This window comes from Dendrobates tinctorius, unplaced genomic scaffold (assembly GCF_039654945.1).
Source record: "Dendrobates tinctorius isolate UK_male_01 unplaced genomic scaffold, ASM3965494v1 ptg000245l, whole genome shotgun sequence".
Classification (NCBI taxonomy): domain Eukaryota; kingdom Metazoa; phylum Chordata; class Amphibia; order Anura; family Dendrobatidae; genus Dendrobates; species Dendrobates tinctorius.
Genome location: NW_027361912.1, coordinates 760,202 through 904,380, shown reverse-complemented (window position 1 = coordinate 904,380; position 144,179 = coordinate 760,202). Strand labels below are relative to the sequence as shown.

At 45.1% G+C, this 144,179-nt stretch overlaps 1 protein-coding gene across 1 annotated transcript; it reads right to left on the bottom strand.

Annotated features, from left to right (window-relative positions):
- Positions 1-37,780: 37,780 nt before the first annotated feature.
- Positions 37,781-141,369, bottom strand: GFRA2 (GDNF family receptor alpha 2). The gene is made up of 10 exons (XM_073557123.1): positions 141,267-141,369; positions 115,776-115,982; positions 58,759-59,052; positions 57,275-57,358; positions 56,260-56,599; positions 52,848-52,957; positions 52,609-52,749; positions 49,811-49,986; positions 46,954-47,001; positions 37,781-38,508 (listed from the first exon to the last, which is right to left on the bottom strand). The coding sequence occupies exons 2-10, from the start codon at positions 115,816-115,818 to the stop codon at positions 38,386-38,388; spliced, it is 1,359 nt and encodes a 452-aa protein (XP_073413224.1). The 5' UTR covers positions 115,819-115,982; positions 141,267-141,369; the 3' UTR covers positions 37,781-38,385.
- Between the last annotated feature and the right edge of the window lie 2,810 nt (positions 141,370-144,179).

Genomic DNA, 144,179 nt, shown 5'->3' with positions numbered 1-144,179 from the left:
GACACCTGGCCTGAATTGGCACAATATGCCTTACAGGAGCTCGCTTGCCCAGCTGCAAGTGTGCTATCGGAAAGAGTCTTCAGTGCAGCTGGATTAATCCTGACAGAAAAAAGGACCCGTCTGTCAACCCAAAATGTGGATGATCTAACCTTCATTAAAATGAACCATGCATGGGTTTCCAAGGATTTTGTCCCACCTTCCCCTGATGACACATAGGGTGACAGAAAAATGGCTTGCTTTGGTCCACCTCTTCCTGGGACTTGACCTATTTCACCTTTTGCATCAGCTGAATGTCCAACATCAACATATGCCACTTTCTAAAACTCCCTAACTGTGCTGCCTCCCCCCCCCCATGGCAGGGGTCACCACCTAGCGCACGACACCGTGCGAGTGCCGTTGCCCTGGACAGGTGGGTAGGCCGACTCTTGGGCGCGGGCACTGGCACAGGGTCCCTCATAGTGCAATCAAGTGTCTCTGACGGTGGTGGTGCACACCCGCCGTCAGACACACCGCCGTACTATGAGGGGCCCAGTGCCAGTACCGACGCCCACGAGAGGGCCCCCCTTGCTTGGGCAGGGCCCCAGCATTTGCAATCTTTACCTCTCCCTGCTCCTCCGCTGTGTAGTCTGGGTCGTCAAATCCATACTGTGCCTGACACCGTTTGAGCCTGCCTCCTGATGTATAGACATATATTTTGAATGTGTACGCTATCCATACATGTTATCTGGGGATACGGTACCCTTTCTCACCTTTGTGCAATCACGTGCAATCCATACTGGGCTTAACACCGTCTGAGCCTGCCTCCTGATGTATAGACATATATTTTGAATGTGTACACTATCCATACATGTTATCTTGGGATACGGTACCCTTTCTCACCTTTGTGCAATCACGTGCAATCCATACTGGGCCTAACACCGTCTGAGTCTGCCTCCTGATGTATAGACATATATTTTGAATGTGTACGCTATCCATACATGTTATCTGGGGATACTGTACCCTTTCTAACCTTTGTGCAATCACGTGCAATCCATACTGGGCCTAACACCGTCTGAGCCTGCCTCCTGATGTATAGACATATATTTTGAATGTGTACGCTATCCATACATGTTATCCGGGGATACGGTACCCTTTCTAACCTTTGTGCAATCACGTGCAATCCATACTGGACCTAACACCGTCTGAGCCTGCCTCCTGATGTATAGACATATATTTTGAATGTGTACGCTATCCATACATGTTATCTGGGGATACGGTACCCTTTCTAACCTTTGTGCAATCACGTGCAATCCATACTGGGCCTAACACCGTCTGAGCCTGCCTCCTGATGTATAGACATATATTTTGAATGTGTACGCTATCCATACATGTTATCTGGGGATACGGTACCCTTTCTAACCTTTGTGCAATCACGTGCAATCCATACTGGGCCTAACACCGTCTGAGCCTGCCTCCTGATGTACAGACATATATTTTGAATGTGTACGCTATCCATACATGTTATCCAGGGATACGGTACCCTTTCTAACCTTTGTGCAATCACGTGCAATCCATACTGGGCCTGACACCGTCTGAGCCTGCCTCCTGATGTATAGACATATATTTTGAATGTGTACGCTATCCATACATGTTATCCAGTGATACGGTACTCTTTCTAACCTTTGTGCAATCACGTGCAATCCATACTGGGCCTAACACCGTCTGAGCCTGCCTCCTGATGTACAGACATATTTTTTGAATGTGTACGCTATCCATACATGTTATCTGGGGATACGTTACCCTTTCTAACCTTTGTGCAATCACGTGCAATCCATACTGGGCCTAACACCGTCTGAGCCTGCCTCCTGATGTATAGACATATATTTTGAATGTGTACGCTATCCATACATGTTATCTGGGGATACGGTACCCTTTCTAACCTTTGTGCAATCACGTGCAATCCATACTGGGCCTAACACTGTCTGAGCCTGCCTCCTGATGTATAGACATATATTTTGAATGTGTACGCTATCCATACATGTTATCCGGGGATACGGTACCCTTTCTAACCTTTGTGCAATCACGTGCAATCCATACTGGGCCTAACACTGTCTGAGCCTGCCTCCTGAGACATATATTTTGAATGTGTACGCTATCCATACATGTTATCCGGGGATACGGTACCCTTTCTCACCTTTGTGCAATCACGTGCAATCCATACTGGGCCTAACACCGTCTGAGCCTGCCTCCTGATGTATAGACATATATTTTGAATGTGTACGCTATCCATACATGTTATCTGGGGACACGGTACCCTTTCTAACTTTTGTGCAATCACGTGCAATCCATACTGGGCCTAACACTGTCTGAGCCTGCCTCCTGATGTATAGACATATATTTTGAATGTGTACGCTATCCATACATGTTATCCTGGGATACGGTACCCTTTCTAACCTTTGTGCAATCACGTGCAATCCATACTGGGCCTAACACTGTCTGAGCCTGCCTCCTGAGACATATATTTTGAATGTGTACGCTATCCATACATGTTATCCTGGGATACGGTACCCTTTCTCACCTTTGTGCAATCACGTGCAATCCATACTGGGCGTGAGAACGGCTGGCGAGCTGTTAAGCAAGCTACAGCACCTGTGGTTTGCATACGTAAGTTTTTCATTTTTTCAGGAATGACGGTTAGGCCTAATTCCGGAACTGCGGTTGACCTGCACTTACTGGGAAATCATTGTTCGCGAGTAATAATTGTAATCAGTGATCCCCATCACTAACGTTGTTCAGCGGGTTATCTGCACCTGTAAGCGACAAACGCTGGCCTTTTCAGTGTAGCGCACATGCAGCCACGGACATGTAAGGGCATGACACACCAGTTATTGGCCAATCTCATGTGCCAGAGCCTCACGTGTCCCTCTAGTAAGCCGGACTCGGACCGCGGGGCATGACGGAGTCTCGTTCGTTAACGGAATTAAGCTTGCAATGTGTGCATCTGTTCTGTAGCTGGCATGGTTGAGGTTTCCCAGGTGGAGTCGAATTTAACCGTAGGCTCCACTCCTGGTGGTGCCCTTCTGGACATTCCTTTAAGGTTCAGCTTTGCAACCATACTGCCCACGTAAAACAAACACTTTGCCTTCATGAACGCTGTTTGGAGGGTCATGACTCGTGGGAATAATGCCGCCCAATCAGTTAACCTGCTAGAGAGATCGTTCGTTGCTCCCAAGCATGACATCACACTCCCTAGGAAGAAGGTAATGCCACTGTGGCGACCGTACTCCTGGGGGCAACACAAGTGCACTGATGCCCAGCCACTGCTCGATGAATCTGCTGGTACATTGACCCAGACCACTACATTCCCCTCGCACGCTTCACGGCCTGAATCTGACCCTGATGAAACTCAGGTTACCCTTCCCATATACAGTTCCATCTTACACGGTGACAAAGAGGAAGCTGCAGATGAAAGTGCAGGTTCGGCCCACCCGCCATCAGACACACCACCGTACTATCAGGGGCCCTGTGCCAGTGCCGTCGCCAACAAGTGGGCCCCCCCTGCTTGCTCAGGATCACAGCACTTGCAAAGTTGAAATACTGTGCAGTGAGATGGAAGATGGGGACGACGAGGAGTCCAGACAAGTACAGGGATTCCCTAGCGAGGAGACTTATTTGATTGTTTTCAATGTTGGGACAGCAATTTTTGGGGAGCACTATACTCTGGAGAATGATAGATGGGGCCCACCATACACTGGAACATTCCAAAGGTGGACATCAGACACTGGAGCAGCATTTACAGGGCCCATTATACACTAGAGCATTAGAAATGGGGCCCATTATGTTTGGAGCATTATTTGGGCCCATAAGACAGTGGAGCTTCATCCATGGGGACCAACATATACTGTAGCATTATGTGGAGCTCATCATATACTGTTTCAAACATTATATGGGACCAGTGATTCTGTATGGACAAATAGATGGGCCTCGTCATGAGATGTAAAAAGTGAAGTATTTTTCATTGTACTATACCGCTATTTCTCTGCCGTATCGGAGCATGATGAGTTGTGGTATGTGTTAAAGGGGCGCTCTTTCGCCCAGGGCACATGAAAACCTGGAGCCAGCCCTCCCCCCCCACAACTGTAGCCAAATAACCCCCATTTTTCAGTGTGTAACTTGTATTATGAAGTTAATTAAGGTTGACAAGCTTAAGTAAGAAGAATTGATGCTTTTGGTATTGAAATGAGCACTGTAGGTGTGTTTCCTGTCCTCTCACTGCCGACTTTTATTCCCCATTGACTTACATTGGGTTTCGTGTTTCGGGACGACCCCGACTTTTCCCTATAATCGGACGATCTTGCTCGACCCGACTTTTGGAAAAGTCGGGTTTCACGAAACGAAACGCGACCCTAAAAAACCAAAAGTCGCTCAACTCTAATCACTGCTCTAGGGGAGATCTGCATGGAGGAATGGGCCAACATACCACCAACAGTGTGTGCCAACCTTGTGAAGACTTACAGAAAACGTTTGACCTCTGTCATTGCCAGCAAAGGATATATAACAAAATATTGAGATGAACTTTTGTTAATGACCAAATACTTATTTTCCACCATAATTTGCTAAATAAATCTTGCCAAATCAGACAAGGTGATTTTCTGGATTTGTTTTCTCATTTTGACTCTCATAGTTGTGGTCTACCTATGATGTCAATTACAGGCCTCTGTCATCTTTTTAAGTGGGAGAACTTGCACAATTGGTGGCTGACTAAATACTTTTTTTCCCCACTGTATATATATGTATATACCAGGATGGGGGCTCCCGAATCAAATCTTGCACTAGGGTCTATCTGACTCTAGTTACACCACTGGCTAGTATCTACTGTGTGTGGAGCAGTCTCAGCTTCGGAGCCGTTCCCCACACTCTGAGCAGCTCTGTAAGATGAATCCTCCTGAGAACCAAACATTGATAACCCTGCAGAGCTGGATGAGGTGCGTGGAGCAGTAGACACCTCAGACTGCCGCCTGAGGCGAGATGCTCATGCTTTCTGGGATAGTCCTGAGTCGCATAAAGGGGCAGGTGTGTGATAAAGCAGCGCTGCAGTTGATGTTGTCAGTCCTAGAGAGCCAAGAAACTGGCTCATTGGTATACTCTCTGTATCGTCTCTATGTGTCCTGTGGTGTCTATAGTGATCAAACCCGCTGTAACTTTCTATAATCTAACAGTTTGCAGAAGCCACTTTTTGCAGTTTTTTTTTTTAGAATGTATTCCTGGTTTTACCGGTAAGTTTAAAATAATTTCTTACCATTTAGATGATCATCAAAATTAGATCATGCAATAATATTGAACAGATTATGTAGGAACAGATGCAGCAAGAATGACGCTATATTGCGCAATTAATAACTGATAAATGGTTCAATTAATTACTGCACCCGTGTAGAAAAGAAGTACTTGTACCTGGAGAACCAAAATGACAATATTTATCTGAATTCTGACATTTAACTAAATAAAATGACAATTACTAACTTCAGCCAAGAATTTAATATACAGAAGAAAAGCAGAGAGACCTCACTGATGAATAGACATTCTATTGTCCCTCTGTACCATACTTGCCAACTTTGGGGGTTGCGCGGCCCAGAAGTTTGTTGACCTGAAATAATATACAGTATATATATATATATATATATATATATATATATATTTATTTTATTTTTTTAAATTAACACATTTTTTCTCCTCATAACCCATTCTTGACCTCCAAAAGTGAATTTGGACACGAATACTCTGTCTAATGGCGGATTATCCCAGTTCAGTTGGTGTCCAATCTTTCCGGGAGCCTCCTAGACATGTTGTGAGTGTGGACATCAATCAAATACATCTCTTCTCGTCTCGATAAAACACTGCCTACTAACAGTCCTAACTTTGGTGGTCACAAGACATAATTCATATAATATACATAAAGGCCTGATAGAGAAAAGGACAGAAAGGCCTCTTTAATAAAGCCAAAAAACAAGTGATAACGGCAGATGGATCTCAATTCTAAAAAAAAATTCCTCCTCCAAGATGGCGCCATGGCACCTGCGCTGTAGCAACTTTCAGTGATCCGATAGCCGTTGCTGCGTTGGCGCAGCCGGCGCAATCTTGCTACAGAAAAAAAAAAATCCACCTCCAAGAGCGCCACCGGCTCTTGTGCAGTATCAGCTATCGGCGATCGCCGATAGCTGCTACTGTGCAGGCGCCAGAGGTGCCATCATGCTAGAGAAAAAAAATGTCCTCCTCCAAGATGGCACCGGTGACACAGCTGATTTTTTTTCAATATATATATAATATTCACTCTGTAAAATAGGGGGCATGTCACTGAGGGAACTTGTCAAAAGCCATACAGATGAATACTTAATCAGAGCACCACATGAAGACCCCCCACAGTCCCACCCAGAGCACAAGCATATCATTAACTGAAAACTGAAAATACTGATGGATTTCATCAACCAAGGTATCATTTTAATCAGTATAACGGTGCCAGCCTGACACTGTCTGTTGGTTACTGTGCACATTTCTGCTGACATGTTCCCTTTAATTATTGTAGTTTTATCCAAGTACTTACATAGTTGCTGTTTAATTATTTTTTTTCAAATATCTTCTCTGATATAGAAGTAGAGCTCACTGGCCTCTAATTTTCTGGTTCCATCTTCTTTCCTTTTTTGAATATGGTGACAACAATTTCCCTTCTTTGTTACTTTTAGTATCAAAAGGGGCAACTTCAATGTCACAAGTTGTAAAAGGACGGGAGTATTCTTCAGTTGGTGCCACAGATGATTTTAGTAGCTTAAACGTATTTTTAACTTCTATGGTATGAGCTCGGTCTTTAGGGGCTCTGGAGGTGTTCACAATACAAGCTGCGTTTTGGTTTGAAGTTACAGCATTCATTTTCTGTTTTGATTTACGGCTTTCTTCTAGTTTTCTTAAAACAGACCACCGGTTACCCGTCTTGAGCCATATTGCACCTGCAAGCCTGAGAAGACAAAAGCTCAAGAATACACTAAAGTACTGAATAATGAAAATCTCCCAATACATCAAAATATCCAAGATGTTCAAATACAGCGACTGAAATCAAGACACCCACCCATCCGAACCGCAATTACCCTGTATGAACATGGTTTCAATTTAGAAGAGAAATGACGAGAACTTTGGGTCAGTGCACTGGATGGTGAGCTTCAAATGTTTCCTCACTTACAAAATCTACCAAGGAAAACCTGGGTTACTCTGAATCGTATCAGAACAAACTTTGATGTCTGTGGAGATCTTGTGCATCAGTGGGGAAAATCTGACTCTCCTGCCTGTGACTGTGGAGCGGATCATCTAACAGTTCAGAACACTGTTTATTGTTCGTTGCTTATTCTTATATGAAGTTGAAATATATGTTCATATCATTACTTTCCCTTCTCCAATCTACTGGGACTTCTCCTGTTCTCCTGGATTTTTCAAAGATTCCTGCTAGTGGTTCGGCAATTTCCTGTGCTAACTCAGTACCCTAGGACGTAATTCATCTGGAACAGGAGATTTAAATTCAATTAAATTATCTAAGTGTACCCCAACCAACTCTCTGTTTATAGAAAGTGTGGATTATGTGATTCCTTCGATAACATGAACCTGGACCCTTGGAAGCGTTGAAACGTAAACTGGACATCGCCCTGTCTTTCTCTCCCTGCATTCCTCTGTGACCTGAACACCTCCTCTCTGTCCATGTCCTGAAGCGCGGAATAAAGGACTTTCACATTTCATCGTATTGGTGAGTGCCACATATTCTTCATACTTTCTTCTGCAAATTTACTCAGTAACATCCACTGCTTCTTGTTTCTAAAAAGCACCCATGGATTCAAAATAGTCACAACACCTGTAGGTAAATTCTCCAAGGGGTATAATTTCCAAAATGGGGTCACTTGAGAGGGAATTCTGCTTTTGTAGCACTTAAGGGCTCTGTATATGGAGCTGCCCTCTAGGCGGCAAATAGCGCTCCGTCACTTGTTTGTCTCACTGTATATGCATATACAGTATATGCAGTATGTAAGCATACTGTATGTCACGACTCTGTTGTCTGGTGTCCCAGGACTAAGGGCTCCATCCCTGTCCCTAACACTAGGGGCACCCTAGCTCGCCCTGTTCCTTGGTTTACTTGTGATGGTGAAGATGCCGGGGCTACGTCCCTTGCCTTAGTTCCTGAATCCACCCTCAGTCTGTACCCTTCAACACCCAGGGAAGAGGGGGGCAGTAAGTGTACTGTAGTATACCAACCAAACTAACAAGGTAATACGGACAGGGATAAAGAAAAATACCAATCACACAAATGTACTCACACAAACAACAGAGGTAAACACCCAGGAGTGGAGGATGGGGTTAAACCAAAGTAGAAGAAGAAAGGGAATGATCAAACACTCAAAACCTAGCAACAGTCACAGATAAATCATCCACCAAACACCTTCTCCAATAACAACCACTAACAACCTCCAGCCATGCAGCAAAAGCTAACTCTGGCAATGAGTGCTAGCCAGGCCCCAGTTGATAATAGAGATGGGAGTGGATAACAGTGCACAGCTGAGAGCCTTAGCTCCAGGAGCCTTCAACTAAACAGATTAACCCCTTCACTGCTAAAAGAAACTTACCCCATTTAATATGAAGGTGAAGTGCTTCTGAGTGCAGGACTAGGAGACATCAGATGCTGTGGTCTTCTGGCTCTTCTCTGTTGTGGTAAACCTGTGACAGTACCTCCCCACTTTTATGAGGGACCTCCAGAACCTCAAAATCGGGTTTATGAGGGTGTGCCACATGAAAGACCGTATCAGCCTTGCCACATGGAGGTCAGATGCTGGTATCTACATCCTTTGTTCAGGACCGTATTCCTTACAGTGTACCAGATACTGAAGTGGTAGCGGTGATGGCACAGTGGACGCAACATATTTTTTGAGTAGAGATCGATGAAACACATTATGTGTCACGATCCATTTTTTGGATCTGTGTCAGATCTGGATTTCCTCATATAAACTTTTTTCCTTTCAGGCCATTGGGGGTTTTGCCCCTTGGTGGCCGCTGGTGTTATTGCATGGCTGGTCTGTTTTGCTATGCAGGTGGTTGACCACTCCCAGCTTCCTTTAAAAGCTCACCAGGTGTGGCTGCTCATGGTTGGTGATACACTTGCTCTTGGGAGACCAAGCAAGCTGGAGTTCACGAGCTGGCAGTTCTGTGGTTCAGTTGTTTGTTGTTGTCAAGTGGCTAACTCTGCTGTCCAGGAGCATTGCAGCATAGCAAGCGAAGTTTTGTTCTGCTTTACCCTGTCTGTTCAATCTTTCTTTTGGGTTTATTGTGTAGTACACTTTTTCCCTGTCTCACCTCCTGGGGAGGGGGTTGGGGCCTTTTTGCTCAGGGCTAAACAGGAGACAGGGACAGGTCGGGGACTTGGGCCTCACTACTATTAAGTGTACCTGTGGCGCCCTGCGTCTTTATCGCCACAAAAAGGTTAAATATGTACTGTTTTGTATGTGTTTTGTGAGCAATGGGAGTTATGCTTTCTCTGCTAAAGACCACAACACACACACAATTCACCTCCTTCCCTTACTTATCTGAAGCTTAAAGCTTTGCACACACACCCTAACTGGGAGGGGGAAGAGTCGAGAGTTGTTGTTTTCAGTGTGAAGGAGAAGAACTCTTGGAAGCCATTAGACATGTGCCTGACCCAGGAGTGAGAGCAAAGAAGCACCAGGTTGCCAGCCCCTAGACCAATCATGCTTTAAGAGCAGGGTGGTAAGCTGAGAGACTGCGTGGGATTGTATGAACAGCAGAAAAGTGTTTTCCCTCAGAAATACTGCAATAACCTAGGATCAGTGAAGGATAGTGCAAGTGGGAACTTGAGCTGCTTCACACAGGATTCCCGCTGCAAGTTACTGATGGCGAAATACAGTGAGTAGAGGCTATATCGGAAGTTTTAGACTCCGGGAAGCCTTGGTCCCAGAAGGGATTAGAATAGCAAGGAGCTTACACTGAGTCACCGCAGAGAGAAAGGATAACTCCCATTCTGCAGAGCAGGCTGTAACCTGGTGAGAGTTGTAATAGCTCCTCTGAACTGCACCTGAACTACAGTAAATGATAAAGTGACTTTCCTTGTCTCCTGCCTTATTACTCCATGCCTTCTACTTCCATCACAATCTCTGGGGGTCAGCCCTGGTTGGAGAGGGTTAAACATCTGCACTGCCATCACCATCTACTCCCCCGGGGATCATCTGCAGTGCCGGCTATACTACAGTCGAACACTCCAACTGGCGTCACGAATCACTACATAAACTTTATTCCCCATTCAATTCAACCCCTTTTACATGACCGCCTGAGGCCACGGACCAGGTCACTGCCACTGTGACATTTCCCATTGAAGTTAACGGGCCAGTGCCGAGTATCCCACGGCCTCTGGGGCGCGTCATACCCCCCAAGTTAAGGAAAGACAGGGCACCCCCTTTAGCCTGAGGGGCAGTTCAGGGACCCTGGTTTCACATCTCCTGTTTTTTCCCTACTGCCATTATGGATCCTAAAAGTGGGCAGCAAGGCGAAATGCTACAGGATTGATGATGGTCACAATCTTATAAGGACCGATGAACGTGGGACTCAATTTCCAAGAGAGAACCTTCAACCACACTAAGTCACTAACACACAGATCCGAACCTACGAAAAGTCTCCAATCAGCCACACTCTTATATTTGTACCCCATCTTCCTCAAATTATCAATAACTACAGTTGCCACACAGACGTAATTGATGAAAAAAATTGTTCTTCTTCATGTGTTCCAGAAGAACGATTCCTATTAAATGAGCTGAGCTGAGGATGAAACCCATATGCCTCGAAAAAGGAGGACTTGCCAGTAGACTCATGACATTATTTAGCTAAAGGTAAGTAGGTAACCTAATCCTCCTGATTCTAAGACACAAAACACATAAGATAAGTCTTAAGATTTTGGTTAACCCATTCAATTTGCCCATTAGAGTGTGGGTGAAATGCTGAAGAGAACGACAGGTGGATCCCCAAACGAGTGAAAAACGCCCTCCAAAATTTGGAAATAAACTGCACCCCCCAATCAGACACAATATCGGTAGGGATCCCATGTAATTTTACAATCTCACTTATCAAAATTTGTGCTAAACTCTTGGTGTAAGGTAAAGCGTTTAGTGCAATAAAATGTGACATTTTACTGAATCTGTCCACTACCACCAAAGTTACAGTATTACCTGTTGACACGGGTAGATTAATGACAAAATTGACCGATAAGTGAGTCCAAAGTCTACTGGGAATCGCCAATGGTTAAAGAGACCCAGACAGATGGGTATGAGAGATATTAGAACGTGCACAGACACTGCAGGATGTCTACATACTCCCGGACATCCTGATGTACCCTTAACCATCAAAAATGTTGAGTAAGAAGATTTATAGTGGCCTTATAACCAGGATGTCTGGCAAAGACTGAATCATGATTTTCACTAAGAACTCTTAGATGGAGATTCACAGGTACAAACAGTTTACCTAGCGGACAGGCAGCAGGGGTGTCCCCCTGAGCCTCAACAACCTCTTTCTCAAGATCGGAGTATATAGAATCACCTTTTAGTAGTATAGGAACTGCTTCACAATTATCTCCACCCTCAGGAAAACAACAAGATAAGGCATCCACTTTAACGTTCTTGTTCCCTAGCCTATATGTAACAAAAAAGTTAAACCTCGTGAAGAACAATGTCCATCTTGCCTGTCGAGGCATTAGATATTTCACAAACTCTAGATATACAAGATTCTTGTGATCCGTGATTACCATAATTGGATTATCTGTCCCCTGCAAAAAAAATGACGCCACTCTTCAAAGGCCCACTTGATTGCCAAGAGTTCACTGCAACCAATGTCATAATTTCTCTCTGCAGATGATAGTTTTTTAGAAAAGTATCCACATGCATGCCATTTACCAGGAGACGCACCCTGAGACAATACAGCCCTCACTTCAGACGCGTCAACTTCTACAATGGAGGGCTGAATGATGTCAGGCTGAATAAGAATTGATGCAGATGCAAAACACTCCTTCAAGGTGTCGAATGCCTCCATGGCCGGAATGGACCACTGGGAAAAGTCTGTCCCTTTCCTGGTCATATCCATATGAGGTTTGGCCACTATGGAAAAGTTTTTGATGAACTTACGGTAGTTGTTTGCGAAATCCAAAAACCTTTGTAACACCTTCAAATTCTCAGGATGTGAAAACTGGTGGAGGACAACACGTATCCTAGGAAAGGGATCTACTAACCAAGAACATACATTTTTCTGGTTTGACAAATAATTTATTGTTTCTGAGCTTGTGTAAGACCTGCCTGACATGTACCTGATGTGACTCAAGGTCAGGTGAATAAATTAATATGTCATCAAGCTGGATTACCACAAATCTATCTACCAGGTGACTAGAGATGTCATTTACAAAGTGCTGATAGACAGCAAGAGCATTAGTCAACCCAAATGACATCACAAGATTCTCATAGTTTCCCTTAGGTGTATTGAAAGCTGTCTTCCACTCATCTCCGTCTTTAATACGAATGAGATTATATGCCCCCCCGAGAACCAGTTTAGAATACCATTTTGCTCTTACAATCTGATTAAAGAGATCTAGGATGAGAGGGAGCGGATACGGATCCTGGACCTTGATCTGAGTGAGTTTGCGGAAATCTAGGAAGTGGTGAAACCACCTGTCTTTCTTCTTTACAAAGTAAAACACTGCAGCAATTGGGGATGAGGATGGTTTGTTATGACCCTTTGCCAAACTTTCCGTGATATAATCCTTTATGGCCTGCCTCTCCGGACCATTTATATCATATAGTCTGCTCTTTGGCAGCTTGGCCCCAGGGACAAGATTAACGGCACAGTGATAAGTACGATGGGGAGGGAGTTCTTGGCTCCCCTGCTCTGAAAACACATCCCCAAAGTCAGACAGATATCTAGGCACAGACTGGGTATCCACCTTTGCAAACCGTGTGCCCAAGGCAGTGTCCTTAACAATACTCACTCCACTCTACCATCTACCAAGTCTGCCAATCTACCATAGGGTTGACCAGAGTGAGCCAAGGAAGTCCAAGAACCACAGGAAAGGGCAGACCCTCTAGCACATAACAGTCAATACCATCTGAGTGCATGGCCCCTATCTGTTATGATTGAGTCACCGTAGGAGGCAAAAATAGAAATGCTAGCTAAGTCCAGAAAACCAGAGAAGTTGGCAGCTATCGGATTGCAGACCCCTGAACCTATCAACACAACTAGCAGTAGCCGTGGGGGGCTCCTACGATGCCCTAGGCCCCTCGATCACAGCCGGAGGACTACATAGCCTAAAGACAGAAAGGGAAATCTAAACTGACCCAGAGCAGACCCCAAAGCAAAAGGCAGCCCCCCACATATAATGACGGTGAAGCAAGAAGAAAGAACAAAACACAGACAGAAAGATAGACTGAGCAAAGATGGGGCCCAAGCTAGTTTAGATAGGAAAGGACAGGAAGGCTGCTGTCTGCAATCCGTGAAAAACCTTATGAAAATAAGAGCCAACAAACTGACATTAAAAAAGGCCCTGAAGACGCTAGGCTTCAAAAAAGGCTATGTCAGTACTCAGGAATATTCTGAAGACAGAGCAACAGGCAAAAGGAGATTCAGCTCACCCCAGCAGGGAATGGCAGAATCCAGAAAAGCAAGGAAAATAAAACACTAATGCAAAAAGGCAAAGCAGAAATCTTAGCTTTAGATGAGCAGGAATCAGACTGGTTTCCTAGAAGTCCACAGAGAAATCACCCGCAGGCCAGAAGGGCCTCGGCAGCCTTATATCCAGTCATTAACTCCACTCAGCCAGTCATCATCATCAGCCCCAGGTGTTTGACAATCAGGCTCACTACCTTTCTTCACCAGAAGAGGGAGTTCCTCGGGCCTCAGTAGTGAAGGGGAAAATGAACTCACAACAGTACCTCCCCCTTGAGGAGGGGTCACCGACCCTCAACCACGCCACCAGGGCGATCAGGGTGAGCCCGATGAAAGGCACGCACCAATCTTTTGGCATGAATATCAGAGGCAGAGACCCAGGAATTATCCTCCTGACCATAACCCTTCCACTTAACCAAATACTGGAGTCTCCGTCTAGCCAGACGGGAATCCAGTACTTTCTCTACCTCATATTCCATGTTACCTTCAACCAATACAGGGTCTGGAGGTGCCACCCCCGGAACAACAGGTTCAACAAACCTCTTCAACAAAGATTTATGGAACACATTATGGATTTTAAATGTGACAGGAAGAGCCAAATGAAAAGAGACCGGATTAATAATCTCCAAAATCTTGTAAGGTCCAATAAATCTAGGCTTAAACTTAGGAGAAGCCTCCTTCATAGCAATATTTTTTGATGATAACCACACCATATCACCAACCTTAAACTGGGGACCAATGGTCCTATGTCAGTTGGAAAACCGCTGGGCCTTTTCCTGGGAGAGAGATAACTTATCCACCACTTGGTCCCAGATCTGGTGCATTCTCTCCACCACAGTGTCAACACCTGGGCAGGCAGAGGGCTCCACCTGCCCTGAAGAAAATCGAGGATGAAACCCAAAGTTACAAAAAAAAGGTGACATCAAAGTGGCAGAACTAGCTCTATTATTTAAAGCAAATTCGGCCAAGGGCAAAAATGAAACCCAATCATCCTGATCAGCAGAAATAAAACATCTCAAATATGACTCCAAGGTCTGGTTTGTTCTCTCTGTCTGCCCATTGGTCTGAGGGTGAAAAGCAGAGGAGAAGGACAACTGAATTCCCAGCTTGGAACAGAAAGTTCTCCAAAATCTAGACACAAACTGGACTACTCTGTCAGATACAATGTTCTCAGGAATCCCGTGCAAGCGAACCACCTGTTGTAAAAACAGGGGCACCAATTCAGAGGAAGACGGTAACTTAGGGAGTCGTACAAGATGAACCATCTTAGAGAACCTATCACAAATCACCCAAATAACAGTCATCCTTTGAGAGACAGGCATATCAGAGATGAAATCCATTGAAATATGGGTCCATGGCCTCTTGGGGACAGGCAAAGGCATCAGCAACCCACTAGAGCGAGAACACGATTTAGACCGGGAGCACGTCCCACAGGACTGCACAAAATTCCTGACATCACGAGACAAGGAGGGCCACCAAAAAGACCGACTCACCAGATCTCTAGCACCAAAAATACCTGGATGACCAGCCAAAGCAGAGCAATGAACTTCAGACATCACTCTCTTCTTCCACTGGTCAGGAACATACAACTTTCCACTGGGACAACGCTCAGGTTTGTCCTCCTGGAACTCTTCCAGAGCACGTCTCAAATCGGGCGAGATGGCAGAAAGAACTACCCCTTCGCCTAAGATGGTAGCAGGCTTGCTCACCACAGGAGAATCAGCAAAGAAGCTCCTAGAGAGGGCGTCAGCCTTGACATTCTTAGTTCCAGGAAGAAAAGAAACCACAAAATCAAAACGTGTAAAAAACAAGGCCCACCTAGCCTGTCTAGGGTTCAAGCGCTTAGCCGACTCTAGGTAAATCAAATTCTTGTGGTCAGTGAGGACCACGACTTGATGCTTAACTCCCTCCAACCAATGTCTCCACTCCTCAAATGCCCATTTCATGGCTAACAGTTCCCGATTCCCCACATCATAGTTACGTTCAGATGGAGAGAACTTTCGGGAAAAGAAAGCACAGGGATTCATTTTAGATGTTACAGGATCCTTTTGGGACAAAACAGCTCCTGCACCAATCTCAGAAGCATCCACCTCTACCTGGAACGGAAGTGAGACATCAGGTTGCCGCAAAACCGGGGCGGAGGTGAATCTTCGCTTCAGCTCCTGAAAGGAAGAAACAGCCTCCGGAGACCAATTTAACACATCAGCACCCTTCTTAGTCAAATCAGTCAATGGCTTGGCAATACTAGAAAATTTTGCTATAAATTTCCGATAAAAATTAGCAAAACCCAAAAACTTCTGGAGGGCCTTCAAAGAAGTGGGCTGAACCCAATCGTAAATGGCCTGTACCTTGGCCGGGTCCATTTCAATAGTTGATGGGGACAAAATAAATCCCAAAAAAGAAATCCTCTGTTCTCCAAAAAGGCATTTAGATCCTTTGACATACAGGGAATTCTCCCTCAAGATCCGGAACGCAGTCCGAATATGTTCCACATGAGAATCCCAATCCATGGAGAAGATCAAAATATCATCCAGATAGATAATCAAAAATTTATCGACAAAATCTCGGAAAATATCGTTCATGAAGCACTGGAAGACAGAAGGGGCATTAGTGAGCCCAAAAGGCATCACCAGGTACTCAAAATGTCCCTCCGGAGTATTAAACGCCGTCTTCCATTCATCCCCATGCTTAATGCGAATAAGATTATACGCCCCCCTGAGGTCAAGCTTGGTAAACCAGCAAGCACCTTTAACTCTGGAGAATAGATCAGAAATAAGGGGTAACGGATACTGATATTTAACAGTAATTTTGTTGAGAGCACGATAATCAATACAAGGTCTTAATGATCCATCCTTTTTGGCTACAAAAAAAAACCCGGCACCTAAGGGTGACGAGGATGGTCTAATATGACCCTTCTCCAACGCCTCCTTAATATAGGATCGCATAGCCTCGTGCTTGGGTACAGATAAATTGAAGAGCCGACCCTTGGGAAATTTACACCCCGGGCTCAGATCAATTGCACAGTCATAACTCCTATGAGGAGGCAGAGACGCAGACTCATTCTCACTAAATACATCATAAAAGTCCGCCAAATAATCAGGAGCATCATGCGACTGAGGAGAGGTGGAAAACACCGGAGCCTCACTAAAGGCACACCGACAACCCCAACTCACCACAGACACAGATTTCCAATCCAAAACTGGATTATGAATTTGTAACCAGGGAAACCCCAGAACAATAGTATCATGCAGATTATGTAACACCAAAAACCTGCAATTTTCTTGATGGTCTGGGGCGACCCGCATTACCACCTGGGTCCAAAACTGAGGTTTATTTTTAGCCAAAGGAGTAGCATCAATCCCCCTCAAAGGGATAGGCGTCTGCAGAGGTGTCATCGGAAATCCACAACGTTTAGCAAAATCCAAGTCCATTAGGTTTAGAGCTGCTCCCGAATCCACAAAAGCCTTGGCGGAAAATGTGGACAGGGAGCAGATCAGAGTAATAGCCAGAAGAAACTTAGGTTGAACACCACCAACAGAAAACGTGTGTGCAAGGCGTTTCTCGCGTTTAGGACAGACAGAAATAATATGTGAGGCATCTCCACAGAAAAAACACAACTTATTATGCCTTCTGAACTCCTGATGCTGCTCTCTGGAAAAAACTCTATCACATTGCATAGGTTCAGACATCTGTTCAACAGGTGGCAACACCTCTCATGCAGCTCTGCGTTCGCGCAAACGCCGATCAACCTGAATGGCTGAAGACATAGAATCGTCAAGACCAGAGGGAACAGGAAATCCCACCATAGTATCTTTTACGGCTTCTGACAACCCCTTCCGAAAGAGAGCAGCCAAGGCATTATCATTCCAGGTAGTAAGTACTGCCCACTTTCGGAATTTTTGACAGTACAATTCTGCAGAATCACGACCCTGGCTCAATGCCAGCAGGGTCTTTTCAGCCTGATCAATGGCATTAGGTTCGTCATACAACAACCAGAAGGCCTGAAAAAATGCGTTCACATTAGTCAGAATAGGATCATCTGGTTTCAAAGAAAACGCCCAATTCTGGGGATCACCACGCAGCAAAGAGATCACAATTTTAATCTGCTGCGCGGAGCTCCCTGACGAGTTAGGCTTCAAGGCAAAAAATAATTTACAATTATTTTTGAAATTCAAAAATTTAGACTGATCCCCAAAAAATACATCAGGTGTAGGAATCTTTGGTTCAGCAGCATGTGAATGAGCAAGGTAGGCGGAAATTCCCCGCACTTCCGCAGCGAACTGCTCCACACGATCAGACAATTGCTTTATCTCCATTGAGAGAAAAAAAAAATTCCCCCTACGGCCTCAGAGATATAGAGGAAAAAATCTACACACTTTTTTTTTTATTTTTTTTTATACAATTCTTTCCTGTAATTGAGTACCCTAGGATCTGCGGTATGGCAGGTGATTCTGTTATGATTGAGTCACCGTAGGAGGCAAAAATAGAAATGCTAGCTAAGTCTAGAAAACCAGAGAAGTTGGCAGCTATCGGATTGCAGACCCCTGAACCTATCAACACAACTAGCAGTAGCCGTGGGGGGCTCCTACGATGCCCTAGGCCCCTCGATCACAGCCGGAGGACTACATAGCCTAAAGACAGAAAGGGAAATCTAAACTGCCCCAGAGCAGACCCCAAAGCAAAAGGCAGCCCCCCACATATAATGACGGTGAAGCAAGAAGAAAGAACAAAACACAGACAGAAAGATAGACTGAGCAAAGATGGGGCCCAAGCTAGCTTAGATAGGAAAGGACAGGAAGGCTGCAGTCTGCAATCTGTGAAAAACCCTATGAAAATAAGAGCCAACAAACTGACATTAAAAAAGGCCCTGAAGACGCTAGGCTTCAAAAAAGGCTATGTCAGTACTCAGGAATATTGTGAAGACAGAGCAACAGGCAAAAGGAAATTCAGCTCACCCCAGCAGGGAATGGCAGAATCCAGAAAAGCAAGGAAAACAAAAACACTAATGCAAAAAGGCAAAGCAGAAATCTTAGCTTTAGATGAGCAGGAATCAGACTGTTTTCCTAGAAGTCCACAGAGAAATCACCCGCAGGCCAGAAGGGCGTCGGCAGCCTTATATCCAGTCATTAACTCCACTCAGCCAGTCATCATCATCAGCCCCAGGTGTTTGACAATCAGGCTCACTACCTTTCTTCACCAGAAGAGGGAGTTCCTCGGGCCTCAGTAGTGAAGGGGAAAATGGAACTCACAACACCTATCTATAGTAACCCTCAGATGATTTGAGTAAAATACCCTGTCTCAAGGGTACAGAGTCGATGGAGATTATGGGTATAGGTCTGGACAATGAATGTGGTTTGAGGCCATGGACCTGGACGAACCTAGCGTTGATCAAGTTAAACCCGCCCCAATGTCCAGAAAGGCAGAAACAACCACCTTATTTTTGCCCAGATGGATTTCAGCAGGCAGAAAAAATTGTGTCCTACTCACGGAGGAGATATGTACACCCGAGTTGCCAACTTCCCCGCAACTTGGGCTCCTTAGTTTTCCAGCAGCTGTCCACAGTGAGATAGTGAAGGAGATGTCCCCACGAAATGGCCCTTCTACCACAAAAAAAGCACACTCCCCTTTGAGCCGAACAACAGACTGCTTTCCAGAACGAGATGCCCCACCCGACTGCATAGGTTCCTCAGATGACTCAGACCTGGTTTCCCTTGGCCCGAACCTCCTGCACATTGGGGTGTCTCTATGTCTCTGGCAAAGACGGCGACCCACCCAGACAGCAGGTGCGGTCGCCCTAAGCATGCAGCCAGGAAGTATGCAAACAGCAAGCAGAAGACATGGAGCTTACAGCATAGAGCAAAGGACAGAACTCACTGCAGGGCCTTGAGTAGTGAGTAACTCGGTGTACCTGCCTGGAGGGGAATGGTAAGCCATGCAGTGATGCCAGTAGGGATGTTACAGTTTCCATCAAGTTGCAGGTTTGCTACTTCTGTTTTCATTCCTTTTCATGCATCCACAATCAGTGGTCTAACTTAACCCACTTCCTGTCATTGACTCTCTCAATCTTCTAAACTGAACTGTCTAGAACTTGCTTGTAAAACTCCTTTCAGCTGCAGGGTTTATCTAACTGTTAAACCCTCTTTACCCTGTGACTACAATGTTATTTTTACTTCTCCCCAATAACACATTTAAAAAGCATAGTAATACAATAAAAATTTTCATCAAACAGCAACATACAAATAATGCATTAATGTAGCACATCACAACATAGTCACAACGGCAATATCTTTTGGGGGTGCTGGCTATCTTCTTCATCTGTAGAAATATACTACTTGTACAGCCTATTTAATACCACCACGTAGTTCCTAAATAATAAACAGCATCCAACTCTAAAAGGAACCACATAATACTGTACTATAGTAGACACATATAATCCTACAGATCACATTCCAAATAATGTTGCTCCTGGGGTTCATGTCTTTGCTAGAGGCGGGGAGCTAGGAACTGGGGCTCAGCATGGGTTATTGACAGTACCCATACAATAGAAACTTGTAGCCTTTAATACCAGTCAACATTTATGAGAATCTATACAGATCAACCATGCACATTGCATAAAATATTTAGCTATTCTTCCTCCCTCTGGAATTTCGGGAGGCTGAATGTGTATGGCATTAAGTTGGCTTGGCTCACACCTGAGCAATCTGTAACTCTTCATTACTTGTCTGTTTTTGTAATTATTGTCAAGGGCTTGGTTAGCTACCACTGAGAGCAGTTACTGACTGTATCGTCGAAAATTAATTGAATAATGGAGAATTTTAAATGAAACATCTGCTTAGGAATACACTGTGCATAACGTGATCTATTATCTGTGGAGACCATCTTTTGGCATCTCTCCCAGATATAAGTGGACCAGGTCCAGGAGAGATTCCATGAGGGTGGCTAAAGGGGACAAAGATTGGCTAACCCCCAAGGGTCTAGAAATAGACTTGAGGGATAAGTAGTTCTGGGTATCTCTGGGTTTCTGCCAAAGCTCTTTCAAGATAAAACACATGGCCTATGTGGAGACGGTCTGCTCTTCTTCAGCCTGTTGTTCTTAATGGAAATTATCCTCTTCTACTCCGTACAGAACATTGTGAATTGTACACAACGAATAATACACAGCTCGGTCGATCTCAGAATGGAGCACAAAGAAAGTTCTTCTCAAAAATTGTATCATCAGTCAAAACAGGAAGCAAAGTCCACGTGAAGGTTCAGTGTGGAACTTTCTTGGCCACAGTAGACATAATAAATAATAAGATTGTAATACATCCTCCTTAAATTATAAATTAAACAAGAAAAACAAAAAAGTAAGCTAAACCAGCAGACTCATTTATATGAGAAGAGGAAGACACGCCAAGGCTTTGTTTTGATCCATTGCCTCTTCCTGCAACTAAAAGTTCAGAGGCTTCAAAACTATTAAATGAAGTTTGTTTGAAAATTGTTTAAAATGGCTTAAAAAAATACTTCACTGATCCCCAGACGTGCCCATTCCAGGGCAACCCAGTCCCTTGCCAGTCTCTTCTTCTTTCCTTTTCAGCTGACCAGTCACTGGCTAATGCAAGTCACCATGGAGGCCAATGATTGGCTATTAAGATGAGACAATAATCGGTGAGCAAACGGTTGTGGGAACACTTTCCCTTACTTTTGACCCATCTAAATAGGTCTGCAGTGCCCCGCTTAAATGAGCAAAACACTCATTCCTCTGGTGCAATGATTTCTATGCTGGCAAAAAAATTATCCTTATCGGCAGCACATTGCCTTGTGTAAACTGATTTCAGTGGCTACCTTTCTAGGTGCCCAAACCCCATTTTTTATAAAACCAATTTTACATACAATTTTAGAAAAATTTCACTCCTCCTTGATGTTCTGCTTTCCCATGGCCTCCTGCACTGAGAAGACCTGCTGACTCCAGTGAGGACTATCAACAATTTTATCCATGTATAAAAAGATATCTATATCATCAGGGCTGCCACTAGGAATTTCAGGGCCCCATAGTGGCAACATTTTCGGGGCCCCCTTGAGACTCCGCCCAGGCTCCACCCAGCCCCGCCTCCACCCCTCAAACTGTCCACAGTCCCACCGCTCTCTCTTGGAAAAACTCCACTTCTCACCTATCATACATTAACAATTCCTATCACAAGATCACACATATAGGCGGCAGCTTTTGCTTTGGACAAAAGATTTTTTTAAGCCGCCACCATAACAGGGTAAACACTTTTGCCCGGGCTCTACTCTACTGTAACCTAGTAAATATTTGTTAAAATATGCAATACAATTTAGGTATATTTTTATTTATTTTTCAATTTTTAAAATGATCAATAATATCACATACAAGGAACAAATACCATCACACCATGACCAGACCACATATTACCACCACATAGTGACCTATAATGCCACATACAAGGAACAAATACTGCAACACCATGACCAGACCACATGTTACTACCATAGTGACCGAATAATATCACATACAAGGAACAATACCACCGCACCATGACCAGACCACATATTACCACCACAAAGTGACCAAATAATAGCACATACAAGGGATAAATACCACCACACCATGCCCAGACCACATATTACCACCACATGGTGACTGAATACTACAATACTGATCATTAATAAAAAAACATAATACTATCACCATAAGTAGCATTATACACAGGACATCTGTATTTAGTATGCAGTGTCTGTGTACAGGTAATATAGTGATCAATGACATTATACACAGGAGCTCTGTATATAATGTACAGGTAACACAGTGATCACTGGTGACATTATACACAGGACCTTTGTACATGGTATACAATGTATAGTGTCAGTGTACAGGTAACACACTAACTCACCAGTGATGCCTCTAGGTGAAGTCCTTCATCCTTGCTTTTCATTCATCCAGCACAGATTGCCATCACGTCTTCCAGCCAGGACTCGTCTCTGCAGGAAATAACACAGTTATCTAGAGCTACGCTTGCAGAACACAATACTTATTTTTTCCCAACTTCTATATTACACCACATGAAGAAAAAAAGGCGACATAGAGTCGCTCTGCACAGTAACAGGACCGCTCCCCCATTTAAAACAGTATCCTCAAAAAATTAAATACATCACTGCAGTAATAATATCCCTTAATTAGCCCCTATGGTAATAATATCCCCCATCCTGACCCCCGTGTGTTTCATTCCTGGCTTTAGCCATATGTTCTCCCATCCCGCCCTCATGAGTATCCATTCTGCCCCCATATGATCTCCATCGTATCCATCCTGCCCCATGATTCTGTGCGATCTGTCTCCAACCTTGCCCCATCTCTCTCCAATCATGCCCCGTATGTCCATTCTGCCCAGTGTCTGCAATCATGCCCCGTGTCTCACATTCTGCCCCGAGCGTCCAGTATTCTGCCCCCAGCGTCCAACATTCTGCCCCATGTCCAGCATTCTGCCCCAGTCCAGCATTCTGCCCCAGTCTCCAGCATTCTGCCCCTTGTCCAGCATTCTGCCCCAGTCCAGCATTCTGCCCCAGTCTCCAGCATTCTGCCCCAGTCTCCAGCATTCTACCAGTCCAGCATTCTGCCCCATGTCCAGCATTCTGCCCCAGTGTCCAGCATTCTGCCCCAGTCCAGCATTCTGCCCCAGTCCAGCATTATGCCCCATGTCCAGCATTCTGCCCCAGTCCAGCATTCTGCCCCATGTCCAGCATTCTGCCCCAGTCCAGCATTCTGCCCCCATGTCCAGCATTCTGCCCCAGTCCAGCATTCTGCTCCATGTCCAGCATTCTGCCCCAGTCTCCAGCATTCTGCCCCAGTCTCCAGCATTCTACCAGTCCAGCATTCTGCCCCATGTCCAGCATTCTGCCCCAGTGTCCAGCATTCTGCCCCAGTCTCCAGCATTCTGCCTCAGTCTCCAGCATTCTGCCCCATGTCCAGCATTCTGCCCCAGTCCAGCATTCTGCCCCAGTCTCCAGCATTCTGCCCCATGTCCAGCATTCTGCCCCAGTGTCCAGCATTCTGCCCCAGTCCAGCATTCTGCCCCAGTCTCCAGCTTTCTGCCCCAGTCCAGGATTCTGCCCCAGTCCAGCATTCTGCCCCATGTCTAGCATTCTGCCCCAGTCTCCAGCATTCTGCCCCAGTCTCCAGCATTCCGCCCCAGTCTCCAGCATTCCGCCCCAGTCTCCATCATTCTGCCCCAGTCCAGCATTCTGCCCCATGTCCAGCATTCTGCCCCCATGTCCAGCATTCCGCCCCAGTCCAGCATTCTGCCCCAGTCCAGCATTCTGCCCCAGTCCAGCATTCCGCCCCAGTCTCCAGCATTCTGCCCCAGTCTCCAGCATTCTACCAGTCCAGCATTCTGCCCCATGTCCAGCATTCTGCCCCAGTGTCCAGCATTCTGCCCCAGTCCAGCATTCTGCCCCAGTCCAGCATTCTGCCCCCATGTCCAGCATTCTGCCCCAGTCCAGCATTCTGCCCCATGTCCAGCATTCTGCCCCAGTCCAGCATTCTGCCCCCATGTCCAGCATTCTGCCCCAGTCCAGCATTCTGCTCCATGTCCAGCATTCTGCCCCAGTCTCCAGCATTCTGCCCCAGTCTCCAGCATTCTACCAGTCCAGCATTCTGCCCCATGTCCAGCATTCTGCCCCAGTGTCCAGCATTCTGCCCCAGTCTCCAGCATTCTGCCTCAGTCTCCAGCATTCTGCCCCATGTCCAGCATTCTGCCCCAGTCCAGCATTCTGCCCCAGTCTCCAGCATTCTGCCCCATGTCCAGCATTCTGCCCCAGTGTCCAGCATTCTGCCCCAGTCCAGCATTCTGCCCCAGTCTCCAGCTTTCTGCCCCAGTCCAGGATTCTGCCCCAGTCCAGCATTCTGCCCCATGTCCAGCATTCTGCCCCAGTCTCCAGCATTCTGCCCCAGTCTCCAGCATTCCGCCCCAGTCTCCAGCATTCCGCCCCAGTCTCCATCATTCTGCCCCAGTCTCCAGCATTCTACCAGTCCAGCATTCTGCCCCATGTCCAGCATTCTGCCCCATGTCCAGCATTCTGCCCCAGTGTCCAGCATTCTGCCCCAGTCCAGCATTCTGCCCCATGTCCAGCATTCTGCCCCAGTCCAGCATTCTGCCCCATGTCCAGCATTCTGCCCCAGTCCAGCATTCTGCCCCCATGTCCAGCATTCTGCCCCAGTCCAGCATTCTGCTCCATGTCCAGCATTCTGCCCCAGTCTCCAGCATTCTGCCCCAGTCTCCAGCATTCTACCAGTCCAGCATTCTGCCCCATGTCCAGCATTCTGCCCCAGTGTCCAGCATTCTGCCCCAGTCTCCAGCATTCTGCCTCAGTCTCCAGCATTCTGCCCCATGTCCAGCATTCTGCCCCAGTCCAGCATTCTGCCCCAGTCTCCAGCATTCTGCCCCATGTCCAGCATTCTGTCCCCATGTCCAGCATTCTGCCCCAGTCCAGCATTCTGCCCCAGTCTCCAGCATTCTGCCTCAGTCTCCAGCATTCTGCCCCATGTCCAGCATTCTGCCCCAGTCCAGCATTCTGCCCCAGTCTCCAGCATTCTGCCCCATGTCCAGCATTCTGTCCCCATGTCCAGCATTCTGCCCCAGTCCAGCATTCTGCCCCAGTCCAGCATTCCGCCCCAGTCTCCAGCATTCTGCCCCATGTCCAGCATTCTGCCCCATGTCCAGCATTCTGCCCCATGTCCAGCATTCTGCCCCGGTCCAGCATTCTGCCCCAGTCCAGCATTCCGCCCCAGTCTCCAGCATTCTGCCCCATGTCCAGCATTCTGCCCCATGTCCAGCATTCTGCCCCGGTCCAGCATTCTGCCCCCAGCCCCCTGGATCGCCACTGTCAAAAAAAAACAAAACAAACAAGTTCTCCTTACCTGGCCGCGCTCCAGCGGCGAGGCCCTGTCCCTCCACACAGCTAAAGTGCGCACTCGCCGGCGACTGACAGTGACGCCAGACGCCGGCGATGTGCGCGCTGCAGCTGACGTCAGCTGCCAACCTCCGATTGGCTGGTGGCTGTTAACTATTGACGTGCGGGCCGGCGGTCCCGCATGTCTATAGCGTTTAGCTGCCGCCTGCAGCGCTTTAGTCCATATGTATCTTCCAGTACAGGCTGAGACAACATTGTGTGTGGGCCATACAGACTGTGACCTGTGACTAGGGGGCTTCAGCGCAACTTGACCCCTTATTCAAGTGATTAATTAACCAGATTAAGGTTCTTTCTCTCCCTGTGCACAATAACAGAAGCAAACAAGGGAGAGGAAACTGTCCCGGGCGACATTATGATGTTCTTTTTCCCACAAGAATGAGGGGTTAAACATCTCAGTTATAGGACGGAGGGGTATAGTGGGGTGGGGTGAAAGCCGGGTCCCGTCTTTCCCAGATTGAGGGTTTGTGGTTCTGTGAACCAGCAGTTTCTGGTTTACATATTTCCCATGTAGTCCCTATGGTCCCTGCATCTGATTTGGTATTAATTGGGTGTTGTATTGCAGTATTATGTGTTCACTACAAGGCAGTAGAAAAACGACCATTGCTTTCTTCCTGCAATTACACTTTGCCATGCTTTCTTAATATCTGGCAGCAGAGCATTCACATATTTATGCATTTGATGGCTTCTCAGAGTGATATCATAAGATCTGAAAACATATCTGAAGACTCCGTAATATGTGCAGACCACCCTGCAGCTAGTAAGTCCCCCCACAGGACTCATTGCCTCCAGCCAGCCTAAGGGCCCCGTCACACATAGCGACGCACCAGCGATCCCGGGAGGGCAGAGCCAAACATCTCGCTGTTAACTCTTTCATGCTCCCGCCGACCACACGTTCCCTGTATTACTAGGATATTTATACGCGTCTACCAATATTTTCCATTTTTTCCATGTCTTGGGCATCTGACCTAATAATGCACTGGAAACTCAATTATCATGACTAATGAATGAAAGCCTGATAAGAATCCACGGTTAATTAAGAAAAGATTAAAATAGAAGAAGGCTGGAATCAGAGCAAGTTAATTCTGATATCATTGCTGCTTTTCTCCAAAAATGCAGATGTAGCAGAGCTGAGCTTCTCGGAGACAGCGGAGCTCAGTCTGTAATGAGGGTTTTCTCATTACAGTAACAGACGGCATATCCTCTTCTTCCCTTCCGTCCTTTTTTTCGCTTACAGTTTTACCTCCCTTCTCCAAAAACCATAACTATTTTAATTTTTCGATCGACATACCCAAAAAAGGTTTCTGTTTTTTTTGTGGGACGAGTTGTAGTTTTTAATAACACCATTGATTTTACCATAGAATGTACTGTAAATGAAGAAAAAAATAAAAAATACAGTGAAATGGTGCCAAATAAGCTCATTTTTGGCTGGGGTTTGTTTTTACAGTGTTCAGTGTGTAACATGGTGCAGGGCGGTAGCCTTGGGCAAGGTACTCGTCTTTTGCGCCCCCTCACGTTACATGAAGGTGAAGGTCCTGGCCGGGTGTGTGGACTTGTGCTGTGAGGGCGTTACGCCCGTGCAGGCCGCATGTAACCGATGTTGCTGGTTTGCCAGGACCAGATGTTTCACAGTTCAATGAGGGAGACCACCATTTAAAAATGAACCTTTTTCCTGAATAGGAACTTGGTAGGGAACACCTACAAGAGATAGCGGGTACAGACAAACGTTACCCTCACAACTCAAAGCATTTTCCACACAGTCTCAATTCCTTCCTCTTTACTCTCTAGTCCCCTGCATTCACTGTTCCTCACAACTTCACCACAACCCAGCTCGACACCACCGTCCTGTTTCAGCAAGCATCCTTTTCTCAACCCGCGGTTCCTCCTCTCCTTTCCCCCTAGAGGAGCTATGGTGCCAGTATGGCCGGTACTTATCTTCTCTACTGCCGACTCTCTGGAACTCTTGCCTGAGGCACTCTGTCTTGTGTACTCTGTCCTGTCCAGACCCGTTACCTTCAAATCTCCTCAGCCAGACATCCTCTCCCAGTACCCGTCTCCGGAAAATCACTCTGTCTCTCAGTCACTTCTGCTCCGATTATCGCTATCTCTTCCTTTCGGTCTCCTCTCACTTTGGCCACCCAAGAATGCGGCACTGCTCACATTGGACCTTATGTCCTCTTTTTATGCCCTCCAGGCCTTATCTCACTCACTACCAGGAAAGTGTCACTTTACCTTTAACCTAGCCCTTCCCACTCTGGGCTAGTCCCAAACATTGACTTTCACTATCCTTACTGTCAAACTACACACATGATGAACATTATACATCACAGCTCACATTACGACAATATACTTGTTTCTTCAAGGGGAAACGTGGGAGGTATGTCCATCTCTTTACAATTGTACGGTAAAAAATAACTGGTAAATATTATTTTAGTTGTTAAAAAACTCAAATCTTTGTAAAAAAAAATATATAAAAATGGTTTGTGTCGTCATTATCTTGTTTGTTTTTGGCTCATCGAGCTGTATGCCATTTTTGGAGTGCCTGTGATGTCTTGATTTCTTTTCATTGTATTTGTAGGGGTGGGAAGACGGCAATTCTGTTTTTTTCTTTTCTTTTCACCATTTAAATAATTTTATATTTTGACGGATCAGACTTTTACAGGCTTGGCAATACCGAATATATCTATATTTTTATATATACACTGGGTGGGCCATTTATATTGATACATCTAAATAAAATAGGAATGGTTGGTGATATTAACTTCCTGTTTGTGACACATTAGTATATGGAAGGGGGAAAACTTTTCAAGAAGGGTGGTGACCATGGTGGCCATTTTGAAGTTGGCCATTTTGGATCCAACTTTATTTTTTCCAATGGGAAGAGGGTCATGTGACACATCAAACTTATTCAGAATTTCACAAGAAAAACAATGGTGCGCTTTGTTTTAATGTACTTTCAAGAGTTATTTACAAGTTTATGACCACTTATAAAATGTGTTTAAAGTGCTGCTCATTGTGTTGGATTGTCATTGCAACCCTCTTCTCCCACTCTTGACACAATGATAGAAACACCGCAGAAGAAATGCTAGTCTAAGGGGGTCAGATTCCTTGTAGGAATGCTCGGACCTGACACCCATAACGTGGTGGTGCACCATCTTGCTGGAAAAACTCAGGGAACGTGCCATCTTCAGTACATAAAGAGGGCGACACATCATCATGTAGTAATTTCAGATATCCAGTGGCATTGAGGTTTCCATTGAAGAAGAATGGCCCCACTATCTTTGTACCCCATATACCACACCATACCATCAATTATGGGTGTCAGGTCCGAGCATTCCTACATGAACAGTTTCCTGGAAAGTATATTGGTCATCGTGGGCCAGTTGAATGGCCACCAAGGTCTCCCGATCTGACCCCCTTAGACTTTTATCTTTGGGGTCATCTGAAGGCAATTGTCTATGCTGTGAAGATACGAGATGTGCAGCATCTGAAACAACGGATACTGGAAGCCTGTGCTAGCATTTCTTCTGCGGCGTTGCTATCGATGTGTCAAGAGTGGGAGAAGAGGGTTGCATTGACAATCCAACACAATGGGCAGCACTTTGAACACATTTTATAACTGGTCATAAACTTGTAAATAACTCATGAAAGAATAAAGTTACGTTAAAACCAAGCACACCATTGTTCTTCCTGTGAAATTCTCAATAAATTTGATGTGTCACATGACCCTCTTCCCATTGAAAAAATAAAGTTGGATCCAAAATGTCTGACTTCAAAATGGCCACCATGGTCACCACCCATCTTGAAAAGTTTCCTCCCTCCAATATACTAATGTGCCACAAACGGGAAGTTGATATCACCAACCATTCCCATTTTATTTAGGTGTATCCATATAAATGGCCCACCCTGTATATCTTTACATTTCTTTATTTGTTAGTTGGAAAAAGTAATTGATTTCAAAACCTTTTATACATTTTTTTATTTTTATTTCTAGTCCACCTTGAGGACTTGAAAGTGCAATCGTTTGATGCCATAGTAATGCAGCATATAGTAAAATTGCTGGTGTCCTAAGAAGCCCAGACTTTTTGATTCCATGCACACTCAACTTGGATGTGGAGCAGACAGAAATCGTCTTAGAGGAGCTTGGAAAGAGTCAAACTTTACCTGCTAAGGCCTGTTTCACACTTCCGTTTTTTCAAATCCGTCAAAATCCGTTGGTTTCCGTAAAAAAACGGATCCGCCATTTTTTTTGCAGGATCCGTTTTTTTGTCCCATAGACTTCCATTAGTGGTTACCGCGGATCCGTCAAAAAAACGGATCCGTTTGCATCAGTTTCCGTCAAAAAAACGGAAACGGATCCGTTTGGCGGACACAAAAACGGAAGTGTGAAACAGGCCTAAACTACAAGGACAAAAAGACTGTCTGGCACGTCCAAGCTAATGTGAACAGGTGTCAACTAAGAGCAGCTACCTCCATATACAATGAACAAAAAAAAGTTGCACTCTGTAATGGTAAAGCACATCAATGTGAAATATATGAAATATGAAGTGTAATACTGCTTCTGGATACTAGGAGAAAATGACACACTTAGCTCATAATTTGGCCAACTCATGCATGCCCAGCAACCAACGACAAGGTCGTCTCAAAACTGATGGGTCCTTCTTGGGTAGATGTGAATACCTCTCTTCCAAGTCTGATTTTATGTTTAGGTAGGACCCTTCAGCATGTGGTGAATTTTAATTGCAACAGGGTCCTACATACCCATAAAATCAGACTTGGATGAGAGGTATTGACATCTACCCAGGAATTCTGACTTCAGTCTTAGAGAGGTGTTGTGAGTTCATTTTCCCCTCTGTCACTGAGGCCTGGTGAACTCCCTGTTCTAGTGAAGGAAGGTAGTGAGCCTCATTATCAGGCACCTGGGACTGATGAAGACGATTGGCTGAGTGGAGTCACTGACTGGATTTAAGGCAGCCTACGCCCTTTCTGCCCTGCGGGTGATTTCTCTGTGGACTCTTGGACACCAGTCTGATTCCTGCTCTCCTAAAGCTAAGTTTTCTGTTTTGCCTTTTTGCATTTAAGATTTGTTTTTGTTTTTCTTGCTTTTTGGATTCTGCCACTCCCTGCTGGACTGTGCAGTGTTCCGTTAGCTCTGTCTTCTGAAAGTACCTGAATGCTGATTTAGTTTTTGAAGCTTAGTTGCTTCAGGGCCATTTTTATATCAGCTTGTTGGCCTTTGTCTCTGATAGGGTTTTGGCAGATTGCAGACAGCAGCCTTCCTATCCGTTCCTATCTAGGTAGTTTTTGGGCCCCGTCTTTGCTCAGCCTGTCTTTCTGTCTGTGTAAGTGTTTTCATCTTGCTTCACCGTCATTATATGTGGGGGGCTGCCTATTGCTTTGGGGTCTGCTCTGGGGCAGTTAGATTTCCCCTTCCCTTCTTTAGGCCTATGTATCTCTCCGGCTGTGATCGAGGGGTCTAGGTCATCGTAGGACCCACGGCTACTGCTAGTTGTGTTGATAGGTTCAGGGGTCTGCAATCTCATAGTTGCCAACTTCTCTGGTTTTCTGGACTTAGCTAGCATTTCTGTTTTTGCCTCCTACGGTGACTCAATCATAACAGAATCACCCGCCAAACCGCAGATCCTGGGGTACTCAATAGCAGGAAAGAATTGTGTTTAAAAAAAAAAAAATAAAAAAATAAATGTGTGTATATTCTTTCCTCTATATCTCTGAGGCCGTAGGGGGAATTTTTTTTTCTCTCAATGGAGATAAAGCAAGTGTCTGATCGTGTGGAACAGCTCGCTGCTGAAGTGCGAGGAATTTCCGCCTATCTTGCTCGTTCACATGCTGTTGAACCAAAGGTCCCCACACCTGATGTATTTTTTGGGGATCGATCTAAATTTTTGAGTTTCAAAAATAATTGTAAATTATTTTTTGCTTTGAAGCCTAACTCATCAGGGAGCCCCGCGCAGCAGGTTAAAATTGTCATCTCTTTGCTGCCCGGCGATCCCCAGGATTGGGCGTTTTCTTTGAAACCAGATGATCCTATTCTGACTAATGTGAACGCATTCTTTCAAGCCTTGGGGTTGTTGTATGACGAACCTAATGCTATTGATCAGGCTGAAAAGACCCTGTTAGCATTGAACCAGGGTCGAGAATCTGCAGAGTTGTACTGTCAAAAGTTCCAAAAGTGGGCGGTCCTTACTACCTGGAATGATAGTGCCTTGGCTGCTCTCTTTCGGAAGGGTTTGTCAGAAGCCGTAAAAGATACTATGGTGGGATTTCCTGTTCCCTCTGGTCTGGACGATTCTATGTCTTTAGCCATTCAGGTTGATCGGCGTTTACGTGAACGCAGGATTACACGAGAGGTGTTGCCACCGGTTGAACAGACGTCTGAACCTATGCAATGTGATAGAGTTTTGTCTAAGGCACAACGTCAGGAATTCAGAAGGCGCAATAAGCTGTGTTTTTTCTGTGGAGATGCCTCACATATTATTTCTGTTTGTCCTAAACGTGAGAAACGCTTTGCACACACGTTTTCTGTTGGTGGGGTTCAGCCTAAGTTTCTTTTGGCGATTACTCTGATCTGTTCCCTGTCCACATTTTCCACCAAGGCTTTTGTGGATTCGGGAGCAGCGCTAAACCTAATGGACTTGGATTTTGCTAAACGTTGTGGATTTCCGTTGACACCTCTGCAGACGCCTATCCCTTTGAGGGGGATTGATGCTACCCCTCTGGCTAAAAATAAACCTCAGTTTTGGACCCAGTTGGTCATGCGGGTCGCCCCAGACCACCAAGAAAATTGCAGATTTTTGGTGTTGCATGGTCTGCATGATGCCGTTGTTCTGGGGTTTCCCTGGTTGCAGATTCATAATCCAGTTTTGGATTGGAAGTCTGTGTCTGTGGTGAGTTGGGGTTGCCGGTGTACCTTTAGTGAGGCTCCGGTTTTTTCCACCTCTCCTCAGTCGCATGAGGTTCCTGACTATTTGGCGGACTTCTATGATGTATTTAGTGATAATGAGTCTGCGTCCTTGCCTCCTCATAGGAGTTATGACTTTGCAATTGAACTAAGCCCGGAGTGTAAATTTCCTAAGGGTCGGCTCTTCAATTTATCTGTACCCGAGCACGAGGCTATGCGGTCCTATATTAAGGAGGCGTTGGAGAAGGGTCATATTAGACCATCCTCTTCGCCCTTAGGTGCCGGGTTTTTTTTGTGGCCAAGAAGGATGGTTCTTTAAGGCCTTGTATTGATTATCGTGCCCTCAATAAAATTACTATTAAATATCAGTATCCGTTACCCCTGATTTCGGATCTATTCTCTAGAGTCAGAGGTGCTTGCTGGTTTACCAAGCTTGACCTCAGGGGGGCGTATAATCTTATCCGCATTAAGCAGGGGGATGAATGGAAGACGGCGTTTAATACTCCGGAGGGACATTTTGAGTACCTGGTGATGCCTTTTGGGCTCACTAATGCCCCTTCTGTCTTCCAGTGCTTCATGAACGATATTTTCCGAGACTTTGTCGATAAATTTTTGATTATCTATCTGGACGATATTTTGATCTTCTCCAAGGATTGGGATGCTCATGTGGAACATATTCGGACTGTGTTCCGGATCTTGAGAGAGAATTCTCTGTATGTCAAAGGATCAAAATGTCTTTTTGGAGTACAGAGGATTTCTTTTTTGGGATTTATTTTGTCTCCGTCAACCATTGAAATGGACCCGGCCAAGGTACAGGCCATTTATGATTGGGTTCAGCCCACTTCTTTGAAGGCCCTCCAGAAGTTTTTGGGTTTTGCTAATTTTTATCGGAAATTTATAGCAAAATTTTCTAGTATTGCCAAACCATTGACTGACCTGACCAGGAAGGGTGCGGATGTGTTGAATTGGTCTCCGGAGGCGGTTGCTTCCTTTCAGGAGCTGAAGCGTAGATTTACCTCCTCCCCGGTTCTGCGGCAACCTGATGTCTCACTCCCGTTTCAGGTAGAGGTGGATGCTTCTGAGATTGGTGCAGGAGAAGTGTTGTCCCAAAAGGATCCGGTAACATCTAAAATGAATCCCTGTGCTTTCTTTTCCCGAAAGTTCTCTTCATCTGAACGTAACTATGATGTGGGGAAACGGGAACTGTTGGCCATGAAATGGGCATTTGAGGAGTGGAGACATTGGTTGGAGGGAGCCAAACATCAAGTTCTGGTCCTCACTGACCACAAAAATTTGATTTACCTAGAGTCGGCTAAACGCTTGAACCCCAGACAGGCTAGGTGGGCCTTGTTTTTTACACGTTTTGATTTTGTGGTCTCTTTCCTTCCTGGAACTAAGAATGTCAAGGCAGACGCCCTCTCTAGGAGTTTCTTTGCTGATTCTCCTGTGGTGACCAAGCCTGCTACCATCTTAGGCGAAGGGGTAGTTCTTTCTGCCATCTCGCCCGATTTGAGACTTGCTCTGCAAGAGTTCCAGGAGGACAAACCTGAGCGTTGTCCCAGTGGAAAGTTGTATGTTCCTGACCAGTGGAAGAAGAGAGTGATGTCTGAAGTTCATTGCTCTGCATTGGCTGGTCATCCGGGTATTTTTGGTACTAGAGATCTGGTGAGTCGTTCTTTTTGGTGGCCCACCTTGTCTCATGATGTCAGGAATTTTGTGCAGTCCTGTGGGACTTGCTCCCGGTCTAAATCTTGTTCTCGCTCTAGTGGGTTGTTGATGCCTTTGCCGGTCCCCAGGAGGCCATGGACCCATATTTCAATGGATTTCATCTCTGATATGCCGGTCTCTCAAAGAATGACTGTTATTTGGGTGATTTGTGATAGGTTCTCTAAGATGGTTCATCTTGTACCACTCCCTAAGTTGCCATCTTCCTGAGTTGGTGCCCCTGTTTTTGCAACAGGTGGTTCGCTTGCACGGGATTCCTGAGAACATTGTATCTGACAGAGGAGTTCAATTTGTGTCTAAATTTTGGAGGACGTTCTGTTCCAAGTTGGGAATTCAGTTGTCCTTCTCTTCTGCTTTTCACCCTCAGACCAATGGGCAGACAGAGAGAACAAACCAGACCTTGGAGTCGTATTTGAGATGTTTTATTTCCGCTGATCAGGATGATTGGGTTTCATTTTTGCCCTTGGCCGAATTTGCTTTAAATAATAGAGCTAGTTCTGCCACTTTGATGTCACCTTTTTTTTGTAACTTTGGGTTTCATCCTCGATTTTCTTCAGGGCAGGTGGAGCCCTCTGCCTGCCCAGGTGTTGACACTGTGGTGGAGAGAATGCACCAGATCTGGGACCAAGTGGTGGATAAGTTATCTCTCTCCCAGGAAAAGGCCCAGCGGTTTTCCAATCGACATAGGACCATTGGTCCCCAGTTTAAGATTGGTGATATGGTGTGGTTATCATCAAAAAATATTGCTATGAAGGTGGCTTCTCCTAAGTTTAAGCCTAGATTTATTGGACCTTACAAGATTATGGAGATTATTAATCCGGTCTCTTTTTGTTTGGCTCTTCCTGTCACATTTAAGATCCATAATGTGTTCCATAAGTCCTTGTTGAAGAAGTTTGTTGAGCCAGTTGTGCCTGAGGTGGCACCTCCGGACCCTGTATTGGTTGAAGGTAACTTGGAATATGAGGTAGAGAAAATTCTGGATTCCCGTCTGGCTAGACGGAGACTCCAGTATTTGGTTAAGTGGAAGGGTTATGGTCAGGAGGATAATTCCTGGGTCTCTGCCTCTGATATTCATGCCAAAAGATTGGTGCGTGCCTTTCATCGGGCTCACCCTGATCGCCCTGGTAGCGTTGTTGAGGGTTCGGTGACCCCTCCTCAAGGGGGGGGTACTGTTGTGAGTTCATTTTCCCCTCCGTCACTGAGGCCTGGTGAACTCCCTGTTCTAGTGAAGGAAGGTAGTGAGCCTCATTATCAGGCACCTGGGACTGATGAAGACGATTGGCTGAGTGGAGTCACTGACTGGATTTAAGGCAGCCTACGCCCTTTCTGCCCTGCGGGTGATTTCTCTGTGGACTCTTGGACACCAGTCTGATTCCTGCTCTCCTAAAGCTAAGTTTTCTGTTTTGCCTTTTTGCATTTAAGATTTGTTTTTGTTTTTCTTGCTTTTTGGATTCTGCCACTCCCTGCTGGACTGTGCAGTGTTCCGTTAGCTCTGTCTTCTGAAAGTACCTGAGTGCTGATTTAGTTTTTGAAGCTTAGTTGCTTCAGGGCCATTTTTATATCAGCTTGTTGGCTTTTGTCTCTGATAGGGTTTTGGCAGATTGCAGACAGCAGCCTTCCTATCCGTTCCTATCTAGGTAGTTTTTGGGCCCCGTCTTTGCTCAGCCTGTCTTTCTGTCTGTGTAAGTGTTTTCATCTTGCTTCACCGTCATTATATGTGGGGGGCTGCCTATTGCTTTGGGGTCTGCTCTGGGGCAGTTAGATTTCCCCTTTCCTTCTTTAGGCCTATGTATCTCTCCGGCTGTGATCGAGGGGTCTAGGTCATCGTAGGAACCCCCCACGGCTACTGCTAGTTGTGTTGATAGGTTCAGGGGTCTGCAATCTGATAGTTGCCAACTTCTCTGGTTTTCTGGACTTAGCTAGCATTTCTGTTTTTGCCTCCTACGGTGACTCCATCATAACAGATAGGTATTTGTTGTGAATTCGCTTTCTGGCCTACCTCTGGTTACTACCAAAGGTGGTGGAGCTGGTCAAATTGACAGAGGGGTTGCGAGTTCTCTTTCTGGGCTCCCTCTGGTGGTTACTGGAGGTAATGGAGCTGATCTGATTAACAGAGGCTTGCCACCTGATAATGAGGACGACGATTGGAGATCTGGGGTTTCAGACTGGATTTAAGACAGCCAACGCCCTCTATCCCTGCTGGTGACTTTTTCCTGCCTCCTGAGGTCTTAGTTTCCAGCTCAGTCCCTGCATGCTCAGCTAAGTGTTCTTTTGCTATACTGTTCACATTTGATCTTGTTTTGTCTATTTCAGTTTTGGGTGGGTCAGCCAGCTCCGGCTGGGGCTGTGCTGAATCACCATCCATATGTTACTGCTTGTGCCAGTTTGTTTTTTGTCCCTTATTAGATTGGCCTCTTTTTGCTCTGCTTTCAGAATATACCAGAGTGCTGATATAGTGGGGGGCGAAGTCGTGCGACTTCAGTATTTTTTCATTCATTACATGTTGGACCTTTTTTGCAGGGTTTTTTGCGTGAGAGCAGACAGCATCTTTCCTTTCCTGTTTAGTCAGTTTGGGTCCCATCGTTTGCTCAGTATATTTTCCTACCTGCGTTTGTGTTTTCATCTTGTCTCACCGACAATATATGTTTGGGGGCTATCTATTGCTTTGGGGTCTGCTCTGGGGCTGCTTAGATTTCCCTTTTCTTGCTTTAGGTTTAGTTAGCTCTCCGGCTGTGACGAGGCATCTAGGATCATCGTAGGCACGCTCCACGGCTACTGCTAGTTGTGTGGAAAGGATCAGGGGTCTGCAATCCGCTTAGTTACCAACCTCTCTGGTTTTCTGTGACTTAGCCTGGCTTGCTATCCTCCTCGGTGACCCAATCATAACAGGTATTCACATTAGACATGTTAGGGCCCATCAGGTTTGAGACCACCTTGTCTTTGGTTGCTGGGCATGCATGAATTGGTCAAATTATGTGCTAAGCGTCTCATTTTTTCCTAGTATCCAGAAGCAGTATTGCTATTCATATTTCATGTATTTCACATTGACATGCTTTAGCATGATAGAGTGCAACTTTTTTTGTTTATTTCACTGACTTATTCTCAGGTAACTCATTATGGGGCCAGCAATAGATACTGCACTGAAAGGCTAAAAAAGGGAAACGATGCTGCATTTTAACGTATGACAAAGACAACAATTGTTTGTAGCCAAAAATGCATGCAAGAAAAAAAAAATGATCCTTGATGGTGGGACATGTTGGTAATTATGACCATAGAGGCTGCATGGTTTACTTGCTGATCAGTGGAGGTCCCCTATCTACTGCAACACTCCGTGCCGTTAATGACATCTGAAGATAAGTGTCTCTCTGCAGTCTCTTTCCGTCTCTCCGCGACCCCCCCGCCTCATCCCTTGGAGATGTCTAACCACTTCTTTTTCTAGCTCAATAATAAAATGAATGAGACTTTGGGGTCAATACATTTTAATTCATTAAATAAAGAAAAATGCAGAATTGCAGAAGGAAGTATAAAGATATTTATATACAGGGAGCTGGAGCGACAGATCTCCCTGCTGCTAACTCATCACCTGTCAGCTTCGGCTTTATTTCACTTCCTTGCAGGTTTCCTCCTTTATATTCCACGTCTTCACTTTTGTCTGGCTTTGGGTCAATATGGTTGTAATATTTCTCCCTTCCCCAGTTGACAGAAAAATCTGCTGGGTAGAAGTCTTTGTGATGGATTCACCCCTATCGGAATTTGCAGCGCATCGCTCCGCTGTGACTCTGCAGGTCATCTTCTCTCCACCTTGGAGCTCGTTATCTCGCCCTAATTTAATTCTATCTATACATATATTTACTCACGTAGTCATGTCTAACTGACCAATAATTTACAGATCTAGAGGCGGCTGTAATGTTCGAGTGTCCGGCAGGTGACTGTAAACGTTAAAATCCAGTCCAACACCGTTTTTTTTATTTATCCGGTGGTCACAAGTTTGCTGGCCAGCAACGCTTTCTAAAGGTTCGTTATGTACAAGGTTTCAGTCTGTGTCATCCTTGTGCCAGAGGGCTCTCTCAGAACAGGGTGGTGAGGTACAGAGCAATGAGGGTGGACATCATACTGGCATGCTGCAGAGACATCCCAGAGTTGTTGTCTTCTATCTGTAAGTCCGGGGGAAGCTCTGCATTGAGCTGCGACTGCAAAAAAAAGAGCAAATAGATGACACATGAAGGTGCAGCGTTATAGAGAACATGCCTGACCAGGATTAACCCGCCTAGACCTCTAGGACTGCGAGGTGACACAACGACTCACCACAATTAGGAACGTGACACAAGAGGCGTGATAGAAGTGACAGTGTAATCAGGAAACGACAAGAACATGGCAGCAAGTCCAAGACCCATAAATACATGATACAGATGGCTACAGGGGTCATCCTTGTGGGGCCCCCTGCACTGCATGATTACGGAACAGGAGCTAACAAGGTGTTAAAATGCCCTTGACTATAAAATTATTCTTTCTGACTCCTACGATACGCATGCACGCTCGGTTTGACAACAAAATGATCAGGCCTTGAAATTCAACATGACTGATCCTCCTTTCTCTGGGGCGTAACTATAATAGGTGCAGGGGTTCCGATCACACTTGGAACCTAAGGAGCTAAGGTAAGGGTGACCAATGAGTGGAACAGGCTGCCACGAGAGGTGGTGACTTCTCCTTCCATGGAAGTCTTCAAACAGAGGCTGGACAGACATCTGTCAGGATTATTTAGTGAATCCTGCTTTGAGCAGGGGGTTGGACACGATGACCCAGGAGGTCCCTTCCAACTCTACCATTCAATGACTCTATGAGCTAAAACAGTCCTTTTGGTCCATATTGGATCAATATTATTACAGAGCCATGAAAGTTAGGGGCTTTGTTTGAGATTTTGCATCGGGGTCCCTGAGCTCCAAGTTACACCACTGCTGACGTCATCTCTCAGGAAAGAGTAGGGAGGCCCCATACACACATGACTATGTTCAGCCCTTCTTTAAGGCACATGTGCTCAGGAGATATGTGCCAGACAATGGCCACAGTCAGGATAGAGGCCTACCCTAGACATCCGTCCACCACAAAGACCCATTTGTAAATCGTATTCCGCATGGTATTTTTTTGCATTGGCCCTCAATATAAAAAGTGCCGTCTGCTGCATTCCAATGCCATCAAATAAACAGTATATAGGTATAATGGCCAAATAGAGGCCCGAAGAACACACTTTTGGCCTCCGTCTGGTGAATGGGCACCTATGGCAATGTTACAGTATACATCAGGAAAAGCTCCCAAAATAAAGCGTGAACTAAGTGCACAAACGCAGGCTGCACCCAGCTTGCTAATACAGGAGGGTTAGGCCCTATTTGCACTAATGATTAAATATAGGAGAGGAGGCCCATCTCATGATTGACCATGGTAGTCATCTATCTAATTCTAGCGGGAAATTTCAGAAAAATTAGGGATAAAAATCATCGAATGGCTGCAGTGGTCACATGTCCCTGTAATGAGGCATGATTGGTGCAGCAGGAAGCGGGGGACCAAGCAATGTCAGTACAAGAGTTGCAGAGATTGGAGAAGACAGGGAGTGATAGAGAGAGAGGAGAGGTATTTTTTTTTTAACTAATCTAAGCAAAAAAATTTACTCCCCAAAGAATAATTTGCCCAAATGACGTAATTGTTTAATCTGTTGTAAATGCCGCTGTTCATCTGAATCCGGTGTTGTTTCTCTTTAGTTCCTGCGCCTCTCTGTTCATGAGATACGGTCCTCTCTTCCCTGTATATAAATTTAGTCTTACTAGCCAAGTGGGTGTATCAATTCTCAGGACACTGGTCAAGTGGTCACATCAGTAGTATGTGGTTGACTGATGGAAGCCTGTTGTGAGTTCATTTTCCCCTTCACTACTGAGGCCCGAGGAACTCCCTCTTCTGGTGAAGAAAGGTAGTGAGCCTGATTGTCAAACACCTGGGGCTGATGATGATGACTGGCTGAGTGGAGTTAATGACTGGATATAAGGCTGACGACACCCTTCTGGCCTGCGGGTGATTTCTCTGTGGACTTCTATGAAACCAGTCTGATTCCTGCTCATCTAAAGCTAAGATTTCTGCTTTGCCTTTTTGCATTAGTGTTTTGTTTTTCTTGCTTTTCTGGATTCTGCCATTCCCTGCTGGGGTGAGCTGAATCTCCTTTTGCCTGTTGCTCTGTCTTCAGAATATTCCTGAGTACTGACATAGCCTTTTTTGAAGCCTAGCGTCTTCAGGGCCTTTTTTACTGTCAGTTTGTTGGCTCTTATTTTCATAGGGTTTTTCACGGATTGCAGACAGCAGCCTTCCTGTCCTTTCCTATCTAAGCTAGCTTGGGCCCCATCTTTGCTCAGTCTATCTTTCTGTCTGTGTTTTGTTCTTTCTTCTTGCTTCACCGTCATTATATGTGGGGGGCTGCCTTTTGCTTTGGGGTCTGCTCTGGGGCAGTTTAGATTTCCCTTTCTGTCTTTAGGCTATGTAGTCCTCCGGCTGTGATCGAGGGGCCTAGGGCATCGTAGGAGCCCCCCACGGCTACTGCTAGTTGTGTTGATAGGTTCAGGGGTCTGCAATCCGATAGCTGCCAACTTCTCTGGTTTTCTGGACTTAGCTAGCATTTCTATTTTTGCCTCCTACGGTGACTCAATCATAACAGAATCACCCGCCATACCGCAGATCCTAGGGTACTCAATTGCAGGAAAGAATTGTATAAAAAAAAAAAAAAGGTGTATATTTTTTCCTCTATATCTCTGAGGCCGTAGGGGGAATTTTTTTTTTCTCTCAATGGAGATAAAGCAATTGTCTGATCGTGTGGAGCAGCTCGCTGCGGAGGTGCGGGGAATTTCCGCCTACCTTGCTCATTCACATGCTGCTGAACCAGGGATTCCTGCACCTGATGTGTTTTTTGGGGATCGGTCTAAATTTTTGAATTTCAAAAATAATTGTAAATTATTTTTTGCCTTGAAGCCTAACTCGTCAGGGAGCTCCGCGCAGCAGGTTAAAATTGTCATCTCTTTGCTGCGTGGTGATCCCCAGGATTGTGCATTTTCTTTGAAACCAGATAATCCTATTCTGACTAATGTGAACGCATTTTTTCAGGCCTTCTGGTTGTTGTATGACTAACCTAATGCCATTGATCAGGCTGAAAAGACCCTGCTGGCATTGAACCAGGGTCGTGATTCTGCAGAATTGTACTGTCAAAAATTCCAAAAGTGGGCAGTACTTACTACCTGGAATGATAATGCCTTGGCTGCTCTCTTTTGGAAGGGGTTGTCAGAAGCCGTAAAAGATACTATGGTGGGATTTCCTGTTCCCTCTGGTCTTGACGATTCTATGTCTTTAGCCATTCAGGTTGATCGGCGTTTGCGCGAACGCAGAGCTGCACGAGAGGTGTTGCCACCTGTTGAACAGATGTCTGAACCTATGCAATGTGATAGAGTTTTTTCCAGAGAGCAGCGTCAGGAGTTCAGAAGGCGTAATAAGTTGTGTTTTTTCTGTGGAGATGCCTCACATATTATTTCTGTCTGTCCTAAACGCGAGAAACGCCTTGCACACACGTTTTCTGTTGGTGGTGTTCAACCTAAGTTTCTTCTGGCTATTACTCTGATCTGCTCCCTGTCCACATTTTCCGCCAAGGCTTTTGTGGATTCGGGAGCAGCTCTAAACCTAATGGACTTGGATTTTGCTAAACGTTGTGGATTTCCGATGACACCTCTGCAGACGCCTATCCCTTTGAGGGGGATTGATGCTACTCCTTTGGCTAAAAATAAACCTCAGTTTTGGACCCAGGTGGTAATGCGGGTCGCCCCAGACCATCAAGAAAATTGCAGGTTTTTGGTGTTACATAATCTGCATGATACTATTGTTCTGGGGTTTCCCTGGTTACAAATTCATAATCCAGTTTTGGATTGGAAATCTGTGTCTGTGGTGAGTTGGGGTTGTCGGTGTGCCTTTAGTGAGGCTCCGGTGTTTTCCACCTCTCCTCAGTCGCATGATGTTCCTGATTATTTGGCGGACTTTTCTGATGTATTTAGTGAAAATGAGTCTGCGTCTCTGCCTCCTCATAGGAGTTATGACTGTGCAATTGAACTGAGCCCGGGGTGTAAATTTCCCAAGGGTCGGCGCTTCAATTTATCTGTACCCGAGCACGAGGCTATGCGATCCTATATTAAGGAGGCGTTGGAGAAGGGTCATATTAGACCATCCTCGTCACCCTTAGGTGCCGGGTTTTTTTTTGTAGCCAAAAAGGATGGTTCTTTAAGGCCTTGTATTGATTATCGTGCCCTCAACAAAATTACTGTTAAATATCAGTATCCGTTACCCCTGATTTCGGATCTATTCTCCAGAGTTAAAGGTGCTTGCTGGTTTACCAAGCTTGACCTCAGGGGGGCGTATAATCTTATTCGCATTAAGCATGGGGATGAATGGAAGATGGCGTTTAATACTCCGGAGGGACATTTTGAGTACCTGGTGATGCCTTTTGGGCTCACTAATGCCCCTTCTGTCTTCCAGTGCTTCATGAACGATATTTTCTGAGATTTTGTCGATAAATTTTTGATTATCTATCTGGATGATATTTTGATCTTCTCCAAGGATTGGGATTCTCATGTGGAACATATTCGGACTGTGTTCCGGATCTTGAGGGAGAATTCCCTGTATGTCAAAGGATCTAAATGCCTTTTTGGAGTACAGAGGATTTCTTTTTTGGGATTTATTTTGTCCCTGTCAACTATTGAAATGGACCCGGCCAAGGTACAGGCAATTTACGATTGGGTTCAGCCCACTTCTTTGAAGGCCCTCCAGAAGTTTTCGGGTTTTGCTAATTTTTATCGGAAATTTATAGCAAAATTTTCTAGTATTGCCAAGCCATTGACTGATTTGACTAAGAAGGGTGCTGATGTGTTAAATTGGTCTCCGGAGGCTGTTTCTTCCTTTCAGGAGCTGAAGCGAAGATTCACCTCCGCCCCGGTTTTGCGGCAACCTGATGTCTCACTTCCGTTCCAGGTAGAGGTGGATGCTTCTGAGATTGGTGCAGGAGCTGTTTTGTCCCAAAAGGATCCTGTAACATCTAAAATGAATCCCTGTGCTTTCTTTTCCCGAAAGTTCTCTCCATCTGAACGTAACTATGATGTGGGGAATCAGGAACTGTTGGCCATGAAATGGGCATTTGAGGAGTGGAGACATTGGTTGGAGGGAGCTAAGCATCAAGTCGTGGTCCTCACTGACCACAAGAATTTGATTTACCTAGAGTCGGCTAAGCGCTTGAACCCTAGACAGGCTAGGTGGGCCTTGTTTTTTACACGTTTTGATTTTGTGGTTTCTTTTCTTCCTGGAACTAAGAATGTCAAGGCTGACGCCCTCTCTAGGAGCTTCTTTGCTGATTCTCCTGTGGTGACCAAGCCTGCTACCATCTTAGGCGAAGGGGTAGTTCTTTCTGCCATCTCGCCCGATTTGAGACGTGCTCTGGAAGAGTTCCAGGAGGACAAACCTGAGCATTGTCCCAGTGGAAAGTTGTATGTTCCTGACCAGTGGAAGAAGAGAGTGATGTCTGAAGTTCATTGCTCTGCTTTGACTGGTCATCCAGGTATTTTTGGTACTAGAGATCTGGTGAGTCGGTCTTTTTGGTGGCCCTCCTTGTCTCGTGATGTCAGGAATTTTGTGCAGTCCTGTGGGACGTGCTCCCGGTCTAAATCGTGTTCTCGCTCTAGTGGGTTGTTGATGCCTTTGTCTGTCCCCAAGAGGCCATGGACCCATATTTCAATGGATTTCATCTCTGATATGCCTGTCTCTCAAAGGATGACTGTTATTTGGGTGATTTGTGATAGGTTCTCTAAGATGGTTCATCTTGTACCACTCCCTAAGTTGCCGTCTTCCTCTGAATTGGTGCCCCTGTTTTTACAACAGGTGGTTCGCTTGCACGGGATTCCTGAGAACATTGTATCTGACAGAGGAGTCCAGTTTGTGTCTAGATTTTGGAGAACTTTCTGTTCCAAGCTGGGAATTCAGTTGTCCTTCTCCTCTGCTTTTCACCCTCAGACCAATGGGCAGACAGAGAGAACAAACCAGACCTTGGAGTCATATTTGAGATGTTTTATTTCTGCTGATCAGGATGATTGGGTTTCATTTTTGCCCTTGGCCGAATTTGCTTTAAATAATAGAGCTAGTTCTGCCACTTTGATGTCACCTTTTTTTTGTAACTTTGGGTTTCATCCTCGATTTTCTTCAGGGCAGGTGGAGCCCTCTGCCTGCCCAGGTGTTGACACTGTGGTGGAGAGAATGCACCAGATCTGGGACCAAGTGGTGGATAAGTTATCTCTCTCCCAGGAAAAGGCCCAGCGGTTTTCCAACCGACATAGGACCATTGGTCCCCAGTTTAAGGTTGGTGATATGGTGTGGTTATCATCAAAAAATATTGCTATGAAGGTGGCTTCTCCTAAGTTTAAGCCTAGATTTATTGGACCTTACAAGATATTGGAGATTATTAATCCGGTCTCTTTTCATTTGGCTCTTCCTGTCACATTTAAAATCCATAATGTGTTCCATAAATCTTTGTTGAAGAGGTTTGTTGAACCTGTTGTTCCGGGGGTTGCACCTCCAGACCCTGTATTGGTTGAAGGTAACATGGAATATGAGGTAGAGAAAGTACTGGATTCCCGTCTGGCTAGACGGAGACTCCAGTATTTGGTTAAGTGGAAGGGTTATGGTCAGGAGGATAATTCCTGGGTCTCTGCCTCTGATATTCATGCCAAAAGATTGGTGCGTGCCTTTCATCGGGCTCACCCTGATCGCCCTGGTGGCGTGGTTGAGGGTTCGGTGACCCCTCCTCAAGGGGGAGGTACTGTTGTGAGTTCATTTTCCCCTTCACTACTGAGGCCCGAGGAACTCCATCTTCTGGTGAAGAAAGGTAGTGAGCCTGATTGTCAAACACCTGGGGCTGATGATGATGACTGGCTGAGTGGAGTTAATGACTGGATATAAGGCTGACGACGCCCTTCTGGCCTGCGGGTGATTTCTCTGTGGACTTCTAGGAAACCAGTCTGATTCCTGCTCATCTAAAGCTAAGATTTCTGCTTTGCCTTTTTGCATTAGTGTTTTGTTTTCCTTGCTTTTCTGGATTCTGCCATTCCCTGCTGGGGTGAGCTGAATCTCCTTTTGCCTGTTGCTCTGTCTTCAGAATATTCCTGAGTACTGACATAGCCTTTTTTGAAGCCTAGCGTCTTCAGGGCCTTTTTTACTGTCAGTTTGTTGGCTCTTATTTTCATAAGGTTTTTCACGGATTGCAGACAGCAGCCTTCCTGTCCTTTCCTATCTAAGCTAGCTTGGGCCCCATCTTTGCTCAGTCTATCTTTCTGTCTGTGTTTTGTTCTTTCTTCTTGCTTCACCGTCATTATATGTGGGGGGCTGCCTTTTGCTTTGGGGTCTGCTCTGGGGCAGTTTAGATTTCCCTTTCTGTCTTTAGGCTATGTAGTCCTCCGGCTGTGATCGAGGGGCCTAGGGCATCGTAGGAGCCCCCCACGGCTACTGCTAGTTGTGTTGGTAGGTTCAGGGGTCTGCAATCCGATAGCTGCCAACTTCTCTGGTTTTCTGGACTTAGCTAGCATTTCTATTTTTGCCTCCTACGGTGACTCAATCAAAACAGAAGCCTTTCAAACCAATGGGAGCCTCCTACCTGCTGGCAATATCTGTAGGCATACAAGCATGACATCACATTGGACCTAATAATTGGAAGATGCAAACAGGTAGGAGAAGGTTTGCTAGGTTCTTTCCAGTGGCCACCGATGACCGACATGGACAGTGGACCATGGTCCTGCGAATAGATTCGTTCATCACTAGTGTGATCCTAAACTTTTCTCTATAGGAGTCTTCTTGGAGACCATGTTTCCTAACAAGACAAGATTTACATAGAGAGATGAAGGGGCAATAGTTCTGGAAAGGCGAAGTACAGGAATAAAAGTAATGGAACAATGGTACGAAGAGTTGATAAAAACACTAAAAGGAAGAATAGATTAGATAACATGAAGGAGGATATGGGTGTAGAGTTCATACGAGAGAAGGGGAGACTCAATTAATATGCAGAGAATTTTATAAATATCTAATAGGAGGGTTCTCTAGTCTACTACAAATGGTGGGAATGCCCAAAGGACAAGCCTCCAAGGAGGAAATTTTCACAATTATTTCTGAAGTAGAAGTGATAATACCAAAACCAAAAACGATTGCCCATTGAGGTCAGAAGAATGGTCGTTAGAAGTTATGGCCATCCTAAATACAGATAGGTGAAGTTGATAATGAGTGAGTTTCTGGACCAGAGATCTCTAACCCTTGGTTCTCCACCTGTAAAAGAACTAAACTTCTCCCATGCCTTGAAAGGCCACAGCTTCAGAGGACGCTAGGCATTGTTGGTTCATAAAAACTGGAGAGCTAAAGGCTGGAGAAAATATGTGTAACGGAATTCTGAGAACCTTATAGATCATTTAATGACCGAATAGAGCAATGATGAGAATAGTCAGCATGATCACAAGTTATGGAATAATGTTAAAGAACACGAGGCAAGAGAAAAGATGACTGGATCAGAAGGTAGCAAAGAAGAAGAATAATACCTCAGAAACACAGATCCTGATGTGGGGAGAACTCTCATTCTTCTTTTCCTGCAATAAGTAATTATAAACATCACCGGCAGGTCACACATTGCTATCAAGTATTAGAGCCACAGATTTACAGCCAACCCAACTGTTATCTATAACACATTAGATCCACACATCTAGATCATCTGAATACAGCTGGACAGACTGAAATTTGATTAGAAGTAGGAACTATGTTGGAAATCTTTTTGTGTCCCAAGACTAAAACTCCTACTTCTAGTTAGTATACAGATGCAGTTGAACAAGGTGGTGGAGCAGGGAACTGTCAGATCCTTGTTCCACCGTCCAATCTATGTAGATACTGAAGAACCTTCAGGTCATGGGACATTCTCCATTCATGTCACTGGGCAGCAAAGACCACTTAATTCAGGGGAGTAGGATCACAAACAAGTGGGATTCTTGTGGGCGACATCTTATTGTGAGTGGGGGGTGGATTGTGTGGGCATCCTCCTGTGGGGGCTGTGAGAGCATTATACTGGCTTGGAAGGCTGTGTGGGGTTATTATGAATGTGGGCTGTGAGGATATCATACATTGTAGGGGTCAATGTAGGGGCTTTCTACTGTTACTGTGTAGGGAGCTGTGATGGCATTATACTGTGGGGGAGCTGTAGGGACATTATACTATTTGAGGATGTTGTGGGGGTATCACACTGTGTGGGGGTGATTGTATGGGTATCATAGTGTGGCCATGATATGGGAGTATTATAATGTGGAGACAGTAGGCATCATACTGTCTGAGTGTGCATACTGTGTGGCGAGCTGTGGTGGCATCATATTGTGTGGGGGCATCATAACATGGGGCAGTGGGCATCATAATGTGTGGGGACCTATGGAGCATCGTAATGCATGTAGAGGGCCCCATACATTGTGCCAGGAACTGTGGCACTGGTCACCATATTGTGTGTGAGGGAATGTACTGTTGTGGCATCATACTGTGTATGGGGTGTTTCAAAGGGCATCATATAATTTGTGTGGTGAGCACTGTGGGGGTGTAAGGGTCTGTGCACACGCTGCGGATTCTGCTGCGGTTCCGCTTCGGATTTGGCCGCTGCGGATCCGCAGCAGTTTCAGCTGCGTTGTACAGTACCTTTATACCCTATGGGAAAAAAAAAACGCTGTTCAGACGCTCCGGAGTTTTCCGCGCAGATTTGCTGCGGTTTCAAAACTGCAGAAAGAATTGACATGTCAATTCTTTCTGCGGATTCCGCTGCGGTCTGCCATCTCCTCTATTGTGGAGATGAAAAACCGCAGGGCAAAACCACAGGCCAATCCGCAGGTAAAACCGCAGGTCTTTTGACCTGCAGATTTACCTGCGGATTTTGCAAAATCCGCGCTGCCAAATCCGCAGAGCATTCCGCAGCGTGTGCACGTAGTCTTAGAGTGATGGACTGTACTGTCACATACCTACCCCTTAAGCCACCAATCACGCTATAACGTAGTGTGAATAGTGTTTTGCATCTTTTTATATAAATTATGATATAGTAATGTATAAAGTATAGAGTAAGACATAGGATAAGCTTTAGGACATTAAGTAGTGTGCACTATGGAATAAGTATAAGGTAGGATAGAGTGTGATAAGCATTGCAAGTGTATAGAAATGTAATGCATAGTGTATGTGAGAGACATCTGCCCAGTTACAGACTAAAAAAGAAAAAAAATGTTACAGACTGTAGAGTCAGATATAGTTAAAGTTTGGGACTAGCCCATAGTAGGAGGTGTAACTCCCAGTAAAAAGGGATTGCTACTTGATAGTTTGTTAACTGAGGTGCCAGGGTCAAGTTCAAGGTGCAGTGGGATAATAGCAAAAGTGAGAACCTAATGTTCTCGGCAGCACAAGGCCTTATAAAATCCCTATGAACATTCCTGCAACGTCCGGAGCTCAAGGCTTGATACAAGCCCTACAAAGAGCAACTCCTCCCCTAGTATACAGAGGAAGATGGATGTGGAACCGCATGAGTGGGAAGTAACAAATCTCATAAGTACTTCGGAAACAGACTGGGAATCCCTGCTGCTGACAGGATCAGTGAGCATAGGAATAGTCCGGGAAGAACAGATAGAAATACTGAAAAGGTACTTTACTAAGGAACTAGAAATAAGAAGTGTTGTGCCCGATATTGTGTGTTACAATATGATGAACTTGAACTCTCCAGTAAACTTTTGAGTGTTGAAACGAACTTGGTGTCCCCTGAGTTATGTGCGGGGGCTCCTGAAAATTGAGGCCTGGAGATAGCGGAGGCCTGCTGCCTACTGATAGTGAGTGTAATGCACCCAACACATGCCAGCACATTGGGACTAAGACATAACTTTTCTGTAAAATGCCGAGCCGTTATGGAACAGCAGCTTGCCCACGACTAGCGCCCTCTGGGAGTTTGCAGAGGGCCTCATACTGTGCTTGGTGGGCAGTGTGGGGGCCATGAAAGTGATATCATGCTGTGAATCGACCTCACTAGAAGCTAGGGATGGGTGAACCCGAACTGTAAAATTCTGGAACTGTACCGAACACATAGTTACAAGGTCCCGAACACGTGTTTCCGTGGGAAGCCCGTGTTACAGTTTGAGTCCAGAACCCCCCTCGCCCCATCCCATATCTGTAAAGTCCAAGTTCGGGGTTCAGAAGCAAGTTCGCGTCATCTCCGGCCCCGAGCTCAAACTTTACAAAAAAACGGGTGAACCTGCCGATCCCAATCATTGGGGGGTTCGCCCATCACTAGAAGCAATATTTCTGTGCCCCACAGTATGTATCCCTCTTTCCTTACTTTCAAAGTTAGGAGGTATGTGGGATCAGCTACCATATATGACAGGTTTTGGTTCTTACCTGGACTGAATCACAGATGACTGGGTTTATCTCATACTGTGTGTTACTATCACTCTGGTTATCTGGGAGAACATGTCTCCTCTCAGTCCGAGGAGTAATGGTCGTGAGGGCAGGACGAGGGGTGTTCTGCTTGTGTACAATATCCGTACCATTGCCAAAGGCATAGATGGCATTTCCTGGAGATATAATGTGAAATGTTAGTCTATCTATCTATCTATCTATCTATCTATCTATCTATCTATCTTTTTATTATCTATTTATCTATTATTTATCTATCTATTATCTATTTATTATCTCTCTATCTAACTATCATCTATCATATAACTACAGTATTTATTAATCTATCTATTATCTATCTATCTATCTATCTATCTATCTATCTATTATCTATCTATCTATCATCTATCTTTCTATCTATTATCTATTTATCTTTCTATCTATCTTTCTATCCATTATCTATCTATTGTCTATCTATCTATTATCTATCATCTATTATTTATCTACAGTATATCTATCTATTATCTATCTATCTTTCTATCTATCTATTATCTAACTATTATCTATCTAGTTATCTATCATCTATTATTTATCTATCATCTATCTATCTATCTATCTATCTATCTATCTATCTATCTATCTATTATCTACAGTTGTGGCCAAAAGTATTGACACCACTGCAATTCTGTCAGATAATACTCAGTTTCTTCCTGAAAATGATTGCAAACACAAATTCTTTGGTATTATTATCTTCATTTAATTTGTCTTAAATGAAAAAACACAAAAAGAATTGTCCTAAAGCCAAATTGGATATAATTCCACACCAAACATAAAAAAGAGGGTGGACAAAAGTATTGGCACTGTTCGAAAAATCATGTGATGCTTCTCTAATTTGTGTAATTAACAGCACCTGTAACTTACCTGTGGCACCTAACAGGTGTTGGCAATAACTAAATGACACTTGCAGCCAGTTGACATGGATTAAAGTTGACTCAACCTCTGTCCTGTGTCCTTGTGTGTACCACATTGAGCATGGAGAAAAGAAAGAAGACCAAAGAACTGTCTGAGGACTTGAGAAACCAAATTGTGAGGAAGCATGAGCAATCTCAAGGCTACAAGTCCATCTCCAAAGGCCTGAATGTTCCTGTGTCTACCGTGCGCAGTGTCATCAAGAAGTTTAAAGCCCATGGCACTGTGGCTAACCTCCCTGGATGTGGACGGAAAAGAAAAATTGACAAGAGATTTCAACGCAAGATTGTGCGGATGTTGGATAAAGAACCTCGACTAACATCCAAACAAGTTCAAGCTGCCCTGCAGTCCAAGGGTACAACAGTGTCAACCCGTACTATCCGTCGGCGTCTGAATGAAAAGGGACTGTATGGTAGGAGACCCAGGAAGACCCCACTTCTTACCCCGAGACATAAAAAAAGCCAGGCTGGAGTTTGCCAAAACCTACCTAAAAAAGTCTAAAACGTTTTGGAAGAATGTTCTCTGGTCAGATGAGACAGAAGTAGAGCTTTTTGGGCAAAGGCATCAACATAGAGTTTACAGGAGTAAAAAAGAGGCATTCAAAGAAAAGAACACGGTCCCTACAGTCAAACATGGTGGAGGTTCCCTGATGTTTTGGGGTTGCTTTGCTGCCTCTGGCACTGGACTGCTTGACCGTGTGCATGGCATTATGAAGTCTGAAGACTACCAACAAATTTTGCAGCATAATGTAGGACCCAGTGTGAGAAAGCTGGGTCTCCCTCAGAGGTCATGGGTCTTCCAGCAGGACAATGACCCAAAACACACTTCAAAAAGCACTAGAAAATGGTTTGAGAGAAAGCACTGGAGACTTCTAAGGTGGCCAGCAATGAGTCCAGACCTGAATCCCATAGAACACCTGTGGAGAGATCTAAAAATGGCAGTTTGGAGAAGGCACCCTTCAAATATCAGGGACCTGGAGCAGTTTGCCAAAGAAGAATGGTCTAAAATTCCAGCAGAGCATTGTAAGAAACTCATTGATGGTTACCGGAAGCGGTTGGTCGCAGTTATTTTGGCTAAAGGTTGTGCAACCAAGTATTAGGCTGAGGGTGCCAATACTTTTGTCTGGCCCATTTTTGGAGTTTTGTGTGAAATGATCAATGTTTTGCTTTTTGCTTCATTCTCTTTTGTGTTTTTTCATTTAAGACAAATTAAATGAAGATAATAATACCAAAGAATTTGTGTTTGCAATCATTTTCAGGAAGAAACTGAGTATTATCTGACAGAATTGCAGGGGTGTCAATACTTTTGGCTACAACTGTATATGTCTATTATCTATCTATCTATTATCTATCTGTCTTTCTATCTATTATCTATCTATCTATTATCTATCTATCTGTCATTTATCTATCTATTTTCTACCTATTTCCTTTGTATCATCCGTTTCCCGACAGTAAATTAATCATCTACAGATTTCACCTCTAGAGACAATGCTTTCACAAACACATTTTATCGGACCACGTTCTTTCATGCATTTCTAATGCTGGTGCATACACAAAATTGAATTATGATGAGGGTCAATGTGACTTCGATCAATCGCAATACACCTGAGACATGCATTTAAACATGTTTGTGTAGCCAAGCCTTGCGTGTAGGGAGGGCACGATACGGCGCTGATTATACCGCTGTTTTATCTAATGGATAAAGGAGAAATCAGTAAGCAATTAATGGCGGTCTGAGATCTCCCGCGTATCTGTAACATATTAGAAGATTGTGACTGTTTCCTCTGGTCTAGAAGGTAAAATAAGGATCTGCTTTTCCGTATTCCCACTCACGCAGGCAGCGGTTCTGTGTAAACTCTTTCAAGTACAGTTCACACATAGACTCCTGATCACCACTTCCACTACAAGAGCACCAAGGTCCGATGGAAACTGAATGCGGATCCGAGTCTAAGAAATTCAGAGCTACATCATATCCTAAAAGAAAAAAAACACAAAGGCAACCGATAATGGATTACGGAAATTGGTAATGCCCACTGAAGCAAGAGCAAGAAGCCGGAAAGCCAGAAACTCACCAATCAGCCCGGCATATGCTCCGAGGCAGGCTGCGTAGTTATCTCGTACACAGCCGCTCACAGACTGAGGAGAACTCTGACAGTTGGTAACGAAATCCGCCAATCTGGATCTACATGTCATAAAAAGAAAATATAATGATTTATCACATGCACTATGGAAATTATTAAATGTTAAAAGCCTAATGTGGTTTTCATTGTCCTGCAAGGATCCATATATTAAATATTGCACTGAAGGGAGAAGAAAGGAGACAAATGGGGCTATACATTCTATCAGACCTCCTGATGAAGCCGAGGATTGGTGAAACATGCATCAAGGTTATAGGCGACCTCTTGGGCTCACTATTTTCCACACTTGACCCTTTGTTTAATCAAAGGGTCAAGTGTGGAAAATAGTGAGCCCAAGAGGTCGCCTATAACCTTGATGCATGTTTTCACCAATCCTCGGCTTCATATATCTATTTACTGCTTTGGCTTCCTATATGGGTGTCATCTATAATTCTCTGTTCATGTTATATATCATACTATTTATTTTGAGGCATATACTTTTTTTGATGCAATATAGCTATAACTTTTAACATGACCCGTACTGGGGGAGGGTATGTTTTTTTCTCTGTAATTGGCTTTTTTATGTGCCCTATTACGTATTTTACCTGTTTCCTTTCTCCTATGTATGTCGTTTTTTAGTCTTGTTTCTCCTATATTATTGACTATTTCTTCTAGCATTTATGATTTTTTGTGTAATTGTGGAATGACTTAATAATTTTATTATCTATTTAAATTTGTTTTGTCCCTTCGATTTTTGTGTTTATTATTTTGTAATATTTGGCCTTTAGGATATTGGTTCAGTTCTTATGTACTAGGGGATGTATTATATCACGTTCTGGAGGACTTTAAAAAAAAAAAAAAAAGCTGACAAGATCTTGAGATGTCGATACTGATCCTGGAAGCTCAAATTCCAACTTTGTTTTGACACTGTAGAGAATGTCTTGTCCTCTCTGTTTATTGGTGATGTGTAAGAAGGGGGCTGGCTGATTTACTCATTGGAATACATAAGCCAGACCCTGCCACCAGGGTTAGCCATGGCTGAGAAGGATGTTGGCTTAGCTATTGAAATGAGACAGACGACTAATCCGCTTTATAGACATCACCGGCCCAGGGGAGGTTGAAGGAAGCTGTCTTGCGTATCAAAAGTTGAACAAAACCAAAGAAATGAGCTGGAACATACATATGGTAGTAAAAGAGTAATATGTCGCTGTAAATTCACCCTATGGCCATTTTTAACCTAAGTTTTTGTCTGTTTAAAATGGCCACAGTGTGAATTTTCACCTACACATTGGACTTATACCAACATATGTTCCAGCTCATTTCTTTGATTTTGGTTTTAGTTTTTTGCACAGGGTTGTGGCTCCTCCTTTTTGGGCTGGGCATTTATGTAGCTTCCCATGGTCAGGTGTCTGGACAGTTAGGCCTAGGTCAAGCTCTGCTCCATCTATTTTGAGGACCATCCCGATTGGGGTCACCTTGTCGCGGTGGGATGGTTTTTACCCTTTTTTGACCAAAATAGTGCTAACTAAGTACCCTATGTTATTTACCTGTACCTTTACTATTTATTTACTTGCTCATTTTGTTTTTATCTTAAGGTCTGTATCAAAAGTTGAGCTGATATATTGAGATTAGGGAATTTTGCTTAATTTAAATATATGAGAATAATTTTAGTATTTTTTTTTACTTTACTCGTAGTAGTATATTTTATTTTCTAACCGTAACGCCCCATTTCATATGTACTGCATTACTCGTGACAGTAAATTTAGGGATATGGGTAAGAATGGTGGGAATAGGAACAAATCACTAGACACAAGATGTGGAGAAGGCACGAGCGTAAATGAAGTCAGAGTATAATGAGGTATGTACCTATGTATTACTGTATTCATTGTGCCATTTTACAGTGATGATGCCAATTGGCGTTTGTCCAATATTAATATTGGGCTTGTCATGTTATGATGGGGGAATCTTTACAGCAGGAGTTTTTCGATAAAGTTATACACAGTAAGGAATTGTGTTTGCATCCATGTGCATTGACTATGGTCAAGGGATATTATTAAGTGATGGCGCATTGTTAAACTATGCCATCACTTTAGGATCAGTGGAGATCCATCCTCTTGGACTTCACCTTTCTTGAGGTGCTGTTTCCTCAATCAACAGATTCCCGGATTTCCACGTGGAAGGTCTGCAGTGTTAGGGTATGTGCACACAACGTCTTTCAGATGCCGGCGTACCCACTGAGTTTTGCAAAAGGCACTTCATGAAAACACCTTCAGTATTTTTCACGAAGTGTCTTATTTTGCGTCTTTTGCGGCGGCTTTGCATGTAGGTACTACACAGTGAGCGGCTTCTAAGCGTAAGCCGCAGGATAAACGGACCTGGCACTTTTTTTTAACCGCGCTGTAGCATTGGAAACCTGAAGCGCTTAAAGAAAGTACAAAAATACTGAACAAGTCTTCTACTAGATATTAGAAAAAAATAAGACATTAGAACAAACTTTTTGACAGTGAAGTTGATCAGTGAGTGGAACAGGCTACCACGAGAGGTGGTGAGTTCTCCAATGGAAGTCTTCAAACAGAGGCTGGACAGACATCTGTCTGAGATGGTTTAGTGAATGCTCAGTGCAGGGGTTGGACACGATGACCTTGGAGGTCCCTTCCAACTGTAATATTCTATAGTTCTATGCACGGCAAGCCGTTGTGACATTGTGGTGTGTATTTCCATTCTTTTTGGTAGTTCTTCAGTTCTTTTTCAGGCTGGTTACAGGTGGACTCTTCCTGATGTTGTGTGTACATTCCCTAATAGCATTTTTTACGTCCTACATAGACATACTCTTACATATAGCTGGATCTTGTACAACTGCCTCCCCATAGGTTAATGCACCAAAAATGGCTTTGGGGGTGTACACACCCGGTACTCCCTGGCTACCACGACCATTGTTGGCTTATTCAGTAGGGACAAGTAATACACTCTTTGTTCATGTTGCATATCCTAATGCCACCAAAAAGTTATCTGATAGGAAGAAGAGATCTGGAAAGAGATGACCGATCAGAAGTCTAGAAGATGCCAATCCCTATGATTATTATCTTATCTTTAAGTCTTAAAAGGGTTATTCGTGCCTTAGACATTGGTGACCTATCCTCAGATTGGCACCTGGCACCCCGAAGCTCCAGTTTTGGCCAGATGTACACAGTGTACAGAGCCATAACATCACAGCTCCGGGCACTGTGTAGTAGTCGTTCTCAGGTATTGCCACTCAACTCCTATTGAAGTGAAAGGGATAGGTCATACATATCTAAGTCCTGGAAAGGCAGAAGAGATTTGAACAATAATATTGGAATATCCACATGTTTACAACGTGCCACCTTACCTGCAAACTGGCTCCTGTCTACAGGTGGCCCACACCTCCAAGCAGTTGGGGACTTCGGGGCGATTAAAGGAGCAGCTTGGCACTGTGGTCTGGCGGCGTCTCTCCGCACACGGCTTGTCCCCACAGGGACAGAACAGAAGGGGGTAGGTCAGATTTGAAGGGATGCGCTCCATGAAGGTACGCAGGCTCTTGTGACACTTACGACGGAAACATGGCACATCTTCCATTGTGTTGCAGACGGAGATGAAATTGGAGCGTAATTTTTTGCACGCGTCATTGACGTTGCAGAACTTTGCTGCATCCAAGCAGGCATTTTGCTTCATGATGGCCGCCTCTGTGCCTGTAGGTTGTAAGAGGGGAGATTCTTGAGAAAATATTAACTAAATATATATAGACAATAAGCCTTATTATCTGGTGTGCAATAACAATTGCCTCTCACTGGGCAGATGCCATGGTCATCCCATTCGGTGACGCTTTTTGTGTCCATCAGAGAAGAGAATGCTTTGGTGCCTGGTTGGCCAGTTTGATCTCACCCACATGCTATAGAAACTCCACTATGCTAAGAGTTTTATCTTCTCGAAATAAAAAAAGTAAAATTTTCACTCAATGACTACGAGCAGAGATCATGACCTCAATAGAAGAAGAGGCAATTTTTTTTTTTAATTACCGTAACTTGTTCCAACGTTTGCTGTAAATCGTGCAAAAAAAAAAACGGTTGCGACTTGTCTGTGCCAAAAGTGCACAAAAAAATAGTTTTGTGCAACACGCTTGGAAAAAAAATTGAAAAAAGGACTTGGTCACTTTGAAGGATGTCTGTATGTAACTGAAATATTTATAGGGTTAGCATGAAAGAAAGAAAAAAAATCATCACCGTACTTAGTCATTGAACACGTCATCATCAGGAGTGCCATTCCATTGCAGGTAACCCACAGAAAATGGCCATAAGGAAAAAAAAAGGGGAGGGGAGAGGCACATCCATTCCGCAGCGTGTGCACGTAGCCTTACTGTTGCTCACCAGAGTTAATAGATGCCAAGCGAAAGATGTCTGATAAGCGGGAGGTCACTGGTTCATATGGTGACGACTCATAAAACTCATCCCCTGCGGAGACAAATCGGAATTATTGCAACCTTTCACAATGTTCACTGTCCATTCTCCTCTGTAGCATACAGTTATAACCAAGGACCTTTCACTTGTGAAACTCAGCCTTAAAGGGCTTGACTGTCACTTGTAAATGCATGTTTTGGGTGATAAAATCATTTTTGCAATTCGGTTTTATTAACATTTTGTTTTTATTTCTTGGCTTTTACAGGCTTTTTGTTTCCCTGCTCATTCAACTTTGATGTGGTCTGTGGTCATAAATCAGCTGAGAGGAGCTCAAAAGAGATGAGGTAGAGGAGTTAGAAATTCTCCGATTGGACTGTCATAATGAGATCACCGATGGATTCTTAGTTAACCCATCCTCAGCCCGTAATAGACAGTGGCTATAGAAGACAAATTGTACAAATTTTTTCACGAAATCCAATTACAAAAATGTTTTTTAGCCACATTTGAGTAAGAAAAAAAAAATGTTTAAGTCGCCGTACATTTGCGAGTTAAAGGGAATCTGTCAGTAGGATCACCCCTCCTAAGCCGTTTATACATGCATGTAGGTCATAGAAAGCGGAATAAAATTATACCTTAATTAACTGCGATGTGATGTCTTATTCCAGAGAAATCCACATTTTTCTTAATATATAAATAAGCTGTTAAGATCTATGGGTGGGACATAGATTTTGCTGAGAATCTACCTCCAAAGCTTATATTGTAAATGTAAAGGGTCATTACCAGTGTGAGACATGTAGTGACTGACAGTCTGCTCGCCTAACCTACATGTCTCACACTGGTAATGCCCCCTTTCATTTATAATAAGCTCTGGAGGCAGATTCTCAGGGAGATCTATGTCCGGCCCATAGATCTTAACAGCTCATTACATATTAATAAAAATGTGGCTCTCTCTGGAAGAAGACATCGGATCGCAGATGTCATGGCATCATTTCATTCAGTTTTCTATGCCCAAGTGCCCATATAGACGGCTTAGGAGAATTGATCCTACTGACAGATTTCCTTTGAAATATTAAGAGAGGTTCAACAGTTCAACGTTCCCCCATGGTTTGGGATCAAGCTATGGGACTTACATCTTTTAGGTATCTAAAGCATATCCCAGACATATGCTGTAAAGTAGTACTTAAGTTTATTTTTTTTTAAAAACCTAGCCGTTAGTGGGAGTCAGAGAGCTTGAACCTCTACCAGAGATACATATTTTACCTATCCATTAGATAGTTGATAGAAGTTTTTTGGCAAGGATATGATATCCTTTATGGGAGTGCTGCAACTAACGGAGGACCCTTCTCAATATTGGGGAATTGTGACTTACAATAACACAATAACAAAAATGAGTCAGAAGACATTCAGGCATTGCCATGCCTGCTGCATTTTTGGGAGTATAGACTTCTTCTCACCATCTGTCAGGCCAGCATGTATCCCCCAGTAGACCTGCAGACACTGGAGCTCCTTCTTCATTCCTCTTCGACAGCGGCACATGTAGAGGGCGCTTTCCTGAAGCACTTCCAGAGCAGTCTTACATTCCTGGCTGGATAGGAGGACATCCCGATCCCTCCCTGCTAGACACTGCCGCAGTGTGCGGAGTCTAGAGCTGCAGGACTGGTCAGTAACACATTGCTCGTTAGCTTGGAGGCAGTCTGTGTGAGCCCAGGATGCTGATGGAGACCCAGAGAGAGCAAGGCTGATCTGAGCTGAAAGGAGACATGACTATGTTAGTGGATGAACTCTAACATATCAGATCCGCTAGACCAAACAGGAAACCATACACATCAGGTGAATGTCGAATAAACTGATATATGGTGAGACCAGCTCATAGAGTTGGGCAAAATGATTTGTATGACCCTGGTTTAGCGGTCACATCGGTAGTCCCTGCTTTTACCTGCCGGCATCTTTGGCGCCTCTCTTGATTTGTATGCCCAGCGCAATATCATGAGTATGTCACGCGGCAACAATGATGTCATGCCAGTGTCATGGGCAGGGCTGTGGAGTCGGTAAGCCAAACCTGCGACTCCGACTCCTCAATTTCCCTTACACCGACTCCAACTCCTACTCCAACTCCACAACTCCGACTCCCACATATATTGCTTATATTTAAGTGAAAAATTTATTGTAGTACAATCTGAACATCAGACATTTAATCATTTTTATGATACAATAATCAGGATATTTAGATAGAACATAATATATATTTATTGGAATACAACTTTAGAACACAAAAAACTGTAAGAAATTGTAAATATGTAATACACTATGAAATATCGATTACATATTTACAGTACAGACCAAAAGTTTGGACACACCTTCTCATTCAAAGAGTTTTCTTTATTTTCATGACTATGAAAATTGTAGATTCACTCTGAAGGCATCAAAACTATGAATTAACACCTGTGGAATTATATAAGTAACAAAAAAGTGTGAAACAACTGAAAATATGTCTTATATTCTAGGTTCTTCAAAGTAGCCACCTTTTGCTTTGATTACTGCTTTGCACACTCTTGGCATTCTCTTGATGAGCTTCAAGAGGTAGTCACTGGAAATGGTCTTCCAACAGTCTTGAAGGAGTTCCCAGAGATGCTTAACACTTGTTGGCCCTTTTGCCTTCACTCTGCGGTCCAGCTCACTCCAAACCATCTCGATTGGGTTCAGGTCTGGTGACTGTGGAGGCCAGGTCATCTGGCGCAGCACCCCACCACTCTCCTTCTTGGTCAAATAGCCCTTACACAGCCTGGAGGTGTGTTTGGGGTCATTGTCCTGTTGAAAAATAAATGATGGTCCAACTAAACGCAAACCGGATGAAATAGCATGCCGCTGCAAGATGCTGTGGTAGCCATGCTGGTTCAGTATGCCTTCAATTTTGAATAAATCCCCAACAGTGTCACCAGCAAAGCACCCCCACACCATCACACCTCCTCCTCCATGCTTCACGGTGGGAACCAGACATGTAGAGTCCATCCGTTCACCTTTTCTGCGTTGCACAAAGACACGGTGGTTGGAATCAAAGATCTCAAATTTGGACTCATCAGACCAAAGCACAGATTTCCACTGGTCTAATGTCCATTCCTTGTGTTCTTTAGCCCAAACAAGTCTCTTCTGCTTGTTGCCTGTCCTTAGCAGTGGTTTCCTAGCAGCTATTTTACCATGACGGCCTGCTGCACAAAGTCTCCTCTTAACATTTGTTGTAGAGATGTGTCTGCTGCTAGACCTCTGTGTGGTATTTACCTGGTTTCTAATCTGAGCTGCGATTAACCTGCTATTTCTGAGGCTGGTGACTCGGATTAACTTATCCTCCGCAGCAGAGGTGACTCTTGGTCTTCCTTTCCTGGGGCGGTCCTCATGTGAGCCAGTTTCTTTGTAGTGCTTGATGGTTTTTGCCACTGCACTTGGGGACACTTTCAAAGTTCTCCCAATTTTTCGGACTGACTGACCTTCATTTCTTAAAGTAATGATGGCCACTCGTTTTTCTTTACTTAGCTGCTTTTTTCTTGCCATAATACAAATTCTAATAGTCTATTCAGTAGGACTATCAGCTGTGTATCCACCAGACTTCTGCACAACACAACGGATGGTTCCAACCCCATTTATAAGGCAAGAAATCCCACTTGTTAAACCTGACAGGGCTCACCTGTGAAGTGAAAACCATTTCCGGTGACTACCTCTTGAAGCTCATTAAGAGAATGCCAAGAGTGTGCAAAGCAGTAATCAAAGCAAAAGGTGGCTACTTTGAAGAATCTAGAAAAAATACATACATTATTTTCAGTTGTTTCACACTTATTTCTAATTATATAATTCCACATGTGTTAATGTGGTGTTTGCAGGTACGCAGGATGCAGTGACAAGTCGCAAGACAACCTGGTGCTTTCTAAAATAACTTTTATAAGACTGAGGGAACTTTCCTCAGTCACGACTTCAACAACCAAAAAAAGGGGTAACACGTGTTGCCCTCGCAGGGGCTCTAGACAAGCAAACACCAAAGAGTAGAACACGACTACTTCCGGCAATAGCCAGTCACTATAGGGCCGCGGTTTGGCCGACTACGGGTCCTTAATTGAAAAGTCAACTTAGCTGCTGTCCAGACGTCCCTCGCCGTTCGGGTTGGTGGTCTTTCGGCGTAGTAGTTGCTGGGCCCAGTTGCTGAGGCGTTATCGGAGTCTTCGCGCCCTCCGGCGCGCAGGCGACACTGGGGCCCCACAGGGCCCGGCGAAGTCCTTGCACAGGTGGGCCACAGCCCCCGGACAGGGGCCAGCGGCAACGATGTGCGGTGGCGGATGACAGGCCACCTGCGCAGCTAACGGCTGCGACGAGGAGTCCGCGGTCAGCAGAGGCCCGGCCCCTGCTGCGGGCCTGAGCGGGATGGTGGTGACCGCCGACGGCACGGTAATTGCTGCGGCCACGGGCGAGCACGGGGCGGCTGCGGGCATCGGGGAACAAGCCGCAGTCACGGGCAGGGGAGAGGCGGCAGCAGTCGCGGGTGACCGCGGGTAGGCCGCAGCCGCGGGCTGAGAGGAGGCGGCAACGGCCGCGAGTTGGACTGGGGCCGCTGTGGCCGCGGGCTGGAGCAGGGCAGCAAGTCTTGGACGATCCCCTTGGCACCGTCCCTCTGGAGTCCTCAGTGAGCGTCCTTTCTCACACTGGTTAGTCGCTTTAGCTTCCCTTCTCTCCCACGCTCTCCTGCAGTCTCTGTCCGGTCTGCTGACTCATCATCCGGGGAATTCCCCGCCTCCTTTATACTGGTCCCTCCCCCAGCCCATCTGTCTGTCAGAACGATCCGTTTTTGAATCCTGTCCCCCCGGAACAGTTTCCCCCGGAACCCGGATGACGGCTCCTTTGATTCCGGCCCAGACACTCGACGGGGGCCGTTCCTCCCACACTCCCCCGCCCTGTATGCTCGCCAGTCCTCGGGCAAGGGTTTTTGTAGACCTGGGTTAGTCTTTTGAGACGACAGTCCTTGTCGCCATACGAACTGGTACTGTTCATAACGTTCAGGGGGTTTGCCAGCTGTTGACCGCTCAGAGCATCGAAGCTCGGGTGTAGTGGAGTCTTCTGGGGTGGTGGAAGGTGGTCGACTAGTTGGTTCTAGTGGGATTTCCGGGTCTACGGTAGTGCCACTGCTGGGGCGCCTCGCAGATATTACAGGGAAGTCCTCTATGTCATCCAGGTCCCAGACCATAGGCAGGGGGTCAGGGACCTGGGGGGTCGGTTTGGATCGCGGGGGATCGGTAGACGTACATGGTCATAACATGTTACGGTGCACAACCCGAGTGAGAGGCGCGTTGTTTCCTTCAGATTGTATTTCGTAAATAGGTCCGTCGGGGCTTATTCGGCGCAACACTCGGTACGGGTTTACCTCCCACCGGGGTTCTAACTTGTTTTGGGGGCGTTGATCAAGTACAAGTACCCGATCCCCAGCTTGAAAGTCAATGGGTGGAGGTAGTGCTCCCCCTTGGTGTTCTAGATCCTGGAACTTCGTATGGACGATACGGTGGAGGGTCTGCAGCCGATGCCGGTGGTTTCGGACCCACTAGGATACCCCGGTCCAGGGTTGTGGTTCCTCCGGGTTCAATTCCATCTCCTTAATGCCTTTGCCTTCTCGTCCGAACAGCAATGAGTAGGGGGTGTAACCAGTCACTTGATGCACCTGATTGTTATACACCCACACCAGCTCGGGGACATATTCAGGCCAGCGGGCCTTGCAGTCGCTCTCTAGGGTGCGCAGCATTTGGATTAGCATACGGTTGAATCGCTCGCAAGCTCCATTTCCCTGCGGGTGGTATGGCGTAGTCCGCGATTTATCGATACCGTAAAGATAGTGTAGCTCTTCCATGACTTTTCCTAGGACGCACGCCCCTTGGTCCGAATGTTTTCATTGTGGACAACTGTACACTTGAATAAAGTTCGTACAAATTGCATAGGCGGCCGACTCTGCTGTTTGGTCTCGGGTGGGGGTGACCACGGCAAACTTGGTGAAATGGTCCACCATAACGAGGCAATGTGCATACCCCTGATAGGCAGGACCTATGGTTAGATAGTCCACCGTATGAAGCTCCAGAGGGGCTGATGTTACAATAGTTTGCACCGGGGCTCGTTGCGCAGGGGGTTTAGCAAGCTCACATGAATGGCAGGTTCGACAAACTTCTTCTACAGCAGCGTGCAAGCGTGGGTGGTACACTATCTGCTGTAGCCATTGTAAAGTCTTTTGAGCACCAAAATGAGCCCCTTTTTCATGGGCTTCCTGGGCCAGTTGGTTGAGATGGGCTCCGGGCACGACCACCTGCCATATCGTAGCTGACGTGGTTCGTGACGTGGCTTTTCGATATAAAAGTCCTTTTTTGATGGCTAGCTTTTCCCACTGGCGCAACATCAGCAACATATCTTGGGTCAAAGTCTGTCTTTGCGAGCCCGTGGGCAATTTACCGGTGGCCACCCATCGGCACAGGAGTCCAATTTCTGTATGTTCTTACTGCTGCTGGATCCAGTTGTCGCGGGGCTGTTCCAACATCCCTCCTAGGAGTCCCAGATGAGGCGCTACCTGCGCGTTGATTGTAGGCGCGGGGGTGGTGAGGGCGAACGGCGTCTCATCTGCCTCTAATTCGTCATCTCGACTTCTCCCTGGGGTGGTGTGTCGGATTCTGGAGAGTGCGTCGGCGTGCACGTTTTCAGCTCCCCGTTTGTAGATGATCTTATAATTGAATTTGGCCATCCGAGCCACCCACCGTTGCTCGAGGGCCCCCAGTTTGGCGTTCTCCAAATGGGCCAACGGGTTGTTATCGGTCCGCACTACTACCTCGGAGCCCGCCAGATACTCTGCGAATCACTCCGTCATTGCCCACACCACCGCGAGGAGCTCGAGCTTAAAGGAGCTGTAATTGTCCGGGTTGCGTTCTGATTCGTGCAGCGACCGGCTACCATAGGCGATCACTCTCTCCGGCCGCCCTGCACCTGTGACAACACAGCTCCTTGTCCCTGAAGGCTCCCGTCGGTATGTAGGACGAACGGTTGCGAGAAATCCGCATATGCCAATACCGGGGTGTCCGAGAGCGCAGCCTTGAGATCTTGAAACGCATCCTCTTGCTGTTGCTGCCACTGGATCTTCCGACCATTCGCCCCGGCGGGAGCCCCCTTCAGCAGGTCCTGCAGGGCTCGAGCTCGGCGTGCAAAATTTTTCACGAACCGACAGTAATAGCCGGCCAGCCCCAAGAAGGCCCGCACGTCTTTCACCGTCTCGGGGGTAGGTCACCCCTGGACGGCAGCGACCTTTTCCAGGGATGGTCGGACACCCTCTGCCGAGACGGTATGCCCCAGATACTCGATTTGGGTGCGGAACAGGTGGCATTTCTGGGGCTTTACCTTTAACCCGTACTTCTGCAGCTGGCCGAGCACCTGCCCCAACTGCTTCAGGTGGTCCTCGAACGTGGCAGAGTAGATGATAATATCGTCCAGGTATATCAACGTGGCTTCAAAGTTGAGGTCTCCTAGACACCGCTCCATCAACCGCTGGAAAGTTCCTGGGGCGTTGGCCAGCCCAAACGGCATCCGATTGAACTCGAACAGTCCCATGGGAAGGATGAATGCTATCTTGGCCCTCTTCCTCCGACATCGGCACCTGCAAGTACCCACTGGCCAGGTTAAAGGTTGAAAAGTATGTTGCGTTCCCCAGGACAGACAGAGACTCTTCTATGCGGGGCAGTGGATACGAATCCTTGATGGTGCAGGCGTTCAACTTCCGATAATCCACGCAAAAACGCAATGTGCCATCTTTCTTCTGAACCAGGACAATAGGGGCCACCCAAAGGCTTTGGCTCTCTCGTATGACCCCCTTCTGAAGCATTTGGGCTAACAGAGTTTTCACTTCCTGGTATCGCTGCCGGATGGGGGCCGCTCCTGCCGCCGTGGGGATCCCATGCGTGATGGCCTTGGTACATCCGAAGTCGTCCTCGTGGCTGGCGAAGACACTGTAAAATTGTCCAAGAAGTGTCTCTACTTGGAGAAGCTGGGCTGGCGCTAGGCCGGACAGTTCGGCCTGCATTCTCTCCAGGATGACTCGACCTTTTTCTTGGGTCGAGGATGCAGCAGCCTGTTGGGTTTGTACCGTCACTGCCTAGGGATCTTCGGGTTGCACCATCAACTGGACCGCGGGGTCCGGCAGCATCTCCTCCAATGGCCTCACTAGTTTGGCCATCTCGGCCCGGGGCTTCAGGGCAATATCCTGATCTTCCAGGTTGACACAATGTACCAAGGCAGTCCCGTCCCGCACTGTGGCCAGGGAGCGGGCCACCAGGATGCCAGGGTGCAGGCGCTCCGAGTAACATGGTTCCACCTGCACCTCCACGCCCTCCAGTGGTATCGGGGCGCGGATCGGCAGAGTCACCACCGTCTGCCCCAGAGGAAGCACGAGCGGAGGGGCCGCCGGTGCAATGACCTTGCCCAGCGCCTCACCCTCCTGACACTCCTGGAGCACTTGCGCCTCCCGCAACAACCGCTGGAAGACTTGCCCCTGGGCCGTGCGAGAACCCCACTGACTTAGGCTGGTTTCACACTTGCGTTTTTTTTTGCGCTGCTTTTTAGCGCAAAAAAAGCATGCGTTTTTTCCCCCTATCTTTTACATGGGTGCGCATAGGTGCGCATACACATGCGTTTGTATGCGCATGCGTTTTTTTGTAGTGTGCGCTCGGGTGCACAAAATGCATTCTGTTGCACACGTATGCGCAAAACATGCGTTTTTTTTAAAAACGCACCAAACCCTCAAAAAAACGCACACAAATGCATGATGCATTTTTTCATGCGTTTGTGTGCGCAAAAAACGCACCGCAAAAAAGCGCAAGTGTGAAAGTAGCCTTAGGGTCTCCTGCGTGGTATCGTTGAGGAGTAGATTGCCGAACTCCCGCAGTATGTTCATGCCCGAGATGATCGGATGACGGTCGTTACTCTCTCCTTGGGTTAGGACCACTCTCCGGCGACCGAGGGATTTTCCACACAATGTCATCTGAAGCCACACCACCCCGGCGACAGGTACCGGCAGTTGGTTTGCGGCCACTAGTCGTATCATGGGCCCCCACTGGGGCCTTGCCGCTTCCGAGAAATGCTGCCGAACGTATGTTGCTGGCATGGTCGTCACCTGCGACCCCGTATCCACTAGGCACCGCACAGCATGACCCTCAACTTCGACCCATACTAATGGGCACTTTGCGACCAGTTCTTCGGGACTTCCACCACCCCTCGTTGTGGCTTCCGGCTCCGAGCAGCGTCCCCCATGCCCGGAGCCCTCTAGTTTAATGTTCGCCGGGGTGGGTATCTCCCACGCCGCGGACACTCCCATGCGAAGTGGCCCAGTTCTCCACACTCATAACACCGGGGCGGTGAGGCTTGGCCACCCCGGGTATTGTGAGGCCCCCAAGGCCCGGAATTGTAGCCAGGTCAGCCGGGCGCAGGCTCTGTTCTCTTCTTCACTTCAGCCAGCTCACCCCGGATACTCTTCAGTTCCTGTCTCATTTCCTCAATCCATTGAGGTTCTTCGACCACGCTTACGGAGGACTCCATGCTCCGGGCCTTCCCCACAGGTGCCGTCATCCCCTGCTCTCGCTCTCGCACCCGGGCCTGACTCCCCACTTCGGAGAAGGCTAAACGTGGGTTCACTCGGACCTGTTCCCGCATTGCCTGCTTAATTAGCGGGTCCCGGAGTCCAGTCACTAACAGGTCACGCAATGTAATGTCAATGGGCCCTACCCCCATTCCGTCCTTCCTTTCTATGGCGGTGTGTAGCTCCTGGAGGGCGTTCATATACTGGGTGATGGTCTCCCCGTCCCCCTGCATCCGACTGAACAACCAGGTTCTCAACTCCCCCACGTCTGTTGGATCCCCGTGGGTCTCTTCCAGGATCTGTAAGACCCTGGCGAAGGTGTTGCGACGCCCCGGGGGTCTCAACATAACCGATTTCTGGGCCTCCCCATCCAGCGCCATAAGGGCCACCTCAGCCTCTAGATCGGGGGTCATGGGGTGCATACGAAAGAGGCCCCGCATACGTTCGGTCCAGCTCCACAATAGGGTATCGGATCCAGAAAACCGGGGCAAGTTACTTAGCATAGCCCCCAGGGAGATTCTGGAGCGGGGACCCCCATCATCCGCAGCGCCCGTGGCCCTACTCTGATCAGGCGCACCGCCATTTGCGCTCGGAGACGGCATTCTGCCGACTACGCCAAATGTCGTATTTGCAGGTACGCAGGATGCAGTGACGAGTCGTGAGACAACCTGGTGCCTTCTAAAATAACTTTTATAAGACTGGGGGAACTTTCCTCAGTCACGACTTGAACACCCAAAAAAAGGGGTAACACGTGTTGCCCTCGCAGGGGCTCTAGACAAGCAAACACCAAAGAGTAGAACACGACTACTTCCGGCAATAGCCAGTCACTATAGGGCCGCGGTTTGGCCGACTACGGGTCCTTAATTGAAAAGTCAACTTAGCTGCTGTCCAGACGTCCCTTGCCGTTCGGGTTGGTGGTCTTTCGGCATAGTAGTTTCTGGGCCCAGTTGCTGAGGCGTTGTCGGAGTCTTCACTCCCTCCGGCGTGCAGGCGACACTGGGGCCCCACAGGGCCCGGCGAAGTCCTTGGCGGGTGGGCCGCAGCCCCCTGACTGGGGCCAGCGGCAGCGATGTGCGGTGGCGGATGACAGGCCACCTGCGCAGCTAACGGCTGCAACGGGGCGTCCGCGGTCAGCAGAGGCCCGGCCCCTGCTGCGGGCCTGAGCGGGATGGTGGTGACCGCCGACGGCACGGAACTTGCTGCGGCCACGGGCGAGCACGGGGCGGCTGCGGGCGGTGGGGAACAAGCCGCAGCTACGTGCGGGGGAGAGGTGGCAGCAGTCGCAGGTGACTGCGGGTAGGCCGCAGCCGCGGGCTGAGAGGAGGCGGCGGGTTGGACTGGGGCCGCTGTGACCGCAGGCTGGAGCAGGGCAGCAAGTCTTGGACGATCCCCTTGGCACCGTCCCTCTGGAGTCCTCAGTGAGCGTCCTTTCTCACACTGGTTAGTCACTTTAGCTTCCCTTCTCTCCCACGCTCTCCTGCAGTCTCTGTCCCGGTCTGCTGACTCATCGTCCGGGGAATTCCCCGCCTCCTTTATACTGGTCCCACCCCCAGCCCATCTGTCTGTCAGAACGGTCCGTCCTCGAATCCTGTCCCCCGGGAACAGTTTCCCCCGGAACCCGGATGACGGCTCCTTTGGTTCCGGCCCGGACTCTCAACGGGGGCCGTTCCTCCCACATTAATATATATATATCAAACCTGGGGGGGGCAGAACCTCATACTGCACACCTCAGCTGCTGCAGAACCTCATACTACACACCCCTACACTTGAAAATAAAGCCTGCAACTTAAGAAGATGTGGTGATGAATGCAGTCTATTTATTCCAACTATAAATTGATCTTGATGTGTTACTGAAGACGAGCAATGCTTGTCCTGGGCGTCCTTTTGGGCAGCTATGAGGTGTACCTGACTGATGCTAAAAAAAATAGTGTTAGTCTGTGTGGTACCCGGCTTTCATTCTTTTTGGTACAGATAAGATATGGATAGACAGATATGGATAAATGGATAGATAGATAGATCAGATTTCTAATCTGCTTTTGCTATTGAGAACATTATCTATGAGCTCAAAAACCTTTCAGGTGATGCGGTTATTTAAAAAGCTGATCTGCTTTTGCAGCTGAAAAACGTATCCTAAAAAAACGCAGGAAAAACGCTGTGTGTGAATGTAGCCTTAGATCAGGAATAGAACAGCCATTTATAGGACATTTCATAACTTTCCCAAATTCCTATGAAAAAATATTCAGCACATTCTGCATTGAATTACTGTACCCAATTTATTATATAATTTTGGAGTCGGCGTCGGTCCATTTTATACCGACTCTGACTCCACCAAAATGAGCACCGACTCGGACTCCACGACTCCGACTCCACAGCTCTGGTCATGGGGATATCACGGCAGAGTAGAGTCAAACAATCGCAGTGTCTGGGGACACACACCTGCGGTAGTTAGAATGCCTTCACCGTCCTATTAGCAGTTCTGGCTTTCTTTGCTTTGGCGCTGCAGGGGTTAAACTGCTTAGTTGGACTCCTGGAGTTCTCTGTCTTGAGTTGTATTAGCTGTTCTGAGTTTGTTACTTCCAGCAGTATAAGAATCCTCCTCCTTGCTTCTGACCTTGCCAGTGATAGTTACCACTACCTGGTTTGGAGTTGAAGGAGAGAGTTCAGTGTGTGGAGTAGGCAGTTAGAGAGGTTTTCAGATTGCTTGGTAGAGTTGGTTTGCATGTTTATCCTTATCCTCTGCCATTTGATTTCTCCCTTCCTATTCCTCCACTTCCCCGCTTCCCACTCTGTTATTTTGTGAGTGTATTTGTATGATTGCAGTTTTCTTTTATCCCTGTCTGTTTACCACTGTTTGCCTAGTTAGTGTATGTCTATACACTTCAGCCTCACACCTCCCTGGTGGGGGAGGGAACACATAAGGGTAGGATAGTAACATATAGCAAGGTACAAAACCCCAGTATCTCCACAAACTGGGGTAAGTTGGGAGACAGGGATAGCCCAGGGCACTCCTAGTTCAAGGGATTAAGTAGTTGCCCGCAGTCCCTAGTGACTACGTGCCAAACCTGCTAGTTAAAAGAGGCGTTGGTAGGAGGAGGTTTGCAGGACACTGGTACCACCGGCAGCCACAGACTACTGACATGGCATCTAGACCAGGGTCCTATAGATCATTTTGCCCTTCTCTAGCACTCAACATGTAATGTTCATGGGGGTGTCCTAACTCTCCTCTGATGGCACATTTCAAGGGAAAGAATTGTCGGACACGATCCTTGGTCTCGCGGGACATGAGCCATTACCAAGGTTGACTGGCAGCCACTTCTTCCTGTTGCCAAGTGGACCTCTCAGACTATGATCTGATCTATTGGGTATCTGTTATTTTGTCCTTCAATTTCCCAAAAAATAGACCAGCATTCTGCTGTTAATCTGTGATGGATCCTCCAAATCACATGTGAATGGAGCGATTTTAAAAGCCCAATTCCTATATACCGTAATTAAAAATTAATATAACTTTATCATTACTGTTTTGATTATTTGCCATTCTCAAAATCTGAATTGAATAGAATTATTAATTGCTTGTATACAGAGGATGAAGACTTCACCGGATTCATAGCTGCCAATATTTCTTGGGACTTTTACTGACAATTCTACCAGTCCGCCTCATTTGACCCGAGAAGCCGGGAAAATCCGAGATAGTTGGCAAGCATCCTAATCATATCTTGCTCCCACGGCAGCTAGATTTAGGAATCGGAATAACTAGTCTGTCAGTCTACGGGCTGATAATCTTTACTGATACACTGTAACAAGCCCTGCAGCTGTGAGAGTCCTGTTTTCTGCTGAGGCAATGCTCTGTGAGCTCAATAAGGCAGTGTGTGCATATACAGTATCTCTCTAAAACAGGAGGGTGCCACAATTTATGCCATCCACATGCTGAGCCTTTAATAAGCGCAGCCCAATGTATGATCATTGGGGGACTTCTTAAATTTGAGTAGGGGGTGGAGGACTGCTCTTGCTTAATCATACTTCCATGGCAAAAAATAAAGTTCAGCTGTCGGCTTCTGTTGCTGTGAACGGTTCTGCGGCAATAGAATGTTTCCTGCAGCCTTCGGTCGGAATCATGTCATGGCCGCACTGGCTTACACATATTGTATAATTCGGTACATTCCCATGGCAGGATAGCCCCAGGGTTAGGATGAGATGCCATTTTTATGACTTCCCTATTAGTCAACTTGCATATATTAAACAGCGACTATGTTACAAAAAAACCTCACATCCCTTCTTAGTTCTTATGGAGAGAATCTTATTTCCATACATCTTAAAGCAAGCACTGCCTGACATTCTCAAGAGAAAACCCGTCACTTGCCATAAATATGTTGTTTTGGGGTTTTTTTGTACCTGATATGAGTGCCCCTGTTCTCCTGAATCTGGCGCTGTTTTCCTTTTGTTCCTGCGCCTCTCCATTCCCGAGATATGGCCCCCTTTTCCCTTTATATGAACCTTATTTTTCTGTGGGCGTCTTCTTTGTGGACCTCACCCAGGTGTCTAAAACCTCTATATAGGGAAGATGAGGCCATATCTCAGGAACGGAGAGTCTCAGGAACAAAAGAAAAACAGCATCGGATTCAGGAGGAGAGCCATATTTAAACCATGTAAATAAATTCTGGCAAGTATCAGGTCCTCTTAAAAGGGTTTTCCCGAAATATAGGTGTTAACTGAAAATAGGGCTCTGAAATGCCAACGGCTACTTTATTGGGAATGTGTCATCAGAAAATGATCTATTGTTTAAATAGTTTTGGAAATGTTTTTTTTTTCATATCACAATTTTTATTAAAAAAACAAAAACAAATGAGCAATCTTGCAATTCTTACAGCGGCCACAAGGGCTTTTTTTTTAGACTCTCGCCTCCTGTCCTTTCAGGAAGAGTTTACAGCAGGCTTGTTATCAGCAGAGGCAGGATAACAATGGCCTCTATAAACAGCTACTAACAACAGATGCTCCAATCCCAATAGGACTAATTCAGCTATGAAGAATCCTGTCTACCTGCGTGAAAATAGCATTGAAGTCCTATATAACTAGCACTGTTCAGCCGATCCCTATGGGGGAGCGCTGGTCACATGGAGGGTTTTGTGTAGCTCCTGCTTTCCCACACTTATGGCATTTCCCAAGGTTTGATGGATCTGAACCAGGCCTAATACACTGATATAGAAACCAAACCGTGAGCAATATCATAGGAAAGCCTACACGACTATGAGCGCAGCACACCTGGCTTATGAGACATTTTGCAGACTCTTTATTTTTCACAGTTTGCATGCACAATCCACTTTATTATTCACTTTTCACAGAAAATGATGCAATTTTTTTCAGTCCCGTCCTCTATATTAATATTAATGGATATTTGCTAGCCTCAGGTTCAATGCGTGTAAACATGGCGTTTAATTATAGGGAACGTCCATCTTGAAAAAACATTTTCCAAAAAATCATTAGGACATTTTGGGGTAAAAGAAGGGGAGTCCTCCTAAGGCAGCTCATAGATTTTAATTGGGAAGTATGTAATACTTAAGTTCACCTGTGGAGGTGCTGTAGAGAAAAGGAACATTACAATGAAAGGAGGTGACACCTCTATGTACAGTAGATAATTGATGATCCACCATTCATGTCACAGCTCACCTCCTCCACCTACTGTACAATGTAACATCTATGTTGAAAGCCAACCCCACTTGCTTTCACTTCTGTCACTGGGCGGTGCTGCACCTTTATTGCAAGCAACATAGACCAACAACAAGTGCTATTTAATTACCTGGAAATTGTGGTACCATCCCGACAGTGAGCTTGGGGTGGGGTTTATTTCCTTGCTTTGGCTGTTGTTACTCCCTTCTATGTGTTGAGCTGCTCACTATATAAACCCCATTGCCAGTTATAAGTTCCGTCTTACCTGGTCTACTCCCCTAATCTCAGTTCCTGGTGCTTTAGTCAATATTATCATCTCAGACCTCAGCTCGTTTACTGACCAATTGAGTTAATTGTTTTTATATTTTGATAGATCAGACTTTTCTGAATGCTGCGATACCACATATCTGTATTATTTACATTTTTTTTAAGATCTTTCTTTTCAATAGAGGATAAAGGAGGGGGATTTGAACTGCTATGAGTTTTAATTTTTTTTAATATTTTTTTAAACTTTTGTTCACTTTTCACAGTACTTGTTAGTCCTTTTAGGAGACTTGAAGCTGCAATCGTTGGATCGCTTATGCTAAATACAGCGATGTCACAGCATTGCTGCATAGAGCAGAAATCACAGTCTCGTTTGAAGCCCAGGCACAGTGATCAGCCGATCCCAACTGCCATGACAACTCATCTGCAACCCGCAATGACGTCATGGGTACACCAATGAGCAGAGAGAATGATGCGCACGCATGCCGACACGTGTTAAATGACGCTGTCAGAGATTGACAGCGGCATTTAACAGTTTAACAATCATGGACAGTGCTCCGCTCCTCCCACTATTGTTAGCGGCAGGTCCTGGCTGTAACACACAGCCATTACCTGCCGAGTATGGGGCAAGCACATGAGCCTGCTCCATACACCCTCTTCTAACTTGCACCGTACATGTATGATGGATGTAGTGAAGGGGTTGAAGGGAACTGGATCAGATCAAACAGATTTTATATGCAATGCTTGTGCAGAAACACCGCTTATAAAAATGGATCCATTACAAAGGGAACAAATGGTTGCAAAGTGTACTAGATCTGTTACAAACAGAGCTGTGACCAAGCTTGAAGAGAGCATCTGAAGCCTACTTCAGATGGATGTGCGTCCCAGCTGTAAGGGGCCCAGTATACCAGTAAGGGGCCCAGGATGGGGAGCACTATACAAAGAATGGCTAGGATGGGATCCATAATACCAGGATGGGGGTCATTATAGCAAGAAGTGGCTCAGGTTGGAGGACATTACACCAGGAAGGGGCCCAGGATGGGGGACAGCATACCAGGATGGAGGACATTGTTAAAGGATGGGGGACATTATATCAAGAAGGAGCCCATGATGGGGGTCATTATAACAGGAAGTGGCTCAGAATGGAGGACAGTACACCAGGAAGGAGACAGGATGGGGGACAGTATACCAGGCTGGGGGACATTGTTAAAAGATGGGGGGCATTATATGAAGAAGGAGCCCATGATGGGGGGGACATTATACCAGGAAGGGGGACATTTTATGAGGAAGTAGCTCAGGATGGAGTACATTACACCAGGACAGGGCCCAGAATGGGGGACAGCATACCAGGATGCAGGACATTTGTGATGACTCCTGGAGTTGACCCTCTGGGTCGTGACACCAACCCACCCTGGGCGAGCTGACCTAGTGAGGACCACCCCTTTACAGGGAGTGTCAGGGGCAGACCCAGGGAGTCAAAGTACCACGACTGCTGGAACTAGGTGGTCAACTCACAGAAGACACGAGTGAGTGTGTCTGACACGGAACGTGCAAAGCGTGGACACAGGGGCATGCAGGGTATAAGACAGTACAGGGCGTGTGCACAAAAGTACGAAGGGTTCAGAACAATACAGGGCGTGTGCACGGGGGTGCGCTGGGTACTGGATAGTGCAAGGCGAGTACACGGGAGCACATATGGCACGCACTGACAAGCACGCCTGGGAGCGGGCAAAGCAGAGCACGTGCAAGGGAGCACGAAAGAGTACAAGGATAAGCAGAGCGTGAACTGGGAAGCACGTCTGGGTGCAAAGCAAAGCAGTGGGTGTGCTAAGAAGCACGACAGGACACAAGGCAGGAGCAGAACGTGTGCTAAGGAGTGTTATGAATAGGTCACCGACGAGAAAAAAAACAAAACAAGCTAAGTCACAGAAAACCAGAGAGGTTGGTAACTATGCAGATTGCAGATCCCTGATCCTAACCACACAACTAGCAGCAGCCGTGGAGTGTACCTACGATGGTCCTAGACGCTTCGTCACAGCCGGAGGACTAAATAAGCCTGAAGCAAGAAAAGGGAAAAACTATCTGCCCCAGCGCAGACCCCAAAGGAAAGACAGCCCCCACACATGTATTGACGGTGAAACAAGATGAAAGCACAAACACAGGCAGGAAAATAGGCTGAGCAAATGATGGGGCCCAAACTAACTAGAAAGGATAGGAAAGGAAAGACACTGTCTGCAATCTGCAAAAAACCCTACAAAAATAAAGTCCAACACTTCTGATAGCAAAATTAACCCTGAAGTCACTAGACTTCTCCCACTATATCAGCACTCTGAAATATTCTGAGACAGAGCAAAAAGAGGCCAATCTAATAAGGGACAAAAAGCAAATTGGCAAATACAGATAAATAAGAGTGGAAATTTAGCGCAGCCCCAGCCGGGGCTGGCTGACCACACAAAAAACTGAATAGACCAACAAAATCAAGTGTGAACATTAGCAGAAAAACTTAGCTTTAGATGACTGGAACAGAGCTGAAAACAAAGACCTGACAAGCCAGAAAGAATCACCAGCACCAGACTAGGGCGTCAGCTGTCTTAAATCCAGTCTGAGATTCCTGAGGTCCAATTGTCATCCTCATTATCAGGTGGCAGATGTCTACTGATTAAATCAGCCTCACTACCTCCAGTTACCACCAGAAGGAGCCTGGAAGGAGAACTCACAACTGGTGGACCGGAAAATGAACTCACAACAGTACCCCCCCTTGAGGAGGGGTCACCGAACCTTCATCCACGCCACCAGGCCGATCAGAATGGGCCCGGTGAAAAGCACGAACCAATCTATTGGCATGAATATCAGAGGCAGAGACCCAAGCATTATCCTCCTGGCCATAACCCTTCCATTTGACCAAATACTGGAGTCTCCGTCTAACCAAACGAGAATCCAAAATTTTCTCTACCTCATATTCCATATTGCCTTCAATCAACACAGGGTCAGGAGGTGCTGCCATAGAAACCACTGGCTCAACAAACCTCTTCAACAGAGACTTGTGAAATACGTTATGGATCTTGAACGTAACTGGAAGAGCCAATCGAAAAGAAACAGGATTAAGAATCTCCAAAATCCTATAAGGTCCAATAAATCTTGGCTTAAATTTTGGAGATGCAACTTTCATAGGAATATTCTTAGACGACAACCAAACCATATCACCCACTTTAAACAGGGGACCAATGGTCCTATGCCGGTTGGAAAATCGCTGGGCCTTTTCCTGAGAGAGTGACAACTTATCCACCTCTTGGTCCCATATCTGCTGCATTCTCTGAACCACAGTGTCCACACCTGAGCAAGACAAAGATTCCACTTGCCCTGAAGAGAATCGAGGATGAAACCCAAAATTACAGAAAAAGGGTGACATCAAAGTGGCAGAAATAGCTCTATTGTTCAGTGCGAATTCGGCCAAGGGCAAAAATGAGACCCAATCATCCTAATCAGCAGATATAAAACATCTTACATAAGACTCCAAGGTCTGGTTTGTTCTCTCAGTCTGTCCATTGGTCTGGGGATGAAAAGCGGAGGAGAAGGATAACTGAATTCCCAGATTGGAACAAAAGGCTTTCTAGAATCTGGAAACAAACTGGACTCCTCTGTCGGACACAATGTTCTCAGGAATCCCATGTAACCGAAACACCTGTTGTAAAAACAAATGCACCAACTCAGCGGAAGATGGCAATTTTGGGAGTGGTACAAGATGGACCATCTTCGAAAATCTATCACAAATCACCCAGATAACAGTCATTCTCTGAGAGACAGGAAGATCAGAAATAAAATCCATTGAGATATGGGTCCATGGCCTCTTGGGCACCGGCAGGGGCATCAGCAACCCACTAGAACGAGAACAGGGTTTAGACCGAGAACAAGTCCCACAGGACTGTACAAAATTCCTAACATCACGAGATAAGGCAGGCCACCAAAAAGACCGACTCACCAAATCTCTGGTACCAAAAATACCTGGATGACCAGCCAATGCGGAGCAATGAATTTCAGACATCACTCTCTTTCTCCACTGGTCAGGAACATACAATTTTCCCATAGGGCAAAGCTCAGGTTTATCCTCCTGAAATTCCTCCAGGGCGCGTCTCAAATCGGGCGAAATGGCAGAAAGAACTACCCCCTCACCTAAGATGGTAGTAGGCTCGTTCACATTAAGAGAATCGGCAAAGAAACTCCTAGAAAGGGCGTCTGCCTTAACATTCTTAGTGCCCGGAAGAAAAGAGACCACAAAATTAAAGCGCGTGAAAAACAAGGCCCATCTAGCCTGCCTAGGATTCAAGCGTTTAGCCGACTCCAGATAAATCAAATTTTTGTAATCGGTGAGGACTTGATGTCTAGCTCCCTCCAACCAATGTCTCCACTCCTCAAATGACCATTTCATGGCCAACAATTCCCAATTCCCCACGTCATAGTTGCGTTCAGATGGGGAGAACTTTCGAGAAAAGAAGGCACAGGGATTCATCTTAGAAGTCACAAGGTCTTTTTGGGACAAAACAGCTCCTGCACCAATCTCAGAAGCATCTACCTCCACCTGAAATGGAAGTGAGACATCAGGTTGCCGTAAAACTGGAGCTGAAGTAAATCTCTGCTTAAGCTCCTGAAATGCTGAGACAGCCTCAGGAGACCAATTCAGCACATTAGCGCCCTTCTTGGTCAGATCAGTCAGTGGTTTGACAATACCAGAAAAATTACCAATAAATTTACTATAGAAATTGGCAAAACCCAAAAACTTCTGGAGGGCCTTCAAAGAAGTAGGCTGAACCCAATCAAAAATGGCCTGTACCTTGGCCGGGTCCATTTCAATAGTCGATGGAGACAAGATAAAACCCAAAAATGAAATCCTCTGTACACCAAAGAGGCATTTCGATCCCTTAACAAACAGGGAATTCTCCCTCAAAATCCGGAACACAGTCCGGACGTGTTCCACATGAGAATCCCAATCACTATAAAAGATCAAAATATCATCCAGATAGATGATCAAAAACTTATCCACAAAGTCACGGAAAATATCATTCATAAAGGATTGGAAGACAGAAGGAGCATTAGAGAGCCCAAAAGGCATCACCAGGTACTCAAAATGTCCCTCCGGAGTATTAAACGCCGTCTTCCATTCATCCCCGTGCTTGATGCGAATAAGATTATACGCCCCCCCTGAGGTCAAGCTTAGTAAACCAGCAGGCACTCTTAACTCTGGAGAATAAATCAGACATCAGAGGTAACGGGTACTGATATGTAACAGTCATCTTGTTAAGGGAACGATAATCAATACACGGTCTTAATGAACCATCTTTCTTGGCCACAAAAAAAAACCCAGCACCTAAAGGTGACGAGGATGGTCTAATATGACCCTTCTCAAACGATTCCTTAATATAGGACCGCATAGCATCATGCTCGGGTACTGATAAGTTGAAAAGCCGACCCATGGGAAATTTACACCCAGGCATCAACTCAATTGCACAGTCATAACTCCTATGAGGAGGCAAAGACGCAGACTTACTCTCACTAAATACATCAGAAAAATCGGCTAGATAATCAGGAATATCATGAGACTGAGGAGAGGTGGAGAAAACAGGAGCGTCCCTAAGAACACACTGACAACCCCAACTCACCACAGACCCAGATTTCCAATCCAAAACTGGATTATGAGTTTGCAACCAGGGAAAACCCAGAACAATAGTATCATGCAAATTATGCAGCACCAAAAATTTACAATTTTCTTGGTGGTCTGGGGCAATTCGCATTATCACCTGGGTCCAAAACTGAGGTTTATTCTCCGCCAAAGGAGTAGCATCAATACCCCTCAAAGGAATAGGCGTCTGCAGAGGCGTCATGGAAAAACCACAATGTTTAGCAAAGTCCAAATCCATCAGATTCAACGCTGCTCCAGAATCCACGAAAGCCTTAGTAGAAAACGTGGATAAGGAGCAGATCAGAGTAATTGTCAAAAGGAACTTAGGTTGTACACTGCCCACAGCAAATGTGTGTGCAAAACGTTTCTCTCGCTTAGGGCAGACAGAAATAGTATGAGACGCATCTCCACACAAAAAACACAGCTTATTACGCCTTCTAAACTCCTGACATTGCGCCCTAGACAAAACCCCATCACATTGCATAGGTTCAGACGTTTGTTCAAAAGGTGGCAGCGCCTCCCGTGTAGTCTTACGTTCATGTAAACGCCGATCAACTTGAATGGCTAATGACATAGAATCATCCAGACCAGAGGGAACAGGAAATCCCACCATAACACAGTCTCTGATAAACCCTTCCGAAAGAGAGCTGCCAATGCACTATCATTCCATGTAGGAAGGACCGCCCACTTTCGGAATTTTTGACAGTATAACTCTGCAGAATCCTGACCCTGGTTTAATGCCAACAGGGTACTCTCAGCTTGATCAACAGCATTGATCAACACACACTGACAACCCCAAGGCCTGAAAAAATGCATCCACATTAGTCAGAACAGGATTTTCAGGTGTCAGAGACAAAGCCCAATCCTGGGGATCGCCACGCAGCAAAGAGATGACAATTTTAACCTGCTGCACAGAGCTCCCCGATGAGATAGGCTTCAAGGCAAGAAATAAATTACAATTATTCTTAAAATTCAGAAATTTAGACCGATCCCCAGAAAACACATGAGGAGTAGGGATATTAGGTTCAGCAGCATGTGACTGAATGAGGTAGGCGGAAATTCCCTGTACTTCAGCAGCAAGTTGCTCCACACGATCAGACAATTGCTTAATCTCCATTAGGGGGAAAAAAAAATCCTCCTACAGCCCCAGAAAAAGAAGAGGAAAAAATAAGTTAAAAAAAATTCTGACACTTTTTTTTTAACAACTTTTTCCTGCTTTTGAGTACCCTAGAATCTGCGGTATGGCTGGTGATTCTGTTATGACTGGGTCACCGAGGAAAAAAAAAAACAAAACAAGCTAAGTCACAGAACACCAGAGAGGTTGGTAACTATGCAGATTGCAGATCCCTGATCCTAACCACACAACTAGCAGCAGCCGTGGAGCGTACCTACGATGGTCCTAGATGCTTCATCACAGCTGGAGGACTAAATAAGCCTGAAGCAAGAAAAGGGGAAAACTAACTGCCCCAGAGCAGACCCCAAAGGAAAGACAGCCCCCACACATGTATTGACGGTGAAAAAAGATGAAAGCACAAACACAGGCAGGAAAATAGGCTGAGCAAACGATGGGGCCCAAAACTAACTAGAAAGGATAGGAAAGGAAAGACACTGTCTGCAATCTGCAAAAAACCCTACAAAAATAAAGTCCAACACTTCTGATAGCAAAATTAACCCTGAAGTCACTAGACTTCTCCCACTATATCAGCACTCTGAAATATTCTGAGACAGAGCAAAAAGAGGCCAATCTAATAAGGGACAAAAAGCAAATTGGCAAATACAGATAAATAAGAGTGGAAATTTAGCGCAGCCCCAGCCGGGGCTGGCTGACCACACAAAAAACTGAATAGACCAACAAAATCAAGTGTGAACATTAGCAGAAAAACTTAGCTTTAGATGACTGGAACAGAGCTGAAAACAAAGACCTGACAAGCCAGAAGGAATCACCAGCACCAGACTAGGGCGTCGGCTGTCTTAAATCCAGTCTGAGATTCCTGAGGTCCAATCGTCATCCTCATTATCAGGTGGCAGATGTCTACTGATTAAATCAGCCTCACTACCTCCAGTTACCACCAGAGGGAGCCTGGAAGAAGAACTCACAACTGGTGGACCGGAAAATGAACTCACAACAAAGAAGCACGACAGAGCACAGTGCAGGAGCAGAGCATGTGCTAAGAAGCACGGCAAAGCAGAGTACAGGAACAGAGCATATGTGCTAGGGAGCACGACAGAGCATAGGGTTAGGGCAGAGCATGTGCTAAGAAGCATGACAGGGCACAGTACAGGTGCAGAGTGTGTGCTAGGAAGCACGGCAGAGCACAGTGCAGGGGACCTGAATACAGAGGGCGGCAAAGCAAGGACCAAGCAGACCAAGCAAGGAAGCACAACAATAATCAGGCGCCTCCCATAGGAAGAGGCAGCATGATAAAGGGCAAGAGCTCTGAGACTTCCAGGTCAGGTCCTCCCGGACCACAGAGATGGTGTGGCTGCAGTCAGGGCAGAGAGGAGCATGCATGTGCACTAGCAACACCGTGCAGCCATAGAAATAAACACGAGAGGTGCGCGTGCACATCCAACGGGACCCCCTGAGCAGCTGCGGCGCCGGAAGTGGTGATGTCGGGCGCGGCGTCCCGGCCCCAGGTGAGAGCGGCGTGACAATATTGATAAAGGATGGGGGATATTATATCAAGAAGGAGCCTGTCAGGAACACCGCACTGAACTTGCTCACTGAGCCAGTCCGCGTGTCCTGAGTAAAGCGAACTGTGCTCAACGACACCTGTGGAGTGGGCAGCAGCCGAGTAGATGCGTACCTCAGAGCCGCAGGACCTGAAGCACGTGACTGCTAGGGGCGTGGCCTAAAGTCCAGGTAGCTAAGAGCAGCAAGAGAACTCCTAGCAGGGTAACTGCGAGACAAAGTTACCAAGGGGCATAGACAGGGAGAATAGTCAGGACGTAGCCAATGAGTCACACACAGAGATAGCTGCAAGGTACAAGAGGGGCGAGCAGAGAGTAGTCAGGTCACAGGCAATGAGTCATATACAGAGATAATAACGCAGTACAGAATCAACAGGCAAACTCACAACGGGAAACAGAACCGGGTCGGAACCATATAAACAAGCTATAACAACAAACAGGCACGCGGGGGTCAGCACACTAGGCCCAAGGCAAAAGTATAACTGGCAGGGATTGAAGCTTCCCAGGGGTTTAAGAAGCTCTCCCAGAACCAGAAAGAGACCACCATCATTAACCCCATGTGTGCAGGTCAAAACCTACACTGAGCTCCAGACATTAACCCCTGACGTGCAGCTCAAAAACCTGCACTGGGATCATGACAGAGCCCATGATGGGGGACATTATAGCAGGAAGTGGCTAAGGATGGAGGACAATTCACCAGGAAGGGGATCAGGATGGTGGCCATAATACAAGATTAGGGGGCATTGTCAAAGATGGGGAACATTATATCTAGAAGGAGCCCATGATGGGGGACATTATAATAGGAAGGGGGACATTTTAGCAGGAAGTGGCTCAGGATGGAGGGCATTACACCGGGAAGGTTAATCAGGATGGAGGACAGCATAGCAGGATGGGGGACATTGTTAAAGGATAGGGACATTGTATCAAGAAGGAGCCGCTGATAGGGGACATTACACCAGGAAGGGGAACATTTTACAGGAAGTTGCTCAGGATGGAGGACATTATACCAGGAAGGGGATCAGAAGGAGCTCATGATGAGGAACAGTATACCAGGAAGGGGCCCAGGATGAGGGACATTATAAGTGGAAGTGGCCCAGGACAGGAGCACATTATACCAAGAAGGGGACTAGGATGAGAGACATTACAGTATGGAGGGCCATGATGGGGGAGAATATTAAAGGAAACAGCCAGAAACAAGGAAATTATTATATGGGGGCGGGCACGAATATCTTTATAGGATTTAGAACGCTACAAGCGTAGGTGGGGCCCAGGTTAAAATTTTTCATCGGGCACCACTGGTTATGAACAGATGACAACTGAACATGTGAATAGAGCCTTAGATGATAAACTGATCACAGGGTGTCCTGCTACCAGGACCTGTAGCAACCTGTGATCTGTGAATTCTGTGTTCCAGCTTCGATAAAATTAAATATTTCACAGCTACTATTGAAAGCAGTAGACTATCCCTGTAATGCACAAACATGTGGGTCACCCTCCCAGGGCTGTGGGGTACTCGGTACCAGGCCGGTGACGGCGGGATGTGTCACAGCAGCGGCGACCCGGTCCGTGGCCCTGGGCGCCCAATTAATAGGGGGAGTTTGAATGGTGGAATGTAGTTAATGGAATAGTTTGTGACGCCACCTGTGGTGTTCGGCAAGTGAGATGTTAAGCCGACGGCTGCTTGCAGATCCTCTGGGGCTGGTGGTGTGTTGCAGCCAAGATGGTGAAGCTCCCCACAGGTGAAGCTGCAGCCCCAGGGCAGTGTAGATGTGGAGTTAGAGGAGAGGCACAAGCGGTGTGGAAGTGGGTACCCAGATGTAGCAGTGCTGGGTGTGTGGACGCAAGAATCAATGGAGGACACCAGGGCTTGTAGTTCCAAAGCTTTACTCACAGTCTGCAGTTCACACAGATGCCGGCCTCCGTGCTGTGTCCTCCGGGTCCTGGGCTCAGTCAACCTCCAAGTCAGATGGAATGATCCCTTCCAACGCTCCGCCAACATGTACCTTTCTGAACGTCTCCTCTTATAGCGCCTTTAAGTGTGAAGTACTCCCAGTACTGAGTTACACTGGAGTGCCTCCTGACTGATGTTCCCAATAACTCTACTTGTACAGCAGACAGCTGTAACCTGCTTCGGGGACTCCTCACTCCTGAGTCCCGGCTCACTATCCAAGTTGCTGTTGTGCCCCCAAGTCTTAGATGGGAGTAGTGCATTTACAGCCCACTACTCCACCGGTGTCTGCTGCAGGACCATTAGCATCCATACAACCTCGGGGACCGAGCCCCGGCCTTGCGCTTAGAACTTCTAGGCAGGGTTCTCTCCTAACCCACGTCCTCTGTGTTCCCTTTTACTCCTACGTTTCGTACTTGTCTTTCTTTCTTATGGAAGCTCAGGCTTCAGTTCAATGTCTTTCTCCTTCTTTCCTTTCCTGTGCCAGCAGACCCAGGTCACTGAGGTCTGCTGCAGCACCTCCTTCCTCCATCCCTCTCTCAGGGATCTTCTTTTCTCACTCCTCTCTGAGTGGCTTCCTCTCTCAGACTCCCTACTGTCTGACTGACCTGTAATTCTAAACCTTCCCACTGTTTTATGTATTCTCAACTCCACCCGCCTCCCAGCACGTTTAGTGTTCCAAGCAGGGAACCACCAAAGGTGCTATGCTTCTCTCTAAGCAAGGAGCCGCAATGTGGTTTTGCTGAACTACTCTATTGTGTGGGGTGCGAGTGTTGGAGCATGGTCAGGAGCCTCCAACCTACCTGGATGGTGGGGCACCACACCTCAGGAGGAGGTGCAGTACCTCTGTGGCGACTGAGCCTCAGGGGGGCCACACATGCCCAGTGTGCCTGTTGAAGACCCTCTTTATAGAAGTTGTGTATGAAATGTCAAAGTTAATAAATCAACCACATGGAATTTGCTTTTTAAAAATTTGGGGGGATTTTAGCTGCTGCCAAGAAAATTTAATTATTATACATGTCATAGGGCATCCCTAAATATAGAATTTTTATTTGTGTCCAGTATTAACCAATGTTTGTTTTGATATATGACATGGCCTGGTTAGGAGAAATTGGGATTTATAAGTGTTTTTTACTTCAATCCAATTGCTACAATTTCCTCATTTTTCCGGGAGCTTTTACAGCAGCTCCTCAATTGCTACAATTTCCTCATTTTTCCGGGAGCTTTTACAGCAGCTCCTGTTAGGAGCTATTCACATTATGATGTAGTCAGAGATAATACGTGGTGGAGCCATTGACTATAACAGTCAGAAGTGGTTCAATCTTACTTTTGACCATCTTTATGGGTTTTTTAGAAGTGTAGAAAACATCCGTATACTGTGCTTTTCTATACAGTTTGATAGTTCAGCTCACTCGGCGGTACACGGAAGTAAAAAACAGGAACACTCTCTCTTTAAATCTTCTGTTGGTTTATTAGACAGACGGCATAAACCAACATGAAGGGAAAAATAAACACAGCCCTTCGGGCAAAACAGGTAAAGAAAAAAATCAAAATGCTGTAACACAGTCCATACATTTGCGGGGAGCTGCCCGCTCTGGAGCATCACTGGGATAGCACAGGTTCAGTCTATCCTCCTCAGGACACAAACCGCTGGAGATCCTCTCTCCAGCCCTACTGAACCAAAACTGCCTTTGGAGGCCAGCTATTTAAGCCTCAGACCACACGCTGGGGTGGAGATAAGGTGGACATCCTCCTACCCGCTCTATGGATGTCCACATAAAGCTCAGCCCATTACACAAGTTAGCTGTTAACCCCTTGTACTGCCACCAGTGGCGTAACTTGAAGCTTATAGGCCCCAATGCAAAAGATCCAATGGGAACCCAAATGATTGCAAGTCTTTAATAGTATTGGCCTTTTCGGGAAGTCCAATGGTTCTTTTTGTGCTCTTTAGATTTCCGGGGCCTGGGGCAATCACAACCTCTGCGCCTATTACACCCCTGACCGTCGCTATTGTATATTGCTTTGTAATATAAGGATGAGGAGAGATGAATTCTGCTTTTTTTTTTTAATAGAAGCCGGGAAGATTCTCTGTGAAACCGTTATTCTGCACCACGGCTTTTACGGCACTGCGGAATAGACCCCCTTTAAACAAAGCGTGTGTTGGTGGTCGTTAAGAGGTTAATAGGTAGCGACATTTCGGAGTAGGTTGGAGAAAAAGAAACTTTTCCATCAGTGTGAACAAATCAATGTGGCGCCATAATGATCATCATTAACATTTATGGGTCGCGGTTGGGTTGTTAATGATTGTAGCTACGTCTATGGTAGGTTTTACACCCGACAGATACAAGGTAATTGCCGCACCTTGCACTCTAGTACGGCTTCCTAAATCCCACTTCATGCCCATTATCCTCTCTCGTGTCCCTGTCCTATTTTCCTTTTTTGCATTCCATGGTTTCTCTCGATTCGCTTTCTCTAGTGTTGCGTTTTTACTCTCCTGTAAGAGTCTGTGACTTTCCGCCTTTTACCGCTTTTTTTCCCCCGGTGGAAGCAGCTTTTGCTATTTAGTCACCGAAGGGACAAAATTCAATTTGATAACTTTGCTAATCCAGCATTTAAGAAACTGCTTTATCAGTTACCCTGGGAAGAAGGGAAGCGTACATCGGGGGGAGAGTTGTGCAGCATCAGATAGTCAGAGGGAGGTGTGCGGGAATGTGCTGAAAGGATGTGACAGCACGGGGGCTTAGGAGAAAAGCGAAAGGATGAGATTTTCACATCAGAGACAAGCTGGTTAAGTTCTGAATGATACTGGATTATGAAAGAAAGTGCAGACCTCTGGGTAATGAATTGGAATCGGGGGTTAAAGATATAAAAAATATATAAAAAATATATAAATATATTCAAAAACAACAGAAATGTGCTTGAAGCTGCTGTCACTCCGCTTACTTCATATATCAGTTCCCCTAACCTCGAGCAACGTCTCAGGATTTTGGAAAAGATAATTAAGGTTTCCATTACCACTGCCTTGTAGGCGCAACATTTTTTTGAGGTTTTTCTTTTAAGTGGGTCCACTCCAAAAAGAAGTAGCATGTAGCATACATTCTTTGTGCAGCTTCGTTTCGCTGCCGCCCGCTCTCTGTAATAGAAGATATAGAAAAAAGATGCCGCGGGTGGAGCATCTTCAGGAAGAAGCAGCCATCTTTTACATGAAGCGGCTTTGTAGAAGAAAACTTAAAGATGTAGTGTGCACATGCTATAGCTTTGCGGTTCATTTATTAAGTCTTTTGAGCTTTTTTTTAATCCACATTAGGTTTTGAAAAATGCCTTCGGGTATGTGGACACTGAGTCATTTTGCAGCTATGTTTTTGCGAAAAATTGTGCTTGAAAAACTCCTAAAAAAAGCTCAGTGTGAACATACCATTAGGGTAAGTGCACACCACGTCTATCACAGGCAGATTCCGCTTAGAAACCCCCTGAAAAAGCACCAAAAAACGTCAAAAAGAATTAACATATGCACCGCAATGTCAAGACAACTTGCTGAGAACACTTTCCGTGTTTTGGTGCTTCTTTTAACCACTTCAGGCTTCGAAAGTTGAAGTCCATTCTTCAGGCAGCTTCTTGAATAGATTACTGAAAGTTGACAAGTACGATTTACATATGCCATTGGCACTCAATGGAATCTAGTACCAGGTGGGGACAAGAGGTGTACCTCTGGAGGGTCATAGCTGAGAGATCAGGGGCTCTTACTGGACTCGTATGTAAAATCTGTAACAAGTAGCACATAAAACATTGTGCTGTCGAGGATGATGATCATTTGTGCAAAACTAAAAAATTGTTTCACCCGACGAACGAGCTGTGATCAGCAGCATGTTTACACTGTACAATTATTGCGAAACAAACGTTCCTAGGAGCATTCATTGGCGCTAATCGTGCAGTGTAAAGTATGATGCCTGAGAAAGGCTAGACACAGAGCGTGAGTGATAGACAGAGGTTATTTAAGAGTCGTTTTCCCTCCATTCTGGGTGAGTTGCAGAGAGCATGAGGACATGTGGAGCGGGTAGAAGATATGGCACCTAAATGGGTAAAGGGCACATCTGAAGTGGTTTTTGCTCCAGGTGACACAGTCAGAATGCATTGGCAAAGACCCACCAAAAACATTGATTCTTGGGGTCCCCTGTTCAGCTACCTGCAAAAATACCCTGACCCTAGTGAAGAAATTTACTTTTGCTTCTATGTAATATTAATTTGACTAGCTTTGTAATGAATGATTGGAGTATACCTTTTACCGAAAACTGAGAATCAAGTTCAACAGCATTGCTCATCAGTACTCCTTCACAGGGGCCTACCGGAGGATTCTCCGGTTCTCCTATGGGCCAGTCCGAGACTGGATGGAAGGGAGATTGCCTCTGTGAGTCCTGTGTGTGTATGAAGCCGTAAGGAGAGGAGGAAATGAGAGTGAGGGTGAGGAACATAGAGAGAGTAACTGTGTCATATTACCCGAGAGGCCTGTATGTGGGCACTGAGGATTACACTACCAAGATCGTGAAATGCGTCAATGGTGAGAACTGAGTTTTGGAGAAAAATTGCAGAGACTTTAAATATTTTGATGCTGTAATGTTTAAGCCAAGTACCTCATGTGAGAAAAGTTGTTGGTACTGTTGTTAAAAGAGACGACAGCTCAAGAAGGGAATCCTGTAAGGTAATTTGAGGATATGGCCTTCCACGTGAGATCAGCGGCCCCCTTACAGGCGTAAGTGTTGACATAGCAGCCACTATGGGGAAAAGATGTGATGGGGACACTCAGAGGCAATGACAGTGTTACTTTTTGTGAGGAAAAGAAGACTTTAGTGGCTTCTTTCACCTATCTGGCACTATATGTAGAGTCTTTATGCAGAAGATACGCAATGTGACTAACTCTCATCATATTCAATGTCCATGGCCACCAAGAGGTCCGGTACTGAGAGGCTCAATTTGTGAACGCTGGCATCTATTATGTCTACCCTTCACTGCTCAGCAGACTATGGCCGCTCAGCTACATCATCCTGTCAGGCCTTGTTATAGACTTGGTCCTTCTCATTCTTGCAGAACGTTGCACCTCCATGCAGAGCACGCCATCCTCTCATTACTACTATGCAGAGCGTGGCCCCAGTGCTCTGTGCCGGCTTCTAATGAAGTCCTGTGGGGACTCTGAGCTCTGATAGAGAGAATGGGGGCATCGTCCGGACAGATGTGGGACAGTCCATGGGATTGTACGAGGAAGAAAAGATTGGGAATTTAGAGGTGACTTTTAGTAACTATTACTTGGACGGAAATCTCGTTTGCCACATGCAGAAGACAGCTCAGGATATATGGCTCATGTTTGTATTGAGAACGGCACAGTTCAAGGACAAATTCAGCTCTTCTACATCTATAAAGAGACACAAATCTTTGATATCTTCCTTGAAACATCCTCTTTTTCTCATCTTCAAAAATTATGTTTTTTATATCTGTATAATTAAAAAGTTAATTTATTTCAGTTCTTCAATACAAAAAGTGAAACTCGCATATTATACAGAGTAATTACACACAGAGTGATCTATTTCATGTGTTTATTTCTGATAATGTTGATGATTATGGCTTACAGCCAATGAGAACCCAAAAGCCATTATCTCAGTAAATTAGAATAATAAACAAAAAACATCTGCAAAGGCTTCCTTAAAGGTCCCTTAGTCTGTTTCAGTAGCTCCACAATCATGGGGAAGACTGCTGACTTGATAGATGCCCAGAAGGCAGTCACTGACACACTCCACAAGGAGGGTAAGCCACAAAAGGTCATTGCTAAAGAAGCTGGCTGTTCACAGAGTGCTGTATCCAAGCATATTAATGGAAAAATGAGTGGAAGGAAAAAGTGTGGTAGAAAAAGGTGCACAAGCAACCAGGATAACAGCAGCCTTGAAAGGATCGTTAAGAAAAGGCCATTCAAAAATTTGGGGGAGATTCACAAGGAGTGGACTGCTGCTGGAGTCATTGCTTCAAGAGCCACCACACACAGACGTATCCAGGACATGGGCTACAAGTGTCACATTCCTTGTGTCAGACACTCATGACCAATAGACAACGCCAGAAGGGTCTTACCTGGGCCAAGGAGAAAAAGATCTGGACTGTTGTCAGTGGTCCAAGGTGTTGTTTAAAGTAAATTTTGCATTTCATTTGGAAATCAAGGTCTCAGCGTCTGGAGGAAGAGTGGAGAGGCCACAATCCAAGCTGCTGGAGGTCTAGTGTGAAGTTTCCACAATCAGTGATGGTTTGGGGAGCCATGTCATCTGCTGGTGTAGGTCCACTGTGTTTTATCAAGACCAAAGTCAGCACAGCCGTCTACCAGGAAATTTTAGAGAACTTCATGCTTCCCTCTGCTGACAAGCTTATAGGAGATGGAAATGTCATTCTCCAGCAGGACTTGGCACCTGTCCACACTGCCAAAAGTACCAATACCTGGTTTACACACAACAGTATCACTGTGCTTGATTGGCAGCAAACTCGCCTGACCTTAACCCCATAGAGAATCTATGGAGTATTGTCAAGAGGAAGATGAGAGACACCAGACCCAACAATGCAGACGAGCTGAAGGCTCCTATCAAAGCAACCTGGGCTTCCATAACCCCTCAGCAGTGCCACAGGCTGATCGCCTCCATGCCACGCCGCATTGATGCAGTAATTGATGCAAAAGGAGCCCTGACCAAGTATTGAGGGCATTTACTGAACACACATTACAGTAGGCCAACATTTCAGATTTTAAAATCATTTTTCAAGCTGGTGTTATAAAGTATTCTAATTTACTGAGATAATGACTTTTGGGATTTCATTGGCTGTAAGCCATAATCATCAACATTAACAGAAATAAACACGTGAAATAGATCACTCTGTCTGTAATGACTCTATATAATATAGGAGTTTCACTTTTTGTATTGAAGAACTGAAATAAATTAACTTTTTGATGATAGTCTAATTTTGTGAGAAGCACCTGTATATATATAGTAATTTCAGGTAAAACTGTGTGATGCTCAATATGGCTGCCATTACCGGGGTTATCTATTTTATACATCCTTTTAGGGTCAGACAATTTATCACCACTAATATATCATATGGACAAAAGTATTGGGACACGTCTTAAGCATTGAATTCAGGTTTGTCATTCAGTCCTATTTCCCCCAATGTAGAACACAGGTCCCACGCCCCCGTTATATAACATTTATCTCCCAGCCCTCCACCTTGGTATCTAACATCCAGTCCCATTTCCCCCAGTGTATGACATCTGGCCCTTCACCCCCAATAAATAACATTAGCCCCTTGTCCCTGGTGTATATCCTCAGGCCCCTCACCCCCCGGATTATGACATCGGGCCCTTCGCCCCCAGTGTATAACACCCGGCACCTTACCCCCGAGTATATGATATCCAGCCCCTTGCATCCTATGTATAACATTCAGCCCCTCACCCTCCAGTATATAAAATCCAGCCCCTTGTCCCCCAGGTGTATAACCTCCTGCCCACCGCAATGCCGTCTGCCTTTACTAACATGTGACACAATGGCCGGTAGTAAAGAACGCTCTAATACCAACACGGTCCTATAATAGGAGCCAATGGTGTAACAAGTCTGTTCATAATATTTATTCCTCCTATATCTTCCCCTGTCACCTGTGAATTATATTATTGAGAAGTGGAAGGAACCGCAGAAACTCAGCCACGAAGTGGAGACCACGTAACGATACATAGCGTGGTGACTAAGTGCTGAAGAGCAGAGGGCAGAAGAGTCACCAACGCTCTGCTGACACCATAACTGCAGAGTCCAGACCTCCTCTGGTATTAGCGATAGCACAAACACTGCGCCCCCATCAGGAGCTTCATGGCCAAGCAGCTGCATGTAGCCTTACATCACCAAGCACTATGCCAAGACCCCACCACTGAACTCTGGAGGAAACGTGTTCTGTGCAGTGGCGGATCACACTTCTCTATCTGGCATCTGATGGATGATTCTGAGTTTGGTGAATGCCAGGAGAACATTACATGCCTGACTGCATTGTGCACAATTTGGTGGAGTGGGGATAATGCTATGGAGTGTTCTTCAACGGACGGCTTAGATCCCTTAGATCCTAGAATGGGAAATCTTAATACTCTGCATACAAGACATTTTGGACAATTATAGCCTCCAGCTTTGTGGCAACAGTTTAAGGAAGGCCCTTTTCTGTTCCCCATGACTGTGCCAAGTGCACAACATCCATACAGACATGGTTGGTGGACTTTGGTGAAAGAACATGACTGACGGCACAGAGTCCGGACTTCAACTAGATCCAACACCTTTGGGATAAACTAGAATGGAGATTGTGAGCCCAGACTCTCCTCCACCATCAGTGTCTGACCTCACAAATGCTCTATTAATAATGCTTATTAATCTAACATAAATGTTTAGGTGAATAGGATGCAGAATTAAGAAGGATTGACACATTATTAAAATGAGATTAAGTATTTTACAATGGACATGCATTCCCCTTTTTGGGGGTTCAAGTTGCTATAACAATTCTAATAATGAAATCTCTATCTTACAAGGCAACAAGCAATAATGGGTAATGACGTCTCAGTCCGAATACCCTGGTCTAGAGTGCGCCACATTCAATCTCACGCTCTTCACCGTCGTTGCTTAGTCAGTACGTCACCTGTAATAATCTCAGTACAGAACCTAAAGGGAATCTGTGGTACTACTCCATTAGGCCTCATGTCCCTTATTGACTATGCGCTTCAGTGAGGCGCTTACACCAGCCACCTACGTTTCCTGAAGGGTGGCTCCAAGTCCCCTGTGTCTCGTAATTTTCACCGCAGTCGTTTGAGTTCCTCTGATAGTCTCCCTCTATCTCTCAATTTCCCTGAAGGGCTCCCTCTCCTGGCTCATCTTGATCCCTTGGCTTTATCTCTCGGATCCCTTTTTCTTGATTGCTCTGATCAGCTCCATCTCTCTCTCTCTTGATTCCCCTGATGGGCTCCCTTTTTTGGCTCATCTCGATCCCTCAGGTCGGCTGTATCTCTTGGCTCCCTCTTCCTCAATTCTTCTGATCGGCTCTCAGTCTTTCTCGATTCCTCTGATCGGCTCCCTCTCTCTGGTCGTTTCAGTCTCTCTGGTTGTCTCTCTCTCTGAGGATTTACTTCACTGGTCTGTCCTGTCCTGGTAGTTGCGGCTATAAGCCAGCTCAGCTACTTCTATAAGTCTGTCCTGATGAAGGTTCAGCAGTCGACTCCTCTCCTTCTCTGCTCCCCTTGGCCTTTTATAATTCTTAGCTGTGACACAGTTATCACATGACCTTGTGTTTTATATTTTACTGCCTAAATTACTTCTGCAGTTTACAAGAAGAAGGCAGGGGAGCAGGGAAGTGCTTGAGCAACGCCTTTAATGTCTATGAATTTAGATCACTGCCGGAGATACCCCTTCAATACTAAATTCTTGTTTTTAAACCACTGTTTGTGAAAAGGTGCGATGTAACATATATTAAAGGTTGGCAAAGTAAGTATAATAAGGGGAATTTTCCCATTTCCATTCTGACCACCTTACGACGTACTTTGAAATACTTGATTAAAAATATTACTGTGTAGTTGAGCCATTAAAGGGGTTGAACATATTAGAAAAAAATGTCTGTCTTCCTCAAGAAACAGCATGGGGTGTAGTGTGGCGTGGAAAAAGGCCATTGGAGGATTTGCCCTGGGCACAACATTTTATTGGGGGCAAAATTTGCACCCACTGTTGCTTCTTCTTTGAACGGCGGAGGAGCACAGTGAGCGCCGGGCAGGCGAGCTAGATACATAAAGCAGCCAGAGGTTGCTTTAACATCCTAGTCGATGCTGCAGACTCCTATGCAGGACCAATTCAGTTTGATTAAGGGAACTTTGTCATCTTGGTTGCTGTCTATACAACGTGCAGCAGCCTATGACAAACTCATTCGACTGCTGAGCTCTGCATAGGCAGCGACTAAAACGACAAAGGCTGCAATATGCTCTTTTCCAGATCCTCTGCATTTCCTCTATCTTATAATTTTGTGAGAGGAGAACCAGACCTGCTGTGTTAACAATCCCAAATTTTAAAAAAGTGTACTCTTTAAAAAAAATACAAAAGTTCTAATAAACTCTTAATTCTCAAATACTTTTTCTAGCTAGTGCTAGTATTAGGGTTATAACTAAGAATAAAACTAGGGTTAAGGCAAGGGCTAGAGTTATTACTAGAGTTAGGTTTAGAGCTAGGGTTGGAGTTAATACTAGGGTTAAGCATAGGGTTAGGTCTAGAGCTAGGGTCAGAGTTAATACTAGGGTTAGGTTTAGAGCTAAGATTAGAGTTAATACTAGGGTTAGATATAGGGTTAGGTTTACAGCTAGGGTTAGAGTTAATACTCGGGTTAGGTATAGGGTTAGGTTTAGAGCTAGGGTTAGCGTTAATACTAGGGTTAGGTTTAGAGCTAAGATTAGAGTTAATACTAGGGTTAGGTATAGGGTTAGGTGTAGAACTAGGGTTAGCGTTAATACTAGGGTTAGATTTAAAGCTAAGATTAGAGTTAATACTAGGGATAGATACAGGGTTAGGTTTAGAGCTAGGGTTAGAGTTAATACTAGGGATAGATACAGGGTTAGGTTTAGAGCTAGGGTCAGAGTTAATACTAGGGTAAGGTTTACAGCTACGATTAGAGTTAATACTAGGGTTAGATATAGGGTTAGGTTTACAGCTAGGGTTAGAGTTAATACTAGGGTTAGGTATAGGGTTAGGTTTAGAGCTAGGGTTAGCGTTAATACTAGGGCTAGGTATAGGGTCAGGTATAAGCTGGGGTAATAAAATAGTTACATGAAAAATAAAAAGGGGGAAAAATTTTATTTTAAAAATTTCATGTCCTGCAAAAAGCAGAAAATAGAGGGTCAAAAGATAAGCTATACATACATCAGTATTTCCTTAAAATACAGTATTCACCCATGGGGGATTAGAGGTTCCAAACTCGTCTGGGAAAGAAGTGGAAGAGACTCTCTCAGTCCCCAGGTTAGGAAGATCCATGAATCAGGACACCAGACGTCCTCCATTTGGTAATTTTATTAGTGTAGAAAAATCCCAACGTTTCAACCGTGCAGGGCCTTTATCAAGGGATAGAAAAAGAGAGATATGTATTTCTATGGCTTGATAAAAACCCTGCATGGCCAAAACGTTGTGAGTTTTCTGTACTAATAACTTTACCAAAAGGAGAATAGCTGCAAGTATTAGTCCCTGGGTTAGGGGGGCACAAAAGATTGCCTTGCCCTGGAAGTTGGCTACTCATGTTATGCCACTGGTACCATGGGTTGTGTAGGTTACTACAGCTCACCTCCATTGAACTGAATGGAACTGATCTGCAATACCATGCACCACCCGTGGCCAGGTGTGGTGCGGTTTTTGAAGATGTTGTAGTATTTTTGTTTTTCTATCGCTATGGAAGCCTTTTAAGTAATGAAAGATATTTGTTTCCAACAGTGTGGACTCTGTGTTTTGAGTTTTTCTTTGCAACGATTACTTTTAATTTTTGGCTGGATTTTATGCATTTCTTCCAAAAATTGTTTGATCCAGTTGCTTATTTATTAGTCAGAGGAATTAGTGGCAATTACAGCTTGAGTCTCTATTCTTATGAGCATGTCAGGTAGTGGCATCAATAGAAATACCTAAAGTCAGAGACGGCGCACGCTTCAGCCGTGACCCCAGGGAGGCGCACTATTGACCTCCCTATGGATCATAGTAATAGGAGGCGCTACCAGAATCTTTCAGGCTGGAAGCTGGGGACAGTGACAACCTCTGTAATACTCTGTAATATTAGTAAAGTCGCTGATAAAAAAAATCCTATATAAAACTACCCGCACCTTAAAAGGGGTTTCCAGGATCAGAAAAACATGGCTATTTTTTTCCAGTATCAGCACAGTATCAGTCCTCTAGTTTGGCTATTGTAGCTCATGCTAAGCTGCACTACCACATACATCCTGAGGACAAGTGTGGCGCTGTAACAATGTAAATTCTCCAAGGGTATGTGCACAAAAAGCTTTTGCGGAGGTTTTGGAGCACAAACTAAGCAGAAACTCTCCAAATTCTCCTAAAAAAATGAAAAACTCAAAAATTTGGAGGTTCTTCACAGTTTCTGCTCTGAAAACGCTGCAAAAAGACTCCATGTGCACATGCCCAAATTCTCCAATCAAAACTTGTGGTTTTACAGGGGGGATTTTCACATGCAGGGCTTTGCTGCTTTTTTCTCCAGCCAAAACTTGCTCTCTGGGCAGGAAAAAAGCTGCTTTCACAACGCCTGTTTTTGAGGCGTTTGTTGGGTGCGGATTGCATTTGTGCTTTGTCTACAATACGTTTAATGAAGTTGAAAATGCTTCGAAAATGCAGCGAGAAACGCCATTGCGGTTTTTGCAGCATTTTTTTGGCGTTGCCATTGCTTTCTATGGATGATAAAAACCACTGAGAGAATTGACATGACGCAGATTTAGAAAAAAAAGCTGCAGTTTTCAAATTCTGTCAGTGTGGGCATCTTTTAATTTGCATAAAAAAAGCGGCAAAAACTGCTGCAAAACCTCAATGTGTGAATATAGCCCATGGGTATGTTCTTGCTTAATTTTTTTTGCTGAGTTTTAAGAGTGGAAAGTCTCTAAAATCCACCTAAAAAACTTGGAACTTCAGCTCAATTTTTTCTCCAAAACTAAGCAAAAAGACTTACAGGGGTTGTCCAGGCTTGGGGTCCAAGTCTGCAGTTACACTAGGTGACTGCAGACTTGTGAATCCTCACAGCGCGCGCACTGTACGATGTCAGGATTCTGCAGGATCTGGTGACCACAAGTATGCAATTTGCATTCATTTCTATGCATAATAACAAGTTTTTACATAAAGTTGTTTTTTTTTTGTTGTAGATTCCTATTTTGCTTTGTTTTGAGGTCTCGTTTGGTTTTTTTTAGTGAGTTCCTGGGCCTCAATGCAAAACCAAGGTCAACAAATGGTTAATTGCTATTCATAGCACTGCTGCTCTTTTATGTGGCAGTGGGGCCTTCGGGCTCCCATGGGCATCAGGGCCGGTGGCAAATGCAACCTCTGCGCTCCTTGCAGCCATGCCACTGCTCACATTTATTTTTAATGACTAGAAAATAAAGATATAGTCAGAGACGAGTATTTCCAGGGGCATAAATGTGGATCTGGAGATGTTGCTATGAAGTATGAACTGATTATTTAGAAAGCCAAAATTCCAAGAAAGGAGCAGATACACGTATAGTATATATATATATATATATATAGAGACATTAATTACCCGGAACTGCCTGGAATGACTAGAAAGTATCTGGGCTCCAGGGTCCCTACATGTGGCCCTGCAAATGTGCATCCACCATAGGGATATTTACATAGGGTGCCAAATTGTTCCCAAACATCACTAGAGCACTTAGCGACAACGCCATATACCCCGAAACACAGTGTCAACACAGTGTCTGCACAGTGTCTGCAAATGGAGATTCTGGTTTGGCTTTTATCCTAAGTCATGTAACTAGGCTCGTTAAAGGGTCAACATTGACTTTTAGGATTGCTACCTCCAATAGGTGGCACCAGAGTTCTAGTCCTCTTCCTCTCTGAAGAGACAATTTGCATAATTAGCATATTTCCCAGAGGAGCATTGCGGCTTTAAGTCTCCTCACCTCGACATGCTTAGCATGTCATTCTCCGCAAGGAGAAATGATACTTCTTGGATATCGGTCAGATGCCTCTCTCACAGCCAAACCAGATCTTCTCCCACTTTGCACTGATGAGGGGCAGTACCCCGAAACACTGTGTCTGCAAATGGAGATTCTAGCTTGGCTTTTATCCTAAGTCATGTAACTAGGCTCGTTAAAGGGTCAACATTGACTTTTAGGATTGCTACCTCCAATAGGTGGCACCAGAGTTCTAGTCCTCTTCCTCTCTGAAGAGACAATTTGCATAATTAGCATATTAGATCTGTCATGCATGAAATTCACCAATTTCAAGTATGGCCCCCTAACTTGGCATCAAGTGTTCAATTTCCCTACAGCATCTCCACAGGAGAAAGGAGGTATTACATTGACCTGTCAAGTCTTAAACATATGAAGGAGCATTTCAATCCTGGACATCTATGACATATCTAGAGGATATGCCATAAATGCGCAGAAAAAGTCAAAGTCTCACTGTTGGGACCCCCATTTAGAATTTGAGAGATGGTCCCCAATGCTCAATCCATTTTTTCGTATAGGCATTCCAAAGAGATTGTCCCACAAGCTATTTTCTGAACTCCCAATCTAATTAGTGCAAAAAGCTGCGCACAACACTTCTGGATAGGTCGGCATTGGGCCCTCAAAATGATTCTGACACTAGAAGCTTGGGGATCCCACCACCGTTTATAGTAATGGTGGCTTCTTATGAGGACATCTGGCCACCCTCACCCACCAAAGTCCTTGTGTCGTCCTACCTTTGCACCCCTTATGACTAAGCCTTTGGGTTTATCATCACCATATAATTGCATAGATATTTTATATACAGCATCAAACCTCTAAATTCATGGGTTTTTTTTTAGTTTGTGGGTTCAGCTATAGGAACAGAAAATACGAAAACCACAGAACTCTATGGACGCAATTCATTTTTTTTTTAAAGTTTTAAAGTCACTTTTCCTTTTTTATTCCCTTCTGCTATTCATTGTTGTTTTTTGCCCCACGTTATTCAAAATGGAAAACGCGATTCATTTTTTTTGCAGAAAATAAATAAAAATGCTCTTTACTTTTGTTCTTTAACTTTTTATGCGCTTTTTTAGAGCAAAAAGTCGCGATTATATCTGACATACAAAAGAAAAGTCACAATTGATGAATCGGCCGCAAACATCAGAAAAACAAAAAACACACTCACATTGGCAAAAATAAAAAAATAAATAAAAAAAGTGAACTCCAAAAACTAAACAAAAAAGACACAGTTACAATAATGTCAGAAATGTTGTTGCTTTCGGTGGTGGTTTTCCCGGCTCGAATTAGTATAATGTGAACTGTGGCCTGAAAAGGTAAGATTTATCTAAATATGTGAAACTGATAGAAACGCAAGCATGTCTTCACATTGATACGTCCTATGCTGATTTCCTAGGACAGAAGAGTCAATGAGCATGACCACAAAGCCCTTGACCTAGATAGCTTGGCAAGGATTTGTGACGTGATCCTTTTTCACATGGTAAGTCAATTATAGGAAAGAGAGGCATAAACTTCCAGAACTATTTTGCACGTAATTAGAATAAGGTGAATTGAAGTAAATGCTAGATACAGTCATATGTAAAAGTTTGGGCACCCCTATTAATGTTAACCTTTTTTCTTTATAACAATTTTGGTTTTTGCAACAGCTATTTCAGTTTCATATATCTAATAACTGATGGACTCAGTTATATTTCTGGATTCAAATGAGGTTTATTGTACTAACAGAAAATGTGCAATCTGCATTTAAACAAAATTTGACCGGTGCAAAAGTATGGGCACCCTTATCATTTTCTTGATTTGAACACTCCTAACTACTTTTTACTGACTTCCTGAAGCACTAAATTGGTTTTGTAACCTCATTGAGCTTTGAACTTCATAGCCAGGTGTATCAAATCATGAGAAAAGGTATTTAAGGTGGCCACTTGCAAGTAGTTCTCCTATTTGATTCTCCTATGAAGAGTGGCATCATGGGCTCCTCAAAACAACTCTCAAATGATCTGAAAACAAAGATTATTCAACATAGCTTTTCAGGGGAAGGATACAAAAAGTTGTCTCAGAGATTTAACCTGTCAGTTTCCACTGTGAGGAACATAGTAAGGAAATGGAAGAACACAGGTACAGTTCTTGTTAAGCCCAGAAGTGGCAGGCCAAGAAAAATATCAGAAAGGCAGAGAAGAAGAATGGTGAGAACAGTCAAGGACAATCCACAGACCACCTCCAAAGACCTGCAGCATCATCTTGCTGCAGATGGTGTCACTGTGCATCGGTCAACAATACAGCGCACTTTGCACAAGGAGAAGCTGTATCGGAGAGTGATGCGAAAGAAGCCGTTTCTGCAAGCACGCCACAAACAGAGTCGCCTGAGGTATGCAAAAGCACATTTGGACAAGCCAGTTACATTTTGGAAGAAGGTCCTGTGTACTGATGAAACAAAGATTGAGTTGTTTGGTCATACAAAAAGGCGTTATGCATGCACTGTATTGTTGACCGATGCACAGTGACACCATCTGCAGCAAGATGATGCTGCAGATCTTTGGAGGTGGTCTGTGGATTGTCCTTGACTGTTCTCACCATTCTTCTTCTCTGCCTTTCTGATATTTTTCTTGGCCTGCCACTTCTGGGCTTAACAAGAACTGTACCTGTGTTCTTCCATTTCCTTACTATGTTCCTCACAGTGGAAACTGACTGGTTAAATCTCTGAGACAACTTTTTGTATCCTTCCCCTGAAAAGCTATGTTGAATAATCTTGGTTTTCAGATCATTTGAGAGTTGTTTTGAGGAGCCCATGATGCCACTCTTCATAGGAGAATCAAATAGGAGAACTACTTGCAAGTGGCCACTTTAAATACCTTTTCTCATGATTTGATACACCTGGCTATGAAGTTCAAAGCTCAATGAGGTTACAAAACCAATTTAGTGCTTCAGGAAGTCAGTAAAAAGTAGTTAGGAGTGTTCAAATCAAGTAAATGATAAGGGTGCCCATACTTTTGCACCGGTCAAATTTTGTTTAAATGCAGATTGCACATTTTCTGTTAGTACAATAAACCTCATTTGAATCCAGAAATATAACTGAGTCCATCAGTTATTAGATATATGAAACTGAAATAGCTGTTGCAAAAACCAAAATTGTTCTAAAGAAAAAAGGTTAACATTAATAGGGGTGCCCAAACTTTTACATATGACTGTATGTTTTACTAATTCGGGAACAGATCTCTCCCTGTCAGATCTCAACATATTCGTTGCTGGTCACCATCTTTCTTTCACAGACAAATGGGCCATCTAGGTGTTTTGTCCATTGTCTGGACCTAATAGATGAGAACATAATAATTCATGTTCAACACCTTCCGCCCTTTGGCAATTAAGAAGATCTTGGTCTTGGTTACTTGGACCATCCCAATGTCAGATAGGACCATCCTTGTTCATGGTCACCATATTCCTCTCACTGACAGATGGGACCATTTTGTTTTTTTTCTCCATCTCTTTCTGGCAGATGGGACCATCTTAGTTCCTTTTGATCATCTTCCTGTTGCTGTAAAAAGTACCATCTTGGTCTTCAGTCACTATGTTCCTCTTTGACAGAGTGAAGCATCTTGATCACTGATCACAACCTTCCTCTCCCTGTCAATTAAGAGGATCTTTGTCCCAGGTCATTATGTTCCTTTCCCTCATATACTGAATCATTTGGTCTTTGTTCACTATCTTTCAGTAATATATGGGACCATCTTGCTCTCTCATAACTCTGTTCCTCTCTCTGGCAGATTGAACAATCTTGGTTCCTAGCCACCATTTTCATCACCCTCATGGATGGGACCATCTTACTGTGTACCATCTTCTTTTCCCTAGCAAATGGTGCCATGTTAATAACCAAATAAACCTTCATCACCCTGGAAGGCGGGATCATCTAGGATTCTGGTCAACATTTTGCCCTCCCAAACTAATGGCACCATAATGGTCCCTCATCACTATATTCCTCTTTCTGGCAGATTGAACCCTCTTGGTTTTTGGTCACCATCTTTCTAACCCTTAAAGATGGGTCCATCTTGCTGTTCACCATCTTCCTTTCTCTGACAGGTGGGACCATATTGATACTGTGAATGAATCTTTCAATTGCTGGAAGGTGGGATCATCTTGGACCCTGGTCAACATTTTCTTCACCCAGACTGATGGAACAATCTTGATCCCTCTTCATTATGGTAAATAAGGCCATCATTCTCTCTCCAGCCGATGGGCCCAAAAGTGAAGATAGCACATGAATATCTACCTAATTGTTGTATCTCAATATCTCCATACTTTTAAGCCATGGCCTATGCTTTTGTACTCAGATCTACTATTTTTGAAGCCTTTACTAATTACTATGACGATCTTAATCTGACTGACTCACCTTAGACAATGGTTTTCACCACTTCTCACCTTAAAACTTCACTGTCAGGATCGGGTTCATCAGCACAACCATACTAATCAACGTTTCCTACATCCCCTCTTTGGTATGTGGTAGCCTATTGTAGCCTATGCACATGACTAATTTGGCGTATCGTTCTCACTCTTCTCACCTTTTTCACAAGCATTCATTAAAGGAAATCTGTCACCCCATTTTTGGCCTGTGAGATGCGGCCACCGCCATCAGGGGCTTATCTACAACATTCTGTAATGCTGTAGATAAGCTCACGAAATAACCTGAAAGATAAGAAAAACGAGTTAGATTATACTCACCCAGGGTCCGACCCAGTCCGATGGGTGTTGTGGTCCTATCTTCTAGCGATGACGTCCTCCTTCCTATTTCTGTCGCGGCTCCTGCGCAGGCGTACTGCTCTGCCCTGTTGAGGGCAAAGTAAAGTATTGCAGTGCGCGCAGGCGCCAGGAAAGGTCAGAGAGGTCCAGCACCTGTGCACTGCAGTACTTTACTCTGCCCTCAACAGGGCAGATATAGTACGACTGCGCAGGAGCCGCGGCAGAAGTAAGAAGGAGGAAGTCATCGCTAGAAGATGGGAGGCGCCGGACCGGACCCCCGGGTGAGTATAATCTAACTTGCTTTTCTTATCTTTCAGGTTACATCAGGGGCTTAACTACAGCATTATAGAATGCATTACAGAATGCTGCAGATAAGCCCCTGATGGCGATGGCCGCATCTTATAGCCCAAAAATGAGGTAACAGATTCCCGTTAAGGAAGAAAGCTTAAGGGTGTGTGCACACGCTGCGACATCTGTTGCGGATTCATCAGCGCGGATTTTGCAAAATCCGCAGATAAATCCGGATTAGCCGGATAAATCTGCGTATTAGACTGCGCTTTTTCCCTGCGGGTTATCATCTCCGCAATGGAGGAGATGGTAAACCGCTGCGGAATCCGCAGAAAGAATTGACATGCAATTCCTTCTGCGGATTTGAAACCGCAAAATCCGCGCGGAAAATTCCGCAGCGTCTGCACAGCGTTTTTTAATTCCCATAGGGAATAATGGTACTGTACACCGCAGCAGAATCCGCAGCGTGTGCACACATCCTATAGGGAATGCAATGAGATTGAATAACATTAGGACTTAGTCTGATTGGTGAGAAGAGTAAGGTTATTGATATTTAGTACATTATGCTAAAATCATAGGCTAATTACTAATGAAAGTAGAGGAGGATTGTGGATAAGTTTCTAAATATTTAGGACACTATGAATAATGCTCTATCTACACAAGGGGAAAAATTAGACCCAGAAATTAAATATTCAAGTGACTGAACATTAATTTGGGGTCATTTGCTTTAGATTAACCCTCCTCAGAACTATTGGACAAGATTAGAAAAACATGGCTGCTTTCTCCCACAAATGGCACCACAATTGTCCACAAGTTGTGATTGGTATTGCAACTTAGCTGACTGAAGTCAGTAGGGTTGAACTGCAATATCACACACAACCTATAGACAAGTGCTGCGCTGTTTTTCTGTTTCTGTACACCCCCAGTTAACATCCTTTATAACATACAAAAGATTATAATGTAGAGATGAGCAATTCAATTCACAAAGCCTGTCACGCTGTGACGGTCTTCGGTAAGGAAGGGGGGCCTCAAACTGTCCCTCGAACTGGGACCCTAACTATCCCTGTCCTGGGGATACCCTAGAGCAGTGATGGCGAACCTTTCTGAGACTGACTGCCACAACTGCAACCTAAAACCCAATTATTTATGACAAAGTGCCAACACGTGCCAAATGCCCCATCATGATCCCCTTCATGTAGTAATATGCCCCCATCATGATCCCCTTCATGTAGAAATCTGCCCCATCATGATCCCCTTCTTGTAGCAATATGCCCCATCATTGTCCCCTTCTTGTAGTAATATGCCCCATCATGATCCCCTTCTTGTAGTAATATCATATGCCCCATCATTGTCCCCTTCTTGTAGTAATATGCCCCATCATGATCACCTTCATGTAGAAATGCCCCATCATGATCCCCTTCGTGCAGAAATATGCCCCATCATGATCCCATTCATGTAGAAATATGCCCCATCATGATCCCCTTTATGAAGAAATGTAGAAATTGCCCATTCCACCACCTCCATCATTTCCTCCTCCCCATCACCCCATCATTGCCCTCTCCCCCATCACCATCGTTGCCCTCTCCCCATCACTCCCATCATTGGCCCTCTCCCAATCACTCCCATCATTGGCCCTCTCCCCATCAATCCCATCATTGTCCCTCTCCCCATCACTGGCCCTCTCCCATCACTCCCTTCATTGGCCCTCTCCACATCACTGACACACACACACACACCAGCAGCTTCACTGGCACAGCGGCCACACTCACCTCTCCAAACGCTGGCAGCTTCCTTCCTCTCACTGGTACAGCGGCCGCGGAGCTGAATGATGATGTCATCCAGCTGCGCTGCTCAATGTGTGAGGCAGAAAGCTGCAGCTCCGGAACAAGGATGAGGTGATGCCGCGTGCCAGCTGAGAGGGCTCTGTATGCCCTCTCTGGCACGTGTGCCATAGGTTTGCCATCGCTGCCCTAGAGGATGTAGAGGCCCGAATCTCCAACCTTACTATACTCCTGGTAAACCCTGATCTGTCCCCTCCGCCACCCCATGATGTGTGGGACATAAATGTAAGGTAAACAAGACAAAAAGACAAAACAGGGATTACAGAAAACCTCTATCATACAAAATAACCATCCAACAATAGGGAGGAGGATAGGGACAGGGAGGAATATACTAAATGACAACCTGACCGGGAGATAAACACACATACTACAGCAAACTTCAGAACACTACTACAACTCTACTCCAACCACTTAGCTTTAGCACACAGCACAGGAAGACAAATCTTTCACCAGCAGGGACAAGAAGGTCTGACCAGTTTAAATATGAAGAGGTAATTGTATCGCCCCTGTCCCAGGGCTGTGGGGTACCCGGTACCGGGTCGGTGTCAGGGGGAAAGTATCACGGCAGCTGTGACCCGGTCCGTGGCCCTGGGCGCCCAATGTCAATGGTGGTGTGTGGTTAATGGAATTGAATAGTTTGTGACGCCACCTGTGGTGTTCGGCAAGGGATATGTTAAGCCGACGCTGCAGACAGATCCTCTGGGACAGATGGTGGGATGCAGCAATGGTGGTATAGCCCTCCACAGGCAGGACTGTTGTCCCAGGGTAGTGTAGACGTGGGGACACTTTGATGGTGTAGTGTCTGGCGCAGGGGATGTAGCAGTGCTGGGGGATGCAAGAAGGAATGGAGGACACCAGGGCTTGCAGTTTCAACGCTTTACTCACAGTTCTTGGTAACCACTGGTGCCCGCTTCCATGCCGTGTCCTCCAGGGCAGAGACTCAATCAACCTCCCGGGCAAGTTAGGCTTCTCCTCTCCAACACTCCGCCAACATGTACCTTTTCTGAATGACTCCTCTATTGCGCCTTTAGCGTGAAGATCTCCAGTACCGTGGTACTCTGAAGTTCCTCCTGTCAGATGTTCCTAACAACTCTACTTGTATGACAGACAGCTGTAGCCTCTATCGGGGACTCCTTTCTGAGTCCTGGCTCTCTATTCGGTTGCTGTTGTGTCCCAAGTCTTAGATGAGAGTAGTGCATTTACAGCCAACTACTCCACCGGTGTCTGCTGCAGAACCATAAGTGTCCATACAACCTCGGGGACCGGACCCCGGCCTTGTGCTGAGAACCTATAGGCAGGGTTCTTCTTCCAACCCACGTCTCCTCTCTGTTCTCTTACTCCTTCATTCCGCGCTGTTCCTTCTCTCTCTTATGGAAGCTTAGGTTGCAGTTCTACATCTTTCTCCTTCTGTTCCCTTCCCGTGCCAGCTGGCTCAGGTCACTGATGCAGCTGCAGCACTCCTTCCTCCCTCTCTTCTCCTCGGGAGCTCGTTCCACTAAGACCAGTCTTCAGCCTCTCCTGACTGACTGTCTTCCTCCGCCTTGACCTCCCGTCCGACTGATCTTAGACTGATCTGAGACTGATCTCTAATTCTAAACCTTCCCAACCTTTTATATCTAACTCCACCCACCTCCCAGCACATCTCGTGTTACGAAGCAAGGACCCACGAAAGGTGCTCTGCTACCCTCTAAGCATGGAGCCGCAATCTGGTCCATTGCTGAACTATCCTGTGTGTGGGTGCAGGTGTTGGAGTGTGGAAAGGAGTTCCAAACTTAACCAAGGTTGTGGGGCACTACACCTTAGGAGAAGATGCAGTACCTCTGTGGCGACTGAGCCTCAGGTGCGCCACATAATGACCAGATCAGAGTAAGCTGAAATGGAGCAGCATGTTTCTGACCAGCATAGAAAGGGTTGTTTACCTCTTCAGAACCAGAGGAAATCCATTTAATATGGGACATATTTCACACCATCTCTAAAGATGACCTGTGATTCATTATCCGACGTGACCGTCTAACTCCAGGTCTTCTAGGGGGACATGACATCTTCGTGACAATACCTTGGTGCAGCATCCAGTCTAGCTCTCTGTGGCAGATGGTTATCACTTCTGCACCTTGATTAGGGCAGTGGGAATGAAATTGATCATCATTGATCAGAGTTCTGCAAACATTAGTTGATTTTTAGTACTGTGAATCCAGAAGATAAGCTGGGGTTTTCATTTTTAGGGGTTTAGTTATAGCAGGCATGAATATGAGTCAGGTGTGAGTCCAGAGAATTACTCAAAGAGGAGATCCCAAAAGGGAAAAAAAAAAAACACCTGGTTCCCGCGCTGCTATACCTCAACCCTCAAATGGAGGAAATCCAGTCGATTCTAGGAGTAGGTTCCAATATCAATGCTTTATTTCATGGTACATACAAAGACAACGCGTTTCGAGGTCCATTCCATGACCTCTTCCTCAGTTCGGATGTACAAGGATCCTTGTACATCCGACCTGAGGAAGAGGTCATGGAATGGACCTCGAAACACGTTGTCTTTGTATGTACCATGAAATAAAGCATTGATATTGGAACCTACTCCTTGCCGCTCCATCTGTGCATCTGCACCCTTGCACCTCCGTCTGTGCATCTGCACCCTTGCACCTCCGTCTGTGCATCTGCACCCTTGCAGCTCCATCTGTGTATCTGCACCCTTGCAGCTCCATCTGTGCATCTGCACCCTTGCAGCTCCATCTGTGCATCTGCACCCTTGAAGCTCCGTCTGTGCATCTGCACCCTTGCAGCTCCGTCTGTGCATCTGCACCCTTGCAGCTCTGTCTTCTCTGCTGCTGCAGAACTTCTTGCTGCAGTTTCTCCACAGACCTTGTGGTTCCGCTCTACTCCGCACTCCTGCGGCTCCGCCTACTCCGCACTCCTGCGGCTCCGCCTACTCCGCACTCCTGCCTATATCCATACCTGCACCTCCTGTGTGAACAGGTCCAAATCCTGTTCCAACATACACCACTCCCTCCTGCCTACACCTGCCCCTGCTGTGTGAACAGGCCCCTACCTGTTCCTTTCCGAGCCGTGCCTGCTTGCCCTGTGTCTCCAAGCCGTGCCTGCTTGCCCTGTGTCTCAGCCGTGCCTGCTTGCCAAGTGTCTCAGCCTGCCTGTTAGTCACACCTGTCCAAGTGACTTGTCCCCGAGTGGGATCATCAGCCACAGCCAGACACCACCCTGGAGTGGCACCGACAACTACCTGCCGCACAAGCCTGACCTCACCATCAGAGCCTCCAGTGAAGACCGAGGTAGCTGTCGTAGTCACGCCCCTTCCAGGGTAGTCTGGTTTGTGGCACAGTGGGGCCACAACCCCCCGGCTCGCGCCATTCAGCCAAGGCTCGAACGTGACACAAACCTCTTCCTACCTGTTGTCATCAATGACTCCTCTTCTTATTTGTCCGCCTAGTGCACTATCATGAGGTCAGGCAGAATACCCTGTAATGCCTTACAGCTATCACATCACGTGCTATAGCCCAGACAATCATAGCCAGTATAAAAGCAGAGGCAGGCAATGCAGAAGTGATTGTATGGCGAATCTGGATAGTGAGAGGACAGCTCAAGTCACAGCTGAAGAAACTGTACAGATACTATTATACTAAATAGATTTTGTGGTGGTAGCCCCCACTCTATTTATTAATTCTGTCCACTTATTAAAAAAGTGGCAGGGCTAACGCAGAGGGGCAAAAAGTTACATAGGGCTTGCAACTTCTTTTTTTTTTTACAACAGTTTTCTGATGTTCAGGGGATGATAAATTCCCCTCTAGGATGGTCTAAAGATGTGTCGAGTTTATTATTATTGTGCACTTTTTGAAAACTTTGGCTCAATTTGCTCCATTAACCCTTGTTTTGTTTAGACTACTTATAAGACACTAGTATTAATTTATCTGCCCTCGTGCTCCTAGATGCCATCACGCTGGAGAAGGAAGGGTCAGTTCACGTAGAGCCAATTTATTGGTGCTCTGCATCCGATTGGAAGTACCGTACATTGTGGGGCAGGAAGTGCTGCACCACAACTCATGTGGGGTGGGTCAGAGGTGTGCCCATGCACCACAGCTCATGTAGGGTGGGTCAGAGGTGTGCCCATGCACCACAACTCATGTAGGGTGGGTCAGAGGTGTGCCCATGCACCACAACTCATGTAGGGTGGGTCAGAGGTGTGCCCATGCACCACAACTCATGTAGGGTGGGTCAGAGGTGTGCCCATGCACCACAACTCATGTAGGGTGGGTCAGAGGTGTGCCCATGCACCACAGCTCATGTAGGGTGGGTCAGAGGTGTGCCCATGCACCACAGCTCATGTAGGGTGGGTCAGAGGTGTGCCCATGCACCACAACTCATGTAGGGTGGGTCAGAGGTGTGCCCATGCACCACAACTCATGTAGGGTGGGTCAGAGGTGTGCCCATGCACCACAACTCATGTAGGGTGGGTCAGAGGTGTGCCCATAAATCCCAGGGTTTGGGGCATCGCTGGTCGGAGACAGTGAGACATGCCGTAAGACTGGTAACAGGTTGAGCCTAGGCAGCCACTAAGGAACATGCCAGTGGGTTGTGGAGGAGAGGCTGCGGAAAGACTGCAGCCAGAGGAGGATCAGAGTCTTTCTGCAACTAATCCCAGGACCTTTTGCTATCACAGTCTGATTGACATCCCAGTGTGTGCATGGAAAGGAGAAGTCATCCCATTGATACAGATCCTATTCATCCTGATGATAGATTCCATTTAATGTGTGTGCAGTTGTTACCTGTGATAGCTCCAGAGATCGGACTCTGCAGCCTTCTTCTCCAGCGGCCAGCGGTTACCATCGTAACCCAGCATGCACTTCTAAAATTATAAGTTACGACCTTATTGGCTGACTTGGGTGGTGATATGCCACCTGAGTATTCAGGTAGTTGCCATCCTAGTCACTACCACAGCATTTGGCTTTTCTACGTGCTCTATTGTGTGTCACATGACAAATCCAGGTTTACACCTTGACTCTGCTGCATATATCTCAAAGTGAGTCTTCTGACAAACCCAACTTTGCTGTTCAGTTGGGCTTTGCTTCTGCTACTCATGCTGTTCTAATGTGCCCATTCGTTTACTTAAATCTGCTATTCCAAGGCGCCTGTCCGTATACTTATCATTGCTTTTCCAAGGACCCTGTCTGCACATTCAGCTCTACTGTTCCAGAGTGTCTATCCTCATATTTAGCTCTACTTTCCCAAGGTGTATGTCTGCATACTTGGCTCTGCTGTGCCAAGGTGCATGTCCACTCAGCTCTGCTTTTTCACAATACCATACAACACACCCAGCTGTGTTGTTCCATGACCATGTTGCTGTCTATCATACTCAGCTTTGCTATTTCAATACCTCGAGTACAATCCAGCCCAACCAGATCTGCTATTCCACGTAGCTCCAGATGCTGTCCAGCACACCCAGCTCGGCTGTTCTATGCTACATCAACATCTCTGGTCCAAGCAGCTCCTCCAGACCTACGACTTAGAGAATACACCTCGCCAGGTGAGCCATAACAGCTTTGTTCCCAAGCGGTATATGCTGTGTTAAACAGTTGCTACTCTTAGACCCATAGCGGCTGTTTTACTGTTCTGCTCTGCTATTCACAAGCCTGTGTGAGAGAAACCTCCAAGTGCTGTGCCTCTTCAGAGACTGTAACTATAAAGCTGGTACAAACTAATGCGACCTTAACCGACAAGTTCTCTGCCTGCCAGTGTGAAAATAAAGCTTTTTAAAGGTCTGTGACTTTCCAGTGCACCCACTTTAGTTTGAGGACTATTTTTTTGTGGGGTTTTTTCCAAGTTACTACATTGCATTTCGTTTCTCCGCTGCATGATTCAAATGCAAGTTTGCTATTCAAACCCATATGCTACAACAGAAATATTTAGAACATTAGTAAGAGTAAGAATTCCATATTTCTCATCTTAGCAGTTCCACTAATCTCCCTCTAAGCAACATACGATGTCCCTGAATAGCCTGCGATGTATTATGTCAGTGAATGAGCGTATTCTGTGTGTACATCCAGGGCATGAATTATCATGTCTGTGCCGTGTTTTTGCAGACAGCTCTTTTCTTTGTCCGCGTTCTTCAGTTAGCGCCTACATTAGGCACATTATCAGCTTTACATAGACAAATAATAAGCCAGAGGGTCAGAGCCATTAGTAAGGTTGCAGCCATACTGAATGCATCACATATCAGTCACTCTAGTACGGGATTTCCTACTCTGCATCCAACTCGGTGAATTCATATCCAACCTATAGGATTCATAATATATCAGGGAATCTGACATCCAGCAATTGTCCAAGAATGTCTGTTATGGGAATCACTTAGTTTAGTTGCAGGGGGGTTTCTGATAATAGAGGGAGGAAGCTGCAGGGAAATCATATTCCCCATACTGTCTGCGAAACGCGTTAGTTACAGAAGATACACTCTGTGTCATTGTGAACTGCCATATAGTAACCCTACTTATATATGATATATTCCTGTATTATAACATTGTTTTTAAGTATCCTAATAGGGAACCCTGAATGTATAAAGTTGGGGGTTCTCCAGGACTTAGGAGACTCAGTCAATAAGTTACAGGTAGGAGCAGAGGCGTAGCTAGGGGTTCAGCTATGGGGGGGTGAAAAATCTGAGTGGGCCCCTAACCAGTTACCATGATTACAACTCAGGTGGCAAACCCAGTGGCAGTAGCTCTGGGTGGGCCCCCTCAGAACAAGGGGCCTTCTGCCCCCCTGGTAGCTACGCTACTGGGTAGGAGGTAATCAGGACAATACAACCGCGCCTGAATGGGGCAGGCAGGTGTTTTAGCCTAGTAGTGCAACTTATCCCATTGCCACTGTTTTCTCTAAGGCTGTCCATACATCTTTGATACCTGTCGACTGAACTAGGCCAACAACTGTTGCTCCTGCTCCCCCACCCCATACACATGCATGCTCCGCCGGTTCTAACGATGATGTGTATAAATAGCAGCCAGACACCTTTAGAGGTGGCTTATCAACATGAGGATTAAAGGATCAGGCATGTTGAAATGTGACATGCCCAATCTTTATTTTCATCATTGGGGAACGGTCAGGACACCTTCATACATACTGATGGGTGTGTAGTCAAACCAAAAAAAAAAAAAAGGGAGCAGCAGGATGCATTCACAAGCAGCTGCTCCACTCAACTCCACCTGGCCATGAGGGAGAAAAGGGGACAGTGGGGATTCACACGCTCTGGTAGGTATTTGGTAGCGTTCACACAGTCAATGCGGTTTGGTCCAAACAGGTGCAGTTTTATTGCTTTCATAAAACTCCAAGGGATTCAAAACCAGAAAAACGGCCTCTTCTGGTTCACATTTGTGTCAGTGCTGGCTCCCCCAGAACAGATTACAGTCCATTCTCCGGGAAGTAACTTCACACACAGAAGAGGTATGGTCCCTCCAGTCACAGTATTCCTTTCAGCCTAAGCTCCAGCAGTTTCCAGCACCAAATAGAAGTGTTCAAGTCCTGGCGCAGTTCACACTGAACAAACTGCAGCTTCCACACATTACTCTGCAGCCCCAACACACAGACTGCTCATCTTTCCTAGCTGACCCATGCTGTTCTATTTACAAAGAGACCCCGCATTTCTCTCTCTCTCAGCTGCAGCTCACATTTTGGTTGGTCACTCACCAACAGCACACTCGTCTCTACTCCATCCAACAGAGTGACACACTCCAAGGTGAACACAGGCCCTGGTTCTAGTAAAACGCTAGTCATGCGCATCTTTTCAAGATCTGCAGAGCTAAGGCTTAACCATGTCCTACCTGGTTCTGCTATAGTACCCATAATGATTTAATACCCGTCACCTATAAATCCAGTGGATAGTTCAAATTTATGTACACTGCAGCCTAATGGAAACACAAAGCTAGAGCTCCTAAGACTGAACCTTCACTGATCAAACTTCTGTAGCCTATTTTATGTGTAAGTCCCATAGAACCATGTAATGATTTAGTTCTCTTGGATTCCCACAGTTTACCTTTGATTGCTGGGGGTCCCTTCACTAGCTGATATATCTTTACAGCAGTCAATACTGTGCCTGATACAAAGCACTAACTTACATTGTAAAGGCTCTCTCTGCTCATTGTGAGACATAGCAGCAAGGAGTGAAAGAGGTTTGGACACAGATCTCCACAGTGTGGAGAGAGGAGAAAGCATGTACAGTCTCAGGGAAAGCAGATAAATCATAAAGAAGGAGGAAAGCACATGAAGAATAAATAAGTGCAAGATAGAAGCTGCGCTGATATATGAACTAGTGAAGATATCAGGTAGTCAGAATGTGTTTTTTTTAAATTCTGTGTCTATGTAGAGGATCTGGAGCTCTGTATCAGGAAAACAGGAAAACAATACACTAGATACTAAAAAAATAAAGACATTAAAAATTAAATAATTTTTGACAAAAAAATGACACGATGATACAAGGCGAAGGAATTTGTAATCATTACCAGTGATAGAGTAGTGTGATAGTAAAAAATACTGAAAGGAGAGAGACCCGATGTTAGACAAGGAGCAGAGATTCCATCCACCGCAGACCTACAGAAAGGATATTACAGGCATGTATACAGTAGACGGCTCATAAAAAGACGTAAAACAAGCAGATCACAGCCAGGGGATGAATAATTTATCCCTGGACTCTAGTGGGGATGAATACATTATTCCTTACGCCAATGGACGATACCAGGGGAAATGCAACATTACGTCATAAAGCATGAAATCGGAATTCGGCCAGGGATACAACACTGTGCAAAGCATTTAAATGGGACATGGTGCAAATATAGGTGCGGGGGTAAAATCAATTATCAAAATGGGTTTCCTAGATGGCGCTGCTCTATTCTTAAGCATTGAAAGTTATTCAACTTTGCAAATCACTTTATAAGGGGATTTATTTTCATACCTGTACAAAAAAATTGCACCTAAATGACTTCCAAACCTTAGTTTTCTTCAGTCTTTAGCTGCATTGATATTTAGAATACAGCTGATGGCAGTGATGGGTCGGCTCCTGTGTCCTCCTCTGAGTGTTGTGCTTATCAGAACGATCTCCCGCAGCAGCTTATCCCCAGAGTTACTGAGACACGGCGGCTGAGCAGACCCATCACTGCCATCATCTGTACTCCAAACGAGTGCGTCCTGATATCACAGCAGCTGAAGGCAGGAAGATCGGCTGGGGTTAAAGGCCGGGGACTGGAAGTCACTTATATGTCATTTTTTTCCAGGTATAAAGACAAAGTCTCTAATAAAGTGATTTGCAAAGTTTCATAACTTTTCATTCCAAGCAAAATTATTAAAAAAAATGAAAGTTTACAGTTAAGGTGGATGATCAACATCAGATCAGAAGGGAGCTCGACTCTCGATAGCCCACCATTCAGCTGCCGCCCCTCACTCACCGCAGCCTCTCAGGCGCTTATAGGAGCGTTATAGTCACAACAGCCAGACCGACAAATCCGACATTCGTGGTATGGGAAGGACGGCGCGGAATCAAATGGCCGCAAGTCTCCTGACCCCAACACCACAGCCTCATTACTGGAAATCTGTGACCGGTCCGTACAATCGCGGTCCGTACGTGTGAAGCCGGACCAAGATCACCAAAGGATCACAGCCATCTGACATCTGCCCAAGGCTCCGTTCACACTTGTGTCCCAACAGATCTGATTGACTTATAAAGGGGCAGATCAGATGTCTGTTCTGGCTCGGGAATGATTGATATCAGCAGTAATGCTGCAGACAATCCAGGCTCCAAATCCTGACAAATGGTATGGACAGAGATATAGAATAGATAGATAATAGATAGATAGATAGATAGATAGATATGGGATATATAGATAGATAGATAGATAGATAGATAGATAGATAGATAGATAGATATGGGATAGATAGATAGATAATAGATAGATAGATAGATAGATAGATAGATGATAGATAGATAATACATAGATGATAGATAGATAATAGATAGATAGATAGATAGATAATAGATAGATAGATAGATAGATAATAGATAGATATGGGATATATAGATAGATAGATAGATAGATAGATATGGGATAGATAGATAGATAATAGATAGATAGATGATAGATAGATAATACATAGATGATAGATAGATAATAGATAGATAATAGATAGATAAATAGATAGATAGATAGATAGATAGATAGATAATAGATAGATGATATATAGATGATAGATAGATATATGATATATAGATGATAGATAGATAGATTAATAGATAGATAGATAGATGATAGATAATAGATAGATAGATAGATAGATAGATAGATAATAGATAGATAATAGATAGATAAATAGATAGATAGATAGATAATAGATAGATGATATATAGATGATAGATAGATATATGATATATAGATGATAGATAGATAGATTAATAGATAGATAGATAGATAGATGATAGATAATAGATAGATAGATAGATAGATAGATAGATAGATAGATAGATAGATAATAGATAGACAGATAGATAAGCTATGACCACACACAGAAGTCAGCAGTGAATCATCAGTAAACATCCAGCTGTTTTACAGGCAGATTCTCCTACAGATTGTGTCACTGATTAGTTCGCAGTTTCCCTCTATTACATGGGGTGTAATAATCTGTACATCAGCAGATCATCATGTAGGTGCTGCGGAGTTACGCTCAGTTCATACTGTCAATTTCCCAGCAGATTTTCCCGCAGCGTGTGGACGGGATCTGTAATATGGTATCCAGGTGCGGTAATATCTGTGCAGCTGCAGGAAATATTCCTGAATAAGAGATCTACCCCTCTCTAGCCCATCATGGAGGCAGAAGTTTGATATTATTCACACTGAACACACACAGTATATACTGTATATAATACACACTGAGTCTGGAGCGCTCACTCTCTGCTCCTCCTATATTCTGTTATATTGTCCCAAACTCTAGATAATATTAGCATCACACACTGACCGTCTCCCTCCCAGGCCCCGCACCGCTCCAGCTCTATACATCCACCCCGGGCTAAAGACAGACACTAATGGCTCTCAGGCCATGATCATCATTATACAGAGGTCACATCATGATACACAACATATAGGAGGTTTATCTAAAGGTCTGCAGCACTCAGATACATATACTCCATACACAAGAGAACAACAACACAGAGAAAGAGATAGATAGATAGATAGATAGATAGATAGATAGATAGATAGAAGATAGATAGATACATGATAGATAATAGATAGATGATAGATAGATAGATGATAGATAGATAGATGATAGATAGATAATAGATAGATAGATAGATAGATACATTATAGATAAATAATAGATAGATAGATAGATAGATAGATAGAGATAATAGATAGATAGATAGATAGATAGATAGATAGATCATAGATAAATAGATAATGGATAGATGATAGGTAGATAATAGATAGATAAATAGATAGATAGATAATAGATAGATAGATAATAGATGATAGATAGATAATAGATAGATAGATACTAGATAGATGATAGATAGATAGATAATAGATAGATAGATAGATACTAGATAGATGATAGATAGATAATAGATAGATGATAGATAGATAGATAATAGATGATAGATAGATAGATAATAGATAGATAGATAATACATAGGTAGATGACAGAGTAGAGGGATATATAGATAGACAAAAGATATAATAGATAATTAGGTGCAGTATAGCTATTATGATAGATAGACTATAGATATTCTAAGAGATGTTTCGGTAAAGATAGAGGGATATAGATGTTACAATGACAGATAACATAGAATAGATAGATACAGTACAGCTATTATAAGAGATACATAGATAGATAGATAGATAGATAGATAGATAGATAGATAGATAGATAATAAATCCACAGACCGATAGCTACAGAGATGTCTCAGTCTTTGGCCGTCATTCACACTTGCAGCACTCTCCGCTTTCTCTCGCGCATGCGGTTCTCTCACCCCAGAGGAGCAGGCTGTGCGGCAGGTGGGCGCTCAGCAGCATCTTCCCTCTGCCCAGCAGCCTGATATCCCGGAGCTGCTGGTCCTTGTAGTGCCCTCTGTGCTCCTCTATGTGCGGGCTCCGATGGCAGACATCCTTTACAGGGTAAAAGAGCTGATGGCAGGAAATCCCGGAGCGCAGAGATGCTGAGTGCAGGGATTTAGCTCCTGAAAGAAGGAGAGGGACAGGGGAAGAGTTTGTGTGAGATGGGGAGGACTTCCAAGAGGTGCAGATCACTGAGAGGAGGAGGAGGAGAAGGATGGGAGAGACAAGAGGGAAGAGATCAGAAGGGGGCGAGAAGAGTGCTGAGCGACCGCACACAGAGGCCGATGGAGCAGAGAGGAGTTTGTCATTTGTCCCCAATCACTGTAAACTTTTATCTGTGAATTCAGCCCCAAACATGACCAGTGTTCCCATACCGATCACTATTGGGGCGCTGGACAATAACGCCACAGACACCACAAGATGTACACAAGTAATCAGTCTGCTGCCATGATACTTATCTAGGGTCAAATCTAGAAAGATGGTGAAGAAGTCCTCAATCTGTTATAGAAGAGAGGGAAGAAATCTCCACAATCGTTAATGATCGCCTTCTCCCCCCCATAAGAGATTTACCTATGTGTGATGACGACAAACTCAGCTCTGCTACATATGTAAATGTAAGTACGAGCATGGAGAAAGATCTTAGCGAGGTATCGGCTTACAGAGAGAGAGAAAGGGGTTAACAGAGCTGATTAGGATTATAGGAAGGATAGAGGATGGACCCTATAGGAAGACTGAATAAAATCCCATATACATACAGTGACATGTAAAAATTTGGGCCCCCTTGGTAAAAAATACTGTTATTGTGAACAGTTAAGCAAGTTAAAGATGAAATGATCTCTGAAAGGGTTAAAGTTACAGATGACACATTTCCTTTGTATGTTAGGATAAAAGTAAAAAGCTGTATTTTCATCTTTTGCATTTTAAAAATTACAAAAAGGAAAATGGACCCATGCAAATGTTTAGGCACCCTTGGAGATTTGCGTGCTCAGGTAACTTTGCCGAAGGTTTCAGACTTCAATTAGCCTGTTATGGCTGTTATCATCTTTAGGAAAGCCAGGTGATTCAAATTTCCCATGTTTATAAAAATTCAGCCTCCTCTAACCTTGTGCCAAAAAAGAGCAGCAATGGGTTCTTCTAAGCAGCTGTCTATCACTCTCAAAATGAAGATGGTGGAGGCCCACAAAACAGGAGAAGGCTAAAAGGAGATAGCAAAGCGTTTTCAAGTTGCCCTTTCCTAAGTTCAAAACTTATTTAAATTAAGAAATAGCAGTAACAGGAACAGAGGAGGTCAAGATAAGGTCTGGAAGACCAAGCAAAATTTCAGTGAGAGCTGCTCATAGGATTGCTAGAGAGGCAAATCAGAAACCCCACTTGACTGCAAAAGACGTTCAGAGAGATTTGGCAGACTCTGGAGTTGTGGTACATTGTTCTACTGTTCAGAGACATCTGCACAAATATGAGCATCATGGAAGAGTCATTAGAAGAAAACCTCTCCTGTGCCCTCACCATAAAATTCTGCGTCAGAAGTATGCAAAGGACCATTTAAACAATCCTGATGCATTTTGGAAACAAGTCCTGTGCACTGAAGAACTCTTTGGACACAACGATCAAAGGTATGTGTGGAGGAAAAAGGGCACAGAATTTCAGGAAAAGAACATTTCGCCCACCATAAGCATGGGGGTGAATCAATAATGCTTTGGGGTTGTGTTGCAGCCAATGGCATGGGGAACATTTCATGGGTAGAGGGAAGAATGGATTCAATGAAATTTCAACAAATTTTTGATGCAAACATAACACCATCTGTAAAAAAGCTGAAGCTGAAAATGGATAATGATTCTAAACATGTCAAAATCCACAATAGACAACCTCAAAAGGCACAAGCTCAAGGTTTTACAATGACCCACACAGTCCCCTGATCTGAACATCATTGAAAATCTGTGGCTAGACCTCAAAATTGCAGTGCATGCAAGAACAACCAGGAATCTCACAGAAATGGAAGAATTTTCCAAGGAAGAATGGATGAAAATCCCGCAAATAAAAATTGAAAGACTCTTGTCTGGCTACAAAAAGCATTTACAAGCTGTGATACTTGCAAAAGGGGGCTACTAGGTACTAACCACAGCTTTAACTCGTCTTGGCTGCTTTCCACCAGTTTTTCACACTGCTTCTGGGTGACCTTATGCCACTCCTGGTACAAAAATGTAAGCAGTTCTTCTTTGTTTGATAGCTTGTGACTATCCATCTTCCTCTTGATTACATTCCAGAGGTTTTCAACGGGGTTCAGGTCTGGAGATTGGGCTGGCCATGACAGGAATTTGATGTGGTGATCCTTCATCCACACATTGATTGACCTAGCTGTGTGGCATCACACATTGTCCTGCTGGAAAAACCAGTCCTCAGAGTTCGGGAACATTGCCTGAGCAGAAGGAATCAACTGTTTTCCAGGATAACCTTGTATGCGGCTTGATTCATATGTCCTTCACAAAAATTAACCTGCCCAATTCCAGCCTTGCTGAAGCATCCCCAGATCATCACCGATCCTCCACCAAATTTCACAGCGGGTTCAAGACACTGTGCCTTGTACGTCTCTCCAGGTCTCCATCTAACCATTTGATGACCAGGTGTTGGGCAAAGCTGAAAATTAGACTCATCAGAGAAGATTACCTTACTCCAGTCCTCTATGGTCCAATCCTTATGGTCTTTGGCAAGCTTCAGCCTGGCTCTCCTTTGCTACTCATTGATGAAAGGCTTTTTTCTAGATTTCCATGACTTGAGCCCTGCCTCTAGGAGCCTGCTACAAACTGTTCTTGCCGTGCACTTCACCCCAGCTGCCATTTGCCAGTCCTTTTGTAGGTCACTTGATGTCATCCTGCAGTTGCTGAGTGACATTCAAATAAGATGACGGTCATCCCGGTCAGTGGAGAGTCATTTTTGCCCTCTGCTGGTCTGTAGCTTTGTTGTCCCCAATGTCTGCTGCTTGACCTTGTTGTAATGGACTGCCCTCTTAGAAATTTTAAGGATGGAGGCAACATGATGCTCACTGTATCCCTCTGCTAGTAAAGCCAGAATTGAGCCCTTCTTTTCCTCACTCAAGACTTTTCTGTTCAACTCCTTTGGCATGATTAAAAGTTATTGTTTCATTCCTATTACTTTTGGGATATTACTAGCACTTGTTTTGCCACCCAGCTTGTCCTATTGCAAGAGGATTGTGAACACCACAGCAGGGTTTTTATACTTTCCTTCGTTAAATAAGATTTGGCTCAGCTGATCACCTAATCAGAAGCACATTAATTATAATGAGGTGTACTTTGATTGGAATTCAACTAACACTGGAATGGAATGGCTGTCAGACATGCAGAGAAGCTGATTTTTATAAAACTGTGCAGTGGTCTCTTAATTTTTGCCAGAGCTGTAGATAGATAATAGACAGATAGATAGATAGATAGATAATAGATTGATTGATAGATAGATAATAGATAGATAATAGATTGATATATAGATAATAGATAAATAGATAGATAATAGATAGATAGATAATAGATAGATTGATAGATAGATAGATATATAGATAGATAGATAATAGATTGATAGATAGATAATAGATAGATAATACTGTAATGCAGCAGTGTATTGTAGGAAATACTCTATGAGGCTCAGCCGCATGCTGGACTTCAAATGTGAACAAGGCAGATACGGGGGTGGGTTGAGTATCCGAACACACAGATGCGAGACCTCCCCGCAATTCCAACCTCTTCAACGCTGAAGTCATGATTGACAGTAGAATCTAAAAGATGAAATTGCCACAATCGGAGCCAGCTCTAATCATCGCACTTGGAGTCAGATGGTGGCTGTATCCCACAGCCTGCACCGGCGATGTCGCACGCTCAGTTTCTGAGCCCCCTGTATACAGGCAGTGCAGACACATTTGGAGAGAAAATATTACACATTTTGCATCTTATTAATTTAATTTGCTATTTTTCATTGCTTAGGAGTCCAGTGGGCGCCTCTACAGCTATCTCTACGCACAGTTATACAGGGAAGGCAGTCAATCACCGATTAGGGCCACCCTCTGGACTCTTAAGCATAGACACAACTGGGATTTAATAAATTACATGTAAGTTATGCTGAATATTTTCTACTCACTTGCTGCTGCTCTGTAGCATTCTACCTGCACGATCGTGATAAGTTCTCTTGAAGTGAAGTGATAAATTCTTGTCCGCCTGCAGTCACCACTAGGTGGAGCTCTTTGCATGCAGATTTTTTTCATCTCCAAATTAGTTCAATTGGGGTTTTTTAAATTTAGATAGAGAGAGCTCCACCTAATGGTGACTCCTGGCATGTTAATCTGGCATCCCAAGATTAGAATTGTTTTTGTGTTTATATCAATCTTAATGGGGTCTTATTTATATGCCAAATTGGGGCACAAGGAAAGATTTAAGGATTGGACACCTCTATTAGCCAGGGCAGAGGGGTAAGGATGGGGTAAGAGGTATGAAATATAGAAATGACATTAGATTTAAATCAAAACTCCCAAAAGGAATGAATGAGAAACAACACAGCCAAGAGTAAGACCAGAAGTGAGCAGAAAGTACACTGATAAGGTAATGTAATGCTGGTGGGTGTGGACTCATTGCACCATGGTCCGGGCATGACTTAATGACTACCAGGTATTCACTAAAGCCTCTGATGGTGAGGATAGGCTTGGCCGCTGTAGTCACCAGGTGCCACTCCAGAGCAGTCCTCAGGTCTTCTGCAGGTGACTGGAGGGTCAGAGACATGGATACATGGATACAAGGCACAAGTGGATGGAAGAAAAGATGTGGCCAGACAATCCGAAGTCAGGGCAGGCAGCATGGAATCAATAAATGTAGCTGAGGTCAGGAGTGGAGCAGTCAGGATAAATGGGTAAGCAAGCCATGACAGAAAACAGGAGTGACAATGCAAGACAGCACATTACAGGAATCTAGATAGAGACTGAATTTTAACCTTAAATCAGGCAAAGCATGGTGGGAGGAGCTTCCTAATAAACCCCCTGCTGCTTGAGGATAGGCCAGAGGATCTCACCTTTGCAGGATACGATGGGGTTAAATATCTGTAGAAAGTGACTGCGCCTCCATATAGCCAGGTGGAGATTTACCAACAGCAGGAGGATGCAGCAGTGTTGGAAATGCTACAAGAGGCAGCTCAGTGAGACAGCCCACATCTGGGAGAGCAGAGCAGTGACCACAGTGAATATGTTGGCACTTTCCACCTGTGCGAGTCACCGGGGGCGTAACCGGTAATAGATTGGAAATCTAATTCCACCCTTTATATTATTCACTCGCAAGAAAGAAAAAAGCATTTTCTAGACGTTCTTTTTTTTAACTTTTATTAAACTTAGAGTATGGGAGGCAGAAACACTAACAGTGAGCCACAGGCTGCACTGCTGTCTATGAGCTATGAGACAACTTTCTCTAACAAAATAGCTCAATAGTATTCAGTGTATTATAAATAGAAGAAAAGGTAAACAGTAAAAGTTCATTTTTATTTCTATGAAGCTGCTAAAAATACCAGAACAAGACCTATTACAATAAGGACATTATTATTGATATATTTTATTAAATAAGCATAATAAAACAGTAAAATATAGTGACACATATGATATTGTAAGAAACTATGCAAAGTAGCGAACACAGAATTAAGGCCACGTTCACACATTCAGTATCTTATAAGTATTTTACATCAGTATTTGTAAGCCAATTACAAATAACCGTACTCCTACGAAAGCCAACCCGTGACTTTTCCTATATGCAGCGATAAGAGTGTTGCTTTATACAGCATATGTGATCAGACCATCGCACGCTCAGATTCTCTTAGGGCACTTAACATAAAGTAAAAATGAAAAATATATATATAGATTTTAAAGATATGAAGAAAATGTTTATAAAATGAAAATTCCAATCAATGCCCTTTTCCCCCATTAAACATAAAAAAAATGAAAAAAAGAAAAAAAAAAGAAAATTAAAAAATACACATACAGTCATATGTAAAAGTTTGGGCACCCCTATTAATGTTAACCTTTTTTCTTTATAACAATTTTGGTTTTTGCAACAGCTATTTCAGTTTCATATATCTAATAACTGATGGACTCAGTTATATTTCTGGATTCAAATGAGGTTTATTGTACTAACAGAAAATGTGTAAGGCCGGTTTCACATTAGCGCTTTTTAAGCGCACGCACGGCCGGGGGTAGCTCCGCCCCCGAGCCGGCTCTCTGTCCGGCGTGCCCGCCCCTTGCTTGTAGCGCCGCCTCCTAGCGCACAGCGGCGCCTGCGATCGGCGCACCCTATCTTTAGCATAGGGTGCGCAGATCGTGCGCAGGCCGTGCGCTAGTTGCGCTTTGACCTGCGCTGCGCACTTCTGACGGTGCGCCGTGCGCGCCAAAATCCGAATAGTTCGATTTTGGCGCGCACGGCGCACCGTCAAAAGTGCGCAGCGCAGGTCAAAGCGCAACTAGCGCACGGCCTGCGCACGATCTGCGCACCCTATGCTAAAGATAGGGTGCGCCGATCGCAGGCGCCGCTGTCCGCTAGGAGGCGGCGCTATAAGCAAGGGGCGGGCACGCCGGGCAGAGAGCCGGCTCGGGGGCGGAGCTACCCCCGGCCGTGCGTGCGCTTAAAAAGCGCTAATGTGAAACCGGCCTAATCTGCATTTAAACAAAATTTGAACGGTGCAAAAGTATGGGCACCTCAACATAAAAGTGACATTAATATTTCGTAGATCCTCCTTTTGCCACAATAACAGCCTCTAGTCGCTTCCTGTAGCTATTAATGAGTTCCTGGATCCTGGATGAAGGTATTTGTGACCATTCCTGTTTACAAAACAATTCCAGTTCAGTTAAGTTTGATGGTCGCCGAGCATGGACAGCCCGCTTCAAATCATCCCACAGATGTTCAATGATATTCAGGTCTGGGGACTAGGATGGCCATTCCAGAACATTGTAATTGTTCCTCTGCATGAATGCCTGAGTAGATTTGGAGCAGTGTTTTGGATCATTGTCTTGCTGAAATATCCATCCCCTGCGTAACTTCAACTTCGTCCCTGATTCTTGCACATTATTGTCAAGAATCTGCTGATGCTGAGTTGAATCCGTGCGACCCTCAACTTTAACAAGATTCCCGGTGCCGGCATTGGCCACACAGCCCCAAGGCATGATGGAACCTCCACCAAATTTTACTGTGGGTAGCAAGTGTTTTTCTTGGAATGCTGTGTTTTTTAGCCTCCATGCATAACGCCTTTTTGTATGACCAAACAACTCAATCTTTGTTTCATCAGTCCACAGGATCTTCTTCCAAAATGTATCTGGCTTGTCCAAATGTGCTTTTGCATACCTCAGGCGACTCTGTTTGTGGCGTGCTTGCAGAAACGGCTTCTTTCGCATCACTCTCCCATACAGCTTCTCCTTGTGCAAAGTGCGCTGTATTGTTGACCGATGCACAGTGACACCATCTGCAGCAAGATGATGCTGCAGGTCTTTGGAGGTGGTCTGTGGATTGTCCTTGACTGTTCTCACCATTCTTCTTCTCTGCCTTTCTGATATTTTTCTTGGCCTGCCACTTCTGGGATTAACAAGAACTGTACCTGTGTTCTTCCATTTCCTTACTATGTTCCTCACAGTGGAAACTGACAGGTTAAATCTCTGAGACAACTTTTTGTATCCTTCCCCTGAAAAGCTATGTTGAATAATCTTTGTTTTCAGGTCATTTGAGAGTTGTTTTGAGGAGCCCATGATGCCACTCTTCATAGGAGAATCAAATAGGAGAACTACTTGCAAGTGGCCACCTTAAATACCTTTTCTCATGATTTGATACACCTGGCTTTGAAGTTCAAAGCTCAATGAGGTTACAAAACCAATTTAGTGCTTCAGGAAGTCAGTAAAAAGTAGTTAGGAGTGTTCAAATCAAGAAAATGATAAGGGTGCCCATACTTTTGCACCGGTCAAATTTTGCTTAAATGCAGATTGCACATTTTCTGTTAGTACAATAAACCTCATTTGAATTCAGAAATATAACTGAGTCCATCAGTTATTAGATATATGAAACTGAAATAGCTGTTGCAAAAACCAAAATTGTTATAAAGAAAAAAGGTTAACATTAATAGGGGTGCCAAAACTTTTACATATGACTGTATGTGATAGCTCCACGTCCATATACGTCTCATCTATAAAAATAGAAAAATGTATTTAAAAAAATAATTTATTAACCCAATCGGTAAATGCTGTAATGAGAGAAAAAAAAGTCAAAACTAAAAAATTTAGTTTTTTCTGGCTACCGCAACGCCATACAATGAACACTGTGAAAGCAAAACTCCCAAACAATTGCATTTTTTTTTTGCCATTTTGCTGCAATTTTTTTTTCCTGCTTTAACCCCTTTACTCCCAAGGGTGGTTTGCACGTTAATGACCAGGCCAATTTTTACAATTCTGACCACTGTCCCTTTATGAGGTAATAACTCTGAAACGCTTCCATGGATCCCGGTGATTCTGACATTGTTTTCTCGTGACATATTGTACTTCATGTTAGGGGTAAAATTTCATTCATATAACTTGCGTTTATTTGTGAACGGAAACGGAAATTTGGCGAAAATTTTGAACATTTTTATGCTCTTAAATCACAGAGATACGGCACTCAATAAACCTAATAAGTAACATTTCCCACATGTTTACTTTACATCAGCACAATTTGGGAACTAAAATTTTTTTTTGTTAGGAAGTTATAAGGGTTAAAAGTTGACCAGCGATTTCTCATTTTTACACCATTTTATTTTTAGGCACCACATCACATTTGAAGTCACTTTGAGGGGTCTATATGATAGAAAATACCCAAAAGTGACACCATTCTAAAAACTGCACCCCTCAAGGTGCTCAAAACCACATTCAAGAAGTTTATTAACCCTTCAGGTGCTTCACAGGAATTTTTTGAATGTTTAAAAAAAAATGAACATTTAACTTTTTTTCACAAAAAAAATTACTTCAGGTCCAATAAAAAAATTGGACCTGAAGTAATTTTTTTTGTGAAAAAAAGTTAAATGTTCATTTTTTTTTTTAAACATTCAAAAAATTACTGTGAAGCACCTGAAGGGTACCAAGGGTAACAGGAGAAATTGGACTGGAAAAGTTATTGTGCAATTTGTCCTGAGTACGCCGATACCTGATATGTGGGGGGAACCACTGTTTCGGCGCATGGCAGAGCTCAGAACGGAAGGAGCGCCGTTTGACTTTTTCACTGCAAAATTGGCTGGAATTCAGATCGGATGCCATGTCAAGTTTGGAGAGCCCCTGATGTGCCTAAACAGTGTAAACCCCCCACAAGTGACCCAATTTTGGAAACTAGACCCCCCATGGAACTTATCTAGATATGTGGTGAGCACTTTGAACCCCCAAGGGCTTCACAGAAGTTTATAACGTACAGCCGTACAATTAAAAAATCATATTTTTTCCAAAAAATGATCTTTTCACCCCCAATCTTTATTTTTCCAAGGGTAATAGGACCCCAAAAGTTATTGTGCAATTTGTCCTGAGTACACTGATACCCCATATGTGGGGGTAAACCATTATTTGGGCGCATGGCAGACCTCGGAAGAGAAGCAGCGCCATTTGACTTTTTTGGCTGGAATTGAGTTCGGACGGCATGTCGCGTTTGGAAAGCCCCTGATGTGCCAAAACAGTGGAAACCCCCCAATTCTAACTCCACCCTAACCCTAACACACCCCTAACCATAATCTCAGCCCTAACCCTAACCATCACCCTATCCCTAGCCCTAACCCTAACCCTAGTCCTAACCCTAGCCCTAATGGGAAAATGGAAATAAATACATTTTTTTTTATTTTATTATTTTTCCCTAACTAAGGGGGTGATATCGGGGGGGTTTGATTTACTATTTATAGTGGGTTTTTATGTTTGGCAGCTGTCACACGCTAAAAGACGCTTTTTATTGCAAAAATAGTTTATGCATCACCACATTTTGAGAGCTATAATTTTTCCATATTTTGACCCACCAAGTCATGTGAGGTCTTATTTTTTGCGGGACAAGTTGATGTTTTTATTGGTACCATTTTTGGGCACGTGACATTTTTTGATCGCTTTTTATTCCGATTTTTGGGACGCAGAATGAACAAAAACCAACAATTCATGAATTTCTTCTGGGGGGTGCGATTACACCGTTCCGCGTGCGGTAAAACTGATAAAGTGGTTTTATTCTTTGGGTCAGTACGATTACAGCGATACCTCATTTATGTCTTTTTTATGTTTTGGAGCTTTTATGCAATGAAAACAATTTTATATAAAAAATAATTATTTTTGCATCGCTTTATTCTGCGAGCTATAACTTTTTTATTTTATCACTGATGATGCTGTGTGATGGCTCGTTTTCATCGGTACCATGATTATTTATATCCGTCTTTTTGATTGCGTGTTATTGCACTTTTTGTTCGGCGGTATGATGATAAAGCTTTATTTTTTGCTTCGTTTTTTATTTTTATTTTTTAAGGGGTTCAATAAAGGGGTTAACTAGTGGGACAGTTTTATAGGGCGGGTCGTTACGGATGCTGCGATACCAAATATGTGTACTTTTATTGTTTTTCTTTCTCATTTTCAAAAAATGAATTTATTAGGGAATTTTTTTATTTATTTAGCGATTTTTTATAAATTATTTTTGCAAACTTTTTTTTTAACTTTATTACATTATGCCAGGGGGAACATCAATGTCATGTGACAGATCGCTGATCTGTCACATCACAGATCGCTTTGACAGATCAGCGATCTGTCACAGGCAGTGCTGGCGGCTTCCACATGCCGGCGCTTTGCAGGCATGAGGAAGCCGCCTCCCTGCAGGCCCCTGCTGCGGGGGTCTCAGGGAAGCACGGAGGGAGCCCCCTCCCGATGCTTCCTTAAACCCCAGGTACACTGCGATCGTGTTTGATCGCAGTGTGCCAGGGGTTAACGTGTCGGGGGCGGTCCGTGACCACCCCTGACACATAGTGCCGGGTGTCAGCTGTGATAATCAGCTGACACCTGGCCGCGATCAGCTGTGCTCCCCCCTGTGAGAGACGTACTATTCCGTCCTTAGGACTTAGGTCCCAGGTCACATGGACGGAATAGTACATCTAATGTAGGAAAGGGGTTAAAGTGATAAAATGGATAATGTCATTCAAAAGTACAACTCGTCCCATAAAAAAAAGGAACAAGGCCTCATTTTGGCCACGTCGACGGAAAAAATAAAGAAGTTACGGCTCTGGGAGGAAGGGGAGAAAAAAAAGAAAATTGTCATGATTCAGGATGGGGTGGTCAGGTCAGGGTTAATTTAATTCGCCTCTATCTGGTTCTGAGGCGGCTATTTAATGCTGGTATTTCCTGTGTCCAGTGTGATACTTCTGTTTACTCGGCTAGAGGAGCTGACCCAGGTTACTCAATTGTAATCGTTGTGCCTCTGTATGACTGAGCTTTGCTGTGTATGACCCTGCTGTTCCCTGACTTTCGTCTCCATCTTCCGCTTCGGTATCATTCTGTTTCTTCTGGCTACCGACCCCCGGCTTGTCTCTGACTACGTCCCGACCTCTTCCCCTCTGCTGTGCAGTACAAGCCGGCTTCCGGTCTCACGTAAGGTCGTTAGCTCCGCCTCCATTGGCTCTCCGGTCACTGCGCACCCAGCTTGTGTTCTGGTCCCCGCTCAGACTTCAAGTAACGTGTGCGCGACCTTCTGGCCGGTCTGCAGCCTTTGTTAGTCCGGCAGCGCCCCCTAGGCTTAACCCCTGGTGACACCAGCTCAGTGCCATCGCATTATCACCGACCTTGAACTTTTTTCGGGGCACATTGCTTCACGGTGTGTCATGGATCCGCTCCGTGCTCTGTCAGATCAGCTGACCAACCTGACCAAAATGATGCAGAATCTGTCTGTAGAACAAAGGGCCTTGGTCGCATCTCAGCAACAGGTGCAAAGAGAGTTGGCGGATACTGTTAACTCTGTTTGGGGTGCCTCCTCTTTGGCAGTGTGGATGGTGGTGTGTCAGATGTTTCCTTGCCCTCCCCCTCTTTCCAACTTCCGGACACCTTTTCTGGAGATAAAAGTAAATTCCGGGTGTTTAGAGAGAGTTGCAAATTGCTGTTTTCCCTTCGTCTTCGGTCCTCGGGTGATGAGAGTCAGAGGGTGGGGATAGTTATATCTCTTTTACGGGAAGGGCCGCAGTCCTGTGCTTTCTCCCTATCCCCCACCACCCCTGAGAGATTGTATGTTGATCGGTTCTTTGAGGCCTTAGGGCTGGTTTACGATAAACCCGATCGAGTGAGGCTGGCTGAGGACACGATTATGAGTCTCGCCCAGGGAAAGCTCTCTGCTGAGTGGTACTGTTCTGAGCACAGGCGATGGTATCTTGGAACGACTCGGCACTTAGAGGGTTATTCCGAAGGGGCCTATCCGAGCATTTAAAAGACACTTCGGATCTGCATCCACTACCCAACTCTCTGGAGGCGGCTATGACACAGGCTGTCCGCATGGACCGCAGATTGCGGGAGAGAGGAGTGGTGCAATGCGAGGCTTCTTTGTATCTGGCTAAATCTGAACCCTGACCATCTGTCGAACCCATAGAGGTGGGGGCCATCTCCAAGAAGGAAAGAGAGAGGAGATGTCGAAGGGAGAATAAACTCTGTTTCTATTATGGAGCCCCAGGACATTGGAGGAAGGACTGTCCCTCCTGTCCATTGGTTTCCAAGGTGTCGGGAAATGCCTAAGTCTGGGTAGCTGTCGAGGAGGTTACCCAGACTCTCAGGTACTTTTTTCCTCAGTGTTCAAATTATTGCTTAAAGTGGAACTTGGTGTGAACTTCTTTTTTTTTTTTACCCTCTTCAGCTTTTGTGGTTGTGGGTCCTCAGTGAATTTAATTGACTCTAAATTGGTGGCCCATTGCGAGATAGGGACAGTCAGGTTGGGTACGCCCATAAAGGTTGTGGCTATTGACTCTACACCTCTCACCAAGGACGGGATCCATTTTGTTTCTGAGGAATTCATCTTCAAGGTGGGCTCTGTTCATCTGGAGTACATAGCCTGTTTTGTTTTGGACAACCTCCCTGCTGGGTTGGTTTTGGGGATCCCCTGGTTGCAATGTCATAACCCGGTCATTGACTGGGAATCCCAAGAGATTATTAAATGGGGTCCTAATTGTGTATATAAATGTCTGATGTCTGCATCTGTGTCATCCGTCAGTCTGAAGGGTATTCCGGAGTACCTGAAGGACTTCGAGCACGTGTTCTCCGAAAGTGAGGCTGAGGTTTTACCACCGCACTGCCCTTTTGATTGTGCCATTGACCTGATTCCAGGGGCTAAATTACCTAAGGCCCAGTTATTCAATCTTTCGGCTCCAGAGCGGGTCACCATGAAAAAGTATATATCTGAAAGTCTCCGCAAGGGACATATCTGCCCTTCTGTGTCTCCTGTGGCGGCAGGATTCTTTTTTTGTCAAAAAAGACGGTGGTCTATGCTCATGCCTCGACTTTCTGGAACTTAATAAGATTACTGTAAGAAACACATACCCCCTTCCACTCATTCCCGATTTGTGTAACCAATTGTCTGGGGCCAGATGGTTTTCGAAGCTGGATTTACGGGGGGGAATATAACTTGATCCGGGTTTGGGAGGGGGATGATTGGAAATCTGCGTTCCTCACCTCTGAGGGGCAGTTTGAAATCTAGTTATGTCTTTTGGCCTGTCCAATGCTCAAGCGGTCTTTTAAAACTTCATCAATTGTGTGTTCTCTGATTTCATTGGGCGGTTTGTGGTCATATACTTAGATGATATGCTGGTTTATTCATTGGATAAGCAGGCTCTTATGGGTCATCTTCGGGCAGTTCTCCAGAGAATCAGGGAGAACCGTCTCTTCACTAAGTTAGAAAAATGTTCATTTTTTTGTCCAGGAACTGTCTTTTTTGGGGTTCATGGTCTCCAGTGAGAGATTTCGTATGGATCCCAAGACGGTTCAAGCCATTGTGGATTGGATACAGCCCCGAGATCTGAAACGACTTTATAGCTTCTTGGGATTCACCAGTTATTATCGGAGGTTTATTAGGGGGTTCTCTCAAGTGGTCAAGCCCCTCACTGATTTGACGCAGAGGGGGGCTGATGTCAAGAATTGGTCAGCCGTGGCTGTTGTGGCGTTTTTGTCCTGAAAAAATGCTTTATGACTGGCCCAGTTCTGGTTCAACCAGATCCGTCTGAATCTTTTGTTGTGGATATGGACGCCTCGGAGGTGGGGGTGGGAGCGGTGTTGTCTCAGGGGCCTGCCACATTGACCAATCTGAGACCATGCGTCTTCTTCTCTAAGAAGTTCTCTCTGGCAGAAAGAAACTATGATGTAGGCAATCGGGAATTTCTGGTGGTTAAGTTGGCGGTTAAGTTGGCCTTTTTGAAGGGGGGCGGCTCATCCCATTGCCATGGTGACCGATCACAAGAATCTGGTGTGCATTGAGTCTGCTAAAAGATTGATCCCAAGACAGGCCAAACGGTCACTTTTTTTTCCCGGTTCCAGTTCTCGATCACTTTTCATCCGGGGTCCAAGAATGTTAAGGCCGATGCCTTGTCCCGGAGAATGGATCCGGTATCTACCCCCGAACTTCCATCCTCCATTCTTCAACCTGGGGTGCTGGTGGCTGATGTGTCATAGGGGTTGGAACGGGAGATTCGGGAAGCTCAGTCACAGGCTCCTCCGTCTAAACCGGATGATAAACTGTTCCGATTCAGTTTCGTCTCAGGGTTCTCCGGGAGTTCCATGACTCAGTTCTGAGTGCACATCCTGGGATCTCGGCTACTCGTGGGGTCATCGCGAGGGTTTTTTGGTGGTCATCGCTTACTTCTGATGTTGGGAAGTTTGTGTCTGCCTATGAAGTTTGTGCCCATGCTAAGAGCTCCCATAACTGGCCGGCCGGGGAATTGGTGCCTTTGCCGATTCCTGATAGACCATGGACACATTTGTCCATGGATTTTATCACCAATCTTCCCTCTTCCAAGGGCAATACTGTCATATGGGTGTTGGTGGACAGGTTTATGAAACAAACACACTTCATACCCTGGGTGACTTTGCCCTCTGCGGAAACTTTGTCCAGGTTGTTTGTGCAGCATGTGGTTCGGTTGCATGGGGTGCCTTTGAGTATGGTGTCTGATCGAGGAGTGCAGTTTGTGTCCAGGTTTTGGAGGGCATTTTGCAAGAGGTTGCGTGTTGAGTTATCCTTTTCGTCCGCGTACCATCTAGAGACCAATAGTCTGACTGAGCGGACCAACAAGTCTTTGGAGCAAATTTTGCGTTGTCTTTCTACTGCTAGACAGGATGATTGGTGTGATGCCTTGCCGTTAGCGGAGTTTACATTCAATAACCGTGTTAATCACTTCATGTGCATGTCCCCTTTCTTCTGCAGTTACGGATTTAATCCACACTTCGGGGAATTCTCCCGTTTGGACTCCGGCTGCCCTGAGGCTGATGGAGCGGTACAGTGGTTGGGAATTATGGCGGGAGGTCCAGAGAAATAATGGGGAAGCTCAGAAGAAATTTAAGTTTTTTGCTGACAGAAGACGGGTGGTGGTACCTATGCTCCAGGTTGGGGATAACGTTTGGCTGTCTACTAGGAATATTAAACTTAAGGTTCCTTTGGCGAAATCAGGGCCTAAGTTTATTGGCCCTTATGAAATCACGGAAGTTTCTAACCCAGTGGCGTTTCGGTTGCGTCTCCTGTCGTCCTTTAGAATCCCCAATGCATTCCATAAGGCCTTGTTGAAACCATTGGGGGCTGTCAAGAAGGGGTTGTTGGCTTCTTCGCCACCCATTATGGTGGATGGCCAGAAGGAGTAAGAGGTGGAGCGCATTGTGGATTCTCGGATGTTCCGTTGTTCTCTTCAGTATCTTGTTCACTGGAAGGGTTATGGTCCTGAAGACCGACTGTGGGTTTCGGCCGGTTCATGCCGATCGTTTGGTTCGGTCCTTTCATGCCCAATATCCTGAGAAACCTGGGGGTCCGGTAGCCCCCCGTTGAGAGGGGGGTACTGTCATGATTTAGGACGGGGTGGTTCCTTCTCCATCCTGGTCAGGGTTAACTTAATTGGCCTATATCTGGTTCTGGAGTGGCTATTTAATGCTGGTATTTCCTGGGTCCGGTGTCGGTGATACTTCCATTTACTCGGCTAGAGGAGCTGACCCAGGTTACTCAATTGTAATCATTGTGCCTCTGTATGACTAAACTTTGCTGTGTATGACCCGGTTTGTTCCCTGACTTTCGTCTCTGTCTTCCGCTTCGGTACCATTCTGTCTCTTCTGGCTCCCAACCCCTGGTTCGTCTCTGACTACGTCCCGATTTATTCCCCTCCACTGTGCAGTATAGGCCAGCTTCCGGCCTCACGGAAGGTCGTTAGCTTCGCCTCCATCGGCTCTCCGGTCACTGCGCACTCAGCCTGTGTTCTGGTCCCGCTCACACTTCAGGTAATGGTCTGGCTGGTCTGCAGCATCCATTAGTCTGGCAGCGCCCCCTAGGCTTAATCCGGCGGTGACACAAAAATGCAAAAACGGAAAATATTCTGGTCTGGTAAAGGGTTAATTAAGCAATAAATAAATGGATGAATAAATCTGGCAACCATTGCACTGCACTTCACCTTTAGGGGTTAGATTACAACCTTTACAGCATCAAGTTTTATTTTTCCTTCTATCTGTATTTGTTACTTTGAAGCATGAAAGAAATAAGAATATCCATCTAGATTTAAATTCTCTTGTTTATACACATCCAAAACTTATCACCTGATGACGGTCTCTACATGGAGTACATTCATCCGTCCTGAGTGGGCACGATTCAGAAACATCAGAGAAGTCTCCCTCCCGCTACTTGTCCTTGATTACTCCGTATAGTTCATGGAGAGGTTCCGGAACACACAGTTTATTATTATGGCCAAACATCGAAAATGTAGAAGGAGAATCACACAAGTAAACACTTCATCATTATGAAGTAAAAAGAACAAAAAAACAAACAAAAACGTAATGACTTATTCTGAGGGTCATGGGCGGACATACCGCCGGTTCAACCGGTGCGTTGCACTGGGGCCCAGAGGCTCCAGGGGGCCCCTGCAGGGCAGCTAATGAGGAGGGCAATCTGGCCATTTGCTCCGGGGGCCCCTGGCCAGATTGCCCTCATGTGCAGCGGCTAGCAGGGAGCGATCCAAGCAGCTCCGCTGCCTGCAAGAGAAAATATCCATCCTGCTTCCTGCCCGCCATCTCTGACACAGAGGAGCGTGCCGCTGAATGATGTCATCATTCAGCGGCTGCTGCTGTAGCAGGGCGAGGTAGCGCAGCCGCGGGCGAAGCTGCAGACAGGTGAGAGAGGTGGCGTGGTGTCTGTGTGAGTGTGTGTGTGAGAGTGTGTGTGTCAGTCAGTATGTGTGTATGTATATATGTCTGTGTGTGTGTAGGTGGAGCTGCCTGGCCCTGGAGGAGAAGGTCAACCGTCAATGATGGGGGCATGAGGAGAAGGCAGTGATGGGGAAAGAAGGCCACTATGCCTGGGCCCTGGGGTGATGGGAGAAGGCCATGATGGGGTGATGGTAGAAGGCCATGATGGGGTGATGGAGAGAAGACATTAATGGGATCATGGGAGTGATGATGAGAAGGCAATGATGGGAGTGATGGGGAGAAGGCAATGATGGGAGTTATGGAAAAGGCCATGATTGGGTGATGGAGAAGGCAATGATGGGAGTGATTTGGAGAATGCAATGATGGGACTGATGGGGAGAAGGCAATGATGGGGTGATGGTAGAAGGCCATGATGGGGTGATGGAGAGAAGACATTAATGGGATCATGGGAGTGATGATGAGAAGGCAATGATGGGAGTGATGGGGAGAAGGCAATGATGGGAGTTATGGAAAAGGCCATGATGGGGTGATGGGGAGAGGGCTAATGATGGGGTGATGGAGAAGGCAATGATGGGAGTGATTTGGAGAATGCAATGATGGGACTGATGGAGAGAAGGCAATGATGGGGCTATGGGAGAAGGCCATGATGGGGTTATGGGGAGAAAGCCATGATGGGAGTGATGGGGAGAAGGCCATGATGGGGTTATGGGAGAAGGCCATGATGGGGTTATGGAAGAACAAAAGCAAGAGAAAAGACCAATGCATAAAAATAGCGCACACCTAAACAAGAAAAAATATATATATATAAATAAATAATCTTATTCAAATACCAGACACATACATGAAAAAACACCATTAAAAAACTACAATGACAATGACACATCACCCAAGGTCCCGTGCTTATAACAGGTAGTGCATAAACCTGATCCTACATGACACAGACATATGTATGATTAAATGACCAATACACATCAAAACATGAATACGCTCCAATGAATGAACCTTATGTTAGCATATGAATAAATAATCCAAAATTGGGCGTCCCCAAGATTGGAAAAAAAAAAAAAGTTAGCAAATGACCCTATAAACCTAACAAAATAGCTCCAAACGAGGAGAATGCAATAATCAAGGATAGTGATAGACCACTAATAGGAATATGCAAATGGTCTAGCATAAAATAGCATCCAAGCACAATAAATGTGTGTATGGATAGTAGACTATAGGGCAAATTACCACAGGAGCAGTCCAGTCAAGCTGTCAGGAAATAGTCATGATAGAAAGCAAGGTCCCGGGACCTGAGGTGAGGCGCTGCAGCTTCATCAGGGGAAGTGTTATGGGTTATGGGAGGAGGCCATGATGGGAGTGATGGGGAGAAGGCAATGATGGGGTGATGGGGAGGAGGCCGTGATGGGGAGAAGGCCATGATGGGGTGATGGGGAGAAGGCCATGATGGGGAGGAGGCCATGATGGGGAGGAGGCCGTGATGGGGTGATGGGGAGAAGGCCATGATGGGGTGATGGGGAGAAGACCATGATGGGGTGATGGGGAGAAGGCCATGATGGGGAGAAGGCAATGATGGGGGTGATGGAGAAGGCAATGATGGGGTGGTGAGGGAAAAGAAATGATGATTGGGGTGGGGGAGAATGTAATGATGGTGGTGGTGGAAAGGGCAGTAATGGGGGTTGTGGAGGAGGAGGAAATGATGGAGGTGGTGGAATGGGCAAGGATGGGGTGGTGGGGTAGAAAGCAAAGATAGTGGTGGGGAGAAGAAAATGATGGAGGTGGTGAAGAGGGCAATGATGGGGTGGGGGAGAGGACAATAATGGGATGTGAGGGGAGGAGGGCAATGAGGGGTGTGTGGGATTGGGATGGGAGGAAGGGGGACTTATAATGGCCTTAGGAATAGGGGAAGGTGGAGGAAGACATTATCGTTTATTATGTCTAACACAGTCCCTTAGTATATAGTGTACGCACTAATTCTGTATAACACCATCTTTAGCTACATAGTTTCCTCTTTTATTATGTATAACGCCGTCCCTTATTACGTACCATCCTCTCTAGTTATATATGGTGCCGTCCCTTATTATATAGCTTCCTCTGCTGTTATGTACAGTGATGTCTCTTACATAGTGTATTCTTGTTAATTTTGTTATTCACAGCTCCCTCTTTTATTACATAGTCCCCTCTCTTTTTAGATATAAAATGACTGCTGATTGAGGAGCCGGTGACCAGACTACCAGTCCATCAACTCCGCCATTAGAAAGGAAGCTTTCCCATGCTCCATCAGCCATCACTGCATTATACAGCTAACAAGACAGGACGGTATGTAATAAAAAACAGGGCTCTATATAATCCAATATTTAAGGGACGGTACTGTACATAACAAGAGAGGGCACTGTATAATAGGGGACGGCAATATACATAATAAAGAAGACTATGTAAGATATATACATGTATGTGTGTGTGGATATATATACAGTATATACTGTACACACACACACATAGCTTTGTCGCCATAAAAGGAGGGGGCCCAGACACAGTTCTTGCAAAGGGGCCCCAAGCTGTCAGTGTCCGCCCCTGCTGAGGGTCATTGGGTTCTGACGATTCCGGCTTCAGTGTGAAGGAAAAAAAACTATTTTTACCAATAAAAATAATGTTCAGCTTCTATAGAAGGTCTGATGCCGATGGACGGAGCATAGACACTCATCCGGTGGTGGAACTCACGCTAATTTACACTGCGGATTTCAATGCAAATAGTCTGAGGTAACAACGAAAGTCAGTAATGGAGACCAACAAATATGTATTGAGGTGAGGGGCTGCAGAACAGCAAGGATGGAGAGTAAAGTGGGAAAGGGTTAAATCCAGACTGTACAGAAAATTATGGATGGATGGATATATGGATGGATAGATAGATAAATAGATATAGATAGATAATAGATAGATAGATAATAGATAGCTGATAGATGGATAGATAGATAGATAGATAGATAGATAGATAGATAGATAGATAGATAGATAGATCTGGGTTGTGGGTCTGTATGGCGCTTGTGTGAATCCCTCATGCCGGGGGAAGGGCGCTTGTGTCGGACATTGCAGGACGCCTCCTCTCTGGGGACAATGAGCCCATTGAGGTCCCATAGTGAATCACAGCGAGCTCCATGGGACTTTGTGGTCTGACTGATCCACATCTTCCTGTGCGTTGGGAGAAGGAGGAGGAGGATGATGTGAGGCAGACACTTGTCCCTCTGTGTGATGAGACCTGTGTCACCGCTCCGTGTCTCAGCCCGACCGTTCGTCTCTCTACAAGTGTCAGAGACTGCCCTATTGTACCCCACACACTGTGATGTGTAACATGTCGGCTGACAGTGACGCTGTCACCTGCTCCTCTGATTGTGACTCGTGACATGTTGTTCTGGGCTTTTACATGGATATTTCTCTTCTCGTCTGTCAGCCTTTTTTTTTAATTTGAGGAAAAATTACCTCGAACAATGTATGCAGCTATCAAAGACTTCAGAGTAAAGCCCCGAGCCATTAACCTAAAAGCTGCCCCATAGAAGTGTATGCAGAGCCACTGTCCAGTTGTATTTTTCTGTCTTCAGTGAGCTCCCCCTAGTGGTTTGTTTGGAAGCTGTTTGTTCATAAATGTTAAGTTTTGTGCGACTTTATAATGGCAGGAAACAATTATTCCTTTTGGATTTCCCATACTAGCCCTTAGAACTGTGCAAACCAAGCTGACATACAGTATGTGTCCTATTAGCCAATGTTTAGATTTATGCAGCGCCCCCACAGGAAAAATGAAGCATTACACAGATTCTATTTAAAGAGTAAAGTGTTTACATTTTTTTTTCCATAAATCAGTAGTACGCATGAAATTATGCAACTTTGTAATATATATTATCAGAGAAATCTGCTTATTTTTCCTCTTGGACCGATCATTCAGTTTTAAAATTCTAATTTCAGGTAAAATCTGTCTTCATTGAATGCAGATTTTCCCATTACTAAGATAGATGAAAGTTGGTGCTCATAAAGTTCTATGGAATCTGCAGCAGAATGTCTGTGCCGGCCTCTAGCTCCTCCAATCTCCATAGAATATTATGAGCACCAATTGTCACCTATCTCAGTAATGAGAAAGTTTGCATCCATTGAATACACATTTTGCCCATGCGCATATCAACCCAAGGACAAAAGCAAAACACCTTGTGAAGATGATGGCGGAAGCTGGTATGATTGTATCAATATCCACAGTGAAATGAGTACTGTATTAACATGGGCTGAAAGGCCACTCTGCTAGGAAGAAGCCATTACTCCAAAATAAACAATAAAAAAAACAGATTAATGTTTGCAAATGCACACAGGAACAAAGACCTTCATTTTTGGAGACATGTCCTGTGGTCTGATGAAACTAAAATTGAACTTTTTGGACATAATGACCATCGTTACGTTTTGAGGAAAAAGAGAAGCTTGGAAGCCTAAGAACACCATCCCCACTGTGAAACATGGGGGTAGCATTATGTTGTAGGGTTGTTTTGCTGCAGGAGGGACTGGTGCACTTCACAAAATAGATGGTATCATGAGAAAAGAAGATTATGTGGCAATACTGAGCAACATCTCAAGACATCAGCCAGGAAGTTAAAGCTTGGGCGGAAATGGGTCTTCCAAATGGACAATTGTGGCGCCCCTGAGGCTTAGTCACCACAGAGGTACTGCACCTTCTCCTATGGTGTAGTGCCCCACCATCCAGGAAAGGTGGGAACTCCTTTCCACACTCCAACACCCGCACCCCACACAACAGGGTAGTTCTGCACAACCACATTGCGGCTCAGTGCTTAGAGAGTAGCAGAGCACCTCTGGTGGTTCCCTGCTTGGAACACTGGATGTGCTGGAAGGCGGGTGGAGTTAAGATACATAAAAGAGTGGGAAAGTGTAGGATGACAGGTCAGTCTGACAGAAGGTCAGTTGTTTAGGAAGTCACTCAGACAGGAGTGAGGATCCCTGGAAGAAGGGATGGAGGAAGGAGTGCTGCAGCTGCCTCAGTGACCTGAGCCAGCTGGCACGGGAAAGGAAAAGAAGGAGAAAGACGTAGAACTGAAACCTAAGCTTCCATAAGAGAGAGAGAGACAAGTACGGAACGAAGGAGTAGGAGAACAGAGAGGACGTGGGTTAGAAGAGGAACCCTGCCTATAGGTTCTCAGCGCAAGGCCGGGGCCCGGTCCCCAAGGTTGTAGGGACACTAATGGTTCTGCAGCAGACACCGGTGGAGTAGTTGGCTGTAAATGCACTACTCCCATCTAAGACTTGGAGCACAACAGCTACTGGATAGAGAGCCGGGACTCAGGAGAAGGGAGTCCCCGAAGCAGGCTACAGCTGTCTGCCGTACAAGTAGAGTTCTTGGGAACATCTGTCAGGAGGAACTCCAGAGTACCACGGTACTGGAGATCTTCACACTTAAAGGCGCTATAGAGGAGACGTTCAGGAAAGGCACATAAGTTGGCGGAGTGTTGGAGGGGAGCGTTCCATCTTGCCTGGAGGTTGACTGAGTCTCTGACCCGGAGGACACGGCCCGGAGGCAGGCACCCTTGTGTACCGCAGACTGTGAGTAAAGCTTTGGAACTGCAAGCCCCGGTGTCTTCCATTCATTCTTGCGCCAACCCGCTCAGCACCGCTAAATCTGGGTACCAGCCTTTACACTGCCTGTGCCTCTCCTCATCCATTGCAACTACACGGCCCAGGGGCTACAGCTTCACCTATGGGGAGCTACACCATCTATGCTGCAACACACCACCAGCCCCAGAGGATCCGCATGCAGCGTCGGCCTAACATCTCACTTGCCGAACACCACAGGTGGCGTCACGAACTATCCCACTTAAACTACATTACAAACTCCCCATTGATTACTTGGGCGCCCAGGGCCACGGACCGGGTCACCGTTGCTGTGACACATTCCCCCTGACACCGGCCCGGTACCGAGTACCCCACGGCCCTGGGAGGGCGACCCACAATGACCTGAAGCATACTGCCAAAATGGTGACAAAGTGGCTTAAGGATAACAAAGTCAATGTTTTGGAGCGGCCATCACAAAGCCGTGATCTAAATCCTATTGAAAATGTATGGGCAAAGCTGAAAAGGCCGGTGCGAGCAAGGCGACCTACAAACCTGGATCAGTTACACCAGTTTTGTCAGGAGGGATGGACCCAAATTCCGACCAACTATAGTGAGAAGTTGTGGAAGGAGATTGCAAACGTGTGACCCAAGTCATTCAGGTTAAGGGCAATGGTACCAAATACTAATGAAATGGACAGAAACTTTTGACTTAAGTAATGACATTTTGTACCGTTTGCCTTCCATAGCCTCTGATATCCTCTGCGTTTTGACCTGTCTATTGCTGGCAGCAGAATGAGTTCACTGAGAATTGGTTAGTGAGCTTGCTCTATGAGTCTTAGGTAGGTTACGTTCCCACAATGTGTTTTTGATGAGGTTGGGTTTTTGACCTGCTCGAAAGAACTCAGTACTAGGGATGAGGAGACCCGTGGAAGTTCGGTTTCTTGGTACCCAACCCGAACTTTAGTCCAAAGTTCGATTTGGGTACCAGAACCAAACTTGAACAAGAACCTGAAATGTATCAGGACCTGAACTTTGGATCTGGAAATAATTCTCTCTCTCTCTACAACGGACTTTCCCCGGAACTCTGAACTCATTGTGTGAACAGAGCCTTAAAGTTTTGTATCTGTCTTTTTCCGAGCTCCTCTCAGATGATTTATGACCACTGACCACATCAAAGTTGAAAGAGAATGTGAAAGCCAAACAGCACAATTTGTTTTAAAGCAAGGTTAAAAAATAATTGTACCACACAGGTGTGTTTGTAGTCTGTTACCATGGAGACGTGGAGCACACGCCAGGGCTGTGGGGTACTCGGTACTGGGCCACTTCTTAAAGAGGCAGTGTCACAGTGGTGGTGACCCGGTCTGTGGCCCTGGGTGTCCAATAAGAGGGGAATATTTACAATGGATGAAAATAAAGAGTTTGTAATAACTGTTTGTGACGCCATCTGTGGTTTCTGGTCAGAGGCGACCTGTGCTGCAGTGCAGATCCTCTGGGACTGATGGCGTAATGCAGCAGAGTTGGAATAGCTCTCCACAGGCAGAGCTGTAGTCCCAGAGCAGCAGTTGTTATTGAAGGTGTTATGCTCGATGTTAGATGTAGCAGTTCTGAGTGGGTATTGAAGAAAGAATTCAAAGGACACAGCTGGGTGCAGTTCCAAAGCTTTACTCACTGTTCTGGTGCACACAGATGCCCGCTTGCTGCCATGTCCTCCAGGTGAGGGGCTCAGTCAACTCCCAGGCAGATGGAGAACACCTTTCCAGCACTCCCTTCAGTATATGCCTTTCCTGGCCATCTCACTGTGCTGATTTCTACTCCTCTTCCATCCCAGCACCTCACAGTTAGTGTCCCAGGCCAGCAGACACGGACCTTGTCGGATAACGTGCCCAATGCGTTTCCTTGCTCCTTTCTGGCTGCCTTCCCAGAGAAGATGACTGTGGTTGGTGGCTGTGGCCCCTAAAGTTGTCACAGCTGTCAGCTTGCTATCTGAGTCCTGTTATCCACTTCACTAGGTTAGGGGCCGAGACCCTTCTGTGACCTGATCCTTCCACCTGACGGCCATCAGCGTGGAATGAGTCCCACGGGTGGCCTACGCTCTGTCCGTGCCTCTGGGATCCCTTCCCTCTACAGGGAGATTCCTTCAACCTTTTCTCCGTCCCGCAGCTCCCCCCAACTAGGAGCTGCACCAACTACGTCCTTCCACTCCCCCCTAGGGGAGAACTGATCCTGACTTCCTTTCAGTTCCTCGCTCTCAACCCTTAAGCTCCACCCACCTCCCAACACCCTTTCCTATCAAGCAGGGATGAGATCATCCTCCCATAGGGTCCATCCAGGGTGCCCTGCTGCTATAAGTGAGTGTTGGATGCAGGTGTAAGAGTGCAGTCAGGTGCCTCCACCTTACCTGAGTAGTGGGATACCACACCTCTGGATGAGGTGCAGTACCTCTGTGGCGACTGAACCCTCAGGGGCACCACATACCCCCCCGTTAAACACAGCACGTCCGCAGGCTGAAACAAAGCAAAAAAACATGATGTTACTGGAACATACAAAAATAATATTTTAACAATACTGGCAGCAATTAACAATATATTTAAACATCTTCTCCTGATGAGAGGCATTTTCACTTTTAACTTTACATTCTATAAAATACCTATATTACTTTCGTATATAGTACCTAATATTACAAATAATTATTCCTATCATACCATTATACATAACATTCTCCTTTTTTCTTTTTTTTATTACCAAGTGTTTTCAAGTCATAATACCATCATTATCCTTCTTTACAGGCTATTGGCAGCAACCGTTATCGCCATCAGGTTCGCCACCACATTATTCAATATCATTCCATCATAATACCATCTTATAATATACCAATACTTCATGCTTGCTAAACATTACAGTTTACCCTCATTAAACACTCTTTCCTACAGTACCAGCTACCTGATACTTTTACCTTCAGAAAATACTATTATTTTCTTTTTTCAGACCGTTATCCATCATTAGCTACATTTTCATTATTCAACACCTATAAAACATTCACTATAAAAGATCACCATCATACATCATTCACTTATACATTTTAATAATGGAAACCTATATCCTAAATACTATCTTAACCCTATCATATACTATCTTAAAGAGCTACTGGTAGCAACTGCTGTCAAGTAAGTAGTTCACCACCAGACCTGGACACACTGTCCCTGCAACACTACTTTTTTTTTTTTCACATTATCAATTCTCCACTTACTACTTCTGACTTCCTACCAAGTGCTTCTACTTCTGCAATATTTTCTACAGAAAAAAGGTGCTCTTCAGTCCTACATAACATTATCACTAACACATATCAAGTCATGCCTGCTACTATACAATACCCTATATTCCTAAATGCTATACAGTAATGCAAATTCTCTTAACACTATACATCTGTGCAAATATCAAAACACTATTAGTTTCTTTTATTTCCTATAAATCTTATCCTATGTTACCGTTATTAAATATTAATATACATTTCTTTATTATACACAGTTGGTACAGGAGTCGGTCAGCCTGAAAGCAATTTGGGAACCTCTCTATGCAGGTGGGTTGTGAGGTCTCCTCTCTAGCGCTATTCTCTGAGGTACTTGCTGTTATGAACTCTACTGAAGTTCCTCTTTCTGTCTGTTCCATAGGTTGAACTCCACTCGCATGACAGGCAGCTGTAGCCTACATCATGAACCGCTCCTATATGGCTTCTCCGGCTCACACGTGCTGCTGTGTTGTCGAGTCTCAGTTGGGAACAGAGCATCTGCAGCCTCTTATCCTCCAGATTCTGTTGTGGGACCTTTAGCATCCACACAGCCTCAGACTCCGCCGTCTGGTCTTTGGCGCTTAAACTTGGGGATGAGCTCTGCTATAGCTCCAGTCCCCAGCTCTTCTCCGCACGTCCTCTCACTTCTCTGACCAGAGAGCAGCTCCCCTAAATCGGGTTTAGAGCTCCCTCTGCTGGCCTGGAGCAGGAACTGTGTTGTATGCTGGAACTACCTGATAAAGAGATCCTTTCCTTGCTTTCAGGCATTACATCAATCTCGCCAAGGAGAGAGAGGTAAGGCCAGTGTGGCGACCGTACTCCTGGGGCACCACAATACTACGCCTCTGGATGAGGTGCAGTACCTCTGTGGCGACTGAACCATCAGGGGCGCCACAGACGCATAGGTCATGATAGGGGTGCTGTGGACACAAAACGGAAGGACATTTTTAATAAATACTGTTTGGAAATGTTCCTTTATTCTGTCACATTAGATGGAAGCAATATAAAATATTGGTTGGAAACATAAAATTAACCTTTAATATAAAGGGTCTATATTGGTCACATAGGAGCCTCATTTCTTAATATTTTCTCCCTCTTGGGGTTATTACATGCTTGTTTGTTTACTTTCATACATGAAATTGACCTCCGCGTGTCTTATTGTGACTCACATGGTGACTTTTAATTAATAGAAATATGAGCTGTCGACCAAATATAGCAGATTTATTTCTTGGCTTAGTGCGCGGATTTCTGCAAACCTGCCCGTAACTCTAATGAATGAGGCAAAGCAATTACTCACATGAAATGGCCATTTCATAATAAGCTTAGCGCGTCAGTCAATGTTATTTTCGTGTTGATTTCCCCTCCTATACGCCGACATTATCTGGTTTGCTCCTTATATTATGGCCTTATATTACTGCAATAGATTTAAAGGGACAGTCCCGGATTTGTTTTTTACAGAACTGTTTCCTACCCTGCATTCTGCAGATCCTGGATAGCGCTCCTCAGAGGACAGCAAAAGCAAGAGATGTCATAGGACAGTTGTAAAAAAAAAAAAAAATTTACAGGGCTTCCTTTATTTTAAGGAGATTTCAAATTAATGCCATATTTGCTGAAAGATCTACTGCAATAGATAGGAAGGGGTTAATGGAAGATTGGATGGCACTGATGACAGAGAAATTAAATTATCCCAGGAACATGCTAAAATTACCTTATTTAGTAGTCAACGCTGCCAATATGTATTTGCAGTATTATTTTGGTTTCGATATGGCGGTATTATACAGTTGTGGCCAAAAGTATTGACACCCCTGCAATTTTGACAGATAATACTCAGTTTCTTCCTGAAAATGATTGCAAACACAAATTCTTTGGTATTATTATCTTCATTTAATTTGTCTTAAATGAAAAAACACAAAAGAGAATGAAGCAAAAAGCAAAACATTGATCATTTCACACAAAACTCCAAAAATGGGCCAGACAAAAGTATTGGCACCCTCAGCCTAAGGCTGTGTGCACACGCTGCGGATT

What these genes read in the sequence shown, in the direction of transcription:
- GFRA2 (XM_073557123.1), bottom strand. Translation starts at nt 115,818, where the DNA reads ATGCTGCTGAGCGCCCACCTGCCGCACAGCCTGCTCCTCTGGG. An exon ending in AGCATATGCCGGGCTGATTG is followed by an intron (nt 52,750 to 52,847) that starts GTGAGTTTCTGG and finishes TTTTTCTTTTAG; the next exon opens with GATATGATGTAGCTCTGAAT. An exon ending in TACACAGAACCGCTGCCTGC is followed by an intron (nt 49,987 to 52,608) that starts GTGAGTGGGAAT and finishes TTATATCTCCAG; the next exon opens with GAAATGCCATCTATGCCTTT.